Source organism: Cavia porcellus, unplaced genomic scaffold, assembly GCF_034190915.1.
Source record: "Cavia porcellus strain 051 isolate PalLab524CR breed Dunkin Hartley unplaced genomic scaffold, mCavPor4.1 scaffold_1, whole genome shotgun sequence".
Classification (NCBI taxonomy): Eukaryota; Metazoa; Chordata; class Mammalia; order Rodentia; family Caviidae; genus Cavia; species Cavia porcellus.
This window is the reverse complement of record NW_026947484.1, coordinates 17,317,841-17,462,019: the sequence shown is the minus strand read 5'-3', so window position 1 is coordinate 17,462,019 and position 144,179 is coordinate 17,317,841.

Below are 144,179 nucleotides of genomic sequence, written 5' to 3'. Positions count from 1 at the left end.
AGATGTTAAAACTGAGGCACAGAGATGAAGAGCTGCCAGAGTTGCTTAGCAGATAAGAGGCAGAGCTGGGGCTCAAACCCAGGCAGACTGTGCTCGGCCAAGGTGCTGAACAATATTCTTTTATTAATCTTAGAAAAGTGCTTGCTGAAGAACACAAGTAATAATGTCAAAAGCTGGTTCTGAACTTGCGGAGTCTAACCGCATGCCTCTTCTGTTCCACGCTCGTTCACTGTCTCCCTCGTCTTCCTGCTTGTCTGGGCTGAGCTGTCTGTCATGACGTCATGAATGAGTTGATTTCAAGGCGCCCTGTTTCTGCATGGTTTTTCCCAATGGACAGAGGAGAAGGAGGTTCCCACAGGGCCTTAGCTTTAGCTTTGCAGACGGTTGTCTGACCTTATTTTCAGGCTGATCTTGGACAATCACTTAACTTCTCTAACCCTAAGTTTCTTTTTCTGTAAAGTGAATCTAATAAAACTTCCTTGAAGAGAATTTAATGAGGAAATGTTTAAACTTTTGTCCTCTCTGATGCTCAGTTTTCTGTATCCTCTTGACTGGCCCATCCTCCCTCGTGACTGAGTCATGCACTAAGTTAGTCAACATACTCCAGCCTCTCCTCTTCCTACAGGGAAGATTCTGAAGATCTCCTATGCATCCTGGAACAGGCTCTCCAAATGACCACTGGGTAATTTTAGCCATCGACGTCTTAAAGCCCATAGAAAAATCTTTGCATCTTGACACCAATGATTGAACCGTCTATGTCTTACTTTCATTTGGTTCACACATTTCAGGCCTGCAAAATAAAATCTACCTTTGAATTTCATTTCCATTGCAAAATGTATTGGCAACATAATTTTCTGTGAGCAGCATTGCTGTGGTAAAACTGCAGATATGCTTCCAACATCATCCTAAAGCCTGGCTGATGTGCTGATTAAAGGAAAATGGCATGGTGAATTGAAAGATATTTTAACTACTATATCTAATTACAAAGAAGAACATGTTACTTACCAAAATTTGAATGCATTCTATAATAAAAAACAAGGGCAATTAACAATCAAACAAGCAACTGCTTTCTTGACAGGCAGATGACACAACCCAGGACTAAGAAAATGCAGAAAGCATTTGCTTGACGAGGAAAGCTGAGATGGTCCTTCCAATCGGAAGGTAAGATCCAAAGAGCGCAGGACTTTGTGGTGTAAGGCCAGGGAGGGACTCAGGAAGCAGCAGGACTGCTGTGCATGAGTTGGAATTGTTGAAGCAAAATCCTATTTGTCTTTAAAATGGATAAAACGAATACTTAGAAATTCTCCAAAACTTTGATACAAAAGGTACTTTTTCCCTTGTAATTTTACTTGGAGACAGACTGGTACTTGTTTTTAAAGTGCATGTTTAAATGTGCACATTTCTTTATTGTATTATTTTGTATTATTTTTATATTCAGGATTTTATAGTCTCGCCTTCTGATTACCCCACTGGGATTTGTGTGGCTAAAGAAGTTAATTTCCATAATTTAGCTCTAGGGATAAAATCCTCAAAAACTTGACAATTTCTGAATAAGCCCACTTCTTTCTTGGTGCAGGCAGAGAAGTGTAATGGGTCCAGTTTTCGTCTTTACCTATGAAGTATTTTTCTAAGTCTGAGAATGCTGTGATGGACTTATCCTTGTCACTCTAGGGAAAGAGTCCTCTGAACTCTGTGGTCTCTGGGAACAAGGATTATGTAGGGCTCAGATTCAGGCATGATTTTCTTGACTAGAGGCTCTGGTTTGCAGAAAGCTTGCCAGAGTCACCTAAAGAGCTTGCTAAAAATGCAAAATCCCAGACCATGCCTTCAAGGATTCTTGATCAGTAATTCCTGAGTGAAATTCAGGAATTTTCATTTTTTAACAAGTGCTCTACATGCCCCAAAGGCAGGCAGTTCATGGCCCACATTTGAAGAAATACTCGTCTTCCTTCCTTGGTATGCTTTACCTAGACCCTCAGTAGTGAATGTTCAGGCACCCATCTTTAACATTACATGTTTATAAGTCATATACCAGATGCAATCCTGTACATTATAAAATATGCATTGAAATGAAAGCAACATTTTAGTGTGCCCTTAGGAAGGAACAAGTAGCACTTCATAAATATCAGAAACTGGGAACCGGGAGTGTAGCTCAGCTGTAGAGCATGAATTTAGCAAAACTGAGGCCCCAGTTCAATCTCTAGCACCAAACATAAACAAAAACAACTGACAAAAATATTAAAACTATGTTTCATTCACTATTGTACATACTTTTTTGCTCTTATTAAAATATTAATATAGTTTTGGTCTCTTAGATATACTTATTTGGTTTTTTCCTCTAATAAAGGAAAGGATAGATGTACATGTATATGCTTATGGATGCCTAGAACTTCACCTAAAGGCTTTACAAGAATTGATTTCAGTATGTGTGATAGTGTGAACAACTCCACTGAAGAAAATGAGACACCGTGGTAGCCACTGAGGATTTACTATCATTTTGATTCAAAAGCCAATGATGCTCTTATTCATGGTTTTGATTGGTTTTAATCTGTTTTCAATTATTTGATTCCAATATGTATGAAGGTACAGGCAGCTATTTTGAAGAAAGCAAGAGACATTATGGCAGCCACTGTTGATTTCCTGCTGTCTTTTTCTGAAATCCTATGTTATTTGCATTGCTTTACTCTGCTCCACTTCATTCTATTTTGTTCTGTTTTATTCTCTTTAAAATAAAATTTAAAAGTATTAATATAGTTTAATTAATTGTTTTTAAATTAAAGGTTAAATATATTAGGAAACAATTATGTAGAGATTTATCTCAACATTCAGCTAATTTTTTTGTAGTCATTATAATGACCTGCATAGCTAAATGTCTTTAAAATATGTATAAATTCAGATGAAAGACATGTATCCAGTGGTGTGGATTTCTTTTCCTTACTGGGAACCTAGGGTGTTTGTACTCACCTACATCCCCAACATTTTAATTTTTTTTTTTTTTAATCCGGTCTCACAAAGTTGCCTAAAAGACTTCACTCAAACTTGCAACTCTCCATCGTCAGCCTGGGTCAGCCTTGTGATTCTGGGCACCACCACCATGCTTGGCTTCTGTGCCTCTGCTTTCTAAGCGGCAGTATTCACGTTACAATTTCATCTGCCACTTGTGCAGCACTTTTATTGGCTTTTGGCTGGTGAGTTTGCATTTTCTGAGATCATTCAGCTAACCAGAATGTGCTGAATTTTTGTATTTTTTAACAAGCAGCATAAAAATACTAAAACTCTATTTGGAAGACTTCAAAAACAGATTAGAAAGTTCTTTTACAGGCTTGCACAGATCTGAATGTTTATAGCGATATAGCTTTTCTTTCAACAAATCATTTTTTCTTTTTCTTTTTTCTTCTTTTTTCAATAAATCATTTATAATAAAATATTTCCAAACTTGTTTTTAAATACTTCAGATTTTTAGCTTGAGTTTACTCTCAAAGAGCAATATCATATTGGTAGTTGCTACTTTTTTGTTGAAGTGTGAGGTGCAATTTGAATAAATCGATAGGAGATTTCAGATAGATTGACAGGTGCTAGATAGATGGAGGTAGATAGAGACAGATGCAGACCTGCTGGGGGCTTCTAGTCATCACAGAAAATGTTGGCCAGTTTAGAACACTGTTTTATTGTAAAAGTAAAACATTTCATTTCTTTTCAAGTTGAGAAACTTTTTCAATTACTAGGTTAAAAGATGACCAGGGCACCCACACGGTACCTAAGCTTTTCATTGTTAGTCTCATCTCCTGACAAAGCATGATACAGATTTTCTCACACAAAATATCAATTCTCGATAGTTTGGAAAACTTAGCACTTTCATGAATCCTGAGAAAATGTATGCACTTTGGTTTTTGGTTCCTTGTTGTAACAGCTCTGAGTGAGGCAGTGAATGAACTTCAGGTGCAACTATATCTTTGTAACCGTAGCCTAAAATTGCTTGTTTGTGTCAGATAAAAAGCATTTTTGTCTCTCATTATCATGCAAGAAACCTCCAAAGTGACTTCAAAACATTTTTCATTAAGTGTCAGATACATATTGGAAAGCCTTCTTACGTGACCTTAAAAACTGCAGAAAAAAATCACAACTTGCATTTCATGTTCAGTAAGCATAAGCTTTAAATGTCATGCTCACCATGACTGAAATCTATTACTGAATGATGCCTGAGATATTCATAGTGTGTTAGGCTATATCACATAGTTGGGTGAGGTCATTGTTTGGGATAATGGGTAAAAACAAATTCTTCAGTTTTGAAATTGCCTAATCAGGTCTCCTTGTTGGTTCTGATTATTCTGCTTTGTTTTTACCAATGTGATTCCAAAGACTTGTGCTGGGGACAGAAGAGGCATCAGTTTTGTTTCTGTTTGAGTTATCATCAACGTATTCCTTTTTTGTTCGACTCTTCTCAAATCATTTGTCTATTTCGTTACATGGTTCAGTTAAAACTATATATGCGTAGGCTAAAGTGGTTCGGTTGAGTCTGTGTGAGCTGCTGAGTCTCCCGCATGTGGCACATAAGTGCTGGAGCGAAGGAAGGCAGGGGCTGCCGCTCATCCTCGTGTGCCAGGGCTTCCGCTCCTCTCTCAGGGAATCTTGGGCTCCAAGTGACATTTCATGTGGCACACAGGCCACCAATGCCACAAATTCAGACATTAAATATTACTGAAGTGTAGCTCATCTTTTCTACTATTGGAAAACAGAAATGGAGGCTCTCAAATCATTTTCTTCCGACCAGTAGTCACTTCGAACATCTCCTGAAGGAAGTACACGAGGATGGAGACGATAGCTGTAAAGGATAACTGCATGCAGTATTCACAGTAGCAACACGGATGGGTACCACGTGTCCAAAGATGGTCCTCTGGAGTTCACCTGGGGATGGAAGCCTTGCTGAGAAATGTAATACAAAGCACTCTAGTGCCTTCTGAGCTGTTGTGAGTGTGTGAGCGTGGGGGTGTACTACTACCATCCTAGTCATGGTAGGACAGGAGGAATGGCCTTCTACACTTCCTTTTCTTTTCTTTTTTTCTTTTTTAATGAGACAGAGTCTTGCTATGCAGTTTAGGCTGGCCTTGAACTCACAATGTAGCTTAGGTTGACCTTGAACTCACAGGAAACTTCCTGCTTCAGCCTTCTCAGTGCTAGATCTACAGACATGTCCCACCGTGCCTCGTGTACACTTCTGGTAGAATGGAAGATTTTTTGCAACTTTCCAAGTAATAAAATTCATTCTAAGACTTCATACTGATATATCTGTGATTGGGACACAACATATCAAAAATGTGAGGAAAGTGCCTAAATACTAGATTTTATGTCTCTCCTTTTTACCAAATTTATAGACTGTATCTTTCACAAAGGTGTTTTGTTCACCTTTGGATGAGTCCAGGTCTTTGAGACAATCACAAAGTAGGAATTGAATCAATGTTTGTCAAATGAGTGCAAGAAGTGAAGCATTGCACATTTTGTGTATCTACTTCACCAGCCTCATGCTATTTTTCTTACCCTTGTCCTTCCTCTGATTGACTTGTGTATTTACTCAGTTATATTGTATTTCACATACATTTGTAGGTTATCTTGACTAAAATAGTAGCAAGGTAATATATGTTATCATAATTGAAGGTATCCTTTCCTGGGCTCTGGAAGTTCTGCTAAGTACTTTATGGGCACTTTTAAAATTCTTACATGCCCTCATTTAGTAGTTATTCCTAATTCTGCTTTATGGTAAAAAGGCAAGATTGGAGAAATTAAGTAATTTTCTCAAGTTTTGACTTCTGATTTATTGCTGATTCACCTCTCTTTTGGAGTATCTACAACTGAATTACAATGAGACTCTTAAAAGTTTGGAAAGGGAAAAGTTAAAATGGTAAGACTTTTTTCTTGTTTTGTAAACTTTTGTTTTTCTAACAGCATAAATATTGGATTTATCATTTTGAAATAGCCTTAAATTGTTTTTCTTTTCCTGAATTTTGGGCAGGTTTGATGTTACATCATATATCAAACCTAGAGCACATTTGATCTTATTTTTAAACTTGCATTTTTTTTAATCAGTACCGGGGATCGAACTCATGACCGCCTGCTTGGAAAGCAGGTGCTTATGCCGCTGAGCTAAATCCCCAGCCCCTAAACTTGTATTTTTGTGTGTCTATGAAAACAAATGACTTACTTTTCCTTAGGAAATATTTCAAAGTTATATTGTTAGTATCTTCATGTGTGTGGAAAAACAAAAACCCATCCTTAATTTACTAGGTGAACAAATGGAGCTCCACTGACCTGAGAGGATGTGATCACAAACTTGGATGAAGGCTTTTGGAAAGATGGCAAGCAGCATTTCATTGGGAATTTTGGATTAGAACACATTTAGTTAGCTTAGTGGGTTAGTGAAGATTTATTTTGTTTCTGTCCGTGAACTTTTACCAATAGCATCATTTTTCGTGCTACAAGAGTCTCATTAAAATACTCACCTTTTCTCTTTCCAAAGTGTACCATTGGTCCCAGTTTTTTAAATATCATTACTTTAATTCTTATTTTGAAAAAAAATCCTTGATCTTTTTTTTTTCTCTACCCTTCTCCATTTCCTCAAGATGTGAAATCATCTGTAAACTTTAAGAGTGCCATTGTGGAAATTACTCATCCATAGAGAATTTCATGGTAACAACCACAGCCACATTCCAGATAAATTAAGTGTGCATGCGTTACTGCAGCTGAATCTCTGAAGCTCCACACCTTCCATTGTTGCTGTGTGTCATTAGCATCTCAGATGTCACAGTCTTGCTAAATCCAGTGTGAAACATTCCTCCATTGGGCTCAGGAAATTTTGAGACAAACCCTACCTTTTGTTTTCTGAGGGAACACTAAGCCACGCGTGCGTGCGCGCGCACGCACACACACACACACACACACACACACAATCTCTGAACCATAATGTCTCTAATAAGTTCTGTAGGTAGGCTTTAAAAATAGTAATGAACTTTTCTGTTTTGTTTTTCACATTTATGTTAGGAAACATGAAGAAAACACTCCAATTGGTGTCAGTAATGGATCCTGGAAACCTGAGTTGTGAGTCTTCTATGCTCGTATGGGATCTCTGATGACACATGTGATCAAACTACCTACAAATCAAGGCAAAGTGCTAGTGTTAACAAAAATGTTATCTCAATATGGTTAGAAAACTTGTGTGTGCAAAAGTGCATCTCATTGGAACAAGTGTTTCCAGAACCAATTTGCTGTGCAATCTGCTTGAGGCTGAAACTGTCCAGTTATTTTAAGCGTTAAATACTTGAAAGAGCACTGTTTCTCTGTGTTAAGATTCATGTGACTTACCACGTGAAGACCACAAAGGACGGTAAGAATTTTGGTGGGAAAACTTTTTTTTCCCTAATTAGTCCTTAAAGAACATGTGTTCAAATGACCAGAGGGACAAATGAACATACATAGAAATGGTTAAGCTCTGACTTGGAATTCCAAGGTTCTGGCTGAAAATGACACAATTGACCACACTTCCTATGAGGCTGCTGTTCATGGTAAGTTTTTTGTTTTTCCTCAATATGTACATATGCCCAGGGGCTATTTGTAATGGGAGAATTTTAAAAAAATCATAAATTTAAAACATCCCACATTTAAAAAATTCTTTCTCAGTGTGTCACCTTAGAATTCTGTCCCCCAACTCACGTAAAATAAAGCAGTGTAATAGCCATCTCTTTTTAATATTCTTTCTTATATTTAATTTTATTCATCTTTCCCAGTACTAGGTAACACCATAGAGCAAACTGAGTTGTAAAAAAATGTAAAAAAAATGTAAAAAAATGTTTTATGTAAAAAAATTATGAATAGAGCAAACTGAGTTGGCCATCTGAGTTTAAATGGCCAGCAGTCATTTGAGGATGTTATTTCTTTAAAAACAAAATGCACTTCACATTTAATGTTGGAACAAACACACATAATTTAAAGAAGTAATGCAAACTCATATGCCTTGGAAAAAAGATTTTTATGTATGTTTTAAAAGGTGTTTACATAATATGAATTAACTTACTATGTAGATAAAAGAACTGTAACTCTTCAAAAGCAAGCATTGATCTTTAAGAACTGAGTTCATTGAGGTTAAATTGTGCTTAGGGAGTTTAAGGTAAAAAAAAGGAAAGGAAAGGAGATTATACCTCTTCTTATGGCAGGAAGAAGCTCATTTCCAGTGTAGAAACTCCTGAAACCCATAAAATACATTCCAGACCCAAGTCTTGATGAGTTCATGCATCATAGTTGGACACTTCTGCCAGAGAGAGAGTTGGGACTGGTTTTCTTTCATATATGGAATGGAAATAAAACTCCAAAAGATTGTGAGAGGAAAATTTTAGGAATTAATTTAAATTAATTAAAAATTAATTTGGGAACAAATTCTGTTCTGCTAAACACTACTGATATCCTCTTATGTAGCAAATCTTTTACATCTTGGGACAGAACAAGACACTCAGAGCTCTGCTGGGAATCTGTTAAACCAAAAGCAAAACACCCACTAACCTCCAAAAAGACAAAGACATCTAGATAGGGATTCTTAATGTTGTTTATGCTAGGAGCCCTCTGGCAGCTTGGTCAATGGATTCGTTCATAGACTGGATAGTGTTCATAATTTTAAAATAAATACATAGAATAACAAAAAAGTCAACTATATTGAAATAGTCTTGATTATGTAAAAAAATTATGAGATTTGTTGGGTAATAATTGCTGTGCCTTTCTTCATTCACTAAAAATCAAGAGCTATCAGATGGAGGCTGTCATTCTGAAGTGGAATGGCCACACACACAGCACAAGAAAGCATCGGCACAGTTATAGTGTGACACAAAGGGTTGGTGACAAGCCCTAGAAACTCCTCGTAACTCCACAGTTCGTTGAAAAAAATACTTTATTTCAGATAAGATCAGTGAAACTAAAGATGTTATTTTTCTTCTGCACAGTCTCACACACTTCCCTGCCATCCGGTGAGGACCCTTCTTGAGATTTCTGAATCCCTACTTAAAGAACCTTAATCTAAATAAAACGTAAGGTCATTGTCACATATGGTTTCCTCTACCGTTTTATTTTGGTCAAGATCATGTCTCATATTTTGATAATCTTAGCACATGGGCAGTATTTACTATGAAGTTTTTGTTCCAAAGAGATTTTGACAAATTAGGAAGCCAAAAGCAACAAATACCAAATTGTTTGTCTTGAAGCTATTTCTTAAAATTCTGAGAAAAAGGATACATTCTCTTTCCAGCATACTGAAGTTTACTGTAATTTTGCTCATGATTTTGTTCTATTGAGTGGCACCCTAGAATAGCCATATGCTTTGCTTCACATCTTAAACATATCTGACAAAGTAAGTTGTAAAATCTTCAAGAGAATAATATATAGTACACTTTTACTGGCCTGCATTTAGAGAACTCTATCGAAGGGGTATGCACAAAGCAGAAGCTTAGTATTTACAGACTGAAAGAATCAAGAACTTAAAAATGCCAATATCCACGTTGTGCCACTTGAACATTTTTCTCTAGAGAAGTTGCTTGGATTTTATTTATTCTATTGATGATAAACTTAATGGATTACCCATAGAAAATGTGTGAGCTTTATGAATCCTTAACATGTTAAGAATGGATTATTGGGGACTGGGGATTTAGCTCAGCGGCATAAGCACCTGCCTTGCAAGCAAGCAGTTGTGAGTTTGATCCCTGGTACTGATAAAAAGTAAAAAGACAAAAAAAAAAATGGATTATTTTGTCCACCTACCCACTAGGTCAATGATGTATCTTCACTATGCAGCCACCTGACACCTATTTTAAGGTTCCTATGCCAGAGAACAGGTCATTCTTAAAGCACTTCATGTACAGTTTTCTGTAGTCTCTGATCATTAAATAGTGCTTTCTCCGAGTGAGAAAGATTTGGTTGGTGAGTATTCAGAGGTGTGAATTTTGCACTGAGGGACTCTGTCTAAGGCTTGCAGAAACGAGAAAAAGCCACGGATTTTCACTATAGCCATAGCTAAAATAGTGGCACAATGTAGCTTTAATGAACCCATGTGACTGAATCCTCATCATATTTTGAAAAAGATTAAATTGCAGAGATTCTACTGTATGTGACTTGACTTGGCTCATAGATTTGAATCTACTCTTAATATACCTAATTTTATAAACTCATGGAAATGATGGGCCAGTTTGTAAGCTATTTTCTGAAAGATGGACCCAATATTCGTCTCATAGAACTTCTAACCAAGGTTGAACTAGATAATACAAGAAAATCATCAGTTTAGCATGTTCTTGGTTACAGGTAACAACAACAACCAAGTCAGAATTGCTCAAACAGTAAGGGATTTTATTATTCCACAGAAGAAGAAGTGAAGAGATAGAAGATATTTTAAGGTTTGGCTGTAGGGTTTAACAATATCATTCAGAGATCCAGGTTTCCATCGTTTCCGTCTGTCTTCTTTTCCTTTCACATCATGTTCTTTTTATGCTCAGGTTTCTTAAACTGTCTGAGCAGCTTCTAACATCATGACTTTACACAATACGCCCTACAACAAGTTTTCCTTATCATGTCATTGATCAAGATGGATTACATATTTGTTTTATGACCAGTCACTTGAAAAGGGCTACATCATTGTGATTGGCTTAAATCAATCAGGTCAATCAGGTGTTATTTCAGAGAGCTGCAGATGGTCACTCCCAATTCTTTCGTGGAAGATGGCTAATAGATTATTAAAATTTAGGTTCCTTTCACAAGGAAAAAGTGTAAGAATGGATGCTTGGAAAACAATCATCAGCATCTGCCATATTACTTCACATATTACATTAAAATTGAGAATAATATAAGGTTATGGTATGTTGGTTACAACTTGATTCTACTCCTTATTGTATATGATCTTGGAAAAATGGACCTACTGTTTATGTTGAGACAGTTTGGGAGAGCCATGGCAGGTAGAGATGGCAGGACAGAATCTGAAAAAAAAATAGAGTTCAGAGATCTGCAGAAAGTTCCCCTAATATTCAACTTTAATAAGAAGAAAGTGCTTTAAGCTGGTGAAGAAACATTTGAGTGGTGCTGTAGTTGTAGGGGTTTTGCAGAGAACAACTAGAATCAGGACATAGAGTTTATAATATTTTTATGATGGTCACTGGGAGTTAATGCAAGAAAATGCAGGAACTCTGTTCACAACACTAAAGACATAGAATATTAATCAAAGGTCTGACTCCACAGCAGTGTCCTACATGAGTCCAGGTGAAGATCCAGAGCTCATGACAATGCCTCCCACAAGTTCAACTGGAGGTTTAGAGCCCCCAGAAGGACTCATGCCAGTCTCTTTTATGGATTCGTGCTGGGAAGGCCCAAAGGTCAGCAGTGGAATCTAGCAAGTCTATGCCAGTGGGGTGAAGAAGCTGTGCTGGTAGGTTGAGAGTTTTACACTGGAGCTGAAAAGTCACATTCACAACAAAGACCAGGGCTGTACTGAAACGTACCACAGCCATCCTCAGTGACACGAAGGTCCCGAGCTCCTCCAACGATAAGCACAGTCGGGTACATGACAGGAAGCCAGGAGTTCATCCTGGAGACCAAGCATCATATGTCTTCCCCATCTGGAGCCAGGAAGCAATGCTTGATGTGAGGATCAGAGCTCCTCCAGGAGAACAAATGGCTCAAACAGCAACATGTAGGAGAACCCACAATGCCTCAATGCATCTCAACGCATAATACCTAACTTCTTCTCTCCGTCTCTATTTATGCTCGCAACTTTCCTCAGGTAAAACATCTACACTCAGCAGCATGGTGATTTAATTCCGCTGGCGTTAAGTTGACCATGAGTTTTTAATCCATAACAAGTGGATTGGTTAGGACAGTACTTGAACAGGTTCCTGAAAGTCAGAATGGAAAAGTCTCATAATATGTGGTACATCAGTTAGAGTCCCAAAAAGGGTCTTGCCTGAATACCAGGGAAAATTAAACCTAAACACTCTTATTCTGCCCAACTAAGTTGAAAGCAGTATTTGAAAGACTTAAACCATTTTCATTAATTCAGCTGTGCCAAAGAGTAAAACTTAAGAACACTTACAGGAATACAAAATACACAGCACTCAGCAAGGTCAAGTTCAAAATATTTGGTATTCAATAAAAATAGCTGGGCATGGAAAGAAGCAGTAATATACTTCTAACAATGAGGACAAAAAAAGTCAAACAGAAAAATGGACTCAAAATGACAAAGATGTAGAATTAATAGATAAAGACATTTAAAAACTATCACTATTCTATTACATATATTCAAGAAACTAGAAGATTGAACATGTTATGCTGAGACATGAAAAGTACTGAAATCAAATGTCTAGATAAAAAACATAGTATCTGAGATGAAAATACATTGAATGAGATTAACCACAGTGCAGAGGAGGCATTACAGAGAAAAGGAATAACAAATTTGAACACATAGCAATAGAAATGCTTTAAAATGGCACACAATGAGAAAGACTTACAAAAAAAAGAGGAGCCCAGCAGGAGACCACGGAGCATGTTGAATAGACAAACATACATGAGATTGCGATGTCTTGTAGGAAAACATATGGGATAAGAGAGGCAAGAAAAATATATATTTGAAAAAATAATTAGAAGTTTTGAAATGTGCTAAAAACTATACTTTCACAAATATAAAAACAGCAACAAACCCCACACACAAGGAACGTGAAGAAAATTACATCAAAGTGTATCACACAATCAAATTGCTTAAAACCAGAGACAAATGCTTTTCTTCCTTCATTCTCTCCTTCTCTCTCTTCCTTCATTGTGCAGAGACAGACAGACAGACAGACAGACAGACAGACAGACACACACACACACACACACACACACACACGTATGTTTAGAGTAAGACTCTTTCTGTCCCCAGCAGTTGGTTTGATTAAAACTATGCATTTGTTTTGTATAACTACAGAGGAAGATTTTTTTTTTAAATTTTAGAAGTCAATTCATCTGATCTGGTTTGTAATAGCATATTCTCCCAACCATAAGAACTTAAACTCAAAAGAGACAGCTGTTTCACAGTTCTTGCTTGGGAACCAGGCTCCCAGCAAATGTTACACATGCACATACAACAACATCATTAAGCCCTTGATGATTATCTACAGAAACTCAGATGCTATGACAGCTGGTATCTCCTTGATTAGACCTTTCATGAAAATTTCAAGGGTCAGGAAATACAATGGTAAGAATAGTCACCTTCTTTCATGAAGGAAAGCATTTCCCTTTGGATCAGGCAATAAAGGAGCAGTAGTACAGTCATTTTCCACTGCAGATGATCGTGGTCAGCACCACTGGATCATGGACTGGATCCTAGAGATCAGCTTCTTTCTTTCTTTGCAGCACAAAAGAACACAACCTCAGGGGTGTTTAATTAATTTCTTGATTCTTGGTTAGGTTCTATATCTAGATTAGAAATCACTGATATCTGAAATTCTGATATAGTAAAGTATCATTTTGACCAAGTATTTTAACCATCTCCTTCGTATTGGTCACAGTGCAGCTTCCTCCAAATGTTCTTGCCAGGATTAATATTTCACCACCACAGCTTTGCAATCTGCAGCCCAACACCCCACTTTTAAGAACTTTTTAAAATTCCAAAGACTAATTTTCTCATATTCCATGATTTATTTTTGTCTACCTCTTTCCTTTATCCCTATACTTTTATCATGTTTTCACAAAATCCAAAGAACTGCATAGATTCTTTATTATGTAGAAATGCAGTCTACCATTGGATGACACAAGGCCTCCCTTTATTTGGTTGCCTCATAATTTTTAATATTGTTGTGTGTCTGCTAAGTAGTTGAATTTTAAACTTGTTGAAAGTGATCAGATTACTCACCAGCCAAGAATTCTGCAGAGATTATACCCATGTCTAGTGGTATAAAAGTACAAGGAAATTGAGTGGAGATATGACTGATATAATCACAATATATGTAATCACAGCTATGCATTGTGTTACTTGGACTACTTAATTGTATAAACATCATTTACGAGCATTTCATCCAATGAAATGAAAATTTCCATCAGACCACAATTGTTAATGCGAAATTACTTCTATGCATTTGACTCTTACTAGAACTTTTCAAATTAACACATAGTCATTGAAGCATGTCTGAATACACTACATTTTCGAAAGTTCAAAAATCTCTAGGTCTATGTTTATATGAAAGGAGACAAATTAAGGAAATAAACTTCTATGTAAAGTTGCAGGTGGTATTTTTCAAAGGTGGAAATTCTATACATTTGCTTATAAGAAATTTCCTCTACTGACATTGTACTTTGTACTAGGATAACTCCATGTGTTCTCTTTTGTTTCATTTACGTGTACCTAGCCAGCCCACCCAAGTGGATGAGAACCTCATCAGCAGTGATGGTGAGTGTGCCCTACAAAGCTTATTCCTCCAACCTCTTCTCTCTGCCTTGCTCCTTGTAAGTGTTGTATGGCATCTCATGATGACTTTGACCTTTGGCTCTGGTTTTTGCTCTGCAGTTTTGGCTTCAAACTTGGACTTAATTTGCATGTAAATGTACATATATTTATGGATATATGTGTGTGCATCTATGTGATATTTTTATAAAAATGATCTGTTTACTTCTTGACACAGTCTTCATCAAACTTATCTTTTACTCAATTCTTAGACAGATGAGGTTAATTGCTCCAGGTTTTTAAAATTATATTTTATTGGTAAATTTTAGATATACATAATAATCATATCCATCGCAGAGAATTCTTACTGATACATGGTTTTTCCAGTCTTAAGGTGAACTACTATAAAATACCTGGAAATAAAACAACACTTACTTGTCATATTTCTTAATTATCTAGAAGTATTTAAAAATACGACCTATATAGAATATATGAAATGCAAACGCACAGATCAAATGATTTTTCAACTTTTATTAGTGTTGTAGTACATAGTGATTATACTGCTTATGGGGACTGATAATTTTGCATCCTGCAGACTTTGCTGAGTCTACAGTTATTAACTGACACACTAACTAACCCACTCATTCTTTCAAGCACTGAGAAACCTCACTTGAGTGTATTTAAGGTGCTAAGCTCAATGCCATCTAATTATGCCTCTTTTCTAGTATTTTCTGTATTGACAAGTATTCTTTAGGTAGTCACCCACTATGCAATATTGGACTTGAACAAGGATGAATTACCATAATTTCTTGAGTCAATAGCCTGATTCCTGGTGTTCTTCTCAAGGTTCCGCTATTGATACAATTAATTATCATGATCCTCCAAGCTTCATCTTTTAGCAAATGAGAATTTTTATGCAACCACACTTCATTGAAAGAATATGCAACGTGCCCTGCAGTATATCTGCCAGAGCATTCAATCTGGATGACATTTGCAATGTAACACAGCCATGCGGCTGGGACTCTTCAGCCAAGTCTATGAAACTCTATTGATGTCCTCTTCATCCTTCTAAACCCCTATCACAAGTCAGCTCTGTCTCCTAACTTTCTTGTTTTAGGTAACCATCATATTCCCAGTTACCCTGAAGCTAAGCCCCCAAATCATGTCTGCTTCTTATCTAATCAAACTGGACCAGTTGGTTTCCTTCCATTTCATTTCCTATATTCATACCCTTCCCTTCCACAGCCAGCTCCTCAGCTCAGTTATTAACTCAGTATTTCAGTCATATTTATTTGTTAATTCTGAAAACTTTTATGGGAGTGTTTTCTGTATGATTTGCACAATAATCTTGTTGCTGATGTTTAATGATGATCAAGGTATGATTTTTATTGTTGAAGAGTTTACAGATTGGCACAAGCCAACATATAAAAAGCTGCATGTAGAATTCAGTGTGAGAGATTGGCAGGACTATCCTACTGTTACGACTGCTGCAGAAATTCAAACCAATTTCCCACATTTTATCAAGTTTCTATAACATTTGCACCATTAAATACAAACTCAGGCATTCAAATTCTTCTACCATGTGGAATCAACCTCAATTTCCATGTTAATCTACTGTTTTTCCTGGAAATATGGTACCAACACTCCAGCCACATTTTCCCTCTGTGATCTCTAAAATTACCTGCAAATAATCTATACTCTTCAGTTTTCAGATCTCCTTTGTCTGAGCCTTCTGCTGAAATGCTACTTTCATACAAATGCCTACTTGGAATGCTACCTCCTTTTTTCCTGCCTACCTGATATGATCTTTCCCTCTTGCCAGTACACAGAGCATATTTTCGTACTGTTCTTATATTCTATGTCACTCCCATGTAATTACATACATATTGGGTTGTACATATTTGAGGCAGACTGATTTCCTTACCTTGGTTGACTAGATGCTCAAAAGTACTTGTTAAGTACAATTATAGATAAGATGAGAAAGAGCTATTATATAAAAAGAAGGCCAGAATGTAGAGCCAAGTTTGCTACTGATTTGGAGTGAAGGTTTTCAAACCAATCACATAGTTTCCATATGCTTACCAATAAAGTGGAAATATTAATATATGCCTATTTATCTTCTAAGATGGAGACAAAGAATTAAAATATGGATTTGAAAATACTTGAAAATGATGAGAACCAGGGAATTCTGTTGTTGATGATAGTGCTAACGAGACTGATAAGGGGTCAAGGGTTTAGCTCAGTGGCCTAAGTGCCTGCCTGGCAAGTGTGAGGTCGTGAGTTCAATCCTGGGTACAAAAACAAATTGACAAGGATCAAGATATTTCCAATCAAAAATACTTACTTACTAATTGCTAAATAAAGGTCTATGATTCAAACTCTTTGAATATCTGTGGTTATAATAGAGAATCTATATGATTTCACCAAATGAATTTGATCTAAGGACATCAATCACCAGCTCTTAATTTCTGTGTAGAGTAGGTATCAATTGTTGCTTAAATTCCAGGTCATGTTTTTTTAAATGACATAAATAGATTGTGTTCTTGAGTGACATCTTTTTTCAATAGAGAATACTCCGTCAGTCATCAGTATTGTAACCAGGCTTCCAGATTCTTCTACGATTTCTTTCTCTTATAACAATCTTTTAGAGTAAAGGGTTTATTTGTTTGTTCTGAGTTTGTTTTTTTTAATCAACATTTTCATAATACCACCAGGAAGCCTTCTCTTTCATCTCACCTAACCATGATTGCATAGCTGTAGTTAAAAAGAAAACACCATTAGGGGAATTAAGAATTGAAACAACGGCATTTAATGAGTAACTGCTGCAGTATGGCCATCATCTAGACGTCTGCCTGTGTGATCCCACACAACCTCTGCAACCACCTCACTGAATGCATGTTACCGTTTCCATTTTACATTTGAGAAATAATAAGTCTTGGGAGGTTAACAGACTCTCCTTAGACAGCTCCCGATTCAAATCTTGGATTGTCCTTTGATAATTCCACAGTTAGTTTTTTCAAGGCTCAAATTCCTTCTAGATTTTAACTTCAGAGATATTTCATCAAGGGTGATCTATAGAAAGATTGCTGGTGGTAACAAAAGAATTTCCTCCACACACATCCTCTCAACCTCCTAGTACATATGTTTTAAGGCTCTCTATAGGAACAGAATCAATAGAAAATAGATGTATAATTATACAAAGGGATTTATTAGGTTGCCTCACAGGACCAGAGACAAGAGTTTCCACAGTGGCCATCTGTGCTGGAGAGCTGGATGGTCCAGTAGCTGCTCAGCCCAAGAAGAGGGAAGCCACAGCTTGAGGACCAAGGATGCAAGCCCAGGCCAAGGCTGAAGGTCTGGAAGCTCACGGGAGAGATGCTGGTGTGCGTTGTGTGATGGAAGGTTGAACAAACTAGAGACCAGTGTCCAAAGGAGGAGAGGACCAGAGCTCTTCAGAAGCAGACACACTTTTTCTTTCCCTCCCACCCAGGCTTCTAGCCTACTGGTTGATACAATCCCCACCCTGAGTGCATCTCCCCCTCTCCATTTGTTGGCCTGCATGTCAATCATCCACAGATACATGCAAAACAATGGTTTACTAATCTATTAGGTGCTTCTTTTTCCATTCAAATTGGCACATTCTGACTGACAGTTACAGCAGCCTGTTAGGGTACTCTGGACTGGATGGGTTGATAAAAATTGAACATAGTGCATTGGGAAAGTGTTTCATTGTCACAACTGTCGCCCCAGTTGAATGGAGTATTCTCCTTGCTTTTTTTTTCCTTCATTACCTCTTACAGATTAATTGATTTATTTTCTATTTATCTCTAATGAGTGGCTTTATTTTTTTGTAAGAGAAATGTTCATGTTTCCTTAATCTCCTAATCATGTATTCATAGACACCTTAAGTTGGCAAAGACCAGCATTTTTCCATTTTCTGTCATGCAGTGTACAAAGCACTTAAGCAAAATTTCCTATAATATCTTAAGACACATATTCTTTTAGTAAAATTTCCTTAACAGTGACACTAGTGACCTATAAGGACAGATAATTCTTTGTTGTAGTAACTGTTCTAGGGCCCTATAGGGATTCTGTTGTTTTTTGAATAAGAGACTGAACCCAGGACATTGGCACTGAGATACCATTATCAGTCTTTAGAAAAACTTTTTCTTACTTTTAGACAAGGCTCATTAAGTTGTGCAGGTTGAGCCCTCAGTTGTGATCCTCCTACCTCAGCCTTCCAGAGTGCTGGGATTATAGGTGTGTACCACCATGCCTGGCTCCTGTGAAATTTTTACTTTTCTATCTTCTATCCACTAGACGCCAGGGGATAGATATTTCCCTTCATGTAACCATCAAAAATGTCTCCACATACTGCCAAAAAGTTCCTTACAGAGCAAAATCCATATATTATAAGCATGTATTGATAAGACAAAGAAAAAAAAAAGATTTCTGTCTCAATCACAAAACTCAGACTATTTCAGGGATGGATACTGTGAATTGAATCCCAGGTTCCTGTACATCTCAGGCATGAGCTGTGCCCTGAGTTGCACCCCTAATCTTTCTTAAAATTTTTATTTTGAGACAAGAGTTTGCTAAGTTGCCCGGGCTGGCCTTGAACTTGCAATCTTGTCATCTGAGCCTCCTGAGTAAATGAGATTATAGAATGAAACACTGCACCTAGCAAAAGACAAATTATAAAGAAGCTTGAGCTTGTTGGAATTTAAGAATGAGCTCCATTTGATTAAGTTTGAAATGTGAAATAAGACCGAAAGCTAGCTTTCCCTGAACTCTGTATGATATTCACCAGGTTGCAAATTAAGTAAATTATTATTCATTTTAAGCACTTATGGTAGAATAACTTGGTGAGAAAAGCAGAACACCTACGAAATTTTGGTTCTGTTTCTACCCAAAATTGAGCATTTTAACTATTATTACTGAAAGTATATGTTACTTGGCAACATTGGTCAAAATGACTCTTATTTTCTTAAATTGATTTGCATTTCGCTGAGTTAATTTGACTTTTTTCTCTCATTATGCTACTTTTTCTCCATCTGAAGACATTTTAGACTTGACATGAAAATAGATGTTAGTAAATTGAATCATTATTTACCTAAAGGGGAAACAGTCTACTAACACCTAAAGCTAGACTACAAAATAATTAGGTATCTATATTTTCAGTACACTGTGGAAGAAATTTATTTTTCCATTAAAATTTGGGCAAATATTTTTTGTTAAGATTCACTTTCTGAGCATATGTTATTTTAATGAATGTGGTTTTGGAGCATTAATTCCATTCCTTTTCACAAAAGTTGTCCTCAGTATAGTAGTAAAACTGTCTTAATTATTAGGGTATTATTCAGTTACTCTGCTTTCTTAATCTTCAAGCATTTATAGACTTTAAGTAAGTTATCTTGGAGTAACAGATAATTTTGTTTTGGGCAGCACTATCTCATTTAGTCTTTACTTTAAGTCCCATGGAGTAGATATTTTTATTCTGATGTCAAAGAATAAAAATAAAAAGAGACTCAGCAAATTTAAATGTTGAGGCCAAGGAACATAGAACTTATGTCTATGTATGGACATAGTGCGCCAAGCAAAGTTATTTAATAAGTATTGGGCATCGTTAGTATGCTAGGAAAAAGTCTTGGTAACATTGCCCAACAGAAAAAGAATGCAAGCCACATAGATAATTTAAAATTTAAAACCATAAAGAGAACCAATAAAATCATCTAATTAATATTTGATTCAACCTGATCTATTAACGAGTTGGTGATTTCCACAAGTAGTCAATTTAAGGTTGGCCAACAAGGCCAACCTTTTGTTGTTGGAAAAAAATTCTAATTTGAACAATGTTACAGTACATCCAACAGGTTACAGCAGATCCCAGGGAAAGATGCTTCCTTCAAGTACTCAGTACTGCTGTGTGTGGGTCATAGTTGAGAATAACACAGCTCTAGACATCAAGGATGTGGAAGGGTCCAAAGCAGACTCTGCTGGTGCGGTGTTTACCTTCTCAGGCAAAAGTCGGGCAACAAACAATCTGTAAATGGTAGGCTTAATCTTCTGGCTTTGACATGAGAGTGCGTAAATTAACTTTGTCAGCACACTTGATGTATAAGTTTTCAGCTGGAGTTTTTAGGGTGGCAGCTATGCCTGGGCAGCTAGCTGGGGAGAATTAGTAGTGCAAAGCCAGCGTGAGCAGGTGTGGTCTCCAGGATTTGTGTAAGGGCAGACTTTGGGTTTACTGGGGAAGGTGATTGTTATGGTTTGGATCTTAGTCTAAAAGCTCATATATCGAAGACTTAGTCTGCAGTACAGCAATATTTAGAAAGAGAGATAGGATCTGTAAGAGGTGGCTGAATTGTGATGGCTTTGACCTTATCTGTGGGTAAATCCAACCAGCCAGCCAGCCTTGGTCTAAAATTGTGAGCCGAAACAAGTCATCGCTCCTGTTAAGTTGTTTCTCTCAGGTAATTTGTCACAGCGATGGAAGGCCTATTAACACAGTGATTGTGTCTGTGCTCCTAGGAATACCAAGTAACAGGAAATGGATGGCTCTCATGGAGAACGTGTGCTGCTACAGCCACATTGAATGAGGACAGCTTGATCCTGAGGCTTGGAGCCCAGTGTGTCAGTGGCGGAGCAGATAGTGCCACCACGGATGGAGGCTCCTGTGGTGACCCTGCAGGTCAAGATGGGGTCTACCTGCTGAACCACCTCTCTCTGACGACAGGCAACTTCCTGTTCATGATCTCGACTCTTCCTAAAGAACAAGCACAGGAGCATTCCTCCTGTGTTTAAGGCTTCCGAAAGACTTTTTCACTGTGTCTGAAGTTTAAAATTCTGAAAAGGCACCTCCAGCTGGCAACAGATAAGGCAGATTGGGCTTTTAAGACACACAGCTCCTTTATTACTATTTTTTCTTTCTTCCTGTCTTTTGGAAGAGCCCCACTGGGTGGGTTTCTCCGCTTGTCCTTGGCACACAGGCTTGTGTGGATGTTGGTGTGTCGGATCCCCTTTCCCCCATGGACCTCTTCGGTTCCCCTGCTTTCAGAGGGTAGCAGGAGAGGCTCGAGGCTGCTCACCCTGAATAAGGACAGTGGGCTCAGCAGCACTGTCAGGAGGTTTGGCCTCAAGTTCTCTCTGTTTATGTCTTTTCTTCTTACTCACATCCTTCTTGTCATGTATTTGATGGAGTGTGCTTCTCCAATCCAATACCTGCACACTGGCAGAGACCCACATCTGTCCAGCTTCTGCCAAAGCTATGACTGAAAAAGCACAAACTACATAGATGGTTATGCCACTCCAGAGAAACAGACACAAAAGGTGGATTTACACAAAAGGTGAATGTTTACATTTAGAATTATACAATAAAAGACTTATCCTGGAAATCTTTTATGAGTGTCTTTTTAAGATATGAAAAAAAAAATACAGTGAATGCTATTGCTCAGTGCCATCAAATGGAAAAGCAGGCTCAGAAAAGTCTTCCATGGTGGCCTCATCCACCTTATTTACCAGGTCTGGCACCATGTGATCTCTGGCTATTCCCAAAGTCAAGTGACCATGAGAGGTAGACGTCTTCAATCTATTCAGGACATTGAGGCAACCATGGGAGGTCAAACAAAGACAGCAATGAGCAGTTCCAAATGCTTCCCAGGAATAATGTGATACGTGTATTTGCAGTGAAGCGGAGTATTTTGAGGGAGTAAATAGCAAATGTCTTTTACCGTAATAAACTTCTGAAACAGTCTCACTGTATGTTTTGAGCACACTTGGAATGAAAGACTAAGGCTGAATATAAGACAGGGGAGAGAAGAGGTCCTGATAAACTGCTTTTCTTGTGAGTATGAATCTGCCATGTAAAACCACTTTGAGCTCCGAATCACACGTTAAAATCACATGAGGAATGTCTTATTACAAGGTCAATGAAGGCCAGGTCTCCTCTTTAGGGGGAGCCCGTCAACATTTAGTAGAACTTTCTGGATGCTCCTGGCACGCATCTCACCGCAGCTTCTGGGACTGTCTGTTCACAGTATGGGCCGGCTCTTCCACCAGTGAGGAGTCAAGCAGACAGCTGTGCTCCCCCACAGCTGATGCAGAAGGTCCTGTGCACACTTGCTGTCCTGGGGACCGCGGCAGAGCTGGGCTCCTTATAGGCTGCGTTTTCCCAGCAGCTTTCCCTTCAGGCAGGCCTGTTTCCAATTAGAGGCAGGACCACTTCCAAGTCCCAGGAAGGTGCCAGGGCTCCGAAGGGTCTTCATGTTGGTCCTCCACGGTGTTTACACTGCCTAGCTACCAGCTTGCAGTGTTTTCAAGACTAGAGAAAAGAGTCATCACACGCTGCAGATTTCTGGCAATGAGAAACAGAACTCTCTGTGTAAATACTTGAGGAATGGGTGATCACTGCCAGGTAGAGGGATGTGTATGACCTGTGTGCACGCTGGGCAGGCATTTCCGCCCCAGGGGGACCTCCATGGATCACTTTTACTGTTGATTTCACATGGAATCCTTGTTGGGGAAAGTTTGGCAAACAGCTTCCTAACATTAGGACATTGTAACAATTGTAAAAGCAGTGACTGATTATTGTTCAAATTTAAACCACATAAAAGTTTAGAGTAAAAAGTAAAAGTATCTGTCCTCTTTCTCTTCTTGGCTATTCTCATTTCAGATCATCTGTCTTTAACATATATGTATCTGCTCATTTTTTTCCTATATCTTAAGTGCCTCTATCCCATCCTTCTTATAGCTGTGCAATATTCTTCTGTAGGAGTCTGCTGTGATGAATTTAGTCATTCCTGCCTTTTTCCTCCTCCTACTACAATAAGTACAAATATCCTGTTAATATGCCTTTGTGACATTAAGCAATCATTATGGCTTTAGAAACATTTTTACTAACAAAAACATGAAATTTCCAGTCTTTTTTTTTTTTAATCAGAATAATCATTAGTACTATTGCACTGAGTTGTGAGGATGTTCTGGTGAAAACCTTAGATATGTGATTATTTAGTTAGCCAGTCTACCTTATTTGGAAGATATATTTGGTATGTTGGAGTCTGTGGAATGCTGAAAATGGTCTTTAGACCTTCCCCCATCTTCCCCCTCCCCCTTTATTATAGCACTATCTTTAAAAATACAGAAAATACCCTGGAAATCCTTTCCATATCTGGGTCCGGATAGGGATGAAATTAAAAAATTAAATTTGTGTTTTTATTTGAAAAATTTAAACACAAACATAAACAATTTGACTAATATTTTAACGGAATCATCTAGGTTGCCAGTAATAACTGACAGTTTTGTTAAGCTGAGTTAGACTTTTAACAATTTTTATACTTTATAAATATGGACCATATGGGCTTAGTTAGCTAGCCACACATAGCAAGCACAGTACTGACTTTATTAATTTTAATCATTAGGTTTATAGCTAGACAAGGTTGATGACCCAGTAATTTTATCTTTCAAAACTTTTATAGAAGCAGTTTATAAATTGCAGTTTTCTGAAAAGGATTTAATAATTCTTATAAAGCAGCAATAACTCTATATTTGAATGTTATAGGCTCAGGCTTGAATTTAGTCCACAGGATGATTAATTTTATGATCTTGGGAAAGTCACTTTATAACCTGTTGGGAGCCGCAGCCCCGAGCCCGGTCGCCTCACTTGGCGGACGTGAGGCCTGTAGTAAAGAGTGAAGCCTGAGGTAGATTGCCCCTCCCATCGAATATGTTAGTTTCCTGCTTACCGCGTAAACAACCCGCTCAACAATATAGTCTGCCTGGCAACTGATGATGTTAGCCAATCAGCTTGCCTTGCTTACTTTAACATGATTGGACACTGTACCCGTATATATACCGGTGCCACCCCTGGGCGGAAGAAGAAGCCAGGTAGAAGCCTGGAAGTAGAAGCCCAGAAGGAGCCGCGGAGAGCGGACCGGTAGAGGCTTCGGAGCGAAGCCCGGAAGGAGCCGCGGGGAGCGGACCAGAGGAGGCTTCGGCTGGGAGCGATCCCAGGGCAGGCTGTACGGAGAAGAAAAATAAAAAGAAAAGGTTGTCCACTGCCAGACTTTGTCGTGTGTCCTTCCTGCCGGCCGGGAGCGGACATCGACATTTGGTGGCCCGTACGGGGACTGATCACCCCCGAGACGTGGAAGTGGACAACGCTCCAGTACAGAGCTGCGAGACAGGTGAGTTGGGGATAAGCCTGGGCTCTGGGTGGTGCGCACCTACAGGGCTTTTAGACTCCCCTCAGGCTCACGCGTAAGTGGCGGATTCCTTGGGCCTCACGCGGTGAGTAACATATTAAAAGATGGGAAACATGCTAGGTAGCAACACTAAGAGCGAGGGTGGTTGTGGAGAAAGCTCTCAAGAGCTTACAAAAGTACGCAGGGTATTTGAGCAGGCCCAGTCAGGGAGCTCCCGAGAGGGGTCCGTCAAGGGGAACAAGGATGCTAAGGAGGAGGATGGGGCTCTAGCCTCGGAGTCGTCTGACTCCGAGGACGAGGGAAAGTTGAATGGCAAGGAGGCCAAAGAGACCAGCTGTCAGGAGCCTAAATCGCTCAATAAGGAGTCGCAGGGTTCTTTTCCAGCGTTGCCCCGCGAATTGCGCTCTGCTCAACCTGGTCTGCGGAGGAGTAGAGAGCTCCTGAGCGCTCCCCGGCGCGAGAGGGAGGCGAAGCCTTCCGCCCCACCTTGGGGGCCGTTTCCGGAGGCGATTCCTCGCCACGAGGCGGCCGCCTGGGAGCTCTCTCCCCTTTCGCCAGAACAGGAAGTGATGCACGGGCCCCCATTTTCCGCCCAATCACGGCCGCTGTCTTATGCTCCGCCGCCGGCGGGTCGGTATTTTTACAGGCGGCTTTGGCAGGAAGGACACACGACAAAGTCTGGCAGTGGACAACCTTTTCTTTTTATTTTTCTTCTCCGTACAGCCTGCCCTGGGATCGCTCCCAGCCGAAGCCTCCTCTGGTCCGCTCCCCGCGGCTCCTTCCGGGCTTCGCTCCGAAGCCTCTACCGGTCCGCTCTCCGCGGCTCCTTCTGGGCTTCTACTTCCGGGCTTCTACCTGGCTTCTTCTTCCGCCCAGGGGTGGCACCGGTATATATACGGGTACAGTGTCCAATCATGTTAAAGTAAGCAAGGCAAGCTGATTGGCTAACATCATCAGTTGCCAGGCAGACTATATTGTTGAGCGGGTTGTTTACGCGGTAAGCAGGAAACTAACATATTCGATGGGAGGGGCAATCTACCTCAGGCTTCACTCTTTACTACAGGCCTCACGTCCGCCAAGTGAGGCGACCGGGCTCGGGGCTGCGGCTCCCAACAATAACCTTCGAACTGCAAGTTCCTTAATAACTAAAAAATGGGGAAGGATACATATTATCAAGACAATTGTGTTTTAAAGCAACCACTTTATTGCTTAACATATTTAAACCTTAATAGTATTAAGGTGTTTTAAAAATACCTGGTTTACGGCTTATCACATTAAAAGTTTAATATTATTATTAACTAGTAATAACACGTGGATGTTGTGTTTATCATTTTAAAAATATGACTGAAATTCAAAGATGCCTCAATTAGAAGACATCTTGCTAAGAGAGCCTATGACTATATTTACAATAGTCCTGAGAGACTAAGGTTGTTTTCATGTTACTTTACTCATTGGAAACCAAGACAATGAGGAAACTAATGTGGTCCATGGTAGCACATGGTAGAATTTCAGGGCTGAAACTGGTACTGCCCCTCCAGGGTGCTAACCTCAATACTTGATCATTAGAAATGTAGCTTTTATTTTTATTTTTATTTTTATTTTTTCAAATTTTATTTTAGAGAGAATAAAACCAAGCAAAATAAAACAGGAAAAAGCCAATCAAAGCAAGACAGTGTAAGTGGCACAGGATTTCAAAACAAGGGGGATTCCGGAAGAACATGGTGGATAGATAGCAGCAGCCTCTGAGGCTCTCGGAGAAATGGACTTGAAATCTAGGAATGGTGCAGAACAGGAAGTCCCAGGCAAGAGGGAATATTCTTTGCTGACCCAGGAATGAACTAAATTAAGAGAAACCATTTGAAAATGCAATCCTGGTGAGACAGCAGGCACAGATAAGGTCTCAGCACAGAAGCTGGACCCGCACCACTGGAAACTGTGATTTGAATTACCCGCAGCTGCTGTTGCATCCTGGTTGGCACAGCAGGGAGAGAGGTACGAAAGCTCAGAGAGTGGGAAGCATTGAAAGGAATTGGGAGCAAGACTGGCCGGGTGCCCTCCATTGACCTGCAGTGAGTAACCGAATCTCTACTGAATCTCTCTATCTCCAAGCGAATTGGACCCTTACATAGAGAAGGAGGCTTCAGTGGAGGACATACTTGGATCGGGCAGACTTCCCGGAATGAGAAGCTGCAGTGACTTCAGTCACATCTCCCCCCTTCAAGCGGAATTGGTGGGGAGTGCCTGGCTTGTGAGACGCTGGTGGCTGAGACCCAATAGGTTAGCCCAACTCAGGTCCCAGCCCTGAAGGTGCACCCTAGAGGTGAAGCCTTGGGGTAGGCTGACCTGGAGGGGTGGGCCCAGCAGAGGCTGCGCAGGTCTGTGTCTCCCTAGTACACTGCAGTGGGCGGGAACACCTAGCTGGCACAATTCAAACAGACTGTGGCCAACAGGGAAGGATGCTGGGCATCCTATACATGCTTAAATATAAGTAACAAAGAATATGGGAAGAGGGAGCAACAAGAAAGGGTCCTTGGCTCCCAATCCTGAGAAGCACGCAACAGCAGACACGGCACCAATAGATATAAAGTGCTATCTCCAGAGCCTCATAGACGAGTTCAGGAATGAAGTTATTAATGACCTGAAGCAAGACATAAGCAGAATAGTTAGAGAAATGCTAAGCACCGCCCAAGAAAAAACAGATGATGGAATGGAAGAACAGAAAAAAAGCGGAGAATTGTTTGATGGAGAAGATAGAGAAAACTTAGAATACATGAAGCAGGTTCAAAGAGATTACCAGGAAACTAAAAACTCTATCGAAAACTGGCATAACAGCTTGAAAGACACTAAGGACAGATTATCTGAACTGGAGGGCAGATTTGTAATATGGGAGCATGAAATGAAAAACTTCTTAAAAATAACAACAACAACAACAAAAACCAGCAACAATACAAAAGCTAGAAGATGATAAGAGGATCTATAACTTAAGAATTAAGAACATAAGAGAAGAAGTGGGGACAAAAACAAATGGACTAAAAAAGCTATTCACAGAAATAATCCAAGAGAATTTCCCTAATTTGGAAAATGGTAAAGATACTCAGACATATGAGGCATATAGGACCCCAGCAACCTAGAACCCAAACAGAGCTACACCCAGGCATATAATAATCAAAATTCCAGAAATCCAATATAAGAACAGAATATTAAAAGCCGTCAGAGACAAGAAACAGATCACTTACAAGGGAACACCCATCAGAATTACAGCAGACTTCTCGGCACAAACCATCAAACCATGAAGAGCGTGGGGGAAATAATTTAAGCTTTGAAAGATAATAACCTCCAGCCAAGATTGATATATCCTGCACAACTGTCCCTAGAAATTGATGGAAAAACAAAGTGCTTCCAGGATAAAGAGGAACTAGGGGAATTTGCAACCACTAATTCAACTCTACAGAGAATACTGCAGGATAGTCTAAAAAAAGAAAATACCAAGATTCCAGAAATAGTGACAGAGAGGCCACAATGAATGGAGCAGAAAATGAAATGAAGAATGACAAACTGACAACAAATGACAGAAAAAGAGCTCAACAGAAATGAGGCAGAGAAGATCGGAAGGTAGGAACAGCAATTTTGGGGAAAACAAGACATCATAATAGCTAGTGCTGATTTAGTATCATCTTGTTTTGAAGTCCCATCAAATGTGTATTCTTCAGTCTCCATTGGTCTTAAAAGGTTGTATCTTATTGGATTTTATTATATATGGTAATATAAGCAAAAACTTTTATAGACAAGGAGTTTATATAGAAACCATTGTTTATTTTCTGTCAATTGGTTCTAAATACCCTGTAATAATGTCATTCTCTTGAATGGTTTTATAGTGTCGTGATATGTTTGGTGCTACAGTATAAGAAGTTATACGCAAAGATTTCAAGGAAAGAGACACTATGGTAACTATTTTTATGTCAGAATATCTTGTGGTGAAACATTGGTTTGCTTAAATGGTTATGATTTAACCTGCACTGTTCTGTTGTTATGCCCTCTTTTATCTCAATCCCCCCTTTTAAAATTATTTACTTTTTTCTTTTTATTTTTTTAATTAAGGGAAAAATAAATAAAAAATAGCAGGATACATTATAGTAACCTACTCTGATTTCCTATTAACTTGATTTGAAATCCTGTATTGCCCTCACCATCTTGTTTTGACTGATTTTCCTCTATTCTGCTTTGCTTGATAGTACCAAGATCGAAAGTATAGGCATAACTGTGAAGACAATAAGAATCACTATGATGCCCATTCCGATTGACTATTATTTTCTTTTAAAATCCTGTAATGTCTCCAATGCTTTGGTTTTATTCTTTCCTGGTTAGTTCAATTTTATTATAACTTCCAATTCTTAAAATAGCAAGAGGCAGTATGGTAACCATTGTTGATCACCTTATATTTAGTTTTTACATTATCTATTATGTCCATCCTTTTGATTTGACTGACTCTGTTCTGATATGTCACATTTGGTTTTACTCTCTTCAAAAAAAGTAATAAGAACAGTGGGAGTAATAAAACCCAAAATGTGTAATTGTCATTCTACAAAAAAAGAAAAGAAAGTGCTCTAAAGGTTGTAACTACATATATGTTTAAGTGTATAAGATAGATAACCATATTACTGAGTGTTTTTTGGATCATTGAACAAAACTGTTTGCACTCTCACTGTTTGAAAGTCCACTTTAGGGTGCTTCAATTTTGTAACTTGAACAACTATTTCTAAGATGAGAATATGTAATCTATTAACTAGTGATTTCTTACTGTTTATTTTTTAAATTTTATATTACTTGTACCCTTTTTCTGTTTTTTTTCCTTTTTCTCCTTAAAAAAAAAAAACAAGATAATAGGAAATCAAAAATGGTTACCATAATTCCTTTTGTTGTCTTCATAACAGCTGCCAATACCTTCACACATAGTAAAATCTAACAAAACAGAAACAGAATAGAAGCAATACCACAAAACAATGAATGCAGTACAGGATTTCAAACTGAGATAATAGTAAATCCAAAATGGCTACCAGAAAATCTTGTTATCTTCGAGATAGCTGCCCATACCATCAGACATAATAAAACCAAACAAGACAAAACATAATAAAACCCAACCAACAAAACAACAAGAATGATACAGAATTTTGAAACAAGATAATAGGGAATTAACAACAACTTCCAGCTTCAGAAGGAGATTCCACATGCATGTTACGCTGTGTATCATTATCCTCTGCATAGACCATTAGACTACTGGCCCTAGACCTGCAAAGTCAGTGAAACACCAAACATTACAAGCATTAAGTTGTATTTTACCTCTTTAGCTATCATCACAGCTTGTGTTTCTCCAAATCAGCCCAGTGCTTACAGCGCAGGGAGGACAGAACCTTGACTCTCCTTGTCTGACTGCCTGTGTACCGGAAGAGTCTGGCATCTGGCTCTCCACCAGCCACCCTCTGCACGGTGCTGACTCATTGGAGGTCTTAGCTTCTTGTTGACTTCTCGCTCTCCTCCCCTGCAGTTTGCAAATCAGAAACACAGCTTTTCTAAAACTACTGTGTCCATAGATGCCTCCTTTAAAATATTGAAGCTGGGAGACACAATTGCTGTCCCTGTGTTGGCTGGAAACTACACAGGAAGTGTGCTTGTAACTCAGGTGACCAATAATACACCTGCATCTTTGGAGTCCCAAAATGTGCTCTACTTAAGTACTACATTTCACAATCATTTAGGATGCTATAAATTTTATTCCTTAAATGAAATCAGTTCATTCTATATTTTTGCTCTTTTATACTGAATTTATTATCACCTGCAAATAATTCACATCAGATAGCATATCTTTTACTTCTCAAAATAGTTTGTAAAGCAGCAGTGTTCAGGAACTATGTACATGCATACAGGTGTGGACACGGGGACCTATCCCTCAAGCATGAGGTCTAGCTCAGTACTTTGCAAGTAACAAGTGTTGAAGGAATAGGACCAGGCTGTTAAAAGAACCAGGCTTGTTTACACGGACAACACTCAGACTAAGGCTTTCAAACTACAGACCTGACTTTCCGTTCTTTAAAGGAGGCAGTGGGATGTGTCTTCCTATGTTTTGAGGTTTAACACAGGTGTGGTGACTATACAGGTGGAAGAAGGGTCCAAAACCTGTGGAACCAGTAGAAGGCAATTGTAGACCCATCAATTATTATTATTATTATTATTATTTTGAAAAATCTTTTTGTTTTCATTATGGATTCTGGATAATATCTCATTAGCTCAACCACCTCAGAGGTGAAAACACAAATGTGTAAGACCAAAACATTCACGGGATATTTTTGTAAACTGTTTTTCAAGATTTTGTTAAAAGGTGTCTAAGTGAACCCTTCCAGTGGAAAAATTGTCAGCTTCTAGGAGAACTAATTTTTGTGCTTCAAAGAAACTGAGGACAGTGGCCCAGTAAAATGGAGTGTCATATTAACTTGGATGCTGCCCTTTGACTTGAGTGTGCGTAGGAATATTTTTAGGACCAGAACAAACCTGTTACTCTTCCTTGTGGAGAGGACTGCATTCTAAGAAATGTCCATACTTTCTGCTTTACGCTGAAGTCAGGAAATAGCTCCCAAACTAGTCAGTAAGCAGAACACCTGTCATCCAACTGTTTGTTGTGTTTGTATGATTTTAAAGAAATGTTGACCATATATTACTGAAAATTTTAGGGATTTGGGTACCACCCAATGCAGAACAGATTAATTTCATGGTTTCTCTATGCATTTGCACAAATTAAAATATGTCTTCACTTGATTTGTTTGAACTTTTTTTTTTCAATTAGTTCTGTATGCAGAGCTAGTCTAACAGCAGTCTTCAGAAGCAACCCAGTTTCTTCTGTATGTTGTTATCTTACAGTAAAATCCCTTTGTGCTGCATGCATCAGTGTAACAGCTCGAATGCCGGGATTTAACTGTCCGTTATCAGTTTGCCCCAGTGACAATCTCTGTATATCCAAGTCTGCTAAATTACACGAGGTCTTTCCACAGGATTTTTTTTTTTAAATACTGAAAATCAGTGAGCCCAAACTTCTTATGGACAAAGGTCAATCTTTCATCTAGATGTTGAAGAAATCATTTTTATTTTTAGTCTTTTGAAAAAATAAGCCTTGCTGAAAATACAATGATCTCATATTTTAACAACTCTTAAAAGAAGTTTAGTGATGTCACAATAAAACTTTTCAACCCACTAAATAATAGACCCAAGAGACAAATCAATTGAGGCCTAAAGGATGGGTGAAAATTAACTTCGTTATCAGTTAACGGCCAGGTCTCCTGATTTTAGATCCCTTATCTTATATGCTTCCTATTTCCTCTAAATATAGAAATTAAAGCAAAAAATGGTGGTATAGGCCTGTAATCCTAGGGCTTTTGAGTGACTAAGGCAGAAGGATTGTAATTGGAACCCAATGTGGGCAACTTAACAGCTTGGAGAGGCTCTGTCTCAATAAAAATGGCTAATGATATAGTTTAATATGACGGTACCAATACCAAACACGCGAAGAGTTCAGCTGTACCAGCTGCCTTTGGCTGTAGGTTTCTCATCTCATCCTTTTGGTCTCATTGTCTACCTTTTGCTTTGGACTTTCCTCCAGGTGTGTGGCCGAACTCATATTGTTCTATACGTTTCCTGTTTCTGTAATTACTGGAATCACCTCCAGTGACAACTGTTAGGGAAGAGCCTGCATAAGTCAGACAGCTGGCGCAGGAGTGGGCTTCCGCCCTAAGTTAAGAATCAGAGAGAGCTCTCTTAGTCTCGACAAAGACGCCTAGAGTAAGACACAGCTCGCTAATCACCAAGCGTAGTAAGAGCAAAAAAGCATATCATAAATTACACCTTGATATTTTTCCCTCTTGCTTTCCTCTTTCTGTACCTTTTTTTTAGTCTTAATTCATTTTCATCCTCTTGTCGCTCCCTCCATTCTCTATCTCTTTAAAAGCTTTCCATTTGGGAAAGATGCATCTTTCTGTTTCCTCTAAGCTTTTATTTTTTTCTTTGATTCATTTATACTTTGGGGTTTTTTCATATAAATGAAATCATGCAAAAGTTCATGTTAATACTGATAAAGCAAATATCCATAATAATCTTTATCCAGGATGTAAAATAGAATGTTGCTAGCGTTCTCTAGAATCCAGCACTCCCTTCCTTATGTAATCTCCTCCCTCCCTACCAGAGGTAACTATCCTCTTACTGTCATCTCCTATGATGAGATTATGCTGCCCACAAACCCATTATGACAGCTGATTACTTGCTTTTCTTTGGAGGTTTACCACCTAGTTATGCATGGTGCAAGGATACAACTTCATTTGTCTTTGCATTTTATATAAGTGGAGTGAAAATGTATTGTGCTCAGTCTGGTGTATTTTGATTCATCTTATATTATCAAGAATAAAATAACACCCGTATTTACTAATTTTTAAATATTTTGTTCCCTTGTCTTATAATTTGCGTGTTGTCTCTCCCTATGCATAAATAATTATTTTGAACCATTTTAGAATAAGTCGCATATATCATGGCAGTTTAATGATAAATATTTTAGTGTGTATTTCTTAACAGTGATTTCTTTTATAAAATCATACTACAGCTATAAATTACACAAATGTACCTTGATATGATGCATTCTATTATTTATACTCTAATTCTTGTGGATTTTTATTTTAAAATGAAAAAAGAATAAAAATGATACAGAATTTCAAAGTGATAATAGGAGATTAACAGTGGTTAATACATTGCCTATTGTTATCTTCAAAGGAGTTGCTCAGATTACAAGATACAAGCATGAAAAAATGATCACAAACAAGGAAAGCAGAAACTGTTATTTTGATGAATAAATGAGATTAGTAGTGTAATTATGTATCTTGTGGGTATGTATAATTATCTATCTTGTGTGTATATATATATTCTACATATAAAAAATCCTTTTTCTTCTTTCTTTTCTCCTTTCCCCTATCCTAGTTGTTCTTTCCTTTTGAACAGTTTCTTACCCTTTCACTTTCATAATATTTATTGTACATTTTGGGTCTTAAATACTCTTTCAGTTTTTTACACTAGGGAGACAATGTGATATTTACACATGCAAGTCTGATTTATTTCACTTATAGGTATAGTCTCAAATTACATACATTTACCTAAGAAGCTTCACGTTATCCTTCTTTGTAGCTGAGTAGTACTCCATTGTATAAAAATGTCACATCTTATTTATCCATTCAGTGATTGATGGGCATTTGGGATTTTCCAAGATTTAGCTATTCTAGACTGTGCTGTTGCTCTTCATAGTCTATTCCTCATGAAAGGGAAGGTTCCCCTTTCATAGATGAGCCCATCTAGGATCAGTTGGTGAATTTGGTTGTTGTGTCTCCCATTTTCCTTTACTCAGGACTATAGCTTTAAAAATGTTGCTGTTCTTGTAATAAATATATCCCCTCCCTTTAAAATAGAATATACTTCATTCTGTGTTTGACTGAACATTATTTAAGATGCATCTGAATTGTATCTTTTGTATTTTCTCATTCTTGTTATTAAACAGTGTATGTAATACGTCATACACACTGGTGAAAATGCAGCTGTTATTAATTATTTCACACGAGCTTGCAATTTTCATTAAGGAAAGAAAGAAACTGGGTTATCTTGAAAGTGACTTCCCAGTTTTGGAGGGAACTCTAGCCAGCAGATGGACAGGATTATACTCACGTTTACCTGATGGAGAAATGATCCGATGCTGAAATGATGGGCCTAGGAGAAATAACCCTGTGGAGCTGCTAACTCAGACCTACGGAATGACAGTAATCACAGTCTAAAGCTTCAGTGTTAAATAGCTGGGCTGAAAAGAAGCAAAATTATCAGTCACTGAAGCCATTGAATTTGGATCAGGGCACATTAGGATGTACAGTTAATTGGAAAATGACTAGTGATAGATAAACCTCAGGAACTCTAATATTCAGGGGTGCTTATGTGAGACTTTTAAAAATACTTTTAATCAAATGGACCCAAATCCTTTTGGTTAAACCCTTTTTCTCAATTACTAGTTCTCTTTCTACTCAAACCAGTCAGAATTCATGTTATTTGCTCTGCTCCCACTAGGATCTCCTTTCTTGTGTCTGAGAACGGTCTGCTTTGTCGCGCCTTCGCTTTGAAGTCTATACAGGGTTGCCGTACATAACGACTTTTACGATAATAACCCTGCATTTGAGCCCAAAGAATTCCAAGAACTAAGTTTGTACCAGGAAGTGGTTTTAACTTTCATTATTCCATGTTCAGATTCTGCATTGGTCTGTAACTAGCTGTTGTGAAAAGGTAGATCTTTGTAAATTTAACACGCATGTATTTCCAACTGTCTGGCATCCCACGAGCCTTCTTCTTAATTCTTTTCCATTGATTTCGATAGTAGCATCGTAGACAATATTTTCTGCTTTCTAGACTACATGCGTCCTAATAAGAAATGGATGGCTGGTTGTTGAAAATAAAGATTGGCCCTGTGCTTGGTCATTCTGACCTGATGCTTCCCAGAAAGATATTAGTGGAGGGATTAACTGGAAGATGTTAATTACCACAGAACTTTGATTATAAATAAAAAAATTATGGTTAGTGATATGCTAATGGGATGCTTGCCCATAGAGTTTCAGTTGTTGGACAGGGATAATTATATGTATATAACTTTTTTGTGGTGAGGTGAAAGGAAACTTAAAAAAAACCACACCGTTGCTTGAAGATAGCAGACAGGCAAGCAAAAGAGTTTTCATGTCCAAATGATTCTCACTGAGAATAAAAAAATGTAGGTTCAAACAATGCAGCTATACAAAGAAAGGTATCAGATTTCAAGAAAGTAAATTTTGGGGAATTAAGAAATCTGGTGAACAAGGTGCAAGAAGAGGAAGTATAAAATTCATGAACATGAAAGCAACTGAAGAATCTAAGACACCATAATTAAAGCTCAAAGAACCGCAGTCCTTCTGAACAAGAAGAATGTAGGACTTAGCGAGCGTAGTGTGTGGATAATGCTGGAGAATGTAGGAGAAGCTCTGCAGAGCTCTGAGGAGCAACCAATCCACTCTGGAATCTTGCTTTCTACCCCCAAAATGATAGGGGCACTGGAAAGGTGTGCAGAAGAGAAATAAATAGAATTATCTGAAGTCCTTATTAAAGAAATGCACAGATATTAGCAAAATTGCTCTTTTTAGTGGATGACAGGGGTTGTGGGAAGAAGTGGTGAAACAGTTTCTACTTAGAGCAAAACAGAAATTTATGGCAAAAACTACAAAGACAAAGACCAAAACAGTTGAAATCATTTATGTTAAATAATCAGTTCGGCTTCCAAAAGGAGAAAATACACTGGGAAGAAATGAGATTTTTAAAATAAGTAATGAACTTTCTAGATTTTGGATAGTTGGATGATTCAAGTACATAAGGCTATGAAGAGGAAGATTTGGAGAAAACATCACAAACATTAGTTAGGTCCCGAGAAGCAAATATTTTGAGTCTAAAAGAGACCTATAAACAGAAACAGCTTGGAGAAACCTATTTGAAGGAAGACAGGAAATGGGGCGTTTTCCTTTGGGACTGAACAAAATAAATGGTGGTTTTTGAGCCTACACAGATAAAGGAGGACACATATCAGTGTAATGTCGTGTCTTTTTTTAAAAAATGAGTTTATTTGACTTTTAGGGCTTGAAGGAATCTTAAATATTACTGAGTCCAACTGTCTTTTCCAGACGATGAAGTGAACCAACATTAATAGAGATTCACCAAAGCCAAAAATTACTGATTGCCTCTCACTCAGCTTTTCCCCGTATGTCAGCACTACTCTCCCTCCCTCGTGGATAGTTTTTCTGGGAGGTCTATGCATACATTTCTGGGGGGCTAAAGAGAAAGAGACGGCTGAGGCTTGTCAGTTAGTCCCTTTCTCTGAGAACTCAGTCTCTGAAGAGGTAAAGACTTGGGGAACTTGGGAGTCCTTATCACACCAGCATTGTGTGGATCAGCCAGTTCTAGCAGTAAGATTTTGTTCTGGTTCCAGTTGGTGAGTCTGTAGATTTCCTTGGCTTTTGTCCATTTCTATGTTACATCTTCTGGCCTTTTGATGACTTTGCATCCCTGATGCTTTCTCAGTGATACTATTTTTTGCTTAAGATAAACAGGTTCTGTTGCAACCAAGGTCTATATTTTGTACTCCAAGGCTGAATAAATTGGATAAACAAATTCAAGTCGTTGTTCTTTCCATGGTGTCATGGTTTATGTCTGTGTCCCCCAGGCCTCATGAGTTTACATCGTGCATTTGTGATGGTTCATTGTCTAGTGCTCGGATTGATGGTGTCAGTACTACACCCACATAAGGGTGGAGACAGGATGTGATGTAATGGCAGGGAGAAGGTGTGTCTTGCTCTTTGCTGCTTCTGGCTTGCTGTTTGCAGCTGCCATGAACTGCAACCCAGCCATGCCCGCCTGCCTTGGACCAACTGAATGTGGACTGAAACCTCCAAAAACTGTAAGAAATAAACCTTTCCTTTCCCAACTTGGGCTTCAGGTATTTCGTCTCAGCAATGAGTAAAAAGTAACTAAGACACACGGCATATTTTTTTTTCAGCGAAACATCAGTGTCTGTCTCTTCATGACTCGTTTCTGCTAGCAAAAAGTAGAGCTGCAATGTTAATAAGCAAGCTATGTACATTGGAAAATACTATTTGATGGTGAAATTAATAACTCATTTTTGGTTGTTGGTTCATCATCAACTAAAGAGGTATTTCCCTTTTTTACCCATATCTAGGAGATAGTCAGGAATTGATCAGATGGAATTTTTCTGCCCCAAGACAGTTTGGAAATTACATTTGGAATATTCAAAAGAGGTTGAGATCTAAAAGGCTAAGGAAAGGAGTGGTGGCATCACTAGAAGCAGAAGAATGTGTGGTGGTTTCACCTGGTGCTCTGAGAAGTGGCGGCCTCTGAGAAGGTCTCATGGATAATGAGAGACAGAAAGCCAAGTGTCTTCTTTTGAGAACTCCAGCAAAGATCGTTGCAGGTAAATTTGTCCCAAAGAAACAGAAAACAGATACGGTCCATGCAGTTCTAACCTCACAAGGACTCTGAAAAGCTGTGTTAATCTTACACACACTGGTAACTTGCTACCTATTATATATTGCTGAGCGTATACACAAAAGCCAACAAAGTTAGGTAGTCAAGTACTTTGTCTACAAAGCATTAAATATTTGAATTTTAGGGGTACCAATGAGCAGAATTTAGTCTTGTGATTTGGATTTTTTTAAAAAATTTGATTTGTATAAGTCTTTTTAATTTTATGGAAATGAACAAAATTTCATAACAAAATGGCAATAACAATAGTTAATGCATTGCATATCATTATCTTTAAAGTAGTTGTTCGAAGTACAAGATACAGGTATTGGAACTCTCCCACTGACATTAGCACAAGCCTTATTTTCAGTGAACTAAGAGACTAATAGTATAACTAACTTGCATTTTCCCCCTTTTCCTTCCATTCTTTCTCTTTTCCCCATCCTAGTTCCTTTTTGCTTTTGAACAATTTTTTCCCAGTTCACAGTATCTATTGTACATTTTAGACCTTATTTACTCTTTCAGTTTCTCACACCAGGGAGACAATATGATGTTTACACATGTAAGTCTGACTTATTTAACTTATGAGTTTGGTCTCAAATTATATCCATTTGCTAAAAATATACTACAGTGATGCATGTGCACCCATGTTTATAACAGCACAATTTGTAATAGTTAAGTCTTGGAAACAATCCAAATGACAATCAGCTGAGGAGTGGGTAAAAAAGCTGTGGTATTTTACATACTGGAGTACTACTTACCCTTAAAGAAGGATAAGCTTGCATATTTTGTATAGTGTGGGTGTCTGATCTTGACCCTTGCTGAGGGAATATGATGACTTATGCTTCTTTAGAGGAGAAATAATGTCAAAGGAGCAGGAAATGGGTACAGAGCAAGGGCCCTTGTTAGTAGAAAACTTTTTCATCCATATAAGTATGTTAAAAAATTGTATCTTACTATCATTTTGAAATTGTTACATCTCATTCTCTCCGTGTCATTTGCTTCATTCCATCTGCATATGTATGCAGTCATTCCACTTTCATTTCAGGTTGAGCATGATCAGCTGGTAAGATTTACATGGGTTCCCTGTTTCACCAACTAGCAAGTGGCTTATTAAACTAGTTTGTGCCACAGTCTGTTGACCTTTTGTGTGGAGTTTGACAAAGTTTCATTGTACATGTCTGTTAAATAGCATTTGTAACAAACAGGGCCCAGGAATAATATCCAGTTAGAGAGACAGAGAGAGAGAGAGAGAGAGAGAGAGAGAGAGAGAGAGAGAGAGAGAGAGGCAGAGATAGAGAGGCAGAGATAGAGAGGCAGAGACAGGCAGATAGAGACAAAGAGAGCTGCTTGATAATGTCTTAGTCTTTGGGGTTGCTATAACAAAATACTACATAACAGATAGTTTATAAAGAACAAAAGTTCATACCTCCCAGATCTGGAGGCTGACTGGCCCAGATCCAGGATCTACCAGATTCATTGTCTGACAGTAGTCCATTTCCTGATTCACCAGTGGCATCTTATTATGTATCTTCACACAGTGGAAGGGATTCTTTGGCCCCCAGGGGCCCTTGTAAGGGCTCTGCCCTCATCACCCAATCATGATGAGCCAGAGCCCGCCTCCTGGGTCATAGTTGCACACTCATCTGGAGCAGTGCCGTTTGGAGTAGATGACAAGGCAGTGCCTGTAACCTCGGAGAAGAGAGAGCGTAGGTGAGTCTGAAGACATAGTTCTACTATTTCTTTAAAGTGTCACATTTTCAGCAAAGAAGTTGCTTTTGACCCTGAAATACCACATGTGTGTTAAGGGCTAATTATGAGACCCAAAGCTATTTACTGTAAAATTCTGGTCCCATCACAAGGACATCTTTGCAGGCTATTATTAGATTTAAATGGCCTTTTAATCAATTGCTCTTGTCTCTTGTTGTGATGGCAGCATTTGCTAAAGGTTAGCCACTCTGGATCTGGAATTAATGTGTCCTGCTTGGAGTTGTGGATGCTAAAGAGAGTCTAGAAGGCAGGTCGGTCTCACAAGTAGAGAAAACGTTTGTGGCTCACTGCAGTTAGTGTTAGAGAGTGTCGTGTAGGAGCATTAAACTCTTTTTTAAAAAATTTTATTTAAAGAAAGACTAACCAAAACAGAAAACAGGTAGAAATAAAACATAGTTTCAAAGAGAGAATAAACAGTAAGAAATCACTAGTTGATATTTACATATTGTCCTCTTACAAATAGTTATTCAAGATACAAAAGTGGAGCATATAAAGTGGAAATTCAAATAGTGAGACTGCAAACAGTTCTGTTCAACTATCCAACAAAACTTAGTAATATGGTTATCAATCCTGTACACTTAGACATACATGCACTTATCCAATCTTCAGTTATGTTGAGATTGAACTCACCCAAGCAGGTTAAAATCACTCTGAACAAAGAATAATAGTATTGCTGGGTTTTACATTATGACACTGCTGGATCAGCACTGGGTACTGTAGTGTCTCTTTTTCTTCAAAGTATTTGTTCATTTCATCATGTATCATAAGATCAGTTCTCATAAACTGTGTATAGGTTATACGCATGGATGAGTCTTAACATGTATTTCTATCCTTTCAATATTAGAGGGAGAAACAAAACAAAGCAAGAGAAAACAAAACATATTCTTATAAACACATGAAATGAAAAGACATACAAGACCACTGTACAAGGAGTTCCACCATAGTTCCTGTGTTGTCTCTTGTTATCTTCAATAGAATTGGCTATATCATCAGACATAGTACATAATAGCATTAATAAAAACACAATTTTGTATATAGTATAAAACTTCAATGTCAGGCAGTTATCAAACCAGAATGTGCATCATAGAGAGTCTTGTCATCTTCAGTGTAGTTGCTATACTCTCAGACTTGATACTATCAATCATATCAGTTTTAAATAAAATCTGTCAATACCAAACAGCAGTCAAACAAGCCAGATTTAACTAAGATCAATCATGGTAAACCAGTATAAGTCACACAGGGCTCCAGATTAAGTTAATAGGAAATTAAAGATGATTACTGTGCTGTATCCTGATGTTTTGTGGATAGCTGTCTGTGCCCTCAAATCTAAGGCAAGTAGACAAACTGGGACAGAATAAAATCTATCTAAGCAGAATGGTCAAGCATTAAACTGTTTAAGTGCTGTCTGCTCCCCCTTGGCCCTGAACACCCTTCCACTGTTCAGTGAAGATGGTGGAAAGCTGGATAAAGTTTTCCGTGCGTGGTAGGAAGAATCTCAGGTGCCCTTCTGTGTCTGAAAGCAATGAAACCTCAAATTCCTGCAGTCATTTGTTGCTTAGGCACATGCTGCATTATTTTCCAACTGTTACCACATTCGATCTCTTTTGTTCCAGGAGTGAGTCAGTGCTCACAACTCAGACATAGACACTCATCGATGTATGCTTCCTTATCATAGGCAGCTCAGCACACACGGGAAAATATTGGATGTCATGAGTAATGGAAATTTCCTATTCTTGCTCTGTCAGTTCATTTCATGTCCTCATTGTCCTACAGCTGTCCTCAGCTGGGGAGCGAGATATCTGCAATTTTTTTAACATGTCACCTCTTTACAGGGGTAGGAGCAGGTCCTTTGGAGCCAAGGAGAACTACCTTGACTATAGCACCTTGACTATAGCACTACCTGTGTGACTATGATACGATGACTCTAACTCTTTTGGGACGATACCTAGAAGAATAGCTGTGTCAAAATGCAATTTCTAGTTTTAGTGCTTTGAGGATTTCCCACGCTGGTTTCTATAGTTGTTGAACCAGTTTATGTTCCCACTAACAATGCAGAAGGGTTTCTTTCCCCCCCACAGTTTCCCTAGTATTTGTTATTATTTGATTTCTTGAAGACATTCTTTCTAGATTAAGATGGAACATTACTTCAATGGTCAGAGATGCTGACTTTTATTTTCATGTATTCCTTGGCCATTTGTTTTTCTTATTCAGAAAAAAGATAGATAGAAATAGAAATGAATTTCTATTCATTTCAGCTGCCCATTTTCTCATTGGGTCTTTTATTTGGGGAGAATCTAATTTTTTTTAGCCTATCTATTGCTTTGTTGATGGATTGCTGTGGTTTGTGTAAGTGTTCCCCCAAAGTCTCATGCAGTCATGGAGGTATTTGTGGTTGGTTTGTTGTCTAGCACTTGGATTGGCAGTGTGAGTGCTGCACCCACCCAGGGATGGGAAGCCTGGCATTCAATATAGAGGATGGAAGAAGGCATGCTTTTCTCTTTTTGTCCTTTTCGCTCTTGCAGTGTGCAACCACCATGAATGGCTGCCCCTCAGCCATGCCACCCTGCCTTGGAGCCAGCTGAGTATGGACTAAAACCTCCAAAAACTGTAAGAAATAAACCTTTCCTTTTTCTAATTTTGAGCACCAGGTATTTAGTCTCAACAGTGAGAAAAAGTAACCACGACGTGAATCTTTACGTGATTTCCAAGATTTAGCCACCATGAGTCGTGCTGCTATGGATATGAGTGTGCACTGTGCCTCTGTAATGCAATCTTGTTACATTACAAGATATGGAAAAGTGAGAGGTTGTCATGGACCTGTCAGTCAAGCTGGAGTTGACTTTATCCTAATATGTTAACAATAAGCATAGCATTTGATCTTTTCCTTGCTTCTCCTTTTCCCTTCTTCTCTGATCTCTTTATATACCACATAACCTATTGCTAATGTAATAGAGAAAATATTTTGAGAAATATTTCCTTTCCATTCCTGCTTTTACCCTATTCTTTCAGACATGCTCATTTATTTGCCTTGGGGGTGGCTTAGGAATGCTACAGAGGAATGCAAAGACAGGGATACAAATTGGATTTTTTTTAGCAGGTCAGTAGTCTTGAAATTCAAGCTTTGTCTAGAGAGAAAGGATTTTCTAAATTCTTTTAAGTCTAGTTACCATACCAGGATCAATCCTGGGGGACTTTGTTGGATCATAAATCTGCTACTCAGAATCTTCCATAGTCCAGCGTAGACACACATTTTCTGCCCTCCATCAGTAATGTCTATGCCTAACATGTGTTTCCATGGTACAGAAAGGCAGGGATAGCAGTAGGAGAAATACAGTACCTCATCTCTCTGGCCGTTGAAAATTACAGTGGGAAGGAAAACAGAGGGAGAACAAGTAGATAAGAGTCCCAAGGTCTCAGATAATTACTCTCTGATCCACTCAGGGCTAATACACAAGGAGAATGGGCTTTTGGAAATACCCAACTGCACATGGGAAGAACTTGAGACTAATGTGTCTAGAGGCATTCTTCCAAAAACACATGTGGCAGGAGATGAATATTGTGTGGAAAGGAGATGCAGATGTGTCAATTGGCCATAGGGTGGCCAGTACCTCCAATCAGCCAAAGCAGTGCTTTACCTAGACTCTTTGGGAAGAGGTCAGGACCATTAATCCCATGGTGTGTGCCCATAGGTTCAATAAAAAGCCCCCCATATCAAGTGCACGTCCTCAGCCATGGTTTTTGGAAACAGCCCAGAGCGCCACTCTGCAGCTGTCCTCTTGTCCACATGCAGGCAAGGGCCCAGAGAATGCTTGGCTGCATGCTATGCCTGAAGGAGACTGGAGAGTTACCTGAAGAGAATGTTTGCATCATTGAATCAGACTAACCTTATTAGATTGAACCAGAATAGAATTTCTTTACCAACCAGGTGTATTGGAGTTCATGATGAAAACTAAAGAAAAGGTAAGAATGGCATCTTATTTCTGCATATTTAAATGTGAGAAAAAGTCTGTGTACTGGGAGCATTCTGAAGGAGTTAGGTATATCATTTCTAGCCACAGCACTACCTTTTCCTTGAAGCTGTGCTTTTAGGAAAACTAAATTTAATTGCCCAGGGAAGGAACAAGGGCTTTCTGAGACAACAAAAAATATCCTTTAATCAGCATATGTTTGCCTACTTTTATAAAATTGGGAAGTGGGAAGGCACCTTTAAGATTATCAAGCCTATTTCTTTGATTGTCCAGATGAGCCCTGGAGTGTTTTATTGAGTCATCTTTGGATCTGCAGGTGGTAATGTGCAGAGCTGAAATTAGCTCTTGGATTTCAGACTCCTAGATCATGTGTGTCAGCCTACGACACTGCCTCTGTTTTCTGGCTTGAGCTTTTTGAGTCCTGGGTACCAAGACTTGAGGGTGTGGTCTTGGTTATGATTTCTCTTGGCATTATTTCCTAGTATGTGAAGTATGCTAACTGTGCATTTGAAATAAACTAGCTACTAGGATCTGTTGACAATGTGCACCCAAAATAGCCTTGTGCCATGAAATTAATGCTGTGTAAAATCTTCAGTCCTTTCAGGAATGTTTCTCTGCAAAGTATTTGGAAAACAATCCTCTTTTAAAAAAATCCAATTCAGTCATCACCATTCCAGTATGGAGAATTATCTATTCCTGTTTTTATAGGGCATAAATTAAAATGCACATAATGACTGTTATTATTTTCCCACAACATCAAAAGGGGAATTAGCAAAATCTAGGGCTAAAAATAACGATGCAATGTGATATATACAACTTTTCCAATAAAAAGCACATAACAAGAGCACAAGTACTGTATATGGAAAATCACTAAATTTGTGCATCCACTGAGTCTTACCCTACTCATGTACAAAAAGAAAGAACATATTTTAAAACGTAATTCTTGGATGAAATTGTGGAGTGATAGAAACAGGATGGGATAGAAGCAATGCATAAAAAATGAGTACTGTAAGTAATTAGGACCAGGGAAATAATATACTCATAGAAGGATTTTTGGAAGGTTCATGATAGTTTCTCTGACCTATTTATATGTTAGTTGGTACGGTCAGAGGCTGGGATCTCAGAATGGTTTATGCTGGAACATGGTTACATCTTGAGACAGGCTCTCCACCTGGCTCCTTTCCTTTTTACTGAACAGACATGATCATGTCCATGAAAATCACTGCCTTTTCATTGTCCATCTGCAGGTCACTGAGGAGCTTGTGCTCTGACCCATCACTACGGTGGTAGCTGTGGAAGTGTCTGAGCCTGAGGGGGTGAAATTGACTGATACAGAATTCAAGCCCAAGAGAAAGCTGGTCACAGTAGGAATGAGCCTCATCAAGGAGTCTTCAGAGAAAAGCTTGTGAAAACTACAGTGCTGCTTTCTATGTGTCAAAAAGGAAAGACAAAGCTGCAAGGATGATATCTAGGCAATGTCTGGCCATCTCCAGACTTATTGAATGACAACCAGAAAAGCTAAGGGAACTCTCTTCTCACCAAACCCTGCCAAATGAAAAGGAAATAATGCAGTGGTTTAAATGGAGAGTCCTGGAATACGCACAACTCTTTCTTGCCTGTTCTTCTAAAAAGGGCTTATACAAATGCACCTGAATGCATCTATATCACTACATATATCTGTGTACAACTACATCTGCATATACGGTGTGCCTGCATTATTTTCTGTCTCCTCCACCTCCTTTTTTTGTGGTGATGTGAACTGGAGCCTCACACATGTTAATCACATGCTCCACCACTGAGCTAAAACTCAGCAAGAATATTGCAATTTTTGTATCTTGCTTTTCTCCCCCTTGAGATTATTTTAGACCATCTGTTCTGCTGTATATAAATCTGAATCATCAATTCTACTGTACGAAGGGATCATTTCTGCATGCTTCTTGATTTTAACTGTATGTACATCTGTTTACTTAGAGTACAAATCCATTCACTGTGTTGGGTCAAATGATTGTATATTTGAAGATCTGATAGATTTGTTCAGTTGTTTCAAAAAATGGTTTACCATTTGATGTGCTCATCAGTTATCACTGAACAAAATGTGTTTCTGTAACATCATCGGATACACAAGATTTTAATAAAAATTTTAAATATTAAAAATCCATTTATAATTTTAGAAAACTGGCATTGTTCTGATTTGTGTACAATTAGGGGTAAAGTTAAGCATCTTTGCATATATTATTAGCTTTTTGTGTTTCATTTTCTGTAAGCTACCTTTGACAGTAACTGTTTTTTTTTCTGTTGGACAGTCCATTCTTTTTCCTTATTATGTTAAATTCTTTGTACATGATGTTGAACTTTGTCTGTTTATCATTTATCTTCCATGCTATCTCTCCATTTAGCTCTATGGATATATGCACACACATTTATATTTCCTATTAACATTTTAATCTTTTAAAAAATACCTTCTGAGTTTTATTGCAAAGCTTTTAGGATATGGAATTTTAAAATTGGATTTAAGCATAGTTCAACTTTATCTTGTCTCTTTCAGTATCTGAGGAGTTTCCAAGTCAGTGCCAGTTTTATTTTATATTCATGCGATGGACGTCTGGAGGTAAGTCACCATGGAGATGAAGAAGGACAGCACTCATCTCTTTTAGGGAATACTGATTAAAGCTAGAGGAAGGGATGCTTCCTTTCTCCCACAAAAAGAGTGCTTCTCTGTTCTGCAAAGAAAGGGTTCGGGGTTAAAGGTTAACACCCTTAATCCCTACTAAGAAAGGGTCAGCGAAGATGCCATCTAAACTTGAGCAGATTTTCACAGTGTTCCCTTGAGGAATGAGGGCTTGTTCACAGAGAAGGGAAAAGAGAGACAGCGTCCTTATTCAGGATGTTGGGGGTCTCTCAGACTTCAGAAAAGTGTAGAATAGAATGAGTATACTTAGTTAAATTTATCTGCATAAGAGCTTAGATGAAAAGTTTTAATGTATTCTAACTACTATGAAGCAACTCTTCTTACCAACCAATGTTCTATGATGTTTTAGTACATTAAAATTGATACAAGTAATAAAGACAGAGATTTTTTAATCACTGTCTGATCTTAACCAAATGGATTCTGGGGTTGGTAAAAGAATTAGTGGAACATGTTAAGGTGCTGCACCAAAGACAAGGGCTATAAATGCTGTTACAGAGACCAGAGGTCATGAAAAGACCATCTATCCTCAGCTCCCATCAATTCAGTCTACATCCGGATATTGAGAGTTGAGGAGCGCTTACAGCTGGTAGTGGCCCAAGAGTCCTTGCTTTGTCTCTTCTTTAGCCCTCTCTGAGTGCCAAAGCAGGATCTCCACGATAAATCTTACTGTTGAAAACCACATGCTTTTACTTGTTCAAAGCCAGAACAGTAGCACTGCTTACCAGTGCTGAAGACAGTCACTGCCTGGTAGATTCCTATGTGGTTGAAAGATGTAAATGCAGAACAACTGGCAAAGGTGGTTTCTAAGTGATAGGTCAGAGAGTCCTTCCATTTAATTCAGGTTGGAGGTATTAGTACAATAGTTTTACCAAAAGAATTAGGTTCAAAAACTGTAGCTGAGCCACCTTCCAAAGTAGCTGAGACAGAGGACTGACTTTTCAGGACTGCCAAGTCGATTCATGGCTCTCAGGGAGCCCTGGAACTGCAAGAAATTAAGGGTACCCATGAGGTCTTGTAGAGACCTGTTAGGTTAAGGTGTTATAAATGGCTGGAAGGAGAAAGAAAAATTGCCCCAAAGGGTAGAAGTGGTTTTAATGTGTCAGTGGGAATTACTAGATTGCAAACTGGTGGTGGTACGGTGGGGTGAGCAGGACTGTGGGCACAGTAGCCCCATCCCCAGAGACTCTTGCTTTGCCCATGCAGTGGGAAGGAAGAAAGGCGAGCTTCAAGACAGAAACCAGAGGGACCAGCTGTGAAGGTGTGGCAGCTGTTTCTGGGACTGGGGGTTGCATGGGTAGGTCTTGCTAGACCCCTTTTTTCCTGCTCTCTTTCTGTCAATATGATGTCCCTTTTTGCACTTCTCTGTATCTTTCATTCTTTCTAACCCTTTGGTTTTCTCATGGACTCTACTTCATTTTTTTTATGTGGTTATAGTTGCTTTCCCTATCTATTGGTTAAATTTTAATTTTTCCCAATGTTTTCCTCCAAATGGTAGAAATCACTAAAGTGAATTCTCCGTTTCTTTTTGGAATACTCCAGTGAGTAACTGGGTGCCCCTCTACTGTCCTGTTTCCATGGCAGACATCTCTTAGCTGAAACTCCCAGCTGAGTCCTGGCAGCCAGGTCTCACCACAAGCAGAGGGGAAGTTAGTGGCTCTAAATCTACACCCATGTGGAGCAGCAGCTGGGGTCCCATCCCGGGGTCCTGCTCTGCCTCTGTGATGCTGAGCTCGTAGACAGGCTCCTCTCTGCCTTGGTTTTGAGTGCTACCAGGCAGTCTGGAGCCTTGTGTCTAAGCTGTTCCTGTGTTTCTGTGTTCCCAAATCCTGTTTGCAATACTTGACCACTTTTCTAGGTCCCAGAAGACAAGAGCCTAACTTATTCCTTCAGAAGCGAAGGAATCGTTGCTTCGGACCAAAGCTGCGTCTGGCAGCACAGTGATAGCCACTATCATCCAAGGTAGGAACCAGATGGAGGCTTGTGTACACGCCTTCTCCCTCCTCCATTATCTAGTTCTAGGTCTCAGGGCCCCTTCTTGCTTTATCTCAACTCCCTGCTACTAGGTCATTTCTTCCAGGTCACGTCACAGGACACTACCATGTTGACTTGTGTGTGATCCTAAGGTTATTTTCTTCCATTTTGAATTAGTACCCTAAAAAATCTTTCCTCTTGTCATATACAAGGCTGTTAAAAATGAAAGAATCAAAGCACTTTCCTTTTAATCCAATGGAATTCACTGATTTGCCACAGGCTGCTTTCGGACCACATTTGGGTGAACTGGTTCTCTTGGCGCGGGTGGAGGGCAGGACAGACTTGAGGTGGCGGCCACAGCTGGTAAATGAGGGAGTGAAGAGGTGGTTTGCTGAGGGTTAAATCCAAATGCCCCAATGTTGCTCCCAGGTCATGGGCTGGGGCAGTCACTACTGAATACATACATTCCTCTTATTCTTTACTGTTAGTTTTCAAATTGTGAGATCCATCTTCATCTAACAGAGAACATGCAATTCCACTATACCCAGTTAGGCACTTTTGCATCCACTGATTGATGGTAATGAAAAATTGAGGTTTCTTCTTTCATCAGTGGTTTGGAAAGAGCTTCCACTATTAGCCACAGGTTGGATTCTTCGATATATTAAGCCAGGCAAGTGTAAGTTAGCTGCAATAAGTGAATACTCCAATGTTCTCCTGTAAATACTGTGGTAGAAGACCCTTCCAATTCATATGCCAAAGCTGAATTGTTTTCTTTTTTTACATTAAACTAACAGAATCTTAGAATGAGGATCAACCGTTTTTATGGATGTAGCATATTGCTTTCATTTTCCAAAAGAAGGAAGTAGATTCCAAAGAGATTAAATGAATTGTTTGAAGTTTTTCAATTTTTTTCTTTCTTTCTTTTTTTTTTGTCTTTTTCCTTTTTATCGGTACCAGGGATTGAACTCACAACCGCCTGCTTGCAAGGCAGGCGCTTATGCCGCTGAGCTAAATCCCCAGCCCTAAGTTTCTCAAATTTTAATAAAATTGGATCTAGAAGCTGGGTTCCCCTGATTGTGCTCTAATGTTCTTTTTGTTACACACTCTTTGATTTCCTCAGTTAGCAGAGGACAATATTCCAAGAGACATTAGTCATGCTCACACCTAGTGACACATTAGCTCTTTTAAAGAAGCTTTTAAAAAATACAGGTACGTAGGCTTATCAATAAATGTATTTAGTTACTTTCTTTTTGAGACAGTCTCACTATATATTCTAGGCTGGCCTTGAACTCACTATAGAGGCCAAGCTGGCTTCAAACTTACAGTGATCCTCTTTCTTCAGCCTTCCAAATGCTGGGGACCCCAGGTATGCACCACCACTCCCAGCTTGATTCTCGTTTTTAGCTGGGTAAGAATGAGCTGTTCAAAGGCCAACATTTTTATTAAACCTTCCCACAGGTGATGAGAATTTGAAGCTGGAGTTGAAAGCTTCTGGTGTTACAGAACAAGTAATTATCTTTGTTTACTTCATTTTGTGAATCTTCCACATACCACAAGCATTCTTTGTTAAGATTTGCATCATCCGATTGCAGATAATCCTTTATACAATTTATCCTAATTTTTCTTTGCAATGTTTTAAGTATTTAGAAAAAAAGAAAAAGAGAAATAATGATTTACAAAAGCATCTTTGTCTCTACCACTCAGCTTTGACCCTGTTAACATTTAATCAGATTTGCCGAGTACTTTTCAAACATTAACAGCTAAAATGAAACTCTCTAAGCAAAGTTGAAACATACCCTTTGGGGTTCTCACTTCTTCATTTTCAGGGTTTTTTTTTCCTCTGTTTTGTTTCAAATCAAAGAACAGATGAATGCTTCACTCCCTTCCATGCTACTCTCCCCTTTCTAGGAGTCCTCAGGAAGCACTCATGAACGATAATTAAAATGCCCACCGAATACCTCTAGATCCTCAGAGTGAGCGATGACACTGCCTTATGATTGAGTGTACCAGCTGGGGCCAGAGAGTAAATTCCTCATCCCCATTTCGGTAGGAGAAAAGTGGCTTAGTGAGAAGTTGAAGGAGGTCAGTTTTCATGCTCACAAAACGACTTGGGAATCACAGACCACAGACAGGCATTTAGGAATGCAAAAATCCAATAGCTGAAGATATGTGGAGCTATTATTTTTCTTGGCTCAGGCTGATAATTTTCTTCTTTCCCCCCTAAATTAGGGTTTTAAAATGTTGTTGCTACCACTTATTTCTCTTGGCATGTTCGATGACTGAGTTTCTTTGTTCCCACTGCCTTTTCTGTGGACCCTCTTCAGCTGCTTCTCTTGAGTAAATAATCCAGCTTTTCTGTGGCTTGTGTAGCAGCTTAGCACTCCTTTGGTAATTTTTCCCCTCTGGCTATGGTTCTGTCCACCATGTTCTTGGTGTACGTGTGTTCCTTCTTTGGTTTCTGAAATTAAGAGTGTCTTGTTTTATTGTCCTCCAGTGGACAATTGTTTTTGTCCTGTCTGCTCCTTAAGCATCTCAAGCTGGGCTTCTGTTCTGATTTCACACTCTGCCCTCCAACAGTCAGCCAGGGCCTCGGCCAACTGAGGCGATTCCCCTGTGAGCTTTGTGTGGGGTACGTCTCTTCTGGGAAGCATCATGCTCTGTGCTCACGTTTTATTGTTGTTATAAACAAATAAATAAACAAACAGAAATGAAGACAGCTGAAGAGCTCAGTACTTAATGTGTTTCAGTTGCCTTCTTAGTTTTCATCTCAAGTCTACTCTCCCTCTTGAAATACCTTGTTTTTAAAAATTATTTCATTGCATTCCGTCCCAAACAGATTGAACTAAAGGTAGCTATTTTCCTCTTCTAAGTCTCTCAGCTCAGCCTTTGCTGTATACTACACAGTGGTCAAATCAAATTTTCACCAAGGAAGACTGAGCTGGAAGAGCAGAGATCCTGAACTCCCACAGCAGGTACCTGTGTTTGATCAGTTATCATCAAGTTCACTGGAACACAGAAAGAAGAGGAGGGAGCTTGTGGTGGTGCGGCAGCCCAAATCCCCACCCTCTCCCACTTAAGAAGTCGTAAGGTGGAAATCACAGGGACTGCTCGCTGTTCTTTTCTGAGCAGCGCTTTGCTTTCCCTTAAAGCCTCCTGAGTTTTAAAGCTAGAGCTTGTTTCTAGGCTCTGCATTTTGAAGATCAAAGCCAGGTAACCTGAGGAAGGAAACAGGATTTGGAGCAGAAGAGCAAACTTTTCTCTGTGGTTGGGAAGTGCTGACTAGCTGGGGGGTGTGGGGAGACCCTGAGCACCCCCGCCCAGACACCATCTTTCTCTCTCCACCTGGAAGACCATTGACGGTGTTGAGTTACAAGCTGGTGGATCTTCCCTATGTCTCCGTTGTGCCTGAAATATCAGAAACATAACCCAGGATGCTAAATTGGGTTTATACTTTCTTAGATTAAACTGGGCTGTCTGCATCATCTGTTGTCACAGAGAAACTTGATGGATGGGATAAGGGATCATGCCCATATTTGCTCTGCACTCTTCAATCTTACTTTGAATTCCAGCTTTTAAAATAGCTTACAAATGGCTTATAGTCATTAATGTTGTTTTTCTTATAAAATCTTCCATTGCATACTAATGAGCAGTTTAATGCTCACAGAAGCTTGGTTTCCATGCAAGCTAAAGTTTGCCATATGCTTAACTCCTGTTTCACACAAGCACTAAGTCTGCAGAATGCAGAGCTGCCACAAATACCCAAGCGCTGAATTAGATCCCATGCACAAGTATGTGAGTGAAGAATTTGGCTCATGCGTACACTCTTGGAAAAAATTTTCCCATAGTTTGCTTTTCTCTAAGGTATTGAATGGGCCAATACTTGTCCTCATGTTTCAAACATCTCAGCCCCCTTGAAACATTTTGATTGCCTCTTACATTGACTAGAATTGCACAATACCGTGCTTCAAATGGTATCTTTTTCCTTGGCTTCGTATAATTCCAGAATAAAGCCTCCACTTCATCCATGATGCCCTTATGTAGATGGCTTCTATTTTTACTTTGCTTCTTCCTCTGTTTTCCTTCTGCCATTTCATCCAACATGTTTCAAATTTGCATAGTTGTTTATATTTGAGACAATCATACTTGAAACCAACAATACTTACTTTATTTAAAAAATATTTGTCTTGATGCAATTCCCAACTTTGGGACCTGGCACATCAAACTCAATAGAAAGAATGCAAGCCTTGGGAAGATAGAAGAAATCCATGATGTAATCTGAAGAGTGGGTGTGTTGATTCCACCCTTGTGGAATTAGCAACTTTTGTTTATTGTCTCCTAAACTCAACAACAGAAGCAGAGGAATAGCCATTTCCAGCAAAAGCTAAATATTTCTTGTGGAGTGAGGAGATTTGAAAGTGAGCACTGCTGTTCTGGTTTCTATATTACTTTATTTTATTTTGCTTCATTTCATTTCCTCTCATTTTGAGCAGTCATCAGATATCTGCCTAGGTACCTAAGACACGACAAGAACATGTATTTAGGTTTTTCACTTGGTGCCTTTGGAAGTTATTAAAATGTTCTTACTCAGGAAATCAGACTACCTGGATACTAGGTTCACCCTGCAGACTCACAAGGAACCATACCATCCTGAAGAAGGAGACATTCATGAATCTTGGCTTCATTTTATTGGCAATACAGAATCAGACACCAAGTTTCTCTGGTGCAACTTGACTTTCAGGGGAAAATCCAGTTTCATGACTCTGCTTTCAGCTTTGATTCTGCTGTAACTCCCTGGGAGTGTCATTATAGCTAACATATACACTCGAAGCCTATTAATTCATCTGCCTCAACTAGCTGTCAGCTCCAGATTTTTCCCACCACCCCATCTGCTCAGAAGTGGTCCTCTTTAGCTTTGAGTGGCCAGCCTTCTATTGTGATTACTTCCAACCCCTCTTTATGGATTCCTGATTGCCTGATTAAAGGAATCTCATCAGTGATTTTATCACATCGGTGTGTTTCTGACAAGTTTCCTGAACCTGATATTTGCCTCAGTAGTTGTATTTGTCCTAATTCAGTAGTCAGGCTTTTTCTTTTCCATCTCCTTGGATTGGACTGCAAGTTAATAATCAATAGTTGTATTATTATTCTTTTCTTAAATCACTCAAAAGCAAGTCTAACATGAAGGCATAAATTCATCAGGTAAATGATCTCAGGAAGGCAGGGAAGAATTTGAGAAAGGTGGCAAGGAAGAGACATGCCAATGACTGGGATTAATGTTTGTGGCATGTCTGGCAGACACTGAGAGACTGTGAAGAAAATGCTTCAGGATTATCCTGTCCCTGACGGGGTGTGGCAATTCAGGGATGTAACCACTGACTGTCCTTGATGCTTTGATGCTTACTCTTAGCCAGATGTTGACTCTGGACATAGTCAACCTGTCTTGAGCACTGTTTTTGGTCATAAACCTATCTGACAGGACATAGCACTGGCCGTGAGCTGTCCTTACATTCGAGAGGTGTGTACCAATTGTAGGTGGCCTCTGAAGGTGACCATATCCAGTATAGGTAGGATGCTGGCAGCATTCACTACACTAGTTGTTAACATTTAGACTAAAAATAGGCTAAAAAAGAAGTAATTGGAACACATGGTTTCTAGGAGTTAGAAAATTCTGATGAGAGGAAATTGATTTTCTGGGGGAATTCCCTTTCTGGATCCCCCTTTCCCATCACACACACAACATGTGAGGTTTTTGAGAGGATGTTTAGTAGCCTCTCCTGCTGTAGAAGAGGCCTGGGGAGGGTGCCACAAAATATGATTCTTAAGTATTTTGTAACTTGGGTCCATGAGAATTACCTGTGTTGCTCAAATGTAAGTATTCTTCATGTCTCAAATTGCAAACAACTTTATAAATGATAGGTTGTGTCTATTTTTCTCCTGTGTTCTTGTTGACTCACATATTCATTAACTGGCTTGAGGGAAGCATTTTCTTGTGCCTTGAGCACGAAGTACACAGAGACAGAGCCTGACATTCAATGGAGCTCAACTCATATGAATGCAGCAGGGGTGAACAAAGACCCATATCAACTCTGTTTCTAATTCTGAGCTGGGGGAAGTATGGGTAATCTAAATGAAACTCACATATGCATAGTTTATTTGTAGATATGGTTGTATAAGAGAGTTGTAATGAGTTGTATATGCTTAATTTGAATGCTTGGTAAATTTTGGTTATACGCTTATGCATATGGCATGTGCATTAAACCATTTGAAGAGTTGCCTTTGGTTATAAAGGCTCAGTTTAAGGACTCTGGCAAGGCAGCCTCTGTTACACATCTGGTTGTGTCTTTGTTCCCAGGGAGTGACTAATTTTGATCAGATCTACTTGCACCTCCTACCTTCCAAGGAGAAAGAAGATAGATTCCAGAATGAAAACACTGACATTGATGTGTATATAGAGAGATTTAAAATTCCTTTATAGGTCATAGACCCTTAACATTCTGGGCTAGACTGAACTTTAAGGAAACTAATACAGGTTTAAGGAGGAGCAGTGATTTATTCAAGGTCCTGGCTTATCTTTACATTGGATATAATTTCGAGGATGCACTTGCTTTGTTGATAACAGGCTATCATGATTTTGATTAATGGTAGTGTCTGGTGTCATGTAAAGTTAAGACCCTTTTATGAATTCCTTTCAACACAGTAGAAGCTATTGCAGCCATAAATTTTCTCAAATGCAGCAGCTGCTGTGCAAGACAGTAGTAAAAATTCAAACATTAATCTCTCCCTTTTTTTCCTGAAGATTTCAGTACTTTATGAACTTTTAAACTATCCTCTTTAAGTTGAAGTGGGGCCATTTGCTAGTAGCTTTCGCCAAGAAGCAGCCTGGGACAAGAGGAGCCTTGATGGATGCACATTAAGGAAAAATGCGGGAAGAAAGCAAAGAATAAAGCTGTTCAGTTAGGAAAAGAGTATTTGTACAAACCTTCCTATCCTAGCCAGGCAATGCAGTGAAAGAATGACTGGGTTGGCAAGTGGCAAAAGGAAATGCAAGGCTGAACGTCACAGTACATGCTCTTTCTTTGTTTCTCCCCGAAGAGTGCCAACACATTTTTAATTCTCAACAGATACATCATACCTAGAGCTAAACAAGGTACATATTTATCTTTCTGGGAATAAGTATGTATTAGCTTTGCCACACTGTGGAGAAAGTTTGAATCATTTATTCCATGCTTAGTAATAAACAAAAACATACAAAGAGGAAATTGTTCCCTTCATATGCCATAGACCCCTCACAGTCTGCTTTTGTTTAATAACTATCAATGTTTATAACAATCGATGTTTTCTGACTGCTTGACCGAAAAGATCACTGCATTGTAGTTAGAACTTATCCAAACAAATGTAGCACGTTTCTTTGATGCAATGGTGATGTGTTTTAGAGATGGATTCTTTAACGGATTATAGGCATTGCTTTTCCTTTGTAACATCCTAAAGGCTGAGCAAAGTATGTAAAGTACAAGATGCTAATTACAAACACCATATCTCATGAAGTAAACAGAGAAACAAAAGGCCTCATATCATAGTACAAAAGATTGTTGATGGACTCTAATTCAACAAGGAAAGACAAACTAAATTTAGAGCTGTAACTGATAGTTTAATCTAATTCATCATTAAAATCCATGGAACAAATGGTCAAGAGTTGAAGACACCTGCCACCAGGATGCTGAAAACTGAGAAAATGTTACTTGTCTTTGATGACAAGTGGACGTAATTGAATTGCAATTACTGAACAAAATTTGTTGAAGGACATTCTAATAAACACTGCTGAGGTAGATATCATGTTATTACAAATATAATTTATAATTTTCCCAGCTTGATGAAGTTGAATAACAAAATTAAATGTGATTTCTTAACATGTAAACAACAGCTATATTCATAATTGGTTATAACAACCTTAGTCTGTTTCCTAATTTCTGGCTCCTAAATCAGAAAACCAAGAACCTGCCTCAATTTATGTGTCTGGAAAGTTAATCTCTGTTCTCTGGAGGAGTGGAAGAAGCATTCTTCTTAGCCCTCTGACTCTGGAGGACAAATGAGACAGAAGTTACATGCCAACTTGGGAATTATGTGCATAAAATTCAATGCAATATTGAATCTAAATGTTAGCTTGTGGGTATCAAATTGAAAAAAACCAAACTCAGTTGAAATGAAACTTCAGAACTGAGCTCCTTTTTAAGGCTATTTCTGGCTTGTAGAATTCTTTTGTTATTTATTTAAACTTACTTGACTCCGTGGCACAGGCACCTGTCTGGCAAGTGTGAGGTCATGAGCTCCATCGCCAGTACCAAGAATAAATAAACAAATATATATACTTGAGGCTTCAGTCACAAGAAAACATACTTTGAAGGGGAAAATAGAGTTTAACTGCTGAGAACTGACACCAGGCAAAACTTTGGAGCTGAACACAAGGAGAATTTGATGGATGGGCAGAATGTAAAAAATTAATTACATGGGAAAAATTAGTACAGTGACAGCAAAAAAAAAAAAATACCTGACTCCTATCTGTATGAACATAGAAACTAGATTTTAATAAGTACTCATTGTGGAATAATACATGGTTTCTAACTCTAACATCCACAAAACAGCAGTGCCATTATACTGTAGAGCTTAGCTAAAAGCAAATGGAGAGTTACTAGGCTGCCATAACAAATTGCAAGGGTTGAGGGCTTAGACAACAGAAAGTTATTTCCTCATTGTTTGAGAAGCTAGACATTGGATGTCAGCATGTTGGCAGGTTGATGTCTTCTGAGTTCTCTCTTCTTGGTTCATAAATGTCTATTTCTACCCTGTGTATTTTTCCTCCATATGGATTCATGGCCCTTGTTATGATCCTCATTTTACCATAAATACCTCTCTCAAGAACCTGTTCCCCTAGACAGCCACATTCTGAGGTCTTGGGATTAAGACCTGAACTAATTAAGCCCTTCTAGATGGGCTGTGTCTTCTGGAGCTGATAGCGGTATGACAGGTGTGGGTTGCTTAGGTAATGGTGCCTTATGTTATGGCTGTACTGAGAAAGGTAAGTAGAGAGTTAGAGTGGCCATGTAACTAATTTAAAAACCTCTATTTAACAAATTGGTCATTCTAACCCTTGTGCCAGATGATTTTCTTTAACACACAGCCCTGTCCTTGAGAGGACCCAGCACGAACGAAGAGCATAGAAGAGATGTCGTAGACTCCTGAGCCACTGATAGGGTGATAAGGTCATCACTACCATCAAGGTCAGATCTTGCCCTCATCAACATGACTTGAAAGTACGTTACCACTTCCTGCTTATGAATTTTAAAGAGGGGGAAAGCAGCCAGCACTCCTAGCTCACTTACTGCTGCTAAAGACCAGCCCTCGAGTAGTTCCGCCTAGATAATCCTGCAAAAACTATATACAGCAAGCATAAAAGCTGCACGTGTACCTCATTGCCCAACTCACTAACACCCAATAATTGATCCATAGAAATATTTGCACTGATCATTTCTGTGAATTGGGCTCTAAAGAGAGATTCACAATCAAATTTGTAGTTTGTAGGTAAGATTGGTTTGAATTCCTTATTGGTGGGTACTTTTAGCACAAAATAACTTTCCTAAGATTTTTCTCACCTCCTAAAACCAAATGGATCATCTTCAGTCCATTTTCATTGCAAACTATTCACAATAGCCCACAAAAGGAAATCATCCACGTGTGTTTGTCAATTGGTGAACGATAGAGAAAATGTGATCCTTACACACAGTGGAGACTTATGTAAGAAAGACTGAAACTCTGTCCTTTGTGACAACATGATCCAAACTGTGGAGCATTATATTGAGCAAAATAAACCAGGAACAGAAAGACAGTACTGCCTGACTTCACTCAGAGGTGGGAAATAAAAGTAGTTGAGCTTATGGAAGTTGGGAATGAAATGTTTGTTACCAGAAACCAGGGTGAGGAGAAAGAAGTGATGGAGAATATTTGACTGATGGATACTGGGTCATATTTGGACAAGAGTAAGAAGCTCCGTTGTGCTACTGCACAATGAGGTGACCGTAGGTGATGATAGTGTGCCATACATTTTAAAAGGTCAGAAGAAGGGGCCAGGGATATAGCTCAGCAGCACAGCATCTGCCTGGAAAGTTCAAGGGTCTGAGTTCGATTCCCAGTACTCCCCCAAAAAAAGATTTTGAACATTTTCACCATACTTTACGGTAAGAGTTAGAGACGTAAGGTATGTTTAACATTTCTTAAACATTATACTATGTATACGTACACTGATTGAAATATCAGATGGTATCCCATAGGGTTGTACTTTTCCTTTTGTGTGTCAGCTAAAAATAAATACAATTGAAATATAAAAATCTATATTAAGCCTGATGATGTGGACAAGTCTATTGAAAATAATAAGAGAAAGCATAGTAACTATGGTAGAACACCTAATATTGTGGTCTTATGTGACTTTTCATTGCACATTTTTCTAGGAATTTGTTTTGCTGTCTTGTTATGATTTGTTTTTCCCTATAATAAAGAGAGGATAGATATAGATGTAGAAATTCACACATGGGAAGAATTTTTTAAAACTGTTTACGGGAACAGATTATCTAATGCAAGATGTAATGAACAGATACTCTGAAGAAGAAGAGACACTAAGAAACCCAATCCTAATTCTGTAGCCTTATGATATAAAATCTAGCAATACTATTATTCACTGTTCAGAGCTATATTAGTCTAGTCTCTTAAGTTCAATTTCAGCTTACATAAAGATAAGAACAGCTACTACAAAGAGAATGAGAGACACTATGGTAGTCATTATTGTCTTCCCCAATGTCAGATCTTGAAGACCTAAAAAGCCTTTATCATCCTATAATGATTTGATTAGTTCTATAATATGCAGTATGTATTTAATGTGTGTGAAGATGGGGACAACTATTTGGAAGAAAACTAGAGACAATTAGATAAACAGTGAAGATCTCCAGTGGACTTGCTTTGAAATCTGTATTTCTTTAAATTGTTTCTTTTTGAACTGTTTTGTTCTGTTTTGATATGTTTAATCTTACCCTCTTTAAGATAAAAAACAAGTATGCAGGACTGATAACCATATTACTAAGTTTTTGTTAGATCATCGAGCAGAACTGTTGTCAGTGTCACATTTGAATGTTACTTTACATACTTTAATCTTTTAACCTTAACAACTATTTTTAAGATGACAATATGTGACTTATCAACTGGTGATTTCTTACCGTTTATTTTTCTATAATTCTTTATTATTTCTACCCTTTATTTCTCATGTATTTTTTTGTTTTTGTTTTTGTTTCTTTCTCTTTAAATAAAAAAATATAAAAATCTGACAGAGTCTCTCTTCCCAGGCTCAGTGCTTCTCATGTTACCAAGATTCCGTAAATGGCTTCTGGTTCTTTATTTTAGGAGTTATTATAAGGGTGACTTTTAGGTATGTGAACCTGTATAACATTTACCTTAAAAATGTTGCTCTCTGATGGATGTTAATGGTTACATAGCCAAGGGAAACATTAGGGTCCTCTAACCTTTTCCGTGTAACTTGAACTTGAGCAGGCTTCTCGGTGTTTGGGACCTAGGGTTGGTGAAGACCTTCCATGTTACTTGTTTTAAGATACTTAGCATCCATATAGGTGGGAGGGAAAACCATGTAGGGGAAGCCATTTGTTGAAGCAGTCCAAAACGATAAGATGACTGAGTGAGATACCTTGGATTCAAGTGTGTAGCTCTATTTCCTCTGTGCCTGCAGAGACCAAGGCAATGCTTAAACCGAGCTGCTATATCACAGAACTTTTTTTTTTCCTTTGGCTCATCACAAAAACTAACACAGTATGCTTAAGAAAACTGATTTCACTTTATGCATTCCATAATACAGGGAAAATAATCATTGTAGATCTTCTATCTTCAAGTTGCAAACTTTCAAAATCATTTCCTGGCCTTATCTTAGGATATCTGCAGATGAATCGTCCTATAATAACCTGGAAGTTCAAATGAATTAAAGCTTATTTTCCTTTTATTTTTTCTATTTGAGAATAAAGTTCAGAATAGATAATTGCACTGGAAAGGGAACAAAACCTTATTTTTTGAGAAGCCTTAGAAAGCTCTTGGAGCAAACAAAATAAGGCAAAAAGATTATACTATGGAAAGTAAATAGTTAAAAACTTTAGAATGTTTAAATATGTGTTGGAATTCTGCTTTATAATCTATTCAATTAATAATTTCCTTTCTGTATTATTTTTCTTGACAAATGTTTCCTACAATCTTTTTGTGGTCTTTCCTCAGAATAGTCCCATCCTTTGTATTTCCCGAGGTACAAAACACTCCTTATGAAGTGGGCATTCTCGTAAGGGTCCAGGGTCACGTCCAGACACGCTGCTTCACATGCCTGGCATCCTGACATGGTCTATATTCTAGTGTTTATTTTTCTTCTATTTGACTGATTTTCCTTTGTGAGGAATTTTAAACTCCATGTACAGCACCTTTAATAGCATCCTGAGAGACATCAGATATGAAGTTAGCCTCACTACTCCCCATGTCTCTCCCCTCTTCCTGTGTTTATTTTCCTTGGTTGTATGACATTTGAAGACTGTGTTCAGATTGTTTAGGTTGGAAGTGACAGAAACACAAATTCAAAATAACTTAGGCAAAAGCAGAAGTGACTAAGGTCAGGTGAATCTTACTAAAGGCAAAGCTTATTCTAAGGATTTCTGTGAACTCATCAGCTCTATTTATCTCACACATACAACACACATGTGTGCAAATGTACACACACCCCATCTTTCAGTAATGTTTACACCTTGGTCAGCTTCTGCTTTACATTTTTAGTATTTTATTTTAAAGAGAATAAAACCAAACAATAAAATGAATCAAAACAAACCAATGACAGCAATACAGGACTCCAAGACAAGATAATAGAAAATCCACAATGGCTATCATAATACATCCATATCATCTGACATTAAAATCAAACAAAACAGAATAAAACAAGACAATGAAAGCAATACAGGACTTCAAAACAAGAGATTAGGAAATTAACAATGGCTACCATAAGGCCTCTTGTTGTTTTTACATGCCCAGACCATCAGACATGGGCACGTTAAATTAACCAACCAATACAAGAAATAAGTTGCTTCTTTACTTCAGTTGCTATATTTTCAGAAATTTCAGGTGTGTGACTTCTAATTTCTACTATGTATGTGTCTCCTGAACTTGTTCTGTGTGGGTTGAGGTCTGAGGTTGTATTTTGTTCCTTTGTCTTGACCTTTCCTTGTGTTCTTCTAAACCAGCCCATTGTTGCATCCTGGGTGCTTCCTGCATTGGTTGCAAATCACTTAGTGTAGTGGATTGGATGAGACACCTGGTTTCCTCCAATCCAGGGTTCCTGGAGTGGAGAAGGGGCATAGAGCAGTGATTCACTGATGCTCCCTTAATGGTAGTGTGGTAGGCCATGGCTTCTTCCCATTAAGTCCAATTTTTCACAGGTTTGGTTGAGCTCTGAATTTCTTGGATTATTTTATACCTAGTTGATCTGTCTCTCTGTGATAATGGGGTATTGAGGTCTCCATTACAATTGTGTTACTGCTTATTTGATTTTCCATATCTTTCAATAACTGTCTTACATAGTTGGGTGCTACTGTATTAGCTGCATATATATTTATGATTATGTTGGCATTGGTGCTGTCTCCAGCTTTCTTGTTGACTCCAATCAATCTTGTGTTATTGTTCTTTGCTTCATTTTGTAGCTGTTGAATTGATTTCTCATGGTCTTCTGCTATTTTTAAGCTATCTTATTATTCATGATCACTAACTGCAATTTTGTCTTCAAGATCTAAAATAGTATTCTTCTCTTTGTTCAATCTGTTGCACACATTTTTAATGGAGGTTTTGATTTCCTGGATCTGTTTTATGGATTCCATTTCTCTCCTACATTGAGCATTTTTTGTTTACATCTTTTTCTAAGCTCATCTATTCTTTTTGTTTGTGTATTGTCTAATATCTTTGATTTTAAGCATCATTGCTTTTTGTACCTGAGAAAACATTTTCTCTATAGTCTTTCTACTTGTTTTTTTTCCACTTCTGTTGTTATCCTTTCAGAAAGTTCCAGTGTTTGACTTCCAACTTCATCTGTATCACTGAGTTCTAGGCCTGCCCTGGGTGGAGTGGGAGTCTGGGGCCTCTGCATCTTGTCATTCTTCCTTTCTCTACTTTATTTTGTCTTTTATGTTGATACCCACCAATCTCCTATATATATCTATCTCTATCTCTATCTCTATCTATATATATCTACCACCATCATTGAGGCCTCTCAAGAAGGAAAGTAGATATCCATTCCTGAGGGATGTCCTCCAGATATAATTGGTTCTTTATAGACACCCCAAAAACCTACCTCCTTCTAGTGTTCACAGTTCTATGTTAATGTCCATGTTATATCTCAAAAGTGTGCTGGGTATAGAGTGATCTTGTCTTCTGAATGTAGGGACTGGGCTGATCTTCTGTCAGGGTACAACTGCTCTCCAGGGTACATCCTCATTGATGCTTCAGATGCTTCCATGCTACTGGTCTCACTAATTATTTTGTCCCCCAAAGATGTGTGTGCATCTGTGTGTCAGGTTGTTTCCCTGGATCTTAAAGTTCCTGCTGGTCTTATTATACTCTTCCAGCTGGCCTTGCCCTTTAGGATGCAATGGAGGTGGCCCAGATTGTGAACTCACTGTCTTTCAGCCCACTCACTGTTTGGGATGTAATGGAGGGACACAGAGCACGAGCTCACTCTCTTCCAGCCAGCCCTGCCACCCAGGATACAATGGGGGAGGCTTGAAGGATGAATTCACTGTCTTCTGGCCAGCCTGCTGTCAAGGATGTAACCTGTTTTGCTCTCTATTGCTGTATAACAAACTGCCTATGTTAATCAGCTTTCTGTCACTGTAACACATCCCTGAGAAAATCAACACATAAATACAGAATACTTAAGTTGGCTCACAGCTTTGGAGGATACAGTGCTTGACTAATTGGCTCTATTGCTTTGAAACTTTAGTGGTTCATCTTGGAGGAGCACATGGTAGAGCAAAACCTCTCATTTCATGAGTGGGAAGTGAAGGAAGAAGAGAAGGGGACTTCACAATCCCTTCAAGGATACACCACATCCCCAGTGACCAGAGGACTTCCCATTGGACTAGATATCTTAAGATTTTTACCACCTTTAAATATACCAACCTAGGGACCAAGCCTTAGACACATGAGCCTTAGGGTGACATTCCAGAGTCATACTGTGGTTCCCTCCTAAACTCTCCACTTTGTTCATAATATTCTGTGCATCAGTAACTCAGAAAGGACACAACAGAGATAGAGTTCCTTTGCACACAATGTATGAGACTATATCTGAAAAGATTGAAATCTATGTGATGACTGGGTCCTATAAAGATCTGTAAATTCAAAATTTACATAAAGAATTGCTAATGCTGATGGTTAGGTGGGACTTCAGCAGGAGCTATTTGACAGGATATTTACCTCTTATCTGTTCTACATGGTTGGTTGAACTTCCTTGCAGCATGGTGAGCAAGCATCTTGAAAGAACCAGGTAATCCAGTATTGCCTTTCATGACTTAATCTCATATAGTGTTATTTCTACCATTTCCCAAATCGAAGGGCCCAAAATGTAAATCCCTTCTCCTCTTCATAGGAGGCATGCCAAAGAAGAGTACAGGATAGGAGGCATTTTGTGTTCAACTTTGAAAAATATGATCAGCCACACTTTCATTCCCAGCATGGCTCCATGTACATGGTGGCAAAGATATTTGGTAAAAATGCCAGGCAAGTGATCTTTGTGCTGGAGAGCTCAGAAAAAGATTCCTTCTCCCTGTGTTACTCTCAATCCCAGGAAAAAGACGATGATTGGTCAGCATGTGTCATATGCTCACTCAGTTGTAGATGCACTCAGGACTACATTAAGCCAGGATAATGATTCCAAAAACAAACAAACAAAACAGTTTTTTTGATACTGGAAGCAAAAAGGGGATTCCAGTAAATAGAAATAACAAATGTTCATTACAGTTGTTGTATCTGACCACTAAATAGTAACCTGTCCTTTCCTTTTTTGAAAATTCTAAATCAACCCTCAGATCACAGGGAAGTCTGTGTTTTTCTCTGAGATAGCACTCATCCAACCATCTAACAACCTTTGACTTCCCTTATCTTCCCCACTGGAATCTAGGCCTTGTTCACTGATGACTATGTCTCATGTAGTGTGCGTATAGTGTCACCCATATTACAGAAAAGTTGTTCTCAAAGTGTGGGCCCTGACCCAGCAGAATTAACATTAACTGCTGCTGAGGACTCACTAGATATGGAAATTATCATACTCTCTCTTCACAGTCCTATAGAATAAGAAATTCTGGGCATGGGTCCCAGCCCTCTGTTTTTTAATAGTCTTGGTGGTGATTAAGAAGCATGCTACAGGTTTCTAGTCACTGTTCTAATTGCTCAAAAGTACTGATTGACTGTTGAAAGGGCAAAGTGTACTCCTCTGCCCAGGGCTTTTTGTATAAAGGTCCTCCGGCCAATCGTCTGGTCTTCATGTGCATTGAACATTTGGTTAGTTGAAAGCAAACACTTTCAAGGAAAATAATTGTCTATGGAGGAAATGGAAACAAACACTGATGTTGAGGTCCTGTCTGTCCCTCCAACCAGCTGTAAATGGTGCAGGGTTATGTTATGCAGGAGGAGGTCCCAGGGAGGAGGCCGAGGGACCCTGCTTATGGTTAGCAGTAGGAGCAGCAACTGCTTAGAGTCGGGGCTGCCAGGAACCACCAGGATGCTGAAAGCTCTGGTAAGAAGTGCTGCTTCTCCTTACATTTGCATTTTCTTTTCATCATGTTGACATGAATGCAGTATGGCAAAAAGATAACTTACTCCGAGTTGCACAAGATGTTTCCCCTGCGTAGCCCAGCCTCGGTGCCTGGACTTGTGTGGAGACACATGGAGACCAAAGCACATATGGCCAAATTATCTCCTCAGTTACACATGTACAAGTACTAATGATTTCAATGGGAGTTGCCCGTAATAACCAAGGGTAGGATCTGGCCCATGCAATTTAAATTGAACTAAAGCCCAATTTGTAATACTTTAGTTGAAAACCAGCAGTGATTATAAGACTAGCGCGTGATTAAAGCTTCACCTTCAAAATCTGCTGCCCAGAAACAAACAAAAAAAGTTTAAAAAATCATTATGTATTTTTTCAACTTGTAGTAAAGAATGAATTGTTAAAATTTCCAGCCTAAGAAAAGAATTAAAGTATTGGGGGAAATTCGATATTCAGGGTAGCTGTTTTTCATTACTCTGCAGCTAATGAAAAAAGTGAGACTTCAAATAGGATTCTGCTTTTATTGTTTCTATTTCCCCAAAAGGACCTTCATCACATTTTCTGAAACCATATCTGTAACTGTTTTTTCTGAAGTCAGTTGAATCCCAAGAAACAATATCTTGTGAATTTTTAATTCTTGATTTTCCATTGTTACTTTAAATTCTTCCCTTGCATTCTCTATTATTGTGTAATAAACTGCCCCACCACTGAGCAACATGCAGCAGCCTTGGTCTGTCTTGGTTTTGTGGAGCAGGGAATCATGGGAGGATCACATGACAGCTTGTCTCTGCACCACCTGGTGCAGTTGGGCCTCAGGGTTTGTGGGAGCCATTTCCAAGCAGGCTTCTTTACATACTTTGATTGTCTCCCTACCTGGCCTCTCCACATGGTTAGTGCTTCCCACAACATAGGAGTCTTTTCCCCAAGTGTCTTCCAAAAGACAGGAAGTGCACTCTACACACAAAGTGAATTAGTGCTTCATTTTAAACTGGGAAAAGGTAGCTCCCCATACCTGTTGGGTAAATCAGTCATAGGCCCTGCAGAAGCTCCAAGGAGGGACAAGATTTTTTGTGTATTGGTAGGGGCAGGGCCAGGTTAAGTGCAAAAACACACATTGGAAATGAGAGGCTGTGACCATCTTTAGAAAATGCAATCTGTCACCTTCTTAGTGCCTGAGTAAACATATCCTTATTTGAACAGGTATTACAACCATTGGTGTCAGGTTTATCATGCCTCATGCTGCTATCACAGAAAGATCAAACGGCATGTTGTATCCTAGGATAACATTCACATTCTTTATAAAAAAGGAAAAACATGTAGCATGTTCTCACTTTAAATTACTGAACTATATAAGTATAGATTGAACTTATGTGATTCATGGGAATATGGACAAAAATAAGTATTTTCAGAATAGTGAAAAGCATCTGCTTCATTTTTGCCTCAAAGGATCTGACAAGTTTGCTTAGGCACACACAACTCATTTGCTTCAGTTTAGAGATGCCCAAAGCAGACTCAAAAGAGACTATAAGTAAGATGCGAAGTAATCCCAAAGCAGATATAAGGGAATGGAGGAAGTAACAGGGAAAGGGAGGAATCCAGGAAAGGGCAACTCAATCCGTGATTCTCCCAGTGACCCACACTGTGGGTCTCCTTGTGATCCACAATGAGGTGAGCCTCATTCACCCTAGAGACTCTACAAGAAGCTGTATGGAGCACAGTGCCAGAGGATGCTGCAACCAGATGGTGCAGAGAGAACCCTGAGAATTTATGCACCAACGACCATCTTCCTTTGGTGTGTGCTTGACTCCTGCTCATAGCTAAGCAAGTTCCTGTGGTGCCAGAGAAATCCTCAGGCAAGCAACAGAGACATTCATGCTTAAGAGGAGAAAGATGATTGTCTAGAAAATGTTTGTCATCTCAGCTGGTTGACTCACACGGTTCTGGGTGGCATGGGGCAAGGCATCAACAGCATCTGCTGCTTGGCTAATGACACAGTTACTGAAAGGAATTTTGAAGTGTCATAGTCACCATCATTTAGGTGGCACGTACTATGTCCCAGCCAGTTTGCATGGTTTTAGTGAATTATTTCACAATCATCATATGAAATACATAGTAATATCACCCCTTTTGATAGATAAGGAAGCTGAGGCTCACCGAGATTTAGGAAGTTCCTCAAAATGATTTGGATAGATATGGCAGTGTTGGGCCAGGATTCTACATCTTTCAGGTGTGATAATCCTGGCTCTTTACCATTCCACTGTTCTAACACCTTAGTGCCATGACTTCATCTCCTACAGTATCCTCCCCTCTTCCCCTGATGTCACTCTCACCTTCCACAGAGTAGCCCAAGCGGTTACCTAGAAACACCACCCAGATCCTGTCTCCCCCTCAACTAGTTTCTCATTGCACTTGCAGTGCCGTGTCAAGGCCTACAAGGCCCTGCTTAATCCAGCCTTCATTTACCACTGCAATGTCCATTCACTGTGGTTGCTGTGGCCTTTGAGCTCCAGAGGCCCTGGAGTGGGCTTCTTCCTGTCTGTAAGACCCTCCACTTGCTGCTGCCTTGGAATCATTGTGCTCACTGTTTCTTCAGCATGGAAGAAACAGGAAGCACAACTTTCCTTCCGGATCACGGTATTGCGTGGGTGCCTCCTAGCATTTAGATCTCAGCTAAAATGTTAGCTCCTGAGAAAGACTACAGACCCACATTGGGACCATGACTCATCAGAGTACGGTGAAGCCTGAAGCGCGAGTTTCCAGCGGCTTGCCTTAGTTTCATCACTCTATAGGAAGAGAGAGAAAGGGAGGAGAGGACTGATACACATGTGTTTATGCATATGTGATTCACATGTATGCATATATGTGATCCAATGACCATATAAATATACACACTCACACATAAAGCAGATATACATATATATATACATACATACATACATACATACATATGGTTTTCAAGCAACTTAAGTGTACTGCAGGTTTGTTCACTAGCAGCACTTTTGTCTTAGCTGCCTGCACTAATAAAAACCCATGAATTGAATCAGTTAAACCCTCCCAGTGTGTGTGTTTGTGTATGCTATGTGCACATGTTCAAGTCTGCAGGGACAGGGACCTACTTTAAGAGTAATATGGAAGTGCCGCACAGACATCTTCCATCACAATTCCGTTTTCATCCTCACAAATGCCCCTGGCTATTCTTTTCCTTTTAAACAGCGCTATTGAGGTATAGTCTACATGTTATTCCCACGTTTTAGTGTACCATGCACACATTGCAAATTGGCGTTTCAATGACTTTTAATTAACTTATCCCTTGTGCACCATCCTCACCAGTGCTGGGCGTATCTGTCACCTCCAGTTATCCGTGTCCTGCTTACAGTTGATTCCTATTGTATCGCCAGCTCCGGATGACCTGTGATCTGCATTCGGCCTGTAACTCTGCTTTCTTGGACATTTCATATCAATTTAACTTTAATTAATATTTTCTTGTCTTAATGTTTTAAGGTCCGTCCATATTGTTGCATAGATCAGTAGTGTTTTTGCTTTTTTATCATTATTGCTTTTATTTTTATGTACCATTTTTTCCATTCATCAGTTATCAGATAGGTGATTATTTCCCGGTTTTAACTATCATGAGTACTGCTGCTATAAAACTAGGCGTGAACAATCAAAAAAAAATTAAAAAGAATAAAACTAGGCTTAAAACTTTTTCTGTGAACATATATTTTTATTTTTCTTCAGTAGAGACTTAGTAGTGGAATTTCTGGGTCTTATGGTCAGTGTATGTTTAACTTTTTAAAAATCTGCCTGTTTTTAAACAGTTATACCATTTGACATTTGTACCAGTGAAGTGTGAACGTTCCAATTTTTTCTTATCTGCAGTAACATTTGATATTATTAGTTTTTTTGATTATAGCCATTCCAGTGGGAATAGAATGGCTTCCACTGTGGATTTTACTTGCATTTCCCTAATGACTAATTCTGAGCATCTTTTTATGGACTTACTGGCCATTTTTATTTGCACAGAAATGTTCATTTAAACTCAGCTTTTCTTGTTAAGCCATAATATCTGTACACCTTTTTACATTGAAGCTTTTCTTTCCATTAACATCAGGACTGTCCCGTAAGTGATGGTGTTTTGGTCAAATCATGTCAGCACTTTAATAGGCTCAAAGGTCATCTCTAGTGTATTCCAAACCAGTTTTCTCTGGAGGATTGTTTTAAGAGATGTGAAATTCTCTCTTTGGTTAAAGTTTGAAAAACTCAATTTTTGTTAACCTTTGTTCTGGAGAATCTTTATGTAGGTCTATATGTTAAAGGATCTGGAAAATTCCGTAGTAACCACCTGTTAACTTCTTAACACAGCAGCCCCTACCTGAGCATAGATCACACCAATAATAGATTAATACCAGAGATATTAACATATTTTGCATAGCAAAAATTTTCCAAATGGTTTTCCATGGACCAAGTTAATAGACGAACAATGTAAAGGTAGTCCCAGGGCATTTGAACTCAAGTGCGTGTAAAAGGCACAATTTTCTTGATCTACATCACCTTTTCCTCAGTTCTCCTTTGTTTTACCATAAGCTTCTGTCTGAAATCAAAAGAAAACAGGTGATGCCATGATATACGCAGTCAATTACCACCATTGGCAGAGGCTGTATTCAAAGACACTTCTCTCTTTCATTTCCAGTTGATAGGATACAATCTTAATCTACCAGTGTTCTTCTCTTCTATTACCATTTCATTTTCAAAACTAATATTGAATTTAAAATTAAATATTTATGTACAATATTTATAGAAGCTTTAAATAGAGCACTCTAGGAGGCTGAGACAGGAAGAATCACATATGTTTAGTTCAGCCACAGCATGGGCAACTATGTGAGAGCATAGGAATACAGCTTGGTGTGAAGTGCAGCTTAAAAATGTGAAACTCGAGGAAGAGATTTAAAATGTCTGATTTCCCTACCTGAGGTTTTCAGGAGAAGGTTTGGAAATGGATCCTCTGAAAAGTAAGAGAGGAAGGGAACTTTTAGATAACCTTGGAAATTGCACACCACGTCCTTCACACACACACACACACACACACACACACACACACACACAGGCATGCATGCACTTCTAAGAAGTGCACCAATAAAGAGATACCTAACCCCTTAGCTTTGTTTGTCCTCTGGACTGTTTTATCACGAAGGTCTTTTGTTTCTTTAAGTGTGCTTAATCCTGAGAAATAAAAGTGGGGGCAATCTATTTTATAAATTGATGACTCTGTCTTCAGATGATCTTAAATCTCAGGGATTTCCTTCTCCAGTTTCCTGTAGACATTTTTCTTCTTTGTTCACAGAAAGCATTGAATGTTGTGCATTCAGTATGCACAAATTGCATGGAATAAGAGGATATTAGGAGCTTTCAAATTTTATCTTTATTTAAAGCCAAACAACTGACAGTTTTTACTTTGAAGTACTTCCCAAATTTTTAACATTCCAGCTCAAAGGACCAACATCACTAGAGATGAGAAATGTATAATCTTATGAGGTCCCAGCTCAATTGTTTGTGAAGCTCTTCTAAAGTCCAGTCCGATTTATGACCCATTTGAAACATAATAGCTTTAATAAATCTATCATAATGACATTGTTAAATACCAAATAAATTCCATTGTGCGTATCAGATGAGAAATACGCTGTCAATCAGTGATATTTTTCAAAACACCAAAAAGTGGAATTCACATGAAATTTTATGTGCATCAGAACAGAATAGTCTGTGGTTCTCACAAGGAGACCTGAAACACTTATGTATGCATATTTATGGAATAAAAATCCCAGACTTGGCCTGCTGCCTCGAATGCTGCTTCTGAAATCCTCAGTAAAGTCCACCTGTTCTGACTTCCATCAGACCTTCTGCGACTGCAAAGCAGCCCAAGGAGTGCGGCCGCCGCCGCCCCTCCTATGGAATATCCAGAAACCAGTCTATTGTCGTGTGTCCTACAGCGCGGGAAACATGGTAGGTCAAAGCGAATTAGCTGTGGAAAAGAGGAGATGTGAGGAAGAGCGAGTTAACTAAGTCAGCATCCTGCTCTCCTTTGCACCTGTCTTTCCCCCGGCAGGGCTCATGGCATTGTTTAGTGCACGGTCCTTGTACCGGACATTCTGGATGTGGCGCTTTTCTAATGATGTACGTGAGCACGGGCTTCCGTAGCAGGCCCACAAGGAAGGTGCTCATTCACGAAGAAGCTGGTGGGTGCACCCCCAAAGTCGTGCTGTAGATGCAGTACTAAGTGAGGGGCTGGACAGAGAGAGGAAACTCCTAACTCTACACTTTAGCTTCCTTCCCCAACTGGAACTTCGGGGAATAAAAAAAGCTTTGTGAATATAGATTGTTTTATGCCCAAATTATCTTCAAGCAATCATTCTTTCAAATGGCTTAAAGACCAAGTTAATAAAAAATAACTAAGAAACTGGTTTTGGCAAAGGACTCTAATTCAATTTTGCATCTTTATGAACCAGAAACTGAAAACTCTAAGTTATTATTTCACTATTTTTTCCACTCTTTTAAGTCTCATAGAATAAATTTATAGTACACATTGATCTCCACTTTTTTTTCTTTTTTGTAGTGCTGGTAATCAAACGTAGGGCCTTGCACATGCTAGCTAAACATTCCACTACTGAGTTACGTCCCCAGCCCTGTGTCCTTTATTGGACATCCTGTTCTTCAGCTCTCAGAATGGAACAGGGCTGCTTTATTTTCCCGTTTCTTTCAAATTGGGGCCACGTGGCCTTTTGACTGAGCTCTTTTGGAGGAAAATGTGATTTTAACCTGTGACAATTAATTGCTGTCCATATCAGTCTGTTCTTCTGGGGACGATGGAGTCTTTTCTTTAGTGTCACCTTTTCCAAAAGGCCAACCTGGTCCAATTCACCACTGAAGGAAGCACCTCTGGGCCAGGGGCACCAGGCTTCTTGCTGTACTGTCTTACTTGTCCCACGTCCATGCCTGCTACTTTCTCAATGCTTGTATTTGTATTTTTATGAGAGAGAGAGAGAGAGAGAGAGAGAGAGAGAGAGAGAGAGAGAGAGAGCGAGCACATCTATTGGGCTATCTCTGCTCAATTTCATGATTAGATGACACAGGTTTTTATAGAGAAGATCAAGGGATTATCCAAAGAATTCGGTTGTGCTTAATTTTATATACATAATTTTATGTCACTACCCTTTCGGTTCTTTCTCTGGTTCCATAATTCTGTCTTGTTGGAAATTTCTCAATGTCAGTATACCACTGTACTGGGGACATTTTTATTGTATTGATCTCTAAAATCTCTTGCAATGAACTTGAGCTTATTCCTAGGGGTTTCTGTTTCATTGCTTCATGGTTGTACAGTCATGAGTTTGAGGATGGCATCTTCACTGGCTTTCCCCAGCCTCCTCCCCAGGGAACGGGAACGGTGATTGGATGGGGCTACTTTGGAAGAAAGGCTCAGTACAGCCCTCTTGTTCTTTCTTTGCCTCTTCCTCCCCCTCAGCCCTCTTTCCTTCTTCCTTTCCTTCCTTCCTTCCTTCTTCCCTCTCTTCTTCTTTCCTTCTTCCTTTCTTTCTTTCTTTCCTGTCTGCCTGTCTGCCTATCTTCTCTCTCTCTCACTCTCCGTGTCTCTCTGTTTCTCCCTCTCTCTCCTCTAATGGAGCCATCAGAAGAATGGAAGATCCTATTGAAGCCAAAGGTGAAGTGTAAACATACCCAGTTATAATTCTGAAGCTTTCTCTCTCTGTTCTTTTCCATCTATCTTTCTTTTTCTTTTTCATAGTAGATAAAGCTGATATTTTGCTTTCCTAGTGTCTGGTTCCTGACTCTTTCTCTGAATTCTTCTTCTTCTTCTTCTTCTTCTTCTTCTTCTTCTTCTTCTTCTTCTTCTTCTTCTTCTTCTTCTTCTTCTTCATACTGGAGAAAGTTACTGATGATCTTTCCCCTTAACATTGTCTTTAAACTTGGACCTATAGCATTTTCTGCTCTTAAATTTTCCACTTTTAAAAACATTTTATGAGACTGAAAAACACATCCAGAAATTCTTTACAAAGAGAAACTAGATCAGCCTTTCAGAACTAATTGAGTTGAATAACAATGATACCCGGGAAGTTTACTTAGCAACACAACAATCATCACGGTGGAATGACTGAAACTTCTTTGCCAAAAATGGAAATTGGAGTAGTGACCCAGCCTCCATATTCAGAAACGCGGAAGTGCACTCGCATGTGTCCTTGTGGGCTTCAGTTTCCAGTCGTCGGTTTCTGTGTCTTACCCACCTATGTGCACTCAGGATAGGTGAAAAGCTTTATTGTAAACATCCTACTGTTCACAGGCCATGTGGGAAATCCAGCATGCAATGATTTCTAGCTTTCAAAGCAAACATGAGATGTTGTACAGGACAACCCTGGGAAAAGGAAGAGAGAACATAGCAGCTGTGGGTATGGGAAGGATTGTGGGTGCTAAGCACAAAGTGGACAAGGAACTGTCACTGGCCTGGCCCTAGCAGGTGACATCCTTGACTGCCAGCTGGTTGGTGCTTGCATCGTGTCCTACTGTTCCACGCTGATTTGTAGGAGGATTGTGACTGTCTTCTTCCACCCCTGTGGATGAGGGGTGCCCCTGGAAGTGACCTTTCCTGCGAACATTTGAGCTGATCTGAGAAAGTCTGAGCTTTATTAAGTTAGTGTCATTTTGGAAATAGAAGCACAGTATTATCAGAAATAACAATTTTTCTCCAAGTGCTTTTACATTTCCCACAGTGACAAAGACCTGGGAATATGGAAAGTGTTTGCAAAGCCTTTGCATTTTCTCATAAATGTCTTACATGGTTGCAGATAGAATGGCTCCTTTTCTTCTGTGCCACTTTTCTTGTCCTGGATAAAGGAAGAAGACCTAAAAACACCATGGGGGAGCTATCTCTTCTGTGGGGAAAGCTGTCGTTTGTGACAGCAAGCCCCCAGATGAATGTCACTTCTGTTGAAGACCAAATTCTTGTCACACTACTTGGCTTCTCCCTGAGTGCTGGCTTGGACTCTTTCCTGTGCACCTGTGAGAATGCTCGAAGAAGCCTTTCCCTTGTTTTTGGACACCTTGGAGAATTCCTAACAGCTTGATTTTTCAAACATGGATGCTGGAGTCATGCCTGATTGGGAAGCGTTTTTAAGGTGTTATGATCTGTTTAGCGGACCTTGCACGCTACACAGAGAAATAAATAGAAGTTCAGAGTTTGAGCTACACATAGGCAGACGCCAAATATTTGAAAAAACCCAGCAATATAAAATTAAATGTAATAGGATGTGTGAGTAATTTGATCTTTGCCTGTCTTCTCTCCTAATTTGAAGAAAAAATTACTAGACTTCGTTGAGACATAGAGTCAATGAGTCTACACTGACTTTTCTCTAGCTGATGTCCTTACAGTTAACTCAACATTAATGAAGTTATGGAAGTTTGATAGCCAAATAATTCTGTGTACCTGAGAAGGCTGTTCTTCAAGGAACCTGTGTGTTTGAGAAAATGGAAATAAAATCAAGGAGGAAGAAGATGGTATCCACCTAGGCCTAGTGTTGTTAAATTAAACATGGTGGTCGTGGTTGGAAGGGATCGCTAATCAGCTTCCCAGCGCCCACATCACTTCTCCCCTGTCACATTATTGCATTTGGACTAAAAATTGATCCCTAGCAATATGTTCCTGGGATAGCCTGAAGGGTTTGGCCCCAGTGTAATTCTGCCCTGATGGTCACTTTAACAAGTGGCTCACAGGTAAACCTATGACCAACAGGAGTAAATGCAGATTTTTATTTGTCTTTGCTACCAAATTGGACATGCTTTCTTCTTTAAATGATGTGCTTACATAAATGGGAAGCCTGGAATTTAAAAGCATTTTGCAATCATGAAGAGCGAAGTTAGTTTGTATCTTCTGTGACAGAATGAAGCCAATCAAAGCATATTTTCCTGGCCATTGGGATTAGTTCAGAAGTAGTACATTTTGAATCAGTGCCTTAAAGCAGAAGCCAATCATGTTTGCTGGTTGGCATGGTAGACTTTGGCACTTTTTTTTTTTTTTTTTTTTTTTTTTGTCTTTTTGAGACAGGGTCTCACTGTGCAGTTCAGGCTGGCCTTGAGCTCACTTTGTAGCCCAGGCTGGTCTCGAACTCGCAACGATCCTGCCTCAGCCTCCCGAGTGCTGAGATTACAGGCGTGAGCCACCACCCCTGGCTTTTTGAACTTTTTTCAAGTGACATAAGAACTGACACTGGCTTTCATGAATAACAGCCATTTTTGTACAGTAGAGAAAGGCACCCTGCAATCAAATCCAGCACATGGAGAAGGCAGAGTCAGGACAACTGCGGAGAAATGGGACTGAGACCTTGATCAAACTTTTCCTGAAGTTTTTAATTTCTGCAGCTTTGAGTTTTGTGAGCCAGTAGTTTCTGTTAGAAACAAATAAATCAGTTGAGTTGGAAGTCTGAGTTGATTTAAATGAACTGAATCAACATTACATCTTAAAAAGGAACTGATGTGCTATTCTGATGCATGCCATCATGCATAGAAAAATGTATATTAATTTTTAGAAGTGTCCCTAAGAGAAACATCGACTTGCAGAGGCCAGAGAACAACAAAACATGCAAATTTAAATCTACACCTTCACTATGTAGGTCAAATGTCACAGTCACTTAGTTTCAACTGATTCGCTGGGGAAAACACAAAAGCATATAATAAGAATCAGATGTGCTACAAGTTGCATATAACTAATTGGATTCAACAAAATCTTGGAGATGTTTCTGCTTGTTTTTTTGAGCAATTCAATAATTTAGTCAAAATAGAAACTGTCTTCTTTCAATTCCGAGCAACAAATGAAAAATACACAGTACAATGTAAGAAAACAATGCAATTTTGTTCCATTGAAAGACACACACACATACCAAGAAAACTACAAACATATATACACAAACAGAAAATGTTATACAGTGACACACACACACAAATAGTTTACCCAAACACAAAACTAAACTGTCTCACATGCTGAAATGTATGGATCCCTATACACAAAGAAAGGGCATCTGCCCTGTCTCAACAATTATAGCTCGCTCTAGAGTGACAACCCAAGTAACTGGAATATTTAGTGGTTGTTAAACTTATGATAAATAATTCAATATTTGCATGCCTTTCCCCTCTTCAAAAAGGCAAGCCATTAGAGAAAATTGTTCTAGAACCAACTGAAATACTAAGGTAAAGCTAGTAGAATTTGAGAGTGCTTTGAAGTTCATTTTCCCTCCCGCATTTTAATTGAAGGCTGTAAGGTAGATAGTACAAAGGAGGGAGAGGAATGCAGAAGACTGAGGAATGAAGGTGAAGGAAGAGGAAAGAATAACTAGAACTATGTTATTTAGCAAATAAGTAGTGGGTAATTTACAAGATTCGGAAGGGAGTGAATAATCTCGATTTCCAGGGTCTTTAAGTACCAGCGCCATTTCTGTAATGTTCATTTGATCAATCAGCTTAGCTATGATCATACTTATATCAAATGATATGCAATCTATCACTGAGCTACACCTCTTCCCTAAATCAGATATCTTTTTTTTGGTGGGGGGTACTGGAGATTGAACCCACGACCTCGTGCTCGCCAGGCAGGCACTTACACTGCTGAGCTAAACTCCCAGCCTTAAATCAGGTATCTTAATACAAAATGTAAATCAGGTTTTTGGAACTACCCGAGCAAAACAAAGCATTGTTCTGATAATGTTATTATAACATTTCTTTTATCCATAGCCCCATCCAGGGAAAAAGTGCTCTGCTTACAATTCCTGTTGCATTGGTTCTCTCATTTTATACCTTATTTATCTCAGCCCTGTGCTCCCAGATTATTAAGCTAGATATGGACGTTTGATTCCAGAGCAGCAAAGCCATAGGCTGTCCAGCAAATTTAAGCATGACCTGGCTGAGGCAGACAAGCTGGACCAATCAGATTTTCCATCACTGGGAATGAAATTAAGAAAGACAGAAGAATCTGCCAGCTGGCAATCAAGCAGCAACTGCAAAGTTGCCTCGAGGTGAATGTGAGGCATTGTAATCCAGAGCCATATGCAGCCAGAGGTAGGGAGAAGCAGCTATTTGGAAGAGGACAGAGAAAAGCCGATGGGGAGGCACAGAGTTCTGTAGTCATCATTAGTCACACCGATTGCAGAACAGAGGGAAGAGTTGCAGGCCTCTGCTTGCTGGCTCCCTGAAGATGCTGTGATCCCCCAGTTCTGTCTGAAGTGGGCTTGTGACAGCATCTGTCATATGACAGAACGGGTCCCCTGAAGTGTCAAGAGAATCTCTGCAATCAGCTTCCTGGTACCTGAGCTAATTTGTGTCTCTGTTCAAACCGAAAAGAGTTGGCTGAAGTATTCACCTGGGTTACTTCTGCCATATAGAAGAATCAGCTGGAGAACTCGTTAGAAATGCAATTTCCTGGGAAAGAACTCTGAGCAGTCTGGTTCCATCGGTGTGGAGAAAACCCCCGGGTCGGACACAGGCATAGGAAGCTCATCCTTGGTTCCTGTTTTCCCTGTTAATAGGAGTTGGCTGATTCTGCCATTCTAAACTTTTTAGCCTCAGGACCTATTTTTACTCTAAAATTTATTAAAAACTAAAAGGACTTTTCTTTATGTGCCTTAGATCTATCTCTCAGTCTTTATCACATTTGAAATTAACATTATGAAATTTAAAAGATATTTTTTCGAAATTCATTAAGAGTAGCAAATCATTTATATGTTTTGTTTGTTTCCTAGGGCTGCTGTAACAAAGAATCAGAGTGGCTGGCCATTTTTTTTTCTTTTGGTACCAGGAGCCAAACCTTGCCAGGCAGGTTCTGTGCCACTGAGCTGTGTCCCTGACCCTCAAAGTGATTACATTAAACAGCACGAATTTACTATTTCTCAGTGCTGGAGGCTTCACAACCCAAAAGAAGATGCCATCAGGGTGGTGGCTTTTGAACCCCCTGAGGAACAACCTGTTTCAGACTTCTTTCCCTAAGTCTGGCATCAACATCACTATCCTTTTCTTACTATTACACGGAACCCATCAAACAAGCTAACAAACAGCCCAAAAGCTCCACAGCATACCTGCAGAAGAATGAGAAGCAAATAAGTCCACAAGGTCAAAGTATGTTTTTGAAACTACTTGTCACCTCGTGATCTTACTGAAAGGATCTCAGGACCCCATCATTCCCCAGACTCCACTTGGGGATCTTCTGTTCTACCCCACCTTCCACTGAGGAAATGCAACAAATTTCAAGGCTCTGCTTCAGTGCCCTCTTCTCCACTGGCACGCCGTGTAGATGGACTGCTTCCTCCTGTGGGAGGCTCTGTGTGTGCCTTTGTTTATGTAGCATCCTCCTCTTGTGATCTGCAGAAGATGGATCTTGCTCATATTTTAATCAGCTTAGATAAAGAACCCAGTGTCTTGTGACAAGTCCTTTCTGGCTTGAACTGTGTCAAATTCCTTATGTAATTTCCATGTAGAATAACTTTCAATAATCAAGAGCCCTCACTGTCCTGTATTTATCACTATCTCTTATATTTAATGTAATTCAAGCTTTCTCATCAAGTGGAAAAGATTTCTGACTTCTGTACCTGTGGAAGGACACAGTTTGCAAAACTGAGTGTCATATACTTTCTTGCAATTCTGTAATCATGCCTTTAAGCTTTCTGAGTGCTCACACCCTGTGTGGATTGCTGTATGCCTGGCAAGCTTCTAATTGCCCTTCATGATGCACCAGACAGCTTCCCTGACTTTAAGAGGTATGTTGCATCTCCTCAAGTTGTTTTACTAACTCTCTATTGTGTGCTAGAGACCTTTTCTGTTTCCTGGTGGTTTACAGAGGGAGAGTTTTATTTCCTACTTCTGTTGTGCTGTCAGGGGCAGGAGTTGTGTGCTCAGTTATTCCCATCTATGTGGGCAGAAAGAAAAGCATGAGGTTATTTTAGTCATCAGATAGAATGATGGATGACACTGCCCGGTCCCAGGGGAGAAATTTAACTCCAGTTCAGGTTAAATGATGAGCAGATATTGTTTGATGGAAAGGTCCAAGAACTGAAGAACAGCTGACCCACAGCCTCAGACTTAGAGTTCCCGGAGTGCTCAGGGAACTGCTTACCTGAACTTGAACCTGATGCTTTCAGAGCACCACATCTCGTCTCAGCATCTCTCTATGGGCCAGTTTCTCCACAGAGCTAGACCCCTGCTGCAGCTGGCATCACGTCTCACCAGCATTGTCATTTCCAAGGGAGGAACATTCCTTCTAGGGCTGTTTGAGCATCTGAGAACCTCAGACGGCCTTATTTTAGATTACTTGCCCAAATGCTGGACAAGTGAATATACTCAAAAGGGCAAAGAACTAGACTTAGCTTTACTTGGGTCACACGCCCATCTTCTAAATAGTTACCGTGGCCGGGAAAGAGATTCATGAAAGAAGATAGCAGAAACTATTTGGTTATAATGATTAGACCTGGGGAATAAGGGAACGAGGAGAAGCAGGTGCTATTTGCAGAAAAGACAGGAGGGGAAGACCATCGTAGACAGATTAATCATTAAATGTCTCCTATGATAAATGTCTGCTCTGTCTTTACAAAAATCCTTGTAAAGACATTTCAAAATACCATGTTAGCCAGCCATGGCCAATTTAATCATGTTGTAAGCTTTGGAGTAGTGACATCAATTAGTGTCTGTGGCTGAATGAACTTAGTTATTTAATAATTGCATTTTAATATTTCAGGTTACATGCTTTCCTGGTATTGCAAATCAGTACTTCACAAGGAACTGTTTTGTTATTATTTTCCTGTGGTGAGTGATATGATGAAATTACACGGTGTCACTGGATTTTACACAGAATTGGCATTACATTTGTTTCTTTCAGTTTCCCCAGGATTGGTCTGAGCCTGTTATATGATGTGATCTTCCAGGGGAAGCTACTGACCTTCAGGTTTAAGAAGCCTAGATAAGTAATCCAGAGCCACTGTACAATTCAGGGACTCGATCTTTTAATTTTCTTTTGAATATCCACAAGGACTTGGCACAATGGGTAGCAGTAATGATAGCTACAAAACAGGGCCAATGTCTAACGGCTTCATACAGCATACACCAGTCTCAGATGAATGAATCTTACACTCCAATTTCACCTACCCCATGTCAAAGAGATCTTTTCTCAGACCTCAATGTACGTTAGATTTCCTGTATCTATTCCTGCCCTGTTTTTCTTTCATAACACTCATAACAATTTACAATTACATATATGAGCGTTTGTTTGATTAATGTCTTCTCTGTTTATAGTCTCAAGAAAGGAGTTACCATGTTATTGTTTGTTGTTGGGATGTTGACATTGGGTGCTCAAAAACTTTTGTTCAGTGACTGAGTGAGCAAAATAGAGTGTCTTTTTTGAGGGGGCGTAGTCCTTAAGAAAATAAAATATGCCTCATGTGTAGCAGGTAATTCTAAGAAAGGGAGGATGGACAAATAAAAAAGGAAATGGCAGACAGCCAGAGTACAGCCAACAGAGGTTTTATTCTTTAAATATTCTCCAAACATGGCCTCTGCCCCGCGCTACTCTTCTACAGAGTCTGAATGTGAGGTGCACATGTTTTGTATTTGAAAACACGGAAGAGGAGACATCTGGCTTCCCACCGTGAGCATGGTAGGGCGGGTGGCGGTGACTAAACGCTGCCCCCCTGGAGTGCTCTTTATTTCCTCCCTTTCCAGACCAAAGAGAGGACCCACAGAGGCCAGACGCGCTGCTGCCCAAAGCTCTCCTTCTCCGCTGACCCCTCTGAGAAGAGGGAGATAGCACGGAGGCAGAAATCCTTTGCACGAACACGTCTTGTTTCCCTTGAATGCTAGCATGTGTTTTTCACTTAGATTGGAATAATTTTTTTTCCAAAGGAAACAGAAAAGCCATATTTGTTTTCCAACACTTCATCATCAACATCAAAGTGTTTACTGAGGTCTCATCTGTGGGCTGGATTTTGCTACTTGTGTTCTGGTTCCTGCCCTGACACTAATTAACCATGTAACATGGACGTGTCACTGTGTTTCATGTCACTTTTGACTTTAACTTCCTTACTTGTGAAAAAAAAATTTAAGAAAGGCTGGAACAGATTAAAGTCTTTCCAGGTCTAACAAATAAGAAGATAAGCAAGAATCCTATCTCATCTTTGAGATCATTGTATCTCTTGAAAACAAGGCACTGTTCAAGCGAACTCCTTCATTTGTTCATTCATTCATTCTACATAAGAATGCAGGACTGCCCTGAATAGCCTTGTATTAGTCTGGATGCCAGCTCACGCTCTGCAGCCTGGGCTTAAATTGTGGCTCTGCCATGTCCTTGATTTTAAGAAAGTTGTTTAAAGTCTCTGTGCCTTCTTATATGTAAAAAGAAATAACAACACTACTAAGTAACTAACATGATTGATGGGGGAATTAAGTGATAAACTGTATAAGATTCTCTGCATATGTAATGCACATTCAATAAATGCTGGCTATTATTAATTATTGAGAATGTATTTGTGCCAGGAATACTAGTAGGTGTTGGGGATATAATAGTAAATAATTGGGTCAATTAGGCTCTATTGAATATAATCAAGCCTTATATCAATTAGTAAAATAATTAATTTTCAGTGCTGGCTATTGAACTCCAGGCTGTAAGCATCCTAGGCAAGGTTCTACTACTGAACTACTTCCCTGAACTTTTATTTTATTTTATTTTATTTATTTTGAGACAAAGTCTCATTTTGTTGCACAAACTGGCCTCAAATTTGTAATCCTCCTGCCTCAGTCTTCTAAATAATTTGTATTAGAGGCATGTGCTACCATGCCAGTTAAATCAGTGATCATTTTATTTTCTTTTATTTTAAAAGGAATAGAACAGAACAATAAAATGAAACAAAAACAAAACAGTAAAAACCCAATATTGGACTTCAAAACAAACAAACAAATAAAAAAAAAAGCAATAGGAAATCCACCATAGTTACTGTATGGCATATTGTTATTCTCTAAATAGTTGTTCAGATTATCAGCTATAGGCTCGCAAGGTCAAGTGTTAGATTGTTTCTTTACTTCAGTTGTTATCATCTCAGCCTGTGTTCCTCTGAATCAGCGGGTTGCTTATGGCATGGGAAGAGGAAGTGTTCTTTTCTCCCTGCCCATGAGCTGGCTGGCTCATGGGGTGATGGTGGGGGTGTGATTCCTTTCCTTGTTCTCTTTCAGTCAGTGCAGCTCATGGGAGACAGTGAGGTAGCAGAGTTTTACATTCAAGGCAATTTATTTGAAGGTGGGGGAAAGAGGAAAGAGTGAGAGGACAGACAGCTACTTACGATAAGTAGGGAGTATTCAAAAGGGAACTGCTCTGAATCAGTGGTTCTTAAACCTCACTACTCACTAGAATCACCAGTGGGTCTTCCTTTTTTGTATCACCCTCTGGGAACTGGGGCTGAGGAACCAGCATAAATGCTTAATGCGCTGATAACTGTGATGACAGTCCTTCATTTGTGTCTTAGATGCATTTCTCATTGCTGAGAAAAAATACCTGACATCTAAAGTTAGAGAAGGAAAAGTTTATTTGGCTCGCAGTTTGTAGAAGTTTCAGTCAGAAGTCGGCTGGCTCCAAAGCAAGGTGGTTTGGCAGAGGGGCATCACAATTCATGGTGCCCATGAAATAGCAAAAGCAACAAGGATTTTTTAAAATTTTGTTTTAAAGAAAATAAAACCAGGCAAAACAAAACAGAACAAAGCCAATCAAAACAAACTAGTGTAAGTGACATAGGATTTCAAAACAGTATGAAATCAACAAGAAAAGGCTCTCTTCTTGGTAACTTCTTGTTCTCTTCACCCACAGTCCAAGGGTGATTCTGACTCATGGGAAAAAGTCAGCAAAAAGGAATTTTAACAGCATCTTTCTGCCCTTATATTGCATGCAGGTTACTCACTGTAGGGCAAGTGTAGCACTCACACACCCTTAATCTTAGCCAGGACTATACCAAACCAAACAGTGGACTGATTTACTAATCACATACCCTTAATCCCAGCATCACACACTCTAGATTTAACCATCTCTGTAAAAGTCTTGTGACCAAATGAGGCTTTGGGAGGCATGTGGACAAAAACTATAATAATCTGTGATGCCAATAGTCTTCCGTCTCCTGCCAGTGGGTGTCACAAAATTGAGGCCCACCAACCAGTAATTGATAAGGAGGATAAAGTCTCAGACCCATCCTAGTTCTTGATACACTCGATAACCAAGAGTTTATAGATGTACAATGGTACAAGGTACTGGTTAAAAGACACTATAAATGTATATTCAGTCAAATACAAAATGTGAAAAATTCTACAAGATAGACAAATTTCTTAAATAAATAATGTGGAGCAAAAATGTGTGGTTCCAGTTTAGTAAGGGAATTTAGAGACATGTATGAATAAACTTATAAACATATCAATAAAATGAAATGCATGGACCTTGTTTGGTTTATTATTATTCAAACAAGCATACTATGAAACAAACTTTTAAAAATGGGAAAAAGTGAACTGGGTATTAGATGATATTGTTTATTTTGGAGTTATAATAATGTTTTGTTTACTAACAAATACCTTTCTTGGGACTGGGGATTTAGCTCAGCGGCATAAGCGCCTGCCTTGCAAGCAGGCAGTCGTGCGTTCGATCCCCGGTACAGATAAAAAGGAAAAAGACAAAAAAAAAAAAAAACAAAAAAACCTTTCTTGGTTGGAAAAAATACTGACATGTTCAAAAAGTAAAAGATACAGACCAACAGTCCTTAAAAATCAAGTTTGTGCCTGGGTGTGGTGGTGCAGGCCTGTAATCCCAGGCCACAGTGAAGTTGAAGCAGGAAAACTGCAAGTTTGAGCTCAGCCTGGGCAATTTAGGGACTTAGAATCTGTTACAAATTAAAACATTTTAAAAGTGCTGGAGAAGGAGCACAGTACAAACATCCCGTCCTGTAAGTTACCTGGTCTACAGTTCGGTGTTAGGGCACTGTTAACTAGCCTGCTGTGCAGCCTAAGAATGAATAATCCAAGAGAAACACAAAATACCAACACGGCACTGTAGAAACCTTGCTACACTCCTGGAGTTTCACAGGAGGAGGAGTAAACTGGCCACGCCCTCCAAAAGTCATGAAGTTTGACAGCCATTAGATCTGACAATTATGAAGTCACTGGTGACCTTAACATGGTGGAGATGCTGTGAGTCAGAAGCTTTACAGTGGTGGATTGAAGAATGCATGTGAGCTGGGGAAGTGGGTTCTCTAGAAACTGTGTGCATTGACCCCACCTGAGAGTTTGTTAGAAGATCAGACTCTTACTGTGGCCCTGGACACACAGAATCATAAACTCATTTGAACAAGATCCTCAAACTCTTGCATAAATCGAAGTTTAAGAAACATGAATTAAACTGCTGGCCAGTAGCAGTGAACCTATGGTAATTACACCTCACTAGGCTGTTACCATTGAAAGACTAAAAGGTTCACCATCACTTCTCTGGGCCATTTTTCCTAAGAATCTATCTGGGAGAGAGTGACAGAGGATTACAAGGTAGCCAAGGAGAAGCAGAAGTAAGTTTTGCTCTTAAAGTGATGCACTTTGCCAGGGGTTTAGCTCAGTGGCATAAGCGCCTGCCTGGCAACTGTGAGAAGAGAGACACTTTACTCCATCGACAGTCTACAAGGAAGAAATCAGATGAAAAGGGAAAATTGAAAGCAAAACAACAAGGAAGACTAACCAATGGAATGAGACATAGGAATAAGTGAAACTAAGAACTTGGAGAGAGAAACTGGCCTTGTGTGAAAACAGGGGCACTTCTTTTGGGCTGAGGAATAGAAGGCAGGCTATATAGAAAGAGATTTTTAGGTAGACGTTAGGATATGAAAGACTATATGCCTCAGAGCCTCATCTGTTTTTCTCTATGAAATTGGAGGTAGGGCGCTGCTGAAGGAGTTAAGGGGGCTAAAACAAAAGCTGAGAGAAGACACCAGGAATGCAGGAAGGAAGGAAGTGGAAGGGAAGGGCTGCGGAAGTGGAGTACTCAACAAGAGCCTCAATGCCTGCAGAGTCCACGGACGGCCTTACTGGAGTTGAAAATACCAGCGTGGAGCAGCTTTGGACAATGCCAAGGTCCGAGAGGGGAAATGGGATTGGTCACCACGCAGGGAAACACTGATGAATTTCTAGAGATTTTAGAATTTGAACAGAATTTTTCAGAGTCCCAGGATGGACGTTTGGGTATCTATGGTGATGGTAGGGTAGGTACAAAAGCTGGGGAACTAGATCAGGTTCCAAAATTTACCAAGGGATATTTGTAACAACTTCCAGAAGAATGGGATAGAAAATGAAATAGCAAGACAGCATTTAAAAAGAAAAGTAACGACTTAAAAGTGACAATGAAGAGAACCATGCTTTGAATGTCTCTTCCAGAACACAAGTTGAAAGGGCTCTGCTCTTGCAATGGATCGATGTCAACAAGGTAGGTGTAGTTAGTTAGTCTGGCAGTGAACTTGTTATAATTTCAGGCTCCTCTCACCCTCTCTTTGACTTGTGCTAAATCTTTGGCCATCTGCCACAGGATGGCGCAGAGTGATGGCTCTCATCAGATGGCCTGCACCACACTTCAGACCTGCTGGTCTCCAGGGCCCTGAACCAAGGAAACATCTATAATGTGCAATTTACTCAGTTTGTGGCACACTGGTACAGCAGCAGAAAATGGACTAAGCCAGGAAGCCAGCAGAGTGAGACCAGTGACTCTGGGATTGTCTGTGAGAAGGAATGGGGGTGCCAGGAAAGCACCAGCATGGGCCGTGGGCCACGGTGCTCTTAGACTGCTGGTGCCTGCTGGAGCTCACGATGCCTGCACATCACCCTAGAGCCAGTCCCTCGCCAGCTACTGTTCCTCCATTGCCACCTCATGTACTGCTCCGCACCGGCAGCCTCCACCGGAAGAAAGCTGGCCTCAACCATCTTGCCTCAGCACCTCGCATGCACGCAGGCTGGGGCTGGCCAAAGCGGGAACCCTCGGTAAGGGAGAGGTGTCAGCAGGTGTGGGATGTTCTTTCCTTTCTCTTTCTGCTGGTAAGTTTTGTGGCCTGGAAGTAGAGTTCATGTGGACAGAGAAATGTGGGGAGTAGCAGAGCAGGGGAGGAGACTCTTGTCAGAAGAGCCGGCAGACATGACCCAAAGACCTTTAGAGATGATATTTGGCTGCCTGGAGGCTTTAGATCTGGAGAGTGACGGGGTAGCTCTGTGTCAGGCGAAGATTGCTGTGTGCGTAGATTGCCAGCTATGAAGTGGGGAACCAGGAGACGAGCTGGAATTTGATCACTCTAAAGAATGATTACAAAGATGCACATGCTCGGGGCTAACGGAAACAGAGTCACATCTGGGTCAGGGAAATGGAAGATGCTTTCGCGTCATCCACGTGTGGAACTGAGAACAAAATCATCCTAAGGCGGCATGGGGGGGGGGGGAAGGAAGGCAGGTGGAAAGGTTAGTTCTTGTGAGCTGAGATTCAAGTTGGATAATAATTACCTTAGAATCTCATTAGTTTCTTTCTTCAATTATTCTTTTTGCTGTTGTTGTTTTTAGTTTTGTTTTGTTATGGGGATTTTTTGATACCAGGAATAGAACGCAGGACCTTGCACTGGCCAGGCAGGCACCTAGGCCACCCAGCTATATCTTCAGCCCCTCAATTTCCTGTACAGCTGTTTTCCTTTGGATAAGTCCTACTGAGCTGAAGTAGGAACTCAAGCTAAAGTTTCATACAAGTTGCTTCATCAGGAGCCAAATACTAAAGCACTTTAATTTGTGAAGTAAACAAGGCTATTAATATTTCATCATAGAACATAGTTTATGTTTTGTATTCATCAGCTCTTCATGTTTACACCTGTTCTAGGAATTCCACTGAATGCTGAGCTGTTTTAAAACCAACTCTGAAAATCTGTATCTATCAATTCTCTGTCTGTCTCTGTCTCATTATAGATACAATCGTATTAGAAGCGATAGCAGAGGTGAGATGGGCGAGAAGAGAAGTGGGCATGCTTGTAACTGAGAGCTCGCTAATGCACAGAAATCTGAATTTGCCCACTGCTTAACTGCAGTTTGGTGGACCTGCTTTTGGGTGATACTGTTTTATTAACTATGTCTTTGGTTTGGAAAATCATTTATTAATACAGGTGCTTGTTATATCTGTTTTATTAGTGTCTTAGCCCATTTAGACTCTGATAGAAAGCACTGTAGCCTACGAGGTTTCCAAATGACAGGAATTTATTTTTCACAGCTCAGAAGGGCGGGGAGTCCAAGGAGAAGATGTGGTAGGTGTGCAGTGTGTTTGGGGTGTACTTCCTGGTTCATAGGTAATGCCTTTTTATACTATGTCCTCTCTTGGCACAGAGATGAGCTCTGGTGTCTTCTTTTAAGGGCATTAATCCAATTTATGAAAGCTCCACTTTCATGACTTAATAACTTCCAAAGGCCCCACTTCCTAAGGACATCACAAGGAGATTATGTTTTAGTATAAATATGGGGTAGGGGTACACAGATATCCAGTGCATGACAATTAGTTGCAAACCTAAGGCTGCTTTAGATTTTCTTGAGAATGGGGAAGAAATACACTTAATTCCCCTGTGAGTCTAAGTAAAATATTTTTGGCCAATGCACTGTAGCAACAAGGGTACAGAGTAAGGAGTAGAACACGATCATCAGTGGCCTCAGGTACAAAATGACCTGAGTTCAAGCCCCAATTTCCTGATCACAGAGAAGTGGTTCAGCGCAGCGCAATCATTTACTCTGAAGATTGCTTTTCACAGAGATCTGCAAAGTTTACAGTAAGGAAAATCACTTTTCTGGTTAGCACTATAACTAGGAGATCTGAAAGAACTTTGGGAAGGAAATGAGATGAATCTATTTCTAGACACATGAGCCAGAAAATTATTGTGGGAAGAAGAAAGAAGGGCCTAAAATTGATAGTAATGAAAGTGCAGGATGGTGAGGGGTAAATGTCTAAAAATTAAGATGCACGGGAGGAGCAGGTGATAAGAAGCAGAAGGCCTGGTTGTAGACCTGGCAGCTGGGCTCAGCAGGTCGGCTTTCTGTGGGTCATCCTAAGTCAAGCAGGGACGGTGCTTCCTCTCCGACTCATGAGGTAAACGTATGAATCAAATAAAAGTGGTGAGTGCACAGAAGCACATTGGGAGTGTAAAGAGAAATAAATGTATTGTTTAAGTGCAAGTGTTTAGGAAATGACCACGACATCTTTTTAAAAAACCCACCAAATGATCCATTTTCTCGTGTTTCAGGGACCTTTTTTCCTTGTGCTCTATCAGCACAGATTAAGAGAGACACACGATGTAGAAACCGATTATTCAGTGTTTGGTGGTGTTCGCTGGGGCCGGTGGGGAGGCCAAGGGAAGACCGAAGGAGAGCTGTGAGGCTGGGACCCCGAGTCTGCGTATGCAGGAGGTGGAACACAGACGGGAGGGCTTCCTCCTGTGGGGGCTGCTTCTGTTTCTATAAAATGATAGCTCTCTGCTCTGTCTAGCATACAGGGTGATTTTAAGAACCAAATAGATGATGAAAGATGCAAAGTAAGTGTGTTGTGCAGATAAATAATTGATAGTTTTATTCATTTGAATTGTAGATTTTGTGAAAAATAGGTGAGGCAAAGCGAGAAAACTTATGGTCTCCCCATAGGATCACATGTACCACCCTGCTCATCTGAGTTTGTGAAGAAATTTTAGAAATCTGGGAAAACATTTATGAAATAAGATAAAGTCAGTTAAAAGACACATGCATAAGCATGCAATTACTTAGGGAAAACAAACATAACAACTAAGAAAAGTGCACTAACACACCAGTAGTACTTGTTTCTGATGTTGGGATTGTTACATTTTATTTTATTTAACTTTTCTTAACCTTTGAATTTTCAAAAAATATTTATAACAAGGCTGTATTGTCATTTAATAAAGAAAACAGTTATTTAAAAAAAAAACAGTAAGATAATGTGCGTTAAGGTTCAGCCAACAGTGTATCTGGAATAAGATACTTTAGAAATTCTAGTGCATCACCGAAGGACCCGTGTCAAAAGCTCTGCCATCCGTGTTCAAAGGAAACAAGGAAAAGCCAGCAAACATGCCCAAACCTAGGCCTTAAAGTGGTTTTAGGTGAACCTTGATCCCTAAGCTCTGGACGAATGCTGTGACTACTTCTATTTCCTTCAGGACAAACAATTACCGTGTTAGTGACTCTTGTCCTGGGTAGAATCAGAACCACGTGAAGGATTTAAAATATCCCTGGGATGGCATGTTATGGAGCAGCTGGCTGGCTGGAGGGGTCCTGTACATGTCACGAGGAAGCTCATACCAATAGAGAAAGCAGGAGACAAATATAATAACAATAATCCTTTGCATTCACATGGCATCTTTCATCTGGAGACTCAAAGTATTTTACAGATGTTATATCCATTAAAATGTATGTGGCAAGCATTATTCTCCCTGGATTACAGATGGGGAGGGGACTGTAATCCTGTCACTCAGAGTGAACCTGGAATAAACATATAATTATCTTTGAGAGGAAATCTTTCTAATGTAACCCTCTCCTTCTGCAGTTTCCTATTGCTTCTGAGTGAGTAGGACAGGTCACATCCTTGGGCCTGGGATATCTGCTGCAGGTATCCAAACACTGAAATGAGATCACCTCCCAATCTTTTTTTCCAGACGAAACATATTTAACTTTTCAAGTCTTTCTTCAAAGCCTGAACTTCCTCTTTCTCATTTCCCTACAACCGGGAGGTGGTTTTCAAGTTGAGTAACTAAAACCAGGTCTTGATGCTGCAGCCCAAACTGATCAGTGGCTTTACCTGAGTAAATGGACGGCCTTGAGGTTAGAATTGATTTTGCAGTGGGATTTCTATGAAGACACATATTGGTTCTTGTGCTGCCATTGTTCTTCTAAGGCATTGACTTCTGTTTTTCATTTTCAGAATTTTTTTTGTTCCTTTCATCTTTGATTTGCAATTATTATTATTATTGCTGTTGTTGTTTGCAGTGCTGAAAATCGAACCCAGGGCCTTGTGCATGGTATACAAGTACTCTAACTTGCAAAGTAAATTGTAAGTAACTGCTCCAAAAATGCAAAGTAATTGGCAATATTGAACAGATAATAAAAACAACCATAAAACCTTTAATCTCAGGAGCTTAACATAAAAACTATTATTATTGTTATATAAGCCATTTTGTCTTTTTTCATATTAACATTTAAACATGGTCAAGGTAATACTATACATATCATTTTTATTCTCTAAATTGCATTCTGCTTTTAAGACTATATTATATTGTGTTTTCCCCACTGCTTCTTGGAAAATAAGCATGACTTTTACTATATAATCAGTATTCTAAATTTGTACTATAATTTGCTCAGCCACACTATTAGAAACTATTAAAATTGCCTTCCATTTTTCTATTACTCTAAAATACTGTTTGTTGAACATCTTTGCACTTAAAGCTTCTTTTATACTTTAGGTTATTTTCCTAGGAACTTAAAAATTGTTAAATATCTATTTCTACCGTGACTGATGCTAATTACAGTGCCTGGATAGTGTCTGACAATGTCAGTTACACTGTGTTCTGTGTAAAACTGAATTTCATTATTTTTCAAATTAGTGAAATATATTGCTTTGAATTTTCATTCAAATTTTATTATTATTTATAATTGACTTTTGTACTTTCTTGTTTTGTTTTTTTGGTAGACTAACTGTACTCCCTCTCTTTTGTGGAATTACACACTAAATGAGTGGTAGTATATAAATCTAAACTAAGTTTAAAAAATCTTAATAAAATCTTGCACTCATAAAACTTCTTACATTCTGTAAATTCAGAATGCTGCTTCATTATTTAGAATGTTTTTCTGAGGCAAATGAGAAATACTACTACTTTGTTTTAAAGATGAGGAAGGTAAAAAAAATAGCATTTGGTGTCTTGACTAAGACCAACTGCTGCGTGATAGTGAAGGACGTTGATCATATTTCCTGTCTAATGCTCGCTATATTCTCAAAAACAGTGCCTCAGGCTTCGGCTTAGCCTCATTCAAATTCTAACACATTATTGCTTTTCTCTTTGTGTTCTGAATCTATGTGTGATTATTTATCCTATGCTTATAGAGCAGTAAAAAAAAATCAGTTAAGCCAGTTGTTTGGCAATCCATAGGGGAGAACAAGGCTCTTGTGAATTTAATCTGTTCTCAGAACTAAAATGATTTTCATACATGTCAAAGAGCCTAACTAGTTTGTGCATGCAGATGCCACCTCAGACAGTCTGTCATTAGTGACATATTTAACATTTGAATTAGCGCTGATCTTTAAGGGAACTTATTTGAGATACAGCTCTATGAGAAATCTTGGCCATGAACTGTAACTTTTTTATGTTTTTCCCTGCTGATAGATTTTTATCTCCTTTCTCCCATTTCCAACACTGTGCTTCACGACTTATGTGTTATGTTGTTTTAGCTTATAAATTTCAGGTGTATTCTCCCTTTTGTCATCATATGCACACAAAGACTTGAAAGCTGCCACTTAGCCATGTGGAATTCGGGAAATACGGGCTTCTGGGTTTAAAGTGAAAGCACTGAACCCATCTTCTTAAGTCATTAAAGATTCTTTTTCAGGGTAAGATACTCTTTAGTAGCATAGCAGGAGGGAATTAGTTTTTGCCTGAATGTAGCTCAGGACAATTTTGGAAAGTCAAATTTTGGGAAAGCCAGTTTGCTGTGTTCTATATTTTCCTGCGGTGTCTCTTTCCCATTGCCCTCAGCCTCAATCATGTTTCTGTGGAGAGAAATGAAGGAGAAATCAATTTCAGGACATACTTGTCTTGCAGCTGAAAAAATTGGACTTGGATTCATTAGTAGGAATGCTGCTGATTATTAAACAATGAAACCTTTTCAAGTGGGAGATAAAGTAATAGGAAGTGGCAGGAGAGAGGCAGGAATCCAGACAGTAAAACAGCACAGAGTGACTGATAAGATCTTGGGGAATCTGAGACAAATCGGGTTCAGATTTGCTCTGACCCTCCACCTGGTACCTCCTTCTCCTCTCCGCCCGCAGCTTAAGTCTGGCACTGTCCAGTAACTTCTGCTGTGAACTAGACCTGATCCAAGCCTTCCCACTCCCTCCATAGCTTACTTATCACCAGGGCTCAGGTGCTGGGTTTGCCTCCACGCTCCAGACACCTTGGGTTGCTGGGAATCTAAGGCTGCTTTTGCACACTCTTCTTTGACCACCTGAGAGTAATTAAGCAGCCTCTCCTTCCTACAGATGAACTGACTGGTTCCAAAACTGTGTTTTCCTGGAACATCTTGCTGGGTTGGAATGCTTTGGCAGTCGCGAAGCCACTGCTCACACCTGAACAAATCAGTCTGTTTTTCCTGAAATGTAGTCCATGTTCACCTCCTGGCACACACTCTGGTAAATGGCAGATCCAATTGTCTGGCTTAAGCACACCATGGTGAGATCACTGCAACCATCGGGGAGCAGCGACATAAAGGTTGTGGAGAATCAAGTTATAGTGATTGATTGGTAGGCTAATTATACAAGCGGGACAGATGAAAAAACCTAGAGAAAGGAAAGACAGTGGGCAAAGCCAAAAGAATTTAGAAAGGGGAGTCTACCCATGGAATAGGCTATCTCGAGAAGAGAGTTCTTAAAATAGGAAGTAATTGTTACTCGGCATCGATGAAACACACACACGTTATTGCTATCGTTTTTGTTGGAAGATAAGAAAACTCTTTCAAGATTCGGACTTGTGGTCTATGCTTTTATCATCTTTTTCTGCTGTTGTTACTATTTGCCATCTCTTTTTCTTACAAAAGCCAGTATGTCTAAGTTAATTTGTGGGGCATCAAAGAAAAAAAGTAGGCAGGCTCAATTTTAACCGAATGTTTAAAAAGTACTTAACCAGATGAAACTTTGAAAGCTTTTCTCCCATTCTCAGATCTAAATATAATACTTTGGGGGAAAATGTACAAATAGAAGTAATAGGAAGACAAATGTCTCAGGAATGGAGGGGACTGTGTTTTGCACAGTGACTGAATTGGCTCCTGACTTTTTTGCTTACTAGATGGTGATGTCTCAAAGAATCACTGTGATAAAAACACTAAATGTATTCTGAGGTTGGTCCTTCATTCCTTCCCTGCCCAGGAAAAAGATTCTGCTTGTCAGCCCATAGAGCCATCTGTGCCAGAGAATCCTGAGGCCACCACCTGCATTAGCTTTAGTACCTGGAGTCTTCAGATGACACCTGGGAACATTAGAGGTGGCAGTCAAGGCTCTTTGAATGCCACGTGGAGATATATACTTCATCGGTAAGCAGGTAAACAACCACAAGGAAACCAGAGAGCGAGACAAACTGTTTGTGATCCAGCCTCATTTAATTCATTGAGGTATGTTTCCTTTTTGTCTAATGCCAATGCATGCTCTTCCCCTGGCTTTCTTTCCCTGAAAAGACCCATACACCTTTGCCCTGAATCAATAGAGTGGCAAAAACAATCCAACCTGATCTGCTGAACATTAAAAGTTTATTTCTGTTTTGCTTTTCTTTCTTGTCTGAAAAGAAAACTCACGTCATTAGAAGTTTTGTGTTACTGACAATGTTACATTTAAGAGATATAATAAATATTTAAAGATGATACAACCTAGGATGAAATTTTAGGTTGAATTTAAGTACAACTTTGACTAGGGATAGAAATAGAGACGTAAATATTTAGAATGAATATCAGATTCCTTCCACTCCAGAAAGGCTTGTCAGTTGTAGTTCCAAGATAGCAGAGAAAATAAAGACACCAGTTCGTCCATGAAAGCCATTTAGGTTCTTTCCTGCTGGTTGAAGTAATAAACATAAAGTCATTTATTCATCTAATGCCATGATACACTGTATGCAGTGCATGAAGTTAGAAATACTAACAACAGTGGCTTTTACACCAAGGAAATATAGCAGCAGTGCTTCGTTGCTACTGGGAATATACCTTTATGGTTGAGCATGCTCCTTCGGTTGCTAATATTATGAATGTGGTTATTTCAAGAGACAGTTTTAAAACGCAGTTACATTTTATTACTCTCTTTAAAAGACTCCTCACAAATCTTTTATCATTGAAGGATGTGCTGGTGCAGTCTTTTATTGAGTGCAGCCTTGTCCTATTTATGACCCACAACTGAAGCACCAGCCTATAAATGCAATTTCTCCAAAGCAATGGAGAATAATCTAGGTCTTTTGACGGGGAGGCGTTTAACACACTAATCCACTTCTCTGAAAATGCTTCTGTTGCTGGCACTAGATAGACAGTAAAGCAGCTCGCGGACCTGCTTTTGCGGGAAAAGCACAGAATGTTTTAGAGAAGGTGGCCCTAATTGGTGTGAAACATCTTGAAATACTGAAGTTCTAATGCACTTGAAAAAGGCCCTGGAGAATCAAAGAAAGAATAAAATGAGGTAATGGTCTTTAAAAGATAAAATAAAAAACAGAATGCAAAAGAAAAAAAAAGCTTTAATTCATTTCAGAAAGAGATGTCAACTCTCAGTGTGCATGGATAAAGTTGCCAGATAATCTTTCTCAATTCCAAATCAATTTTTAGGTGGGAAGCTAGGGGCAGAATTTTTAGCAGCCCAAACAATCAGTGCCATCTAGTGGTCCTGTAAGATAAAAATGGACAATTCAGAAAATACAGCAGAATTTACACAAGATAAACCGGGTTTCTAGAGAAGACTGGTTTGAATTTTTGTTTCCATTTATTCACAAAGTAAGGAAATTCAAGGAGGCAGCACTTGTAAACAGATTCGATAATAAACCCTAAGGAGAATAGTGGAGCCCCAAAAGTTTCCATGTAGGAAACAAACCTTACAACACGCTTTAAACATGTACATTTTGCTGTGTTTCAACAAGATCTAAGTTAAAGCTATCAAGTAATATTTTAGGAGGCAAATCCTCATTTATTTTGGAATATCATGATAATAAGTGTTTTCTGCTACTTGCAAGCAATAAATCCTAAACTTCTACTTTTCAGTGGAACACAGGATCTGCTCACAAGGAACACAATTCAGTGTCCATGGACATGTATGAGAAAAAGCTATGTCTTTCTCTCATTACTCTAAATATGAAATCTTTCCTTTAGTCAAGAATACTAGTGTAGGCAGCAAACCACACTGGTTTAACAATATTGTACATGAGACTTTGACACCAAAAGAAATAAAATATTTTCACGTTATATAGTTGCAGCATCACTAAATGATGTAGTTATTAGACAATGGCACAAGATCTTGTTATTTAATAACAATGAAACAATTGCATTATCACACTATTATTCTAAAAAATTTTGAAACAACTCTTCGTCAAGTTTATTCTACTGGAAATTCTTTTTATTTAGGATATTTACCAATATTATTCAGGAAGGGTTTGTAGCCTTCAAAAGACTGACCAAGGATTTCATGGTGCAAAAGCCAAAGAATACTAATAAAAACATATGCTAGATTATGAAGTAGAAACACATAATTTACTACAGTTATTTGAGGTCAAATCTTTCTTTTTAATTATGACTTTTACTTTGCTCCTCTCTGTCTCTCTTTACCCACCTGTGATACCTTATAGGAGAAGCATGATATTTAAACAAGAAAATGCATATATATATATATATAGGTATATATGTATGCATATATATATATATATGTAAGTATATATCTTAGCCCTTTGAAGTCCCAGGTGAATATTAGTATTTTTAAATTATCACACTGTGCAGTTAAGTTTAAAAACTTCTTGTCAAATAACTGAAAGAAGACCTGAATTTATAATCTAAACTGCTGGCATTTTTGATGAAGAAGCATGTCTCAAACAATATTTTCACCTAGAAATATACAATATACTGTATTTTATATACTTTCTTAATGATTTTACTAATAGTGAAATTCTGCTCACCTGTCAGAATCTCATGGAGTTAAGTGCCCAATTAAAAGCCATTCAAATGAAGTTGTTACAGCATAAATGAAAATATTTTGACAATTATTTTCTACACACTTAATCTTCAAAATCCAAAAGCTTTATAGTTTCTGAAAATGTAGGTATAAGAAAATACTTTTTAAAAGTTGAAGGAGACTCCATATCTAGCTTAGCAGAAAGAACCAGTTTATCAGAGTGTGTAATTTGAGGATTAATCCCACACTAGGACGGGAGGAAAAATCAACTGAGAGTTTTCACATGTGCATGAGCTCATTTCATCTTTACGTAGGCTTATGTACAAGGTTTATGCATTTTAAATGTTTCCCACAAAAGTAGATAGACAACTTCCTGGAGTTTGATTTCTAAAGGTGGTGTTATAAGGGGCAGCTAAGGGGTAAAACAAGAGTCGAGTTGTAAGCAGTGAACATGCTTGAGTCCACAGAGTTCTGGAATTCCATAGTCTTCTCAGCTGTGTTCTGGGGAAAGTCCACGCTGGATTTTGAGAGTGAAGACATAGCAGGCAACACACTGCTCGTGCCACATTACAAAAATGAATATAATTGCACCCTACTTGGCTGGGATATGACTAAATGGTAATGGAAAACAGTTGAAAGGAAGATCTGTGTTAGGTTCTTAGTTTTGTGACTTGTGAGGTTAAATTTCTCACACGATTTCCATGGGGAAAATTGGGGTTATCTGAGAAGAATAAATAAATTAACAATTTATGCACATCCAGAAAGGAGGCTAGTTGACATGAAACTGAGTACCGTAGGCGCTTGTGGAATTAACTAAGAAGGCAGTGGATCACATGAAAGAAGCAGCTCTGTTCCTTGAATTTTTCTTTTTTGTCTGCTATAGGGATACTGTCTTCTACCAAATTGGGTTATGGTTAAGGTCTAGCAATAGAGCATACTGTTTTGGGCACAGAATTAGTGATCATAAAATTGTAGTAACTGTGATTATTAAACAATAGCTAACTATTTAGAATGTTAGACATTAACATTGAGAGACTGCTAATATTCTTATTACAGAGACTTTAAAAAACATTAGAAAGTCCAGAAATGTTCTGCTTAAAGGAAGATGCAGAAATAACAACTAATTAGGAGCTTTTCCTTAGTCAAGAGTTCTTTAGTCTTAATAAGAACCCCTACAAAGGCATATCTGTGTATTTCATTTTTCCCTTGAGTTTGTGCATAAGAAATTATGTATATACTACTCACAAGATATGAATATCTCCAGAAAAGAGAGAATGTTCATGGAGACTGGATTCATTCATTGACATTACAACTATCTACACATGGGCCCAGCAGGACTGAATATTTAATGTTTAGAAAGTTTTGTAAGGGAAGTCATCCTGGGCCTGGGAGGAGTAACAAGAAGCCAACTTGCACTTTCTGTGAGCCAGCTGGTACATGGACCAGGAGACGAGACCCTGCCCCTCTGGTAAGCAACTGGCTGATTCAGAGGACAAGCTGAATTGATAGCAGCGCAAAAACAACTTAAGCTTGTATTGTTTCATTGACTTTGGGTCCTAAGGCCAAAGTCTGAGCATCTATTAAGAGGAAAACAATATGTAATATAACAACTAAGGCAGTCTTGTTTTGGAAATCCAATATTGTTCTCACTGTTTTGTTTTCTTCCATTTTACTGTTTTGTTTTACTCAAGTGCTCTGTTTTTACTGTCTTCAGTCTGTTCTGTTTTGTTTGATTTTATTATGTTGGGCGGTATGGGCAGCAATTTTGAAGACAGCAAAAGGCATTATGGTGGCCATTGTTGATTTTCTATTCTGTTTTGAAGTCCTATATCACTTTCAGTTTTGTTTTGGTTGTCTTTATTCTGTTTTATTTTGTTTGGTTTTATTCTTTTTAAAATAAATTTAAAAAAGAAAGTTTGGCAATGTGAGGAAGGTCAGATTTTATTAAAAGGAGTTCATGGAGGCAGATTTATCCACAGACATTGCTTGGGAAAATAGAATTCAAATTCGAATACCTGATTTCATGTCATTTTTATCACTTGTAAGGTTGGACTCAGATTTTCTGCCAAGTTTTAAGGATGTGGCCCCATAGGGGACAAGGTGACCAATTAATGGACATCAGGCTTTCAAGCCTAGGGATTGGGTGAGGAGGGATTTCTTTGTCACAACACAGCAGTTCTCATTGTGGAGTAATTAGCAGGTTAGCTGAACCTTCACTGTATTCTTCAGGGAAAAACAAGGGGCTTTTTTTGTAAGAGGAAAGAGAGGGTTAGTGGCTCCATGCTGAGGTACTTTTAAAAATGAAGTGCATCCCAGCTGTTTTGGGAAAATCTGTGAGGTGTGGGCGTTGACCCTGTTCCCCTTAGGATGCAACCAGAACTCCGTTCCCCCCAGCCTCATTTCTACTTGCTTCTTAGCCCTGCCTCTTCTGGGATCCTTGGTTTCTTCTGAGCAGCTGCCTTCTTAGAGCTCTTCGCCTTCACTGCCAGTCTGAACAGCTGAACTCTTAAGTCTCTAATTGCAACTGGTTACATCATCCTGCAGGAAGCCAGTTGCCAAAGGGGTACTTCTGTTCTTCTGCCCTTCACAGCCCCTCCTGGGCCAAAGATGTGTGTTAACCTTTGCTGTTTAGACTCCATCCCAAGAAAAATACATAGTTTCCAGAGGATTATGCCAGGCTTGTAAGTGATAGATTAAAAAGGAGAGAGGCACACTGTAAAGATTGGAATGCTGCAGCTAGCTGAATGTGAAACATCAGTAATTATATTTAAGAAGACACTGCTGAGGTAATTTGGTGGCAGTGGAGTAGACAACATCAAGAAGTGTATTCAACTTTCCAGAGTAGTCACATCTTTTGATCCTCTTACTTAATTGCACAATTCTATCTTTGGGGGTGTGAGCTGGCAGACTGATGAGACTTCTGATATATACTTGCTGGTACTTGAAATACCAGGTATTCTTTATGCCTGGGTGCACTTTGGCTGTGTTTTGGGTGCCTCTGAAAGCTGTGTCATCTTCATTTCTCAATACTATAGCCAAGAAACCCATCAAATGGCTATGTGCCACCTATATAATCTATATGTCAACACCAACAGACAAACCTGTGGTTTCAGTGACCCATCACACACCAGTGGCTTTGGTAAAAGTAGAGACCTTCAGACACCTGGAGCCTTATGAACTATCCCAAGAAAGAAAATTTGCCTTTGATGTCTTTTTCTGTCCTCTGCCATGGCCACCAACTTCACCTTCTTGAAGGTCTGTGGGAATCCAAATGAGCTCTTGCCCAGTCAAGTTTACACCTTTACCAAAAGTGATGGCTCAGTGCTGAGAACCTCACCATGCCTGCAGATTACCCATGGCCTTTGGTAAACAGCAGGTTTGTAGGTCTGGGTTAGCCTGAGAGTCAGTATCCAGTTGACACTGACGCCACATATCCTCTCTGGATCCCATTTTGAGTAGCAAGACAACCAGATCATTTGATTAAAGGCATTCCTTTCAATGAAAGAGTAAGCGATGTGAGGCCCAATACAGCTGGCAATGGCACGTTCACGGAGTTGTGTTCTTTTCAGCAACCTTCAAGATTTCAGAATGAGGCACTGGAGGAAGCCATGATCTTCCTTAAGCCTCCTTTTGAGAACTGATGAGGAAGGAGGGCAGGATCAGTCCTGAGAAAATTGCAGAGGTGTCTCTATGACTTGCAATCTTCTTTTTTTCACCTTTCAGCCTTTTCCTACCCAAGCCCTACTGTTCCCACATAACACTTTCTTCTTGTGCTTCAAGTTTTATGAAACTGTTTAATACCTAAAGATCCTTCTGTATGAGAAAAGTGTTCATTAATGAACACTCAGTAATGGAGGTCCCTAGCCCAATTTTGTCACAGAATGCAGGCACAGTTATTGCATATTTCTTGACCAAGTGCTTGAGTAGCCAGTTTTAGCTTGCAAAAAATTGTAAGACTTCAACAATTTTAGAGATAAAGAGTCCAGTAAAAAACTGATTTTGAGGTTTGTGCTGTTATTAATCAATTGATAGATACTTAATAAGACTTAGTTTTGATAGGAAGAGTACAGGACTGGAGATCAGTTTTGGCCCTAACTCTAATATATTGAGCTAAGCAAATTTGAGCAATAGGAACTGCATCTCAACTCCCCATCTGTCAAACTTATTTATTAGTTAAACAAATATTTGTTGAGTACTGATTGTGAGGTAATTAGACATCTAGTAAGTACTCAAGGGTTAGGCTTTGATTGAATTCTTATGTATTTTTAAGTTGTGGGATTGTTGAGTTTACATTTATTTGCACTCAAGAAAAGACTTTGGCACACAGAAGGATGGCCCTAGTTCTTGCTGTATGATCCTTCCTATGCAGGAGACCATTCCTTCCAGGTTCCCATTGCTTTCCTGAATCTGAGGTTATGCCTTGGAGTCCTGAAAACCCAGCAGTCTAATCTTGAGGCAGTTTTGTTGGGTGATAGCCAAGGAAGGTGTCCAGCTGCACATGAATGAGCTTGTCCACGAGCTGGGCTATGGTAACTTGGGTGGGCTCCATCTGTCAGGGATGCTGGCACTGGCCAAGAGGAAGTGCTGAAGAAACCTAGGACCAGATGGACACGGGCTAGAGAACTTTCTCAGCCGAGGGCTCATTCCAGAGCCAATGGTGCAATCTGCAGTGTTGGAAAAGGTCAGCCACGTCACGGCTCTGGAGTGTAAGCACATTTGGAATGGTACCCCTGCCAGCAATTGGGAATACTGGGAATAAGCTATGACCTCCAGGGGAGGGACAGAGGCAAGGGCAGCAAAGGGTTGGATTCTCGCCAAGGAGGCTGTGATGGTTCTAGGCAAAGCTCCAGACCTGGCAGTGGGCTGGAATACTAAGCAGGAAATTGAGGCTGAAGTCTGGTGAGAGAACAAGGCTGCAGCCTGGTGCTCAGGGCTCCCCAGACACCTAACCCACAGCAGGAAGATGAATTCCAGACTCTACACGCTGGTGTTAATCCCTGTCCCAGCAGGGTTGGCTGACACAGAGCCTGGGAAAGGCTGTCTCTAATTGGTGGGAGAAGGCAGGAATTAGGAGGGAGGGACTCCCAGAGGGACTCCTCAGTGTTCTTAGTTCTAATAATGTCACCTCTGCCACCCTGACTCTGGGAATTTCATTACGCCAGTGGGGAGCCAGTTCCCTGACTCAGGAAATTGTAATCAGCTCCATGAGCAGCTTTTACAGTGAGAGATGGAACATTTTAAGCCTTGCCTTCCTTTTTCTATTAAGAAGAGTCTGAGCACAGATTCTCCAAAGCCAGGGGCTTGTGACCTGGCCTCTGGAATCTCCATTTTCCTGTGTTTCTGTGTTATTTTTACGTAGAACAGCTGAAAGGATGCTCTGTGATGAAAGGATTGGCATGAAACTCCAGCCTAATTCTTCCAAATAGGAGTGCTTTGTGATGAGGCAAAAGTTGAAGGTTGGCCTGGGATGTAGCTCAGTGGTGGTTCACTGTGGAAAGCCCTGGCTTCCACCTCCGGGCCGGGGGTGGGGATGGGGGAAAGACAGAGACTGTGATTCTGGAACCCGCTCTGGTGGGAATGTTGTTCAGCTGAATTCACCGCAAAACTTTTCACATCTGCAGTCCCCTAAAAGTGAAGGAGTGAGCCAATAGGCGTAGGTTTTAGAGCAGGTGACTTAAACCTGCACACAAATAAAACAATGATGTTGTCACATTCTTGTGATTAAATACACTAGTTTTTTAGTGACTATCAGGCTTCTCAGGTGTGCCGTTTGTGCAGTGTGTCGTAACAAACTGTTTAGGGCTCAGACCATGAAGATTTGCCCCATAATCACCTTATTGAAAACCAGATTGCCTATTGTGTGGATGTCAGCTACCTGAGCTTGTGCCAAATAACTCAGACGACTGGGAGTCACCTGCAGGGCTGGCTTGAGGAAGGCGCCCGCCCGTGCTTTTCACATCATGTGGGCAGCCAGGGCGGGCAAACTGGCTCAGGGAAGTGATCTTCACTGCAAGTTAAACTGGGCCTCAGTAGATCCACCCTGAAGCTCACTAGCTCACTCCTGTGGAGGTTTTTTCTGATGGGTGGGTGCTCAGAGCCTTCTACCTAGAGAAACCAGTAATCTGACCCTGTCTTCTGGAGATCTCTGCTTGGGAATTTATGTTAGCAGCATCATAAGATTGCAAAACTTGATACTCTATCTGTCATCTACTTATCTATCATCTACCATCTGTCCATCATCTATTAATGATCATTTATCATTTATTATCTATTTACTTATCTATCTATCTATCTGTCAGGTTTCTATCATCTGCCTACCTGGTAGACATCCCATAAGCTAGTAGCGTGAGAGCCTGGTTCTACCTCATTGATACCAACATTTGAGAATGATCAGTTTCTTCTTATAAAATGGTGTGGTATTTATGCATAATCTATGTACTTCTGTATGCTTAATAATCTCTAAATTATGTGTAATATTTGATATAGTGAAAATTGATATAAATAATTGTATAGTACTGTGTAGGGAATAATAACTAGAAAAAAGAAATTTGTACATGTTTAATACAAAAATTATTTTTTAATTAATTAATTAATTAATTTTAAATTTTTAATATAAAATTATTTTTCAAGTATTTTTCACCTGATGTTGCTTGAATCCACAGTTGTGCCACTCACAGATAATGTCAGTTGACTATAAATATTTTTGGTTGATCTAAAACTAATCTTAGCAGTATTTTTAGCTTTCTGTGGTGAAAGATAGTTAAGACTACCCTTCACTCCACTGGTGTGAAATTCACTTCCACATTTTATATTCTGTTTCTTTCATTTTCTTTTTCCTAAAAATGAGAATAAAATAGTAATTTCTTATATCACAGTATCTTTTCAGGACTAAATGGGAAAATGCATGTAAAAGTATTTCACAAGGAACCACGCATTAGGTGTGAATACTGACTGATAATTATCAGGGTTTATTGTTACCTATATTCAAACTGAAATCAACCTGTAGATAGACAGACTGGAGTTTCAGTTGAAAGAAAAAGTTTTGTAATCCTGTAGTGCTGAGAACAATGCATTATATTCAAGGACTGATAAATATTAGCTATTGTTCTTATTCTGCTATGCTCTGAAGTTAAAGACCAGGATTTCCCAGGAAATCTGATTATTCAAAGTGCTTACTGAACACTAGGAGGAAAGTGGAGAAGCTTAAAATCTGGAAATTTCAAAGCATTTGAGGGGGCAGACTTTCATACACCTGACCCCTAAAAATCTGTGTTTTGAGGGGAAACATGTTGTTTAGCATTTAAATTCAAGCTCAAATCTGCAGTTTATTAAGTGATTCCCTGAACAATTGAGATAACTCTTAACCTAAGGCTTCTCTGTTTGTGAATGACTGTTAACAACAGCAACAATAATGACAACAACAATAACAACAACAACAATGGTTTGTAGGAGGGATAATTGGGGCCATGTGTAAATCTCTTTACCAATCTCTCTATTAATTTTCATTTATATGCTAATTATTGTTATCGGGAGTTATAAATTGAAATCTTGTGTAACAAATACCTAATTAGATATACAGTAAAAATTGATGATCATAGGCAGGGGAAACAGGAAATCACTATAGCTAGAAGTTGTAGAAAACTAGACAAATTAAATCTTAGAAGATTTTTGTTTTTGGAGGAAAAGGTCCTAAATCCAAACCTCAAAGAGAGACTATAGTTTTGGTGGTGAGGGTGGGGGGTGGGGTGGGATGGAGAACGAGGAGAAAATCTTTCCTTGGGTGAACAACACAAACAAAGTCATAGAAATAAGACAGCAAGGTACATGGGCAGAAGCCATGAGGAGGACTCCAGGCCCCTGGGATGGGCAGCTCCAGTTGGGGGAGCAGTGATCCTCAGAACATGGCCTCTGTGGAGTGTGGCGGTCAGGAGTGATTAGGTGTGAAGTTGGATGGCCTGGGCTTGATTCTGGGGTCTGCTGCTTACAATCTATATAACCTTAATCGAATCAAATTTTCTTCATGAAATGGTACCTATCTCATTGGACTACTGTAAATTTCAAAGCGTCTGTACATAGAAGGTACATAACCTTGCTCCTAGTACTTAGTAACCACGTGGCAAAGCTAAATATTATCCAGTGATATTTCATGTTGGTATTTGTTAATTATCATTAGACACCCCAAAACAAAATACATTTTATGACTCATAGCATAAATAACAGTCATGGAAAACACTAACAATTCCATCAGTCAAATAAGTCAGGCTTTCGATTTTTTCAGATTTCATCTTGACTGCATACTTACTGATTTTTTAAACAATTTTAACCATGGCATAGAGTTTTAAAAAGTATAATGGTGACTATTATGGGTTACTTTAATTAGTCTTAAGTAACCTAAATACATGATGATATCTTTGACGCTTCAGCTTCACTCTGATTTTCAAAGAGAATTTATGGGTTATATATTCTTTTTGAATTTGTGTATCCACATCTCTCATTTGAATTTTTGAAGGAATTTAAGGGTGGGAAAAGTCATAGAACAGTGCCTCTGAATCAGGGATTTGGGGATTTTGACAGTGTTTGGGGACATTTTTGGTGACAAATAGGGAAGGTGTTCACATTGGTGTCTAGTAGAGTAGGCCAAAGGTGCTACTAAATATCCTACAGCTCAAAACCTTCATATCCCAACAGATGATGATCTAGTCCCAAGACTCAATAACACTGGGGTCGAGAATCTCTGACCTACACTGTTCCTCACACTTGCACTCACTTGAGTTGTGTTATGAGAACACAGTGAAAGGTAAAGTATTGAAACCTGAGACGTTGTAACGTGGTGATTTGGTCTTTCGCGCTGTGTCTATGATGACCCGCACCAAGCCTGTACTCACTGGACACAGTGCAGCAGCCGCTGGAAAGCCCCTTCACAGCCAGCAGACATCGTCACTGTGTGTGTTAACTTGATACCACCCGCTGGGTCATCTCTGTTTCATGGTAAATTGCAGACTTCGAGATCAGTTGAAACTAGTTGCAAACTCCTTAACTACCCCAAAACATTCCCGCCACATATGCATTCTCTCCTTCGAGCAAGGTGCTATTTAGGAGCTCAGTGTCATGAACCCACTGAGAAAAAGACCAAATTCTGCACATTTTTATGGTAGGATGCATTTTTGGTGAGTAATATATTAATTTCAAACACAATAAAATGAGAAAAATGTTCATCCTAAACACTGATGAAGTATAATCGTGATTATTATCCATGCCATCAAATCTCATTAAACTTGTTTTTCTTTTAAAATACTGTATCATGATGATGTGATACTCTACATGGAAGACACCAAAATCTCTACCAAAAAACTTGTAGATTTAATATTCAAATACAATAGCACAGTGAGATACAAAGTCAACACTTAAAACTCAATATCATTTCTCCATGCAAGTAACAAACTCACTGAGAGAAAACTTAGGGAAAGCACCCTTCATGATAACATCCAAAAAAAAAAAAAAAACCTTAGGAATTAATATAACCAAGATGTAGAAGATCTATACAGAGACAATGAAAGTACCCTTTAAAAGGAGATTGAAAAGGATACCAGAAAATGGAAAGATATCCCTTGCTGTTGGATAGAAAAAATATACAAAGTGAAAATGGCCATACTCCCCAAACTGTTACACAGATTTAATGCCATCCTGGTCAAAATTCCATTAACATACCTCACAGATGTAGAGAAAACACTCCTAAAATTCATTTGGAAACAGAAAAGACCTAGAATAGTAAAAGCAATTCTGGACAACAGAAGCAAGTTAGGGGGCATTACAGTCCCACATCCAAAGTTATACTACAAAGTTACTATGATAAAATCAGCATGATATTGGCAAACAACAACAAAACTCTTCCTCCCCAAAACAAAACAGGTTTGAGGATCAATGGGACAGAACAGAAGATGCAGATGCAACCTGAAACACACTCAACCACCTTATCAGTGACAAATGTGTTCACTGGCAGGATGGCCTTTTTAATAAATGGTGCTGGAAAAACTGGCTCTCCACATGCTGAAGACTAAAATTAGACCCACATCCATCACCATGCTCTAAACTAAAGCCAAAATGGATCAGAAGATCTAAATATTAATACAGAAACACTACTGGAAAACAAACCAGAGAGAAATATTAAAAACATAGGGATAGGCAGAGAGTTCATGAACAAAAGCCCAGGCTGCACAGGAAATACTTCCCAGAATTAACACTGAGATCTCATTTATTAAAAAGCTTTTGTGCATCAAAACAAATCACCAACAAAGTAAAAAGAAAATTCACAGAGTGAAAAAAAACTTTAGCCAACTGTCCCTCAGGCAAAGAACTTGTATCTAGAACACATAAAGAATTGATAAAAGTCAAGCTCCTCCCCCAAATTCAAATGCCCAAAAATGGGCATCTGAGATGCATACACACACAGATGAAGAAATACAAAGGGCAAATAAATACATGAAGAAATGTTCAACGTCATTTGTCATTTGAGAAATGCAAATTAAAACAACACTGAGATTCTATTTCACCACAGAAAGAATGACTGTTATCAAGAAATCAACCAATAACAAATGCTGGAGGGGTGCTGAGGAAAAAGGAACCCTTCTCCACTGTTAATGGGAGATCAGTACTGTGAAAATAAAGGCAGAGATTCCTCCAAAAACTAGGATTACAGATCCTATCCAATCCAACTCTTCCCTTGTGAGTATCTTCCCAGAAGAACTGAAAACATTATATCGCAGCAATATATGTGTACTCGTGTTTGTAGCACACAATTTGTAATAGCGAGATCTTGAACAACAAAATGCCCAACAACCGAGGAATGGGTAGAAATGATACATTTTTTCTTGGTAATGGAAAACTATTCAGCCATAAAGAAGGGCAAACTAGAGACTCTTATGGGTAAATGGATACAACTTGAGATTATACTCATAAATGAAATAAGTAAGACCCTATGTGTAAAAATCATATTGTCTCTCTGGTGTGAGGAACTGTATACGCAAATGGGATCTAAAATGTACAATAGATATTGTGAATTAGGAAGAAGCAGTTCAAAAGAAGAGACAAACTTTGATAGGGGAAAGGGAGATAGGGAAAAAGAAAAAAAATATATATGTATACTCAAGATAGCTAGGATAGTTATACAGCTAGCTTCTCTTTATTCCTTGAAAAGAATATTTTGTGCTAATATTATCTAGACAAAATATATCCTGTACTCTGAATAACTTGTATGAAGTTAATATGCACCAGCTATTGTGACTGTGCTACTAAGCTGTTTTCAAACTTGATTTCATTATCTTTTTATTCTCCTTAAAATTAAAAAGATGCTGCTTTCTTTTGAATATTTAAATTTGATTTTTGAATAATTTTTGTACTTCAAAATTGCAGTACCCCAACATGTGACTGTAGAATTCTAAGCTGTGCTCAGTAATATAGATGGAGCATCTGTGGTCTAAAACTCCAAATTCTGAAGCTCTGTCTGAAATACATCTTTTATGGCACTGAGAATTTTACCCAGAGCCTTTGCATAAGCCACATCTCCCATCCTTTCCACTTACTTATTCATTTTTTAAATATTAAGACAAGTTCTCATTAAGGTGTTAAATTGTCCAGGCTGGGCTTCAAATCACTATCCTGCCTCAGCCTCTGAGAGTGCTGGGCATACAGGCTTGCACCATGCTGCCCAGCTCAAGATCTTAGATGTTTTGAGTGCTAGAATGACATCAAAAATGGAAAATTCTACACCTGATTTCCCATCATGGGCCTCAGTCAAAACACAGGAACACTAAAAATATCCTATAAAATGATCATCAGGCTGTGGGTACTTTAAACATAAATGAATTTAGTGTTTAGACTTGGTTTCCACCCCTAAGATATTTCATTATGGATATGCAAGCAGCATTCCAAAAGTCTGGAAGAAATCAGATATCTGAAACAATCTAGTTGCAGGCACTTTGAGTAAGAGGAACTCAGTCTGTACCTGACTTCCACTGTTCATTATTCTGGGCTGAGGGGCACGTATTCATCAATTCCTATATCTGAGAAAACATAAAGGAAAATGTGTTTTTAAACCTCATTAAAAATCACTTTCCTTGAGACAATACAGGACAGCACAATTGAAAGAGAGGTCTATTCGGGCTCGTGGATTGGTCAGTGGTGGTCCGGCTTCCAGGCAGAGAGGCATGGCAGAGCGCCCAGTGGGAGAAAAGCTGCTCACCCCATGGTGTCCAGGAAGTAGCCAGGGAGAAAGGAGCCAGGAAGGGAGACACACCGAATGACTGCCTTCAGCCAGGCCCCACGGGCTGCAGCAAACCGCTGTAGCAGCCCCGCAAGTCAACGTTTTCCAAAAGCCCTGTCTGTGAGTGCAGGAGGCCTCTGCCAGACAGTCTTCACCCAAACTACATCAAATTCAATGATATGCAGACATCAACACACGTGTGTGGAGGTGATGTGTGTCTGTCTGTTCACTGCTGTACACTCCTCCATCAGTTTCTTGAGCTCTGTCTCTTCCATGTCTCATTTGGATTTCTGGAATTCTCTCCAGAGACTGGATTATAATTCCTCAATCTTCTAAGGTGATAGTGATATCTAGCCTAGAAGTTTCTTAGTCCTAACTTTTGGCTCCAATTTGGACCCCAGGGAGAAGCACAGATGAGCTCTTTGGGTGCTATCTAATCATTTATCATTCATAGCCTTTGGGGAAAATGGGTGTGTGACAGGTAGTGCCTGAAAACCTAGACCTGAGGCCAGTGCCACCAGCCCCGGCCAGCGAGAGGAAGGGAACGCACACTGTTTGTGACTCAGCTGTGGTTTACTCCTGCAGATCCGAAAAGGAAGACCCTCCTGCCAAGCACGGTTGTTGAGAAGTTCACCAGAACCTGGGCCTGGGAATATAGCTCCGCAGCACAGCACCTGCTGGGCAAGTGCAAAGTTGTGAGTTCAATTCCTGGTACCAAAAAAAGAAAAATTACCAGAATCTGTCCCATCAGCCTCATGTCACTGACAGCTTACATGTAGTAACAGTTTTATACAGGTGTTCTACTTTCGAGAACCTGGGAATATTGTTTTTAAAAGTCACTATTTGAAGGAAAGTGTGCAAAAGCTATTTCTTTATTGAGATTTGTTATTTTGAAGCTTGCTTTCTGGAAGTCTCTTTGTGCAATGTGAATGTAAGTATTTTTATTGTAAATGTGGCAGAAAATGATATCCTGATATATTTCAAAATGCTGGTGGAATTTCCTATCTCCTCTGTAGCTCTGCAGTGTTTTCCAAGAAATCCATGATGGTACCTCTCTGTTCAAAGAACCCCTAGAAGAGGGTGAATTTTTTTCACTTATTTAAATGTAATTGAGGAAAAGAACTTTTAATTTCATGCAAATACATATGTAACTGCTTGGTTTGGCATATGTATCTGGAAGATTAAGAGAATTCATTTGAAAAAGGAACAAATCATAGTAAGTAGGTTAGTTTAGTTGAGTAAGCTTGCGTGAGTTAATTATAGGAACATGCAAGATGAAGATGGGTGGATTTCTAAATTGAAGCAAGAATTTCCACGTTCTTTTTTCTTTTTTCTTTTCTTTTTTTTTTTTTTTTTTTTTAACTTTTTGTTTTATTTTTTAAATTGTAAAAGCACCTTTTAGACCGGGATCATTTTAAGCGGAAAGACTTGCTGACAGCCCTCTTGTGGCAAAAGTAGGTAACAGCAACGATCCTCTAAATGAAGGGCAGTGCACAGGGCACAACGTGCTTCAGAGTCAGAATGAAAATTTTCTTACATGGTTTATGCAAGAAGCTGACCACAGCGGCCTGTAGTCCCAGCTACTCAGGAAGCTGAGACAGGAGGACTGAAAGTTTGAGTCCTGCCTGAGCAAGTTAGACCCTGTCTCAAAAGAAAAAAACAAAACAACAATATAAAACAAACAAAACAAAGGGCTAGGTGTAAAGCTCCATCAAATACAATGTATTATTCAAGGAGCAAAATAACAATCAGTCTAAAGTCTCCAAAATTAGTGCCAGACACTGACCTTGTAAGTAGAATATTTCAAACATCTTCCTTAAAAGCCTTTCAATTCTTAGATACCTGCATTTCTAAATGAACTATTCTCTTCTTTGCTCTTTTCTCCTGCTCTTTTATTTTTAAGTTCTTACTAAATTTCACCAGTTTTCCTGTAGCTTTGTATTGGCTTTAACAACATTTATCTTTCATATTGCTTAAATGTTTCTCTTCACTATGATTATAATACTTCTGTTTTGAGTTTCAGTCACTTATAGATTTTTTGTAGATTCTTTGTAGCTGAGTGGCTACAATGACAGTTCCTGTTTTCTGTGCTAGCAATACAGGCAAAAAAAATGTTCCCTCCATGAGTCTCATGATAAATAAATATGTATTGATGCACATGAATATAACATATATACAGAGAGAGGAGAAGAGAGAGAAAGAAACAAAGCTAGGTACTGTTAAATGCTATGAAGAAGAAGCAGCTCAAAAGTAATAGATGTTTCCCCAATAAATGTATTCTACTATATATATTTTTAAAAAGCAGTGGATGGAGTAGAGGGAAAATCATGCAATCATGAGGAACAGCATGTACCAATGTCTTGAGGCAGCGTTGTGAAGCATTGTTGATGGAGAGAAGTTGAGAAAAGACAGGCCCATGAATACAATGAGCAATTTTGTCTTCGGACCCAAACAGCATGTGAGAGAGATCCCCGTGGAATTTGGTGTCTGAGGATGTGCGCACTGATTCGTGTCTGCATAGCTGCGGTGTGGAGGGCTGACAGCTGAGATACAGTGACAGGGCTTTGCTCTGTTCTTTGAGGCACGATGATTGCTTGGACTCATGTTGGTGCTGAAGGAGATGCTTTGCGGTCACTTTCTGGATGTAGTCTGAAAGGTTACGGGAGGTGGGTGGGGAAATGAGTTTGCAAGGCCCACCTTGGAATTTTGACCAGTGAGGCTTCAAGGACTACTGTGCAGTCTACGGCTGGAGGAGACTGGAGAAGAAACAGGTTTTTACAGTGGTGGTCAGGGACTCTGCAGCTCTGTTGGAGACAGATCAGGCTGAGTTGTGGCATGGACGCACATGAGAATGTGGAGTTTGGAGAATTATAGGACAGGCCTCACATTTGAGGGTCTGCAGTTTATCTCTTGTATTACATCCCATTACTCTGAGAAGTTAGACTTGATAAAAGTGAAACACCTAGAGGCCCTGGTCGCTTGAACACTGTTAAAGGGTTAAGAAGAAGAGACAGCGATGGGCATAGGATTGAAGATCTGGAAAGGTGAAAAGTAGGAGCAGTAGCTTAGGGGCCAAGGGAAGAAGCAGTTATAGTCAGGTTTGCAGGAAAACAATTTAAGACAGGACACATAACTTATAGGATTATTTTATGATAGTCACCCAAAGAGTCAAATATAAAAAAAAAGTGTGGGAAACATGTCCACACACTGAAGACCCGAAGAATCCAGCAGAGGGCCTGGATCCCGTGGCGTCCTTGCTGAAGACCAGAGCCCACGACAATGTCTCATGCAAGTCTGTTTCAAGGATCTGCACTGGGAAGGCCCAAAGGTCAGTGGTGGAAGCTAGAAAGTCTGTGCCAGTGGGGTGAAGGACCTGGGCCAGTAGGCAGAATGGTTTGCACTGGAGCCAGGAAGTGACATTCAAAGAAAGGATCAGAGGTCTCCCAAAAGTACCACAGCCATCCTCAGTGACAACGGGATCATCCTCAGAACAGTCAAGTTCATATCAGGAAAGATGCTCGACAAGCTCCTCCAGGAGAACCCACGGCAACAGGAGAGCCAACACCACTTCTTCCTCTCCAGTTCCCCTTTTTATGTTGTTGACGACAATTCTCAGGTGGGCCATCCATACCCAGCACCACGCTGATTCAGCTCAGCTGGGTGCTATGAGTTGCCCTTCAGGTGTCAATCCATCAAGGGTGGGTGGGTGTGAAGAGAAGGCTGAACCACTGCGTGGGATGAGAGGAGGTCACTGAGATTATACTGGACAGCCTTGCACACCACTTCACAAGCTCCTGATCCCATCAGTCCCTCTCAAGCTGTGACCTTTCAGTTAGACAGGGCTTTGCCTCTGCTCTGCCTTATGCACCTCACCGTCTGCTCTGATGCTGCAGGGTGGGTCACCCAGGACCTTGCTCCGTATACACTCAGGTAGGCTGCCAGCACAGGTCCACCCTGCGCCAAGGAAAATCAGAGTGTGCAGATTAATGCTTCTCATGAAGATGCTCCTTCTAAGGCTCCTCTGAGGGTCTCAGGGTCTCAGCACTCACTACCTACAATGGCGGCTGAATTAACATTATACCATGGTCTTCCCTTCCTTCTTTCTCTAGTTCTCACTTGGCTCCTGGTTGCATTCCAGTGTAATCTTCTGCAAGCCAGCCTTTTCACTGTGCCAGAGGACAATCACACTTGCCTTCCTTGTCCATTACTAGTCACTCAGTTCCCTCCAGGCTGAGCTCAGTAGTGTCTTACCAGATTGGACTGGAAGTCAGAATATCTATGATGGGAAGGGGAATTCCTGGAGAAGTTGTAGCACCTAAGATGTGTCAGTGGGAATTAGGGGAACATGTACTGAGATGGCCGAGTGGTGGGATGGGGTGGTAATATGGATATAAGGTTGTACAGGAAAGGTTTTGTTTCGTTTTGTTTAAAACGTGGGAACACTTCCTTTTTTTTTTTTTTTTTTTTGTCTTTTTTCCTTTTTATCGGTACCGGGGATCGAACTCACAACTGCCTGCTTGCAAGGCAGGTGCTTATGCCGCTGAGCTAAATCCCCAGCCCCTGAGGGAACACTTACTTTTGATATGAAGTTCGACACTCAGGCAGAGACACTGGAGCCTGTCCCAGAACACTGCTGGAAGGGTTCCTGAATGCTTAGCCGCAGTACAAGCCTTGAGTGAGCTCGTTAGGTTGCCGGAACTACCATGGTGAGACTCTGAGACAGGGGTCAAGAGGTTCAGGAGACTCAGGGAGAGCCAGGTGTGGTGCTGCGTACCTGCAATCACAGCACGCTGGGCAAGTTCCAGCCCGATCAGGGAAACTTAGTGACTTAATAGAAACTCATTTCAAGATTTAAAAAGAAAAGATGACTCAGGAAGGAAGGATGTTGCAAACAACATACGCCACGTTAGACGGAAAAACCAGGCAGACTAAGTTTCCTGCAAAGGGTGAGGACTGGCTTGGTGAATGAACACTGCTGTCTCTGAGAAGCTTGGAGAGTGGCTGTCTTCTCAGGCTTGTAGAAGGCTGTCTTCTGTTTTGACTTTCTGGAAACACTGGCACTTTGGGCGGTAGAAATCAGGGGCTGGAACCTAACCCCTGGAGACATCAACACACTGGGCAGCAAGAGAGGAGGGTGGCTGTGGTGCACCAGCTTTCCTGCTCGTGGTGCATGGGTTAGTGGAGGCTGCTTCTGAGCAAGGCTTGGGGGTGGGAGGAAGTACATGGACAGTTCACTGGGCTGCTAATGAAAATAGTGAGCATTTGTGAGATAGTCAGACTCCCAATAACACTGGCAGCTACCGCCAAGGAAAACCACATTTCCCACATGAGAGTGATTTCTATAGCCTGACAGCCCAAAGACTGAAGACGAGATTCGGACCCCTTGAGTGGTATGAGAAACTTTCCTCTGAACCTTTTCAGAAGGGATCTGTGGCCATCTTTCAGATAACAGGGGAGGGGGAAGAGAATAGTTAAGAGTTTTCAAAGACCACTGGGTCTATGGAATGTGGTATTCATGAGCTTTCATGAACACCAGCGAACCTGAACACCATCACTGTCCTGTGGCTAGGGTAGAGCATTTGGAATGCAGATCTCGTTCACATCCAGGAAATAGTGTGTGGCCAACACTTGTTACCTCTTGAGATCATTTGCTTGGATGCTGAAGTCACTAAGATTGATATCAGGAACACATCTGAGACAAATACGTTGAAATCAGTCAGAAAGTAAGGAATTCTAACCAGGAAGTGGCCAGCTTGCTATTGGAGGGACTGGTAGCAATGAAACTCTCTTGATGGCAGGGATTTTCACAGAGTAGTTTTTAGGCATGAGATATGGTCTAGAATCAAGAGAGGGGAAAAAAAGAACACACAGAAACCCCATGGCATGCCCACTCTGCAAAACGACATCCCTTTAAATTAACACGTGGCGTTATGCACGGGGTCAGTATCATGGGTCTTAGGTGTCATTTATTCTTCCGGGTCATTAGTTAGTCTCCAGGCAGTGTGAATAAACACCAGTCTCCAATAGTGTTGAACATAGAATGGAGGCTGTGAATTCATTGGTGTCACCTCCTTGTATTTCCCTTTACAATCCAAGAGAAATTGTTTTCAACCTCCCCTCTGCATGCTTCCTCCCATATTCCCTGGCTGTTGCAAGCTTAGCGAGGTAACATTTGAAGAGCTTTGAAGCTGTTGGAGGGAAGCCTGTGTCCAAATACAAGGTGTCCTTATTCTGGTTACCAGGTGGCCACACAGGTCCTTTCCTGCAGCCAGTCCTGTCCTGCTTTGTCACACCAGGCAGGAAGAGCCTCATACAGCAGAGTTCTGGTCCGGGGCGCCTTACTTGTTTATTTTTATCCTTCCTCAGTACCTAGCTCTTGATTTCAGCCTTCAAGTGTGTCCCAGGCCCCAGTTACCAACAATATCTCAAGGAGTTCTGTAGGTATAACAAAAAGACTAGTTAGGCAGACAGAAATGAATTCCATTCCATTTAACCAGCATTATTTATATATGTCATGTGCATATTTATTTTAAACATGCATTAGGAAATATACAATGCATTACATATTTATTTGCTGTTTATGTATAACACATAACCAAGGGCAGCAAAAATCAAGGTATAATGTTAGGATTAAGTCTCCCCCTGAATGCTGATAAATCTTGAGGTTGAGGGGAGCTAACAGAAAGCTCCAACTCTGCTCTGCTTCTATTCAGGTCCTTGCTTCTGCTTGTCTCTTATCGGCCTCTGGCCACACTCTGGTTTTCACTGCAGCCTAACTCACGCAGACCACTGAGCCTCCATGTAAGGTACAGCCTTGGCTCTGATTGTTTTCTATTAGCTTCTGGGTAGGTCCTCAGGCACAGACATGCTATAAGATGTGGGAGACCATGCACACTGAAAAACACCTCTGCTCTCACAGTACCCCCCAAACCCCAAGCCTGCAGAGGCAGAAAGGGCCTATGTACCTCCTTTGCCAGTGTGGGCGACAGCGCAGTTTGGTAGCCTGGGGGAGCCAGCATCCCTCACACAGACAGGGAGCTGGCTGCGCTGCAGGGCTCCACATGCACTGGCCTTGGGCCCAGGGCAATCACAGTGCTGCCCTCCTGCACGACCACTCTTTCTGTTATACTAACGTGCATGTACACACACACACACACACACACACACACACCCCTTAACCTCCAACTTAAACTGTGGTTACAACTTCCCAGTCGCCGCCTCCCTTGGGTTGTACTATGACCTTTCTAACATGTAAATTATAGTTTTGGGGAATTTCCTAGTATTCCTTCGATAAAAGTAAAAGGTACCCAATACAGTAGGATACTTTAGCCTTATGAGAAAGTGACTCCTGTGTTTTTCTGTACTCCTATCTTTTTTTTTTTTTTAGCTCTGGGCTGAGTGGCTGATGGTTCACTCTGGAGACCACGGCATGTCCTCTGACAGTGGGGCTGGGACACTGAAGTTGGTCCTCTTGTTCTCTCCCTCCATCTTCCTTGGGCCAAGGCCCCAGAGCATTTTGCTGCCTGTATCAGTTTCACCCAAAGGCTCCCGAGCAGTCTCCTGGACGTCACACAGAGACCCCTGTACTTCCCTGTAATTTTAGGTCTTGCTTTGTAATTTCATACCAAGACTTTAGGGCTGTCTTTCTTCTACTATAGAGATACTTGTGGCTGTTTGTTTCTTAATTCAAAGGAACCACCACAGCCACCACCACTCTGCAGCTTCTGTCCAGGGTAGGATTACCTTCTGGACATCAAGACTGGCCCATGACTGACTGTCTTACCCTGCTTCCTTCTTCTGGGACAGACTCCACTGATTGAGGCAGGTTACCACAGATTGATTACTTTTAGCTATGTAGCCCCAGTAAGCTCTGTTAAGTGTGTGGGACAGAAAGATACAATGGAAAAATTATAAATAAAGACAAATATAAATATGCTAAAAGAAACACTAGAATAAATACGTATATAAAATGGAATACAGAAAAATGGAGGTTCTGCACATCTGTCTCTTCCATGAACACTCTTCACAGGACCACCCTCTGCCTCTCTCTCTCTTGCCCACCTGCCCCCTTCCTCTTCTATGTCCTTTCTTTCTTCAGATTTGAAGAAAAGGGAACAATCTTTTCCTGGCCTAAGGTGCCTCAATCTGCCTCCTTGTGGTTTATAGTTTTAGACTATTCCTGCCTGCTCAAGTCTTCTTGTCTGGTGGAATCCAACTGGATTCCCTCAAGAGGTTTTCTGGAATGTTCTGGGTTTTCTAAAAGGCTTGGTATCTATATGGCTAGCTGGTGAGATTATTATATTCTTATTTATACTTGGTGGGCTTTGTGTGAACATTTCTGTGGATGGAGATATTTTGAGATTATAAGATGGCCAGACTTCCTCATAACTTGAGGGGCATGATGATCATGTGAAGAAGAAATGCCAGCAAACAACAATAACTCAACAAGAGCAGAGCACTGGAAAACAGAGTGAAAAAGCCTGACAGTGTAAGTAGAGGTGTTTGTGTGAGAGATTTCTTTTTTTTATTAGCTGCACTTGTGAGAGAAGAAAGGATTCCACTCAGTCTCTTACTCATCAGAAATAGGGGGTGACAAGGAGATCTGGAGATGCTGATTCTCCTTTAGCCAGGATATCAGCCAGAGTACCAGTTGGGGAAGTCACTTGAGTCACCATCTGTGATGTGTGTCAGGACTTGTGCCAGGAGCTCATGTCCTGGAGGAAGAACGGAGAAGAATCAGCAGAATTTGGAGCAGCCTTGGACCTGGAAAATTGGAGGAAGGGTGGGGAGAAGGATGGCTGCCAGGTATCGAGCTTGAGCAACTAGGAGGAAGGTGATGATCTTAGTGAGCAAAGAAAATCTAAGAGGAGCAGGTTGGAGCGAGGTGGAGCGGGGGAGGATGGTGATTGGTTTGGTTTGCTAAGTGTTGAGCGGGACATGCCTTGGAGACATTCACGTGGTGATGGATGGATGAGGTGGACATATGGTCCAGGGTTCAGTGCAGAGTTATGAATTGGCAACCTGCATCAGTGTAGGTAAAGGTACTCACCTATGTTATTCTGATGTTTGATTTCCTAATCTGGATAAAGAGAATTAAATGTCTTGCCAAACTCATGAGGTTATGGCAATAATCAGGTGAAATTAAGTACATCATGTGCTTTTAACATGTAATGGGATGCAATGGTAAGACCTCATTTGTCATTGATCATAGTGTGTAATTAGAACGTAGGCTATGGGAATGTTGAGAGATGAGATGCAACCCTTATTTCAGTGAGTTTGCAGTTAATAAAGGATTCTACACCTTCAAAACAAAAGTGAATTGTAGAGAAAAGTGAATTGTGGGGCACAGTCACGCCTGGGGCTTTGGAGAAGAAAAGAAATGCAGTACAGGGTAAGATTCCTGGTGGAGAAATGCTAACGTATTTAGGCTCTGTTTCATGTTGGGAGAAGCCTTTTCTAAGGTGAGTGATTCTTTTCAGGCTCTCTTTTGCTTTCTATGCAGGGTCTCTTGCCTTTCTGGAAGCTGACCACTTATGAAGAACTCTGGGAATCTTCCTTTCCAGAATCTTCCCTTCTAAGATTGACAGTAATTATTAGAAAAATATAGAAGCTATTGGGAGAACTGCCTACATACTACATGGGGTTCTGTGTACAAGAAAAATCCAAGTGCCTATTCACAAATATTTGGAACCTCAGTGACAATAGGACAGTGAACTAAGAGTGGGGCCCTTTAAACTGGCATCCTCTGAAGTTGCATTTCCAGAATCTACCCCAGATCCCATCTGGGTTAACACCCAAAGTGAGGGAGAGTGTTTGGGTCTTCATAGAGGCAAGGAACCAGCTTCAACAGCATCAAATATCTTTCATGTACTGGACCAACTCAGAGACTGGCACAGTTATTTGGGAATGGGTAAATTCCTTTTCCCTGCGAAATACATTTACTTTTTTTAGTAAAATCTAACATACATCACTTATCTAAGGTTCAGTTTAATGCTACCTTTCTATGGTTTATGTAGAATTTTTCTTTCTTCTGTGTTCCTACTTTGACTGTACACTTTCTTGGGGGAAAGGGACAGTCTTCTTGCCCAGGGAGGGAGGGGAAGTCCTTTCCATTGGCAGGACTTTCCATGACACTAAGCCATGAGAAAGTCAATGGACTGAGGAGGAGACGCTGAGCCTCAGCAAGTGGCTGGGCAGAGACTGTGGCAGTGAAGCTACTCCGGTTGGTCCCTCAATCCATGTTGTCTACATGAGCCACCACTGGAAGATGATAGGGAACCTTGGGTTCTGTCACAGCTTTTCTTGGCCACCATGGCTGCCTAACCATGGGATGTCCACATGTGTGCTTCCTCCAGGGATTCCTGTAATGACAGAGACCACTTTTCTTTCCACTGACCTCTGAGGAAGGCCTTGTGAGCCTGTAACAAGGCCATGGCACTGCTGTCACAAGGGCCTGAGGACGATGATGCTGTCGGGACCCTGGGTGCCTTCTTGGCTACCTTCCTCCCATTCTGTCCCTGGAAGACGTAATTCTGCACCATGTGTCCCACTTCCTGCCCCTTCCTCTCGGCCTGCACAGCCCTAACTTCCTCATTGCTTCCCACTGACACGATGGCTGTCTTCAGGCTGGCCTTTGTCATTGAGCCATGTTATACTTTGAAAGATAGTGCAAAACCATTGACCCTCAAAGCTTGTTCTGAATTTATTATTATGGTTGGCGGTGCCCAAACACTGAGAACCCAGGAATCCATTGCTCAGGGGACCTGGGACCCTGAAACTCCCAACCTCTTTGGAAGATCTGCTCTATTTTGTAATCAGATATAGATTGTTCCTCCTTTTTCAATAGATTGCTGAAACTAAATTCATTTTAAAAACATGCCTGGGCTAGGCATGGTGGAGCATACCTGTACTCCTACTACTCAGGAAGCTGAGGTAGGAGGATCACCAAGGGTTTAAGGCCAGCCTGGGCTACGCACTGAGTCCAAGGTCTGAACTACATGGAGAGACCCTGTCTCACACAAACACACAAACATGCCTGTATGCTTGTAGATCAATCTGCAGAAGTATTCTGAGAGAACTATCAAAATCTATGGGGCTTTATTGCATGTTCTTGGAAATTCAACCTTGCCCTTGCTTTGATTTCCTATGCTCTGATATCCTATCCTCTGGTATTCCTTGCTCTGGTATCCTACTTTTACACTATTGTGATTCTAATGTTCCTTGTGCCTATTTTAAATCTCTATACAATGATGCAATATGCAGTTAAACAGATATCTAAATATGTAAGCAAAAATTAATATGTAGTTAAGTGGAAAGTAAATTAATTTCTAACTTGTTTTCCATTGTTTATTTTCTCCAATTTCTTTCTCATTACATCTGTTCCTCAAGCCCTCTACTAAGTGGGAAGAAGCCCCAGGGACAAAACATTACCAAAATAACAACAATAAAAAAAGTCTGAGGACCATGTGACCATATCACCTGACCACTCCCATCCCTGTTCAGCCTGGCTGGGTGATTTGCTGGGGCTTTGCTCCGGAATGCCTATGTGCAGACAGGGGAAGACAAACTCCGGAGAAGAAGAGATCCTGCCTTGTTTTAACTACTCTGGGCACCTCTCCATGCTTGACAATACACAGAATGTGTCAGTGAGAAGGCCAGTGGGACCTTTTACAACAGGACCGATAACTCCAATTTTAAGACAGTTCAGTCCCTGGTCTGTAGAGTCCCCCGATAAATGTTTAGGATATTGCAGTCTCATGATTTACAGGATGGTGGTGGAGCCACACTCAGAGGTAGACCCTCCCCTGTGTGGTATTTTCCATAAATTTAAATCTTGCTGCTAACACAGAGCACAGTACAGATGCAACTCACTGTGACAGCTAAGGTCCTGGCCATTTCCATGTAAATTGAGCCCTCATACAGTAAACGGGATCATTTAACAGACTGCTGGGCAGCTCTCAGCTCAAAGGCGCCCTGAAGCAATGCCTTTGAAAGCTGCGGATCCTCTGTGACTTAAGTAATCACATTCTAATTTATATTTTCTCTTAATTTGGATTGTAATTTAAAGAGCTTCTTTCTAAATCTTTACTTAATGTAAGTAAATAAATTAATGCATATCCTATAATATTTTCCCTAGAGGCGAAATAATCATGGATGTGTCATACTTGTAATTATGTTTTAAGTCAATGATTTTAATCATAGCCTTGGGAGAGAGACGGATGTCATGGAAGGTTTCTGCTCATTAGCTTGTATGAAACAGGGACAGCCAGAGTCTGGTTTATTCATCTGAGGATGTCTAGCCAGCTTTCGCCCTGGGATGTCTCGAGTTCTTTGATGAAGGCGGGCAGAGGACAGAAGGATAGGGAATGAGATGAACTTGGAGAAGAGAAATTGGGTGAAATCCAACCTTGATTCATTCTCTTGCCATAAACCTGTTTGATGTTGAGCTGATTTCTTAAAACCTTGGAGCTTCATCTTCCCTTAAAAATGAGCTAAAATTTTACACAGTGACTCTGAAGTGGCGAGGGGCAGTGTTCACAGCATACTTTATCAGTGTAAAGCATTCACTGACAGAGGACAACTTTTCCTCCTTCCTTCCTTCCTTCCTTCCTCCCTTCCTTCCCCTTCCTTCCTTCCTTCCTCCCTCCCTTCCTCCCTCCCTCCCTTCCTTCCTTCCTTCCTTCTTTCCTTCCTTCCTTTCTTCCCTCCTTTCTGCCTGCCAGCCTGCCTTCGTTCCTTTCTTTCTTTTTCTGTTTGCACTTATTTATTTAACATTTACCTTTGCTGTGCCTCACAGTTTTTCCCTGGATTCCTCTGATTCAGAGGAATCAATTTTTCTCCCTGAGTCCACTTGATCATAAGATTTTCTGGAAATTAGTCATCTTCCTCACAAAAGACTCAGTCACTTTGAAAGGATGTTTCAGGGATAGAAAGAGAAAGTTCGCCCTCTAGTGTAGCCCAGGGGAAAATAGCACAGGAATTGTAACACTGGCCTTTTAAGAAACTCCTCCCTAAATTATGGCTTTATTCTGCCTTTTGAATTGAACTCTCTTTTCTTCACTAACTTAGCCTGGCTATTAGATACTTACCCTATTGATCTTCAAACAGGCTGTCTTTGTTTTTTATAATATTATATATTTCTCTGAATTTTGAAAACCATTGAAGACAAGTAGAATTTTCAAAATTAGTTCAATTTATTCTTACTGGGTGGTATTTTTATAGTTGTAGTTGCAATGCAAATGCAAAGTAGAATCTTGCCTTGATTTATTTTGCTTTGATTTAATTTTAAATTAAATAACCTCAATCAAGATTATGAATGAAGCGGCTGATGCTGTGAGTTATAAAAGATCCTGCTCCTGGTGAGTAGAGAACAGGCAAAGAAATGAATGCCTGCTTATAACTTCAGAGTAATGACACGCATTTAATCACATTATCATACAGTGCACTTGTACATGAGATTCTTTCCATGGAATTACGGGTGGTTCATATTGTTTTAAATTGACACTGGCCTGTGTTCACCAGGCTTTGAGCTTTTTTTTTTTTTTTTTTTTTTTTGTCTTTTTTTCCTTTTTACCGGTACCAGGGATTGAACTCACGACTACATGCTTGCAAGGCAGGTGCTTATGCCGCTGAGCTAAATCCCCAGCCCCCAGGGTTTGAGCTTTATGCCAGTATTTTTCATTCCTTTGGGAACAACTCAATAATAAAAGTGTAGCAAGTGTAAGTTACATAAGCCACATAGTTACATGTGCATACTCCTTATCTTTCCTATTGCACAGCTTGATTCTTCTGCCTCTGAGAAAAAAGCAAAGTAACTTCTAGGTCTGGGTGGGTATTGGAGCTGGTTCATATTAGAATGTCAGAAGTAATTATTAAATTTTCAGGAAATTTGCATGCCAGTTATTAAAATTTTGCTCTTAACCTTATTATGTGAAGTAATATAAATAAATGGCATTGAAAACAAAGATTATCGCCAGATCTTGGAAACAACCCAAGTGCCCATCAACTGAGGAATGGATAAAAAAGTTGTGGTATTTCTATACAATGGAGTATTATTCAGCTATAAAGAAGGATCACATTGAGATATTTATCAATAAATGGGCGCAGCTTGAGACCATACTCATTAGTGAAATAAATCAATCTCGCATGTGTGAATGCCGAATAGTTTCCCTAATGTAAGTAATGATTCAAATATATAAAAATATGTGGTAATCATGATTCCCCATTAGGTGGCCTTGAAGCCTTATAAAGTTTTCACTCATTAATTAGAAAGGCTTTATTCTGGGCTTCTTGATATGAAAATATTTGAAGCTAGAGTATATGAAGTTTTATCCAAATATTTCAAGGAAAAAGACACTATGGTAACTACTATTAAGTCAGGTTATAAGGTGGTGAAGTACCAGGTTGTTGAAACAGTCATGCTGTGACCTCTATTGTTATATTGTTATGTCCTGTTTTATCTCAATCTCCCCCTTATTGTTTCAAAAAAAATTATTTAGTCATTTCTTATGTTTGTCTTAATTAAAGAAAAAATTCAAAAAAATTAGGATATATAAATAGTAACTCTTTTCGATTTCCTATTAACTTGTTTTGAAGTCCTGTAGTACTCCCACGATCTTGTTTTGACTGATTAGACTCTGTTCCATTCTATATGATAGTATCAAGTTTGAAGACATAGGCAACTACTTTGAAGACAATAAGATTCACTAAGGTACCCATTCTGGTTTGACTATTGTCTTCTTTGGAAGTCCTGTAATGTTTACAATGCCTAAGTTTTATTGGTCTTGTTCTCTACTGTTTTGTCCAACTTTATAATATCTAATTAGATAGACAATTCTTTTTAAGGAAACAAGGGACAACGTTGATAACCATTGTTGATAAACTTGTACTCTGTTCTACACCATGTGCTATGTCTATCCTTGGTATTGACTGACAGCTTTGTTTTGCCATATTTGACTGTATTCTTCCCCCCCCCAAAGAAAGTAATAAGCACTAAGGAGTAATAAAATCCAAGATGTGTAAATTTTGTTGTAAAAAAGAGAGGGAAAAAAAAAAGAAAAAGAGCTCTAACGGATATAACAGCAAGTGTGTTTGGGGGTGTTAAATAGCTGACTTTATCAATGTTTTTGGAACATTGAACACAGCTGTTTGCAGTCTCCCTGTTTGAATGTCCACCTTGTGTTCTTTGATATTGTGATTTGAGGAACTATTTTCAAGAAGATAGTGTGTAATCTACTAGCAGGTAATTTCTTACTGTTATGTTTTTTTGTTTTGTTTTGTTTTGTTTTGTTTTGTTTTGTAGTTCTGTATTGCGTGTACCCTTATGCCGCTTTGGTTTGTTTTGTGTTTTTCTCTTTTTCCTCTTAAATAAAAAAAATAAAAAAAAACAAAAAACAAAAAACAAACAAACAAAAAAAAGAAAACAAAGATTATAACCGTGTAAGACTCCTCCCTTACTAATTAGATTAGATGAGCATACAAAAGCTTGTCAAACCCTGCCCAGTCTCATCCCAGCACATGTGTGCTTCCACTGCTGAGCTCTGATCTTTCCTTCTTTGTCTTTTTAGGTTCCTACTCAACTGACCTGGACATCCACCATCGCCCACAAGTGAGGTCCCTGCTTTTCCGCACAAATGGAATGATCAGGTATAACTAGGTCTCTCCACAAAAGGAGAAGTTTTCTCCACTTTGTCTTTCAAGGTCACCTTGACTTAAGCTGGGATGCACTGCTAAATATTTTCATCTTGTACCCACAGAATGGAGCCACTGTCAGAAACTGAGCTCTGACTATTGCCCCATCCCATTGGTCATGCAGGACTCCACTGGGGGAGGGGTACAGTGGAGAGGATTGGTGCAATGTTGGTGGGGAACTGGAAGGTCTGGGCTACAGCTCACCAATCACATTTGTCCCTTCTGGTTCTCTGCTGACTCGGTCCTTGATGTGTCACTTTCATCTTATGGTGGATTTTCTGCTACATCTATCATGAGTTGTTGGAACCCAGGAGACGCCCTCGTGAGGAGTGTTTCAGACCAAATTCTCACTTGTGTTTCCCATCCTTATCAGGACCAAAGAATGTGATTGTTTTTCAAAAGATATGTAGCTCTCCATTGCAGGAAACATGGTCCTGGTCCTCCAGTGCCAGGTTTACAGGGTGATCAAAGTATATGGCCAGATACTCCCGCCACCACCACCACCATCACCACTTTAAACACACATCCCATTGTTCCTGTCACTTTCTGAAGCAGTTCTGGAGCTCCACTTTCTTGAGTGTCTTTATAAGGTGTGATAAAAAATACAGTGGGTGCTGCCTCAGACAGTTCCATCCAAGTGAGACAGTTCTCTGTAAGCATCACTGTGTGTCCACAACCATAACACTCACAGGATCTGCCACTGTGTGACTTTCGATTGGTCTCCAAAGTCAAAATGAGCACGAAAGGTAAATGATTTGCACTGACTCATGACCCTGAGGGAATTTTGTCAGTGTAACTAAAAATACTCATGAAAGAAGATTTCCAGAACTGCTTCCGAAAGTGGCAATAACAATGGGATAATCATGTTATAAGTGAGGCAGATTGGTGGCAATATGTCTTGTAGTATGGTCATTAAAAAAATTCAGCACGCACTATACTTTTCCATCACACCTTGTATGCTGTGATTCTTCACTTGAGGTCTTCCGCAGACCCTACATAGCATTTTCTCACTATTGATTCTCTAACACTCAGGCATTTTTGGATTGTTTTCTACAAGGAGCAAACTGTTGTCCTTTCCTTGGAGCTGACTCTGAGGCCTTTCCTTCTCTAGTTCTTCCTCCCCCACTCCAAGATCGCAGGTCTTTCTGTCACCTACTGTATGACCTGGAGCAGTAATCCAAGATGTAAAATATACTGTAGCCAGAACCCCAAAGGGTTCACTTGTGCCTTCTTTGTTATGAGGAGGCATTGTGCTTCTGTGTGATTGCCCAGCACTGAATTTCTAAACATTTTCTAGCTGTGACAGGGTCTGAATTTTTTTTTTTCCGTCTTTTTCCTTTTTAATCGGTACCAGGGATCGAACTTACAACTGCCTGCTTGCAAGGATGGTGCTTATGCCTCTGAGCTAAATCCCCAGCCCCTCAGGGTCTGACTTTTTGCAAAGTTAATTATTTGCCTTCTCTGTAGCACCTATGTGGCTTGTAGCATGCAAGCTATCTCTCACTCTCCCAGCACGATGCCATTGATATAGTAGTTCGCTGTGCTGTTTTGATCTCTCTTACACTATAGCAAACAACAGGAGAGTTAAAGTGGCACCTCTGGGATAAGCCTTTAAATATACACATTCTGTTGTGTATGCCATGTAAACGCAAACAGACTGTTTCCTGACAGTGGTAGAAATGAAAACCTCCAGCACATCAATGGCCATCCTTCATGTGCAGCTGACAAAGTTCCCACATCTAGCAGGGCCTTTGCATCTGGAATTGAGCAAACAATGGCCTAGAGACATTCTTTAGGATTCACTAAGTCCTGTGCCTTCTCAGGCCTCATGAAGATTGCTCGCATCTGCCATCCCTTAGTTTTGCAGTTTTGCTTTTTCTTTGTTTTCCTGGCCAGACAGGGTCATTTTCAGAGACTGCTATGTCACCTTTCCCATTTTGATAACTCTTGCCCTATGGGACAAGATGTCAACCGCCAAGGATGTTCTCAATTATACATTTTGGAAATGTGCAAGGAAGGGGTCTGTAGACCTCCTGTGGCCCACTGTATGCCAGATGCATTAAAGAGTCCATTGATTTCTGGGCATGGTGGTGTACAATGATCCCACCTGCTCTGGATGCAGGAGGATCACAGATTTGAGGCCAGCCTCGGCATAATGAAACCCTATTTAAAAATAAAATAAAAAATAGAAGAGCTGGGTATGCAGCTCAGTATTTCCTGGATTCAATAACCAGAATTGGTGAAAAATAAGAACATATTTGATTTGTCATATGGCTTCCATTGTCTTCCCCCTAATATGGGGTAAAGCAGGAGAAAGCCTCAAGTGTAGGGGACTGATAGAAGTTTTGATCCTGTGTCCAGCCATTCTTGAAATGTCTAGGCCGTGCATTTCCGCCAGTGTTCAGTTTCTCACGTCAGTGAGTTCCTTCACAGAAGGACTGGAGAGGCACCACTGGGTATGCTTGGCATCCTGCATGTAGTAGGATTCTTTCTTCTAGTGATCTGATTGTTGCATAATCAGTAGTTTCCAGGTCTGGAAAGTGGCTCAGGTCTGCACTTGGGAGTGACTGCCTCAGCCTGTGGCTCACCCTTGCGTTTTTGCTCGTTTTGCTTTTGCAAACTGAGTAGAATCCTTGCCAGTTCCCCGTCTCTCCTGTTCTACAGTCTCCACAGTCTGTATAGTGGGTCCGTTTGGCTGCCACTCCACCCTGACAGCCCTTGTGAGACCACAGGCTTCTGGGGGGTGGATCTCTTGTTTTGGCTTCCTGTCATCTCCTGATAAACTAAGCTCTGTGGCAGTCCTTTCCACACCAAAAGATCTACTTCGGATACTGAGGCTGTCCCCCGAGCATCCCTATGGCCTTGATGTGAGCTGTGTCACTGAAGTCTCCAATGAAACCTAATCATCTGGGGAGGCTTCTGGCTCCACACAGTAAATCCATTCCATCAAAGCTGCTTTCCTGAAACTAAGTTCCTTTCTCCACCCTCTGCCTGCACAATTCTGTGCTTTTGACATAAGCCATAGCTGTTTCTGTGCCTCAGGGAGCCATGCTAGTCACGGGTCAGCTCTCTTTCCTGGGTCACAGCCAGGGTGTTCAATGCTGTCTCTTGAGACTGCAGTTTCGAGTCTACAAACTCTTCTTTACCTGTTTTATGTTCTGCTTCCCTTAATCAACCATTCAAAAAACCAGCCCCACAGGTACTGCCCTGGCTAGTGTGTGCTGGCTTAGTTTCCCAGCTTCTCTGGAATGTAGTTCTCTCCTCACTTGTTAGGTCAGAACATCCTCGGGTGGGTTTTGCTAAGACTTAAGTGCATTATAAAGGGAGTGGCTTCAAGGGACATTCACAGGTTCTCGGTAGGTCCTTCTCGAATTCCAAGATTTGTTAGAATTTGGCTCTGTCTTCCCATAAGACTCTGCATCTTCTCCTGAAGACATCCAAAATGGATATTTAATGATGTGTGGCATGAACATGTCTCTTGCACAAAGGACACCAACACACACTGGCTGTTCTTTATGGGCCAGGCTCTGTGTAAGCTCTTACTTAATGTACAGCTTGTTTAATCTTCTGAGATATGTAGATAAGCTGCTGTATCCTCCTCCATATTCCCACAGCGCCCTACACTATTTCACTGTCATAATGATTATTGCACGCGTACCTCGAATTATCGTCCACCTTTGACTTGGAGCTCCATGTAAGTAAGGAATCACAGTACTCAATATTTGTTTTGTGTGTGCATTCATGACTGAATGAGTGAATAAATTAATTCTCAGAAATTAACTAGAGAGGCTTAAGCACTTTGTAATTTCACTGTTTTGTATAGGCATATTGCATTACATATTTTTCTTAATTCATCCATGCTGTTTAAGACAGGTCAGGTCTTTTGATTTGAAGTTCATAAGCCATTGCACTCACCTCTATAATCATCTGCGACTAGTAAATAGGCAATATATTTTATGGAGCAGGATATGTGAAACTTTATTTCACACAAGGAACATGCTTCTTTTATATAGGCCCCCCTCCTCTTGCAAATGCAAATCAATTTTTTATGTCTGTCAAACACCAGCACACATTCCAGTGATTAACAGCCCAGTGTTAATGTGATGAAGGAAATTAATTTTAGATGTGTTTGGAGTTTAGAAGTAATTTGTGTAAAAATAAGATCCTGCTGTGATTCAACTATTTCCTACCAATCTGAAATATGCTGCCCTGGAAAATGTGTTATTGGCACATTTATCATAGATCACAGCTCATTATTTCAAGGGCTGACAAGTGTCTTGTTGCACATTTATTAGGGAACTGAGCCTTAATCATATCTGTGGTTTTAAGAGTTCCCGTCCGATTAGATTTGTGACTTTTTTTTTATAGAAGAATCTTAAAAGGGAAAAATCTCCCAGACCTGAAACTGAAAAATGATCATTTTATAGAGTATTTAAAAAGAATTATAAGGACTCACCTACATAAAAAAGATGGCTCCTATTTTATTTTTTATGTTCTGATGAGCAAACTCAATTTTTTTTTTATTCCACTCAGTAGTACTACACTGTTACATTCTCACCTTGTAAAACTTCCTGCCTTCTGGAAACTTCATAATGCTTAGTTTTGTTTTTCATCTTCTTTCTTTAAAAACTGTTCATACGACCAAAGAGGTGAACCATTACCAACAATACCACCAATAACAAGAATAATAATAGAAAAAAAGTATAAACTCAAAGCAAGTCTTCCAAAATGTTATGTTTTGAAAATACAATATTTTATTACTTCAATAAATATATCATTTTCTGTTATGTGACTACTATGGTTTTGAATGCCTTGAATATATCAATGAAGAAGGCAGCTGCAATTATTTGATCGGGGAAGCTTACATTCTGGTAGGCGTAAACCTCAAAGAATAAGCACAGTACGTATTTAAACTATGAAATGTGTCATGAGATGCTAAATGGAGTGGGAGAAATGGAATAAGATGAGAAGGATCTGGAATGATGGGGAAGGTCTGCAGTGTACAATGACCTGCCTCTCTTCGTGAGATGCTGAGGTTTGAGAAAGACCAAGAGCACTGATGATATGTGCAGCAGAAGTGTTCCCGGTTTAAGAGCAAGTGGCTCCAAGACCCTGGTTTGGGTCTGTGCTTGGAATGTTCGAGGAGCATTCAGGAGGCCAGTGTGGAGGAAGCAGAGTCATCAGGGAGAAGAGTTATGGGGTGTGGGGTACAGGGGGGACTCAGAGAAGATCCCATAGTGTCAGATTATGGAAAGAATTATGAGCTGTTGATTGACTTTTTGGCTTTTGAAAAATATGGAGCCTCAGCACATTTAAAGAAGAGGGAGGTCACGAGGATCACACCTGTTAGCACACTGTTGGAATAATTCAGATTAGAGATGACAGTGGCTCAGACCAGCATAAGGTAGTGGGTGTTACTGGCAGCAGTCAAATTTTGGATATATTTCAAAGGTGAAAGCAAGCAATTTTATGACAGGCTGGATATGAGATATATAAAAAAGGGAGAGATTGGGATGGACGCAAAGTTTTTGGACTGATCAGGTAGCAGGAGGGAATTCACATCAACCGAGATGGGTGAGTCTGAGTGTAGAAGGTGGCTGCGGTGGGAGAGGTCAGGAGTCCAGATCCTAGCGCAAAGAGCAGCGATATCTATTAAATGTTTCAGTGAAAATGTTAAAGAATGACCCCCCAAAAAATTCCAAATATGTAAGTGGTAACTCAATCCATGAGACTGATGGTGGTCACCTCTACAGTGAGTACTGTCTGCAAAGAGAGGGAACCGGAGGCTTCTTTCCCTTCACACATACATTCTTTATCCCAAGTAAATCTGGTTGCATGGAGATGGTCATGAGTGTGGGTTAATCTGGAGGGTTGGCTAAGCATCAATTATTGAAGAAGCTTTTAAATTTATTGATAAATAAGAAAATAAAAGGGAATAAGTAGCAGTAACCAACTCCATCCCTGGATGCTCCCCTCCAATTATGGCTCCACAGCAGACCTGAGATGTGGGGGCAGGCAGGAGACCACCCACTCAGCCTCCTTCCTGTGTGATGCTCTACCCCACTCCTGGGCTCCAGAGAAGACCTGTCAGTTCCTTGCACTCTGGGTCCCAAATGAGTTTGCTAAGGGATGCCACCCATGGGAGACTGAGCAGAGGGAAGGGAGATGGGAGGCTGGAAAACTGATCCTTTCTGCTGTGTCACAGTTGAGACAGTCTCTGTGCTTTTCCGTGATGGCAGTGTCTATTGAGAAGTAAGTGACCTCCTGTTGCCTGGGTACCTTTTCTCCTTCAGCTCTGGGACAGTGTTGACTTTTTCCTGCATATAGTCCTCAGGGGCTGTCGTGGTTTATGTCATGGCCCCCAGGCCTCATGCGTTTGCGTTGTACATTCGTGATTGGTTCATTGTCTAGAGATTGGATTGACAGTTTCATGGCTACGGGTGGAGCCAGCATACAATGTAGTGGCTGGAATAAGGCATGTCTCTCTCTCTCTTGTGGGTTTCCACCTTACTGTTTGCAGCCACCATGAACTGCGGCCCTGCCATGCCACCCTGCCTTGGATCCAACCGAGTATGGACTGAAACCTCCAAAAACTGTAAGAAATAAACCTTTCCTTTCCTAACTTTGAGCACCAGGTATTTTGTCTCAGTGATGAGTAAAAAGTAACTAAGACACGACCTCAACAGCCTTGCACCTTTGGTACATAGTAAAACAAGCCAATCAACACACCCCTACTGCCTCCAGTTCTTTCCTTCTCCTGACGTTCCCCCACTCTTAACTTGCAGGAGATTCAGGAGAAATATCTAGGGAATTGTACATTAAAAAATAGCTAACAAAATATGATTTTTACTATTTCATATAAAGGTACAAATATATAAAAACTATATTTGCTATTTAAATTCAGCAATGTATGTCATCAAGTTATGTGTGTTCTTTGGAACAGATGGGTGTTACAAATCCACTTCCAAAAAGACCTCCCAAATTACAAATGTGTGGGAAAGAAGTTCTAGAATGATGTTCTACTGCATTACCCAACAAAACAGTCCAGTAGGTGGGGAGTTTGCAATTATGAACAACCACTGATCTTTTATTCATTGGGCAAATCTTCGTTGAATCCTTAACATGCTAACTCACACACAAAAATACATAATCATCACCTCGAGGATTCTACAGTATCAAGAGAGAGCTGTGTACACAGAGAGCTCCTGCTTTGGTTAAGGTGATTTCAGTTTACCACATTGCGCCACAAAACACCACAGATTACCAAACAGCATCAAAGCGAGGAAATCAGAAAGGGCCTGCAAAAGAGATGATAAGCAAAGATAATCCTGAAGGATAAACAAGCAGAAAGAAGGTGATGACTCGTTCACTTGCTGCAAGGGTATGAGCAGATGGAGAAAGGCTGAGAGTGTCACAGTGAGAGGAAACACAGCTAAGTAATCACACTGTTCCCTGTGCGGCAGAGCGAAGGTGATTCCTGAAGAGAAAAGGAGCCACTGTGTAGTAGGAGGCATGGAAAGATCAGTGAATGTTCCTTTGGGTAACTGGGGAGTTGGCAGATGTGTGAGATGTTTTTGCTGGTTAGTGCTAAGGGTCACTGACATACAGTTGTTTAGGGCAGCAAAATTAGATTGTATTAATCATAAATTTACTATTTCAGATGATTTTAGCATTTTTGGTTTTGAAAATCCAGGTTTCCCTTTGAAATAATTTGCTTTCTTCCTGAAGATATTCTTCTAACATTTCTTGTTTTTCCTCGACAAATTTCTGAAGGCTTTGTTTACCTGAGAATGTCTTTTTATTTCTGAGTTCATATTAGGAAGCGTTTTACTGAATATGCAAGTCTTATTTTCTGATCCATATTGTTTCTATCGAAAAGTCAGTCATCACTCCTGTATGCCTGGATTATTTTTCTCCAGCTATTCCAAGATTCTCTTTTCTTTTCTTATGTAAGGATTTAGGCACCTTTTCTGTGAGGTGGTTTTCTTTGCCCTGACTTAAGGCTGCTGAATTTCTGTGATCTATACTTCAGTCTTTTTCATCAAATTATGGTCATTTCCCACATTACTTTCTGCAGACTTTTAGATCTCTAATTATATGTATGCTAGTTCGTTTCATCATCTTCACTCAGATCCTTTGGATTTCTTCGGCCATTTCTCCTCTTTGTTCTTTGTATTATATGGTATGTATCGACACCTGTCTTTATGTTCACTGACTCTTCTGTTATCTGTAAGCTGCCATTAAGACTTTCCAACAAATTACCCATCTTATCCATTGTACCTTCAGTCCTAAAATTTCCCTTTATTAATAGTACACATTCCTTTGCTGAGATTTACCATCCACATCATTAAGATAATATGTTTCTAGAGTTCAAAGGTGAGCACACTTTTCTGGATCATAAATATTCAAGGATTTGTATGCCATGTATAATCTTTGCCACATATTTTTATCTTTTAAAATAATCCTTACAGGTATAAAAACCATTCTTATCTCGCGGTTGTACAAACAACAGCCCTCAGGTGTGACTTGGCCTCTGAGCTTACGGTTGGCCTTCTTTAAGTTCTTCACTGAGGGGTTGGTGAAATTTCTGATCTGTGAAAAGGACATTTGTGTCCAGACGCAAACAAATTCTCATTAGTAAAGAGGAAAAGAAACTCAGAGCACTGGATGATATAAAAATTTTCCTAAAAGCATATTAGAAAATTTTGACCTGAGAAAATTGAGAATTAAATATAGATATGATTAAGAAATTTAAAGCCAGCTAGGTGTGGTTGTACATGCCTATAATCTCAGCACTCTGAAGCTTGAGGCAGCAGGATTCAGTTCCAGCCTCAACAATTGAAGGAGATCTTGTATCAGCATAATTTTTTTAAAAACTGGGAATATAGTTCAATGTGAAAGTCCTAAGTTTAGTCCATATTCTCTCTCTCTCTCTGTCTCTGTCTCTGTCTCTCTCTCTCTCTCTCACATACACACACACATACACAAAAGAAAGAAATATTAACCCATACTCTTAAATTTTAAGTAATTTTATACATATTTATGTTTTCTATATTTGGTATTTGAAACAAAATCTGACTTCTAGGAATAAGAATTAGTCCAACTTGTGCATTTCAGTTAAAAAATTTACTGTTTGAATTATAAGAGATATGTATGTACATATAATACATATGACACATGCAAAACATATAAAATAAGGTACAATATCTGCACAACATTTATTAGGACAGATAGATTCTTGTTTGTCCTTATTTAACTTTCACATGTAGACTATTTAGTTATAATACACTTAGTATCTACTCTTTATAAACCACACACATGCACAAAATATCATGAGGACGTTTAAGGTAATTTAGGATTGGATATATCTATAAATTTAATTTACTAGGCTTTTTAGAATTTTTAGATACTTGCGAGGTTTTGTTCTGGCAGCAAATTGAAGTATTAAAAGTACAGTACATTTATAATTCAAGCTAAAAATGTTAGTTATGTAATTAAATTTGCAAATTGAACTAAATTTATTCAGAACTGTTAAATTCATTTTAAATTTATAAATAAAGTAAGAATAATTAGCTGAACTGAAAGTTTAAGAATGTGAGAATTAAGCACACTGAGTATTAATGTATTAACTGAACCTAGAGAGTCTTTCCTGCACACAAAAACTGCTCTTGAGGGTATGAAGTGCTTATATTTTATTCACAGATTATTTGCTGAGACCCCAATTATTCCACTGGCAGCTTCATTCTGTCTTTGGATCTGTTTGCTAGAATGAATGTAAATTTTGTTTTTATTGTGTTGTCATTTTCTTGTTCTTATTTAATTTTCAAGTATGGATTGCTTATCTCTGAGATCCAGTGCCTCATAACACCTACCTGATTACACAAAATTTTAATGGTAGTTCAAAAGGCATCCTAGAAACTCCAGGCTCTACCATAAGAGTTACCATGCAAATTTCTTCATAACACTATGCAGGCAAAATGTTGTCCAGTTCTTGTTTGAACAGTTCTGGTAATAGAAAGTATGATAGAAGATAGATTTTTTTCAAATATAGGATCTCCCTAGGTAGTTCAGGCTGGTCTTTATCTTGCTAGGTAGCTCAGGCTGGTCTCAAACTCACAGCAATTGTCCTGGCGCAGCCTCCTGAGTGCTGGGGTTATAGGTGAGCGTCACAGGCCTGGTTAAATCTTCTTATTCTTTAATGATTCCAAAAGTTAGAAAGTTTTTCTTAGATTATTCTGAACCATGCCTGTATTAGTTTTCTCACAGCTGAGACACAATACCTGGCAACCATAACTCAAAGGAAGAGAGGTTTAATTTGACTCATAGTTTAAGGGGATTCAGTAAATGGCATGTAGACTGCTGGACAGAAATACGACAGTGAAAGGCATGGCAGAGTAAAGATGGTAGCTGAAAATCAGAGCAGAACTGTATTGGAGAGGAAAGGGCAGATACAGGACCTAAACTCATGCCTTTGTAATACACCTGAACATGCAGAAATGTGCTTTATCAATCCCCCAGGCAGCTCCAAAGCCAATAAATTTGACACCTCCTTATTGACACAAGCTTAAAGACACTTTCCTGCCTTTTACCTCCAATGATCTTCGATCTTTTCTTGGATCCCATTTTCCCTGCAGCCATGGCTTTGGAGTCCACAGCTCTTTCTTCTCCAGATTTTACCTGCCCTTTCTCTTCCAATCCACCCAATGAACATTGACTGGACTTATTTTTTTTTTTTTTTTTTTTGTACTCGGCATCGAACTCACAACCTCATGAACCGCTGAGCTAAATCCCCAGCCCTTTGGACCTTTCCTAACTTATAGTATTCAGAATGCAATACAGCCTTCCCAGTGTGATCTGAGTCACCCAAAGTAGAGCCACTGTGCCTTCCACTCCCATCTCTCCATCTCCTCCTTTGGATGCTGTATTTCCATTGAATTTCATCTTGCCTGTATTTCCTGTCTAAGCTCCTTAGCTTGGAAAGTTTAGAAATACAAATCGACCAAATAGCCCCACTTTTCTGTGGGGCCACTTCCCTTACTTTAGTTGTTTTTATGTCAAGTGTTTTTATTACTTCTGTGCAGAACTTACGATTAAAGCTGAGATCAAATCCTTCAAAACAGTATAGTCCTGAACTGTTTAGAACTGAATCTATGTAGGCTTTAGAATTGAGGGCTAGGGAACAAGAAAACACTCTCCTTCTATATTGTCTTAGTTTTCTTGTCAATGATACACAGTACCCAATATCTGCAACTTATGTGAAGAGAGATGTATTTTGGCTCATAGTTTGTAGGGGGTTCAGTCCATAGTTGGCTGGCTCTAAGGCAGGGGAGCACGGCAGAGGGGTGTGGCAGAAGAGAAGCAGCTCGTGGCACGGTGATGGGAATTAGAGACAGAGACATCAAGGAAAAAGTAGGGAGACAGACCTTTCCAGGCCGTGCCCCGGTGACCTGCCTTTTAGACCATGCTTCACCTCCCAACATTACATTTAGCTGTGAACTCATCATTGGACTGATCTACTGATATTTATCATACCCCCGTGGTCCAATAACCTTCGCAAATCACCATTTATGAGTGTACGAGGCTTTGGGGGACATCTAGATATACATATGACATACTATTAAGCATAAAAAGTTCAGAAACATCTTTGTTACTATATTAATAATCCCACCATTTGGGGATGAAGGGCTCACACTGAAAGCATCTCTGGAGGAAATCTTACAGAACAAGTCATTCTGTTAACATAATAGATTTGTCAGGATTGGAAATTTGCCACACTCATTTATAACCAGAAAGTTTCATAGTGAAGACACATGCAAGAATTAAATATGCAAAACTGGAAAGCTACAATGGAAACTTTTAAGTTGACCCCTGAGCCCTGAGTAGTAATGAGTTTCTATTTCTTTTGAGTACAATATATTCCATAGGGTGAAAAGCCTGCTCAAGAAATAGAGGCTGATGAGTTTGCTCTGGAGTGACCCTCCCTCTATTTGTTTAAGATTAGGTATTTGTCTGTTTCAAGTGTGCCTCTTACCTCATCATTGTTCAAGCCCTTCAGGAAATGAGATCTTCCTAAGGAAAGATATAATGACCACATTCACTAAAGGAAAAGTAATAGAAATTTTGCTGACTGATTATTCTTCCCTTTCACCATTAATGCTTCCTTATGACGGTAATGAAAACTTTGATCTATTAACTCTATTACATGTTTTATAGTGAGGAAGAACTACCATTTTTATAGAAGTTGAATTTCTGGCCCTACAAGTGTTTAAGTAGGTTGGCAAAAGCAAGAGAGATGGTAAAAGAATCAATGGATGGAACACAAATCTCAGAGGCTGGGCTTTGGAGAGATATTTAACAGCCATATTTTGTTCTGATTAACTCTCCTTTTCCCAGAAGCAAAGAGGATGTCCTCTGTGGCACAAGGCATTTAGGACAATCTGTCATCTTTAATAGTGCCACTAATAATAAGAAAGCCATTTTCAGGCTCTTCTGTTTTAATTAGATGCTGGTTAACTACCGTCATAGCTCATTCTATTCATTCTACAATAGCTTGTATGTTATAGCTTTTGTGGAAGCTTTATGTTAGAGACAAAGGTTCAAAGTCATTCTGCATAGGAGAAGTAACTTTTATATGTTATTCATTAGAAAATATTTTTAAACTTTGTTAATGTTTTGCTTTTGTATGAGTCTATCTGTGAGAGTAAATTGTGGGTGAGAGCATATTTGTAATAACCTGACCTGCTATTGAGTATCTATCAAAACTTTCAATAATTAGCGATAAATAAAGCCTATAGGTTTCTTTCTCCACAGCTCTGCTACTAGGCTCTGCATTACATCACACACGTTCTCTTATGGAATCTCTCATGGACACACCAGTAATCAGCAAGCATCCACAAACAACCATCCAGCCTGTTCTTGTGGCCAATGGGGTCCCAGTTTCACCCTTGAGACCCTGCATTTCATTGTCACATGACCTAGTAACAAGTTCTATGCACAAAATGTTCTCCAGAAGCAGATGCGTTACTTTCCAACAGCTAATGTTGGGGTGGAATAAGGGCATGGAATCGTCAACAACTTTAAAACCAAGGGCTAAATTAGAGTTTAAGACTACCACTTGAGAAGGCTGTTGGGCTGTTGGGAATGCTAGATTTCTAGAATGAACTCATGGTGGTTAGATATCACCTATTGTGTGTGTGTGCAATATTATTTATAATATTACTTATGCAAATAAACGCAAAGCATAGTGCTGTTCCAGATACGGTCCAAGTGTTTGTGTTTTAAAGGTTTTGTAACCTTCTTGAACTATTCATGATCAGAAAGGGCACCAACATATTAACCAAAATATATGTAACTTCCACTTTTTGTGGGGTAAATTATAATAATATAACTGTAAGATTCACGCGCTATTTAATACCATGAGGCTTCCTTCCTTGCTGTTTCATTTTTGGTCCCCCTCTTCTCTCTGTCTGCACCTTCCTCCCTCCTTCCTTCTTGCTTCTCTTTCTCCCTTGTTCCCTTCTTTCCCATCCCTTTTCCTTCCCCCCACTTTTTCCTGCCTCTTATGTAACAAGTGGTCTTTGAGTGGTAGGCTACCTGCACTGTCAGGAGATCTGGGCTGAACACCAACCGTAACTGCTTTGCTAGTGTTAGGGTGATGATGGGCTGAGACTGAGGAGTTTCCCAGAATGGTAAACTTTCCATTTTATGACATCCAGGCAAACTAAGACAGTTGGTGATCTTAGTTATGCTAGTTGTGATGGTGGGAATATTGTTGCACTTCTGGAGTTCAGGCTTCTCATTTTTAAAACAGAAAGTGGTAATGCTTACTTAATATTATCGCAGTAGGAAATTGGCAACTTAGTTGGTAGAGTTCATGAAACATGATGTGATGTGGAAGACACATACATTCTTTGACAACTGATTTCTTCTCAAGGAAAAAAGACCCACTGGCTCGGTAAATAATTTGGTAATTAGTTAGAAGTAAAGATAAATGGCCAGAGTTATCTGTGAGGAGAATATATTGATCCTAAACAGCGTTCTATGGGGAAATTAGGTAAAGTAACGGCCTGGTTTGTCTTTCTCACAAACCTAAACTGAAGGCCTAGGTAGGAGAATAGTTTCTAGAAAACCAATGCATTAAGGAAGAGGTGAGATAAGAGCTGAAATATCTCACATGGAAACGGTCGGTGCCTAATGCAATATGAGACATATAAATCCCATCTTGTTATGCAATTCTCAAAAATTATGCATCACTCCGTTGTGTGTTTGTAATTATGTCTTCTTTTTTTTTTTTTTTTTTTTTTTTTTTGGCTTTTTTTCGTTTTTACCGGTACCAGGGATCGAACTCACGACTGCCTGCTTTTGAGGCAGGCGCTTATGCCGCTGAGCTAAATCCCCAGCCCCCGTAATTATGTCTTCTTTTAAGGTGAGATGAAGAAGTGAGACTGGCATCACGAAAGGCAGGGCAGGAGCTGAGCCTGCAGTTAGAAGGACAGTAAGGGTACGCACTTCTGTTTGCTTTTAGGGTTGTGACCTTACATTCTATGTTGCACAATACTTAGAGAAAACTCTTATAACTGTAAGAGTCTCTTATAACAGTAAGAGCCTGGTAAGGTCTCTGTGCATTTTATTTTTTATTTTTTATCATAAGAACAGCCTATGTTCAAAGAGCACCAATTTCTTTTCACCTCTTCCATGCTTGGAATCTTTTCAATTCTTCAAAACAACAGAGTCTTAGACTGTTTAGAGCTGAATGTATAGATTTTATAACTGAGGGCTAGGAAACAAGAAACATTCCCTTCCATGCTGTCTTACTTTTCTTGTCAATGATATCCAACATCTACAGCTTGTATAAAGAGACATTTATTTTGGCTCACAGTTTGTAGGGAGCTCAGGCCATAGTTGGCTGACTCCAAGGCAGAGAGGTGTGACAGAGGCATGGCAGAAGAGAAGCAGCCCATGTTGTGGTGGTGGAAAGCAGAGAGATCAAGGGAAAAGGAGGGAGACAGGCCTTTCCAGGCCGTGCCCCCCAGTGACCCACCTTTTAAACCATGCTTCACCTCCCAACGTTACATTTAGCTAAGCACATATCAGTGAACTATGTCACCGATATATGTCACACCCTCACAGTCCAGTCACCTTTTGAGATCTCTACATTTTTCCTTTTTGAGTTAGATCTCTGTTTGTACAAAAATCCTGTGTAGGAGAAACTGCCTCTCCGTGGCATATGAAGACCCCAGTAATTTTTCTGATCCAAGGATGTTATTTCTCAGAGGCTCCACCATGGCTGCAATTCGAATTCCCAAGGCTTGGTCTCAGAGTTGGTTAAATGCAATAGATTTTTAAGTGACTGCTTAGTTGTGTCTGAATTTGCTGAAGGGAAGTAAAATGAAAACTGAGAAACAGCCCTAGATGACGTGTAAAGTGCAAGAACTAAGTAGTTTTTGGTAGTTATTGAAGTCTTGGTTAGAAGCAAAGTCTTTTGACCTCTAAGATTTTTCAGGTCAAGTTGCCACATTCCAGACTTCATGAATAATTGAAGTACACAGTTCTGTTAGAAATCCCACTTGATTTATTCAGCTTCTGGTTGTCTCACTGCTGGGTTGTTCATTCAGAACTGCTTCTATGAAAATCTGACAGCTTTCATTACCCAAACCCTAGATCTGTGCATTGATGCCTGTAACTCTAAGTAATTTAAGGGGCTGGGCTCTGTGAGCTAAACCCTCACTGTGTTGTGACTGCTGAGATGTCCCAAATGTTTCTATATACCCCCTCAAGCTCTCCATATACAATTATTAAGATACCCTCACACAGCTCCAGAGAGCCTGCTGTTCAGTAACCAAATATTGGTGAATAAATCATGCACATTCAATGTGCAAAATCAAGTTGGACCTTTCATAGGACCTACTCCAGAACTGGTAGATTTGACCTTTAAGGACGGCAGACGCACACCTTTTGGAAAAAATAAACTCAGGGTAACATTAGGAAGGAAATCTACACAAACAACGACCCTAATGAATATGTTTTTTCTGTGGACAGAATTAGATAAGATTCATCAATTTATGTTTTTCAGTGTAGAATGAAAATAAATTATTGTAAACCATGAAAATATTCTTTAAATATTAACATAGTTCAACCATCAGGATGAAAATTTCTCTTTTGCTGTTCTGAAAATCACCTTGACTCCTCATGCATGCTTAAAGTCAGAATTTATGATATCTCAGAAAAATGTAGAAATACAAAGAAAAATGTTAAGCACTTCTCAATATTGTATATGGTAATAACATATATAACTATTTTTATACTTTTTAGTTATATAAAGTCGTATAAAGATGGGGTTAATGTTTTTCACATGTAGAAGTGTATCTACGCACAAGGTGAAAAATGTATTTATTATTCTCAACTGATTTCTAATAAAGTCGGCTTGGCAGGTTTGCCTTACACAATGAATCTGGTGGTAATCTTTTTTATTTTATTGAAAACATATTTTAGTTCCATCCTCCCCTCATCACCAAAAAATGGATAAATAATCTGTAAGTGGTGAGATTTCATGGACTATGGAAAAATAAAATTCTATTAAAAGGAAAACTGGAGCTAGTAAAAGCATTTTTGAAAACTATCATTTTTGAAAGGATCATAATTTCATCAGGCTCCATAAATAGTTATGATAAAAATTAAACATCAGAAATTAATTTACGTGAGTACCCCATCTAGAAACTGAAGAAGCCCTTCTTTTTCCATTTGCAAGCTGCATATATCAACATGTTTGAGAATGTTAGAAGTATTAACCTTCAAGAAAATGAAAAAATTGGTTACAGATCAGGAGGAAATATTTGCAAGTAACATATTGGGCAAAGACTTGATGCAAACTATATAAAGAATCGTGAAAACTCAAGAGAACCTACAATCCAATTAAAAAATGGGCAAAAGACCTAACCAAACACATTACCAAGGTAGATACACAAGTGACAAGTAGCACATGAAAAAATATTCAACACAATTTGTCATTAGAAAATTGAAAATTAAAACAAATTGGAGGTAACACTCCAACCTATTAAAATGCCCCTCAGTCTAAAACACCAACTGTAGCAAATTCTGGCAAGAGTGTGAAGCAGTGAGAACCCTAGTGAGAATGCAAAGTGGTACATCAACTTTGGAAGATGGTTCGGTGCTTTCTTCCAAAAGGAAACACACTCTTACCATACCATCCAAAAATCACAGTCTTTATTTACCAAAATGAGTCAAGAACTTATGTTTACATAAAAATCTGCATATGGATGTTTATAGCAGCTTTATTATAACTACTAAATCTTGGAAGTAATGAGGACAACCTTCAGTAGATGGATGGAAAAGCTGTGGGATATGATTTTGTGCTAAAAAGAAAGGTGGTGCATAGAAAGCACTGGAAAGATGGAAGAAACCCAGGTGCATATTACTAAGTGGAAGCAGATAACTTGAAAAGGCCATGCACTGTGTGTTTCCAACTCTGTAATATTCTGTATAAGGTAAACTGCAGAGATAGTGAACTAGTGACTGCTAGAGGTAAAAGGGAGAAAGAAACGCATGATTAGAGCATAGGGCAAGGTTAGGGCAGGACAACTGTTCTGGGTGATAGATCTATGGTGGGTGTAGTAAATGTTATTACACATTTATCCAAACATATGGGACGTACAGTACCATGAGTGAGCCTCTGTATACTATGGACTTTGGTTGAAAGCTATGTGTCAATATCGGTTCATTGATTATGACAAATGTATCATTGCAATGTGAGAAGCCAGCTGTAAGAGTGAATTGTGTGCACTTGAATTAAGAGTACAGTATATGAAATGCTCCACTTTTTGTCTGACTTTCAATGAGCCTAAAACTCACCTACAAATATAGTTTATTAGGTTAAAGAACACTGAGCTTATCTCCTTCTAAAGCCCTTTGTTGTTGAGAAATAAAGAATTTATGAAGCAAGGGACAGTGTGTAGACGTGTCACGAATTCTGTTGCTAAGTCAAAAGCCACATTCTGTTTACCGAAGGCTAGCATTATGCTACAAAGTTAGCTTATTTGATTAATATTAATTACTGAATATATTGAAAGAGATTTAGAAAGCAACGATATGAATGTTAAATTTTGATCCTTTTTCTTCCATTTGCTAGCCCTTTTCTTCTTTCCCTGCTTCTTTTTCTTTTTCTTCTCCTCCCCTTCCTTCATAAAAAAGCAAAATTTTCAGTGCCTTAAAAATGAAAACATGCATGTTTGAATTTTCTGTGTGGAAACGAATCCACACAAATTCTCAAGAGAAAAATCCGCTCCTTCAAGCTTTCTTAATCAGAAGTACATGCAAATATGCACACCCTTCAGAAGCCTCATGTTTTGTGGGTTTTGTAATCCTGAAATGATGCATTGAGAATTGAGGCAAATAGCTCATCTAATCAGTTATGCTATTTTCTTTCCAGTGTCATGAAGATAATCAAGGAAGTGGACAAAGACCTTGGGTTGATATTACTGAATTTGGAAAGGATGAGTGCATTTGAGCATGTGTGTGCATTTATTAATTAGTGGAGTGGCAAGTGCATGACTTAAGCCTATTTTGCTTTGTCCTAAAGGATGTAAGTATATGGAGACTTCCGTGGTGCTATACAGACTGCAAGTCATGACTCGCTGGAAGGTCATTAAACTGGCTGAGGAAAGGGAAAGTAAGAAGAATTAAGATGTGTTATGTACATGCACCAGCTCTCCATGATGAATGCAACTATTACTGTGAACATGTACTAATAAAAAATTAAAATTAACTTAACGGATCGCAAGTAATATTGTCTTAAAAGATGAAATAGAATAGAAACGATCAGAGTATGAGACACTTGAGAAGGGTTACTCCTATTTAATAAAGCTTTAGTTACAACTTTAGTTGCTACGTTAAGGTATACTTTTGTCTCATATGCAAACTAGCTTGTGAGTTAGACCTCTCATCTATCATTTTAGCCAGTAAGACACTATAAAGCCATAATAACAATCTCAAATACCTTAAATTTAATTTAATAAGCATGTTTACATTTTCTGTTAAAAAATGAGTCCAACCAAATTCTCAGTAGAAAAAAAATGTAGTTGCTCAAGATTTCTTAACCAGTAAGTATACATAATTTTCAGAAGACTCATGTTTTGTGGTTTTTGTATTCCCAAAATAAAATGAAGAAAATGTATTGAAAATGAATACAAATATCTAATAAGCAACTCTGCGTTCTTTTTTAGTTTAATCTGAGAAGTGACCTGTGGTCATGGAATAATAGTATTTAATCAGAGACTTCCTTCCAAAGGCTTCCAAATATTCATGAATACTCAGGTGGGATGGGATGCAGACAGCAGCCACTACTGATGGGAAGTAGAAGCCCAGGAGTGGCTCAGGGACTGACCCAGTGAGCTGACTACAACTGTTGGTGACTGCATCAGAGCTGAGGTGGAGATGGAGCTAATCGTCTCGCTTCATCTTTAATTACATTCAGTGCTCTCCACCACCCATCCTGAGTACGTGTTCAGTGTTTTAAATAAATACAGACATACGATACAAAGGAGAAAATATTCCCTCCAGAAGCCACAAAGAAAGTTTGAGAGTCGAGTCTGTGTAAGTACACAGTGGATTTGGATCCTGCTGTAGGAATTCTCAGTGTGAGTGTTCTCTGGAAAATCCCAGAGGAGGATGTCTGGTGCTCAAAGGGACATGACCTTCCCAGGAGACTGAGTTAGCAAGTTCACAGAAATACAGCTGTGTGAAATTACGCAGACTCTGGACTGGAGTCTACAGAGGCCCAGGCTTCCCAGCAAAACCCAAGAAGATGCTTTAAACAAAGAAGATGCACCTACAGGATAACCATTTCTCAAGGCCTCTGTAACTCATTGCCTTCCACTTCCTTACTTTGTGAATATTTGCACTGATTTCCCAAATGTATGTTGTGTTCTTTAAAGATTTATGCCTTGTCTTTTATCTGTAGCACGATACTTGACAATGTGACAATGGCACATTTCAACATATGCAGTTGATGGCCCATGATCAAAGAGAACTCAGGATGGACAAAGAAATAGAGCTTCATGTAGGTGTGGGACAAAAATCAGCCAAGACTTGCTATATTCATGCTATAGTCTAGGCATTTGACATGCATTTTCTCCCAACGACCTTTAAAATGGTTACTGTAATTATCTCCATTGGCCAGAGAAGGAAATTGG